At 31.9% G+C, this 144,179-nt stretch overlaps 1 protein-coding gene across 2 annotated transcripts; it reads right to left on the reverse strand.

Moving 5' to 3' along the window:
• Window positions 1–2,864: 2,864 nt before the first annotated feature.
• COL3A1 (collagen type III alpha 1 chain) lies at window positions 2,865–68,644 on the reverse strand. 2 transcript variants are annotated; one of them, XM_051986041.1, is made up of 51 exons: window positions 68,435–68,644; window positions 48,087–48,289; window positions 46,151–46,201; window positions 45,330–45,443; window positions 43,948–44,019; window positions 38,269–38,322; window positions 37,502–37,555; window positions 36,526–36,579; window positions 35,314–35,367; window positions 34,734–34,787; window positions 33,921–33,974; window positions 33,505–33,549; window positions 33,241–33,294; window positions 32,722–32,766; window positions 31,386–31,439; window positions 30,687–30,785; window positions 29,135–29,179; window positions 28,920–29,018; window positions 27,196–27,249; window positions 26,972–27,079; window positions 26,272–26,325; window positions 25,306–25,404; window positions 23,721–23,774; window positions 23,325–23,423; window positions 23,192–23,245; window positions 23,034–23,087; window positions 21,437–21,490; window positions 20,938–20,991; window positions 20,402–20,446; window positions 19,748–19,846; window positions 19,554–19,661; window positions 19,172–19,225; window positions 18,181–18,234; window positions 18,041–18,094; window positions 17,288–17,341; window positions 16,430–16,537; window positions 16,206–16,259; window positions 15,488–15,541; window positions 15,088–15,249; window positions 14,489–14,596; window positions 13,703–13,810; window positions 12,980–13,033; window positions 11,117–11,224; window positions 9,819–9,872; window positions 9,124–9,231; window positions 8,200–8,253; window positions 7,884–7,991; window positions 6,710–6,992; window positions 5,789–5,976; window positions 4,480–4,722; window positions 2,865–4,009 (listed from the first exon to the last, which is right to left on the reverse strand). In XM_051986041.1, exons 1-51 carry the CDS (start codon window positions 68,517–68,519, stop codon window positions 3,863–3,865), a joined length of 4,383 nt encoding a protein of 1,460 aa, XP_051842001.1. In that variant the 5' UTR covers window positions 68,520–68,644; the 3' UTR covers window positions 2,865–3,862. The 2 variants fall into 2 exon arrangements, with proteins under 2 accessions (XP_051842001.1, XP_051842000.1); XM_051986040.1 differs by lacking the exon at window positions 38,269–38,322 and adding an exon at window positions 39,790–39,843.
• Between the last annotated feature and the right edge of the window lie 75,535 nt (window positions 68,645–144,179).

A 144,179-nucleotide genomic window follows, 5' to 3' on the forward strand; every position in this document is an offset into this window, starting at 1 on the left:
AGCATAAACAGAAAAAAAACAGAAAGGTTAGGTGAAAATCTTTGAGAAAAATATGTTACAGAAATTAACATATGAAAGGGTATTAAGAAAGAGGAAGGAGTATTCCCGAATGAAAATGCCATAAAGAGGTCATTGGACATAGTCATCAAAAAATCATTGTACTGTACATATGTACTATACTCAGTATATAAAGCTATATAAGTAGAATGGTGGAAGAGAAATCTAAATTTCAAGAGGTTGAGGAGGAAGTAAAAATGAGAAAATGGAGTTCCTAAGGGAAAAGCACTCTCTTAGATGTCTTAAAGAAATAGCAATTTAGATTTTTGGCTTTTTTCTATATCAACTGTAGGGACTGAGTTCCATCACTGTCAATGTCAGAATGGCTAGTACATCACTGCTTCATTAATAGACCAATGATAATAAAATTCAAAACAAATGCTTCTATTCTGAGTGTCCTTTGAATGATATGAGTAATTATGGAAGCATACTGCCATTTTGCTTCACTGAGTAGAAGTTGTGAATTATTTTGATTCTGTGGGTGATGTTGATAAGAAAAGAATAGAATTCTAGTATTTTTGTTTGTTTGTTTTGTTTTGGACAAGGCAATTGGAGTTAAGTGACTTGCCCAGAGTCACATAGTTAGGAAGTACTAAATATCTGAGGTCACATTTGAACTCAAGTCTTCCTGACTCCAGGACTGATGCTCTATCATCCACTACACCATCTATCTGCCCTGGGAATAAATAAAATCTTGGGTAATAAATAAAATCTGCAAAGAATACTAAATTCAAAGAGTCACTATTATTTGAGTTTCATTATAAAAAAAATGAATTAATGCACTTTTATTTGGACAACATCATCAGAATCAAACAATGAAGAACCATACTTGATAATTTTTTCCTGGAGAGAATCTGTTTTCATATTATTGTATAGATGAGATGATTTTGTGGTAATAGTAGTGGATGTTGTAAGAAAATCTGGATTCAAAACCTGACTCTACCAATTATACTACTGATGAGGGAAGCCCCGAAACTCTAAAACTCCTTTAAGGACAGATTCTCCTTGAATCCTGGCCTTTGTAAAAGATCCTGAGAGACAGGCACCACTCCCATTGATAGCACTCACTACTGTTTAAGCTTCCCATTGAATTAAAGATCAAGCCTAGAAACACCCATTTAATTCTATTCTAATTCCAGCTCAAGCTGAAACCCAGCCCCTTTCAAGAGCAAAAACCCCACCGTGTAGCCATAAAAAGAACCAATTTTAAACTCAGTCTTTGCAGAGGACCTAACATGCCATGCCATGCTATGCCAAGGAAACTTCTGCCTGTTGAAATAATATTCTTTTTCAGCATCACCCTCTCTTTATTCTCACCTATTTCTCTAAGACTTTATACCTCACTTTTGGGATTTCTCTACTAGAAACTTTACTTCTCTGCTGGGATCTTGCTATTAAGGAATTGTCTATTCATGCATAGCAAAGGCTGACTTCCCAATGCCAATAATAAACTTCTTTATCAGTCTAGCTTTTTGGGCTTGTAAATTCCTTTACAAAGGACCTCTGCACCACCAAAAGGGGCTTCCCATAACTCCTTACTTTGCACTGATCCTAAGGGGAGTTAGGGGAGCCAAACCTCTTCATTTGGTTCCCTGAACTCCAAACCTGTCACTAACTTCATTATTTAACTCCCGACCAGGAATCCTAATCTCATCATTTTGGCTTCCTAAATCTAATCTCATCACTATTATTTATGTGACATTGGTTATGACATTTCACCTTATCTTTCCTTATTTGTAAAAGTAAAAGCTTGGAGTTAATAATCTCTAAAGTCCCTCTCATATCTACCTCTGTGTGTTTATGATACAATGGTTATGCTACATGGATACACTTGACATGGGCTGAATCACTGTTCCCAAAGATCCACCAGATGCTCCTAGGAAAGGAGTGGAAACAAATGTTGGAAAGCAAAATGATACCATATTGTTGTGGAGGTACTGCCTATTCTGGGAGTTCAGCTCCCAAAAGACTGGTAATGTTATTTTTATTTAATATTACTTCTAACAGAGAGACTTGGAAGTATGCCTAAATAGACACAGTAACCTTCAGTTATTCAAAAATGTTTTCTAATCCTATTATATCCCCCAATCTGATTAGTTTCCAGTATTCTTCTTCATCCCATTATTCCCCACCAGTGGGAAATCTCTGGAATCTGATACTATATATTTTTAAATATTCCAGATAAAAAAACAAACAAACTTAAAAAGACTTTACTTGCAAGAGAAATGCCTCTATGCCATCAAATAATTTATGTTAAGATTCATATATATCAGGGAAAGGTGAATGAGTAAAGGTGAATTCTTCTATATGGGAGCCTAGGTAAGTGGTTTTATTATTTTATTGTGCAGATCTTAGGAAGTATAGTAGAAAGAGTGTTGGATTTCGACAAGAATATCTGAGTTTGAAACTGTGGTCTGCCACTTTCTAGCTATATGACCCCAGACAAATCATTTTACCATTTTACCTCAAAAAACCTCAGTTGTCTTAGCTGTAAAACGACTAATTTAGATGAGGGATTCCTAAAGTTCCTTTGTCCTTTAAATCTTGAAACTTAAGATGGTATGTAGAGTATTATTACTCCTAAGATACAGGAAGTACATTATATTCTAAAATTCTGGAGGAGTCTCTTTTGGGCATTGTCTCTTCTCCAATTTTACTCCCATTCTCTTGTTAGAGTCCCTGCACCCAATTACTTTTCTAGCTTCATAATTCTAAAACTTTCCAAAAAATGGATTCTTATGAAGAATTCTGCTTATGTAGATTTATGTGAGTTAAAGATATGGAAAGGGACAAAAAAGAGGGAAAAATTTGACCATGAGAAATTTTATTAGATTTTATTATGTGTCTTTGTGAGGAAAAGACCAACAACCACATACAAGCTTACAAAGATGGTTATCCTTCAACATGCTTACTGTTTGAATGGGACCAAAGTAGCCTCATGTAGGCTATTTCTTGAAATATACACAGTGAAGGGAGAAAGTCCTCAAGAACAATCTTCAACAAGAAACATTGACAAATATTGAAAATCTAGGCTTTTTAGTGCAAGTCAACAATAATCCTGACCTGCAGTTTTAAAAATGAAAATAGATTAGCACCATCATATTTGCCTTCCCAAGTTTTAGTGGTCTTGACCAGCAATGACAAGAAAGTATAGAAGCACCTTTGAAAAAATGTATTTAAGTTCATTAATAAAATGAGTAGCTTTAAAAAGGGGGCTGCCACTCAGTCCTTGCACTAGCCTGTATTTTGTCCACTACCCATCGGCACAGAACTATACCAGTTTTATGAAATGAATGAATTGAATTTAGAAATCTCTCAAAATCTTATAAAGTTTTTACTTGTTTATTTGTTTTGGATGAGATAGCTAATTCATCCCAGTTTCTGTCCAAGATGAGGTAGTTGAAACAGGGAAGTCCTTTCTAGCTTTTTCTTTTTACCATCTCAGAAAGGAAATTAAATTATTCATGCTTGGGGTATTCAGTGCCTTGCAATTGGGGCAGCATTCAAAGACTGGAACACAGAATTGTTGTAAGACTGTTGAAGTTTATTATAGCACCACTGAGACATTTTGAAGATGGAATTGGTAAAAAAAATAAAGCCAAAAGCATTTGAATTGTATTTGGTGTACTAGCAAAACAAAAAGGATCCCTTTCTATCAAATCATCTTTTTTTTTCCAGAAATTTTGGAAATAAATAACTGGAATACAGTTGTTCACCTGTATTGGTTGACAAGATTAGAACAAGAGGAACACAGTTGGAGTGTGGATTTTTTTGCTGGGCTTTTAGAGAGAACAAATTCCTTATTTTACAAAAAGCAAACAGGGCCAATGTCCACACCAAATTCTTGATCAGGACCACCAATATCGAAGGGAGCAATATCAATGATGGGAAGTCTCATAGCCTTGCGTGTTCGGTATTCAAAGACTGTTTGACCCCATTCCCCAGTGTGTTTCTGTGGGAAAAAAAGGAGTAAAAGAGAAAAGAACTGTATTAATGACCTGAAAATCAACAGTGTTTCATAAGTTGTTTATATATGGAGAAAGAGACCCCAAGGTATTTCACCAGTTTACTTGGTACCTATCATATAAGAAGCCTTGGGTTGAGAAATTCAAATTTTCATATCAAATGGCATGCTGAAACCTACTTAAGGTCACCTAATTTTAGAGGGTATGCCTCTGATTTCTTCCAGAGATGCAGAATTTATTATCATTATGATGAAAGAATACCTTTGCTTACTGCATATTTAAATGGGATGTATTTTACATGTGGAGAACAGTTCTCTCTCCAATTACACATCAGGGATTCATGGATATCAAGAAAAGGGAGAGCTACTCTGTACACTTAAGGTGCCCTATAAATTAAGCCGTGTTCTAGGGAAGAATTTTGAAGACTAAAAAAAGAATTTTTAAATTATGTACTTACACTGCAACCGTCTTCCAGAACTGTGTATGTGAATTTACTATTTCCTTCAGCCTTGAATTCACCTTCATTTGAACCCATCAACCTCAAAGCTTTCTTTACATTCCCACTGGCCTGATCCATATAAGCAATGCTGTTCTTGCAATGATATGTGATGTTCTGTGAAGCACGGCTGGAAAGAAGTCTGAGGAATGCCAACTGAACCTCGAGAATATCTTCAGGAAGCTCCGGATTACCATAGCTAAACTTTTGTAGGAAAAAAAAGAAAGAAAATCAGACAAAAATTTCAAATTTTAATTCTAGTTTTTGAGATTGAATTGGAATATATATGTATATATGTGTGTATGTGTATTTGTATTTACTATATTTTATGATTTATTATATGAATATGTTGCATTTACTAGCAGATCATTCAGTGGAAGAAATGTTACTGATGAAGAACATTAGCATTCTCTGTGTCTGTCTTTCTCTCTCTTGATTTCATCTATTTATGGAGGCACAGTATAGGATTCATGGTATAGGATTGTTCCACATTAAAATAATGTCTATAAAAATAGTAATAAATTTGTTTTTTACTTTATTATAATGTATGTCTTCAAAGTAAATATATCTCTCAGAAAATCTTAATGTTTCTTCCTAAGAATGAATGATTCATTTAAACATAATTCTTAAGCTTTCTTTAAACATGTAGCTAAAGGAAAGCTCCTCAGTACTATTTACTCATTTCAAATACTCATTTCATTAACTTAAGAGGAAGCATGATGTGGAAAATAGAAGACTATCTCTCACACCCTACATTTAAGCCTGATCTTTGATACAGAGAACTAGAGCAGAATTGTGTAGGCTTGGGCAAGTATCACCCCAGATGTCACTATAAGTCATATACTTTATGGAATTGCACTGATAGAGGAAGTTTACTCACTAAGAACACTTTATGTTACAAAATCACTAGCTTCTTTCTTAAAAGCAGATAAGTGTTATAATGCCAGAAATGGAATTCAGAAGAGTTCAAATTCAGCTTCTGATTCTGACTAGCTGTGTGACCCTGAGCCAATCACTCAGCGTTAGTTTTTGCATCTGTAAAACCTCTTAAGGTTGCTGAATCAAATAAGAGAATAATCGCAAAGCACTTAGCATAGTATCTGGTACATAGCAAGTGCTATATACTTTTTAATTATTGCTATTATTAAAATTGTTAAATAAATTTGCACATAATAATTATTTGTCAAATTGAAGAGAAATGAAGAGGGAGAGTAAGAAATCAGATAAATTTATATAATTGGGAGGTTAATAAAAATATTTCTCTACTTACCTGGAAACCACCATTCATGGACTCTCCAAACCAAATGTGTTTCTTTTCAGCTTTGGACTCTGTCCACCAGTTCTTCCGTGGAATATTCATGGGGCTGGCATTTATACATGTTTCACCAGTTTCCATATTACAGTACACTTGGATAGCATCCATTTTGCAGCCTTGATTAGGATCAACCCAGTATTGTCCTGAACATACACAACATAGAAATTCATAGGATTATGAAGTTCATTTGGAAAATTCATTACTTCATCAAGGATGAAAAATTCTTTTCTTTTCAATCTAGCAATCTATTCTGAAGGTTGATTACATGAGAAAGGAAACCGAAATGCATGAGTATATTTGATTGTATATTCTATGTATTGATATTTTATACTAGAGGTTCTGGAGAAAAACTTTTGCTTTTCTATTAATCAAGTACAAAGTTAGAATAGTTTGTTTCTTCTCAAACAAATGGCTGAAAATTCACCCATCAAGGACAGTGTAGAGTGAATTCCTGCATTCTCTTTTGACACAAAAATTGGTATGAGTCTCTAAGGAAAGTGTGAGAGTCACAGAAAAATAATATCTTGATACCTTGACATGGTTTTAATACTTTCTATACTTTCTTTTGTCTAATTTTGGTGAGAAGACCAAGGTGATTAGAACATGTATTTTTCATGGCAATGTTAATTTTTGGGGAAATTACTAATAATCTAATAAGTTTTTCTTCCATAAAGTAGCTTGGAAGAGCATTATTTCAAGCTAGTTCAAATGCATTTCTGCTAAATTCCTTTAAATACTAGTATTATAATATTTTTGTTTCACTTCCTGATTTCTTAGGAAAAAATGAGCTGCATCATAAAGGGATGAAGTGTGCCATTTATTACATTTGCAAAAGTTACCCTCACAATGAAAGCAGTTTCATTACAATATACATACCACTCTTAAGTTCAGGATGGCAGAATTTCAGGTCACGGCAATTACGTGCAGGATTTTTTCGTGATCCATCAGGACTAATGATGTTTTCTATCTGTCCATTCATTGATTTGAGTGAGGACAAAATCTCTTCAGTATTGATTTTTAAATCTATGGGTTCATCTCCATAATATGGGGCAGCTTTTTCTTGTGAAGGTCCAATAATAGCACCACCACCACCACAGCAGGGACCAGGGGCACCAGGTGGGCCAGGAGGACCTGGGTTTCCAGGATGACCAGGAGAGCCCTAAGAAATGAAGAAAATAAGGACAATGATTATTTTTTTCTTGGAAAAGCTATATGGAAAAAAGTTTATAATATTCCCTAGAAAATATAGCTTAATTTGGAGAGACATGGTAGTAGAAAGTCAACTATTTTCTAATTTGAACTCATAGAACTGGGGTCAAATTGTGGATCAACTACTTAGATACATATGTTACTTTAGGCAAGTGATTTAACTATTCTAAGACTCTGTTTCCATATATATATGTGTATGTATGTATATATATATATATATATATATATATATATATAATATATATATATATATATATATACATACACATAAATATATAAGAATGAGACTAGATGCTTTCTGAAATGCCTCTCAATTCTAAATTAAATGACTCAGTGTCATTGACTTGATAACCTTTTAGCTTAATTGTTTTAAATACAATGCTCATCATTAAGAAGATAAATATTTCTGATAAATATACTTCAAATGAAAAAATATATTATGATAAAATGGAATGTTTTTGCTTCAATCTTTTATATTGTTTTTCCCAAATTAATAATAAAAATACATTGGTCAAAAAAAAGATTTAAAAACTACAAACTTAAATATCAAACGATTTACAAAGAATTTAAATGAAAGAAAAATTTAAAGCAAATTCCAGGTTTAGTAAACTTAATGCTACTCTCAGATTACTTGTTTATTATTTATTTAAAAAGTCAGGCCCAAAATTAAAAACCATATTTTGTAGAGAGACCTAAGGTGGGGAGAATTTTCAGAATAATTAATACATTCTTCTCTTTGCTTAGTGAAAACCAGAGAAACTGAATTCTAATGCAGATGTATTTTAAATAAAGAATAATGGACCAAGACATTTGGGATTTGATCCTAGTTCTGTCTCCTTACATCTGATCCTCTTTCTCCTCTATTCCCGCGGGGACCTGGAGGACCAATGGGACCTGCATGTCCACTTGCTCCATCTTTTCCAGGAGGTCCATGGGGTCCAACAGGGCCCTAAAAAAGATTCAAAGGAAACAATTAACAAAACCATAGAAACACATACAATAGGTAAGAAAATGGAAATAGACAAAATTAAGCATGTGAAACCTATTGTTAAATGTATTTGTGTCATAGAAATCTCACCAAGTGAAAATATATATATTTCATTTTCAAATAGAGTTATACAATTTGCAACATGTAGTCATCTTTTAGTATTACTTACTCGGGGGCCTGCAGGTCCTGGACTGCCAATGGCACCTTGGTGACCAGGTGCACCCTGAAAAGGTAGTATAGTTTTAACATTAGTTAAGAAATTTTTAAAAGTTCAAAAAGTCATCATTGATTATATGAGATTCAGTTTCATGGTCATGATAACTTAAGAGTAATCCATTATATTTTCTCTCTTATTTTATCTATTTCCTCAAGGTAACTCTAAGATAAAGCACTTCTAATATCTATCTGGAAAACCTGAGAATTTAGTCACTTCTTTATTGGAAAATGCATACTTTCTTTTTACTTATAATATTCTTTACTTTTTAAAAAAGAAAAATGAAAGTCCCCAAAGTTATTTGCTAGTCCAAAGTAATACTCCTATACTAGAACCTCATGTTCTAAAATAAACTAATAGTTATATTATTTAAAATAAGAGTGATTACATTTCATTGGACATGACACAACCAAAAAGCTGATTTAATTAGTAAGATATTTTTCCTTAGGGGTAGCTAGGTGGTGCAGTGGATAGAACACCAGCGCTGAAGTCAGGAGGACTTGCATTCAAATGTGACATCAGACACTTAACACGTCCTAGCTGTATGATCCTGGGTAAGCCACTTAATCGCAAGCAATTGCCTCAGCAAAATAAAATAAAATAATAATAATAATAATAAATATATTTTTTCCTTTTATTTGCAATGATAACTTGTTCATGTGGTGAACTGTGATGTTAAATGGAGAATAAATTACATGTTAGCTTTTAGAATAGCTGAATAAATACAGACATACAATTCCATTGGAATAAGGAATTAACACATTGTAAGATTATGAGATCAAGTTTTGAGCTTAATATGAAAATTTGTTGCAAAATTAGTACCCTATATGGCCTTGTTTTAACTAACAAAGAGGACTTTTAAAAAGTTTAAACACTTACGGAAGCACCTGGTGGACCAGGAGTCCCAGGGAAACCACGATGTCCTTTAATGCCATTATTACCTCGTTCACCAGGTTCACCTTTGTCACCACGGGGACCCTGAGCACCCTGTAGAAATACAGTGAAAAATAATAATATAAGTTTGCTTTTGCAATAATCAATATATTTCTTTATTAAAATATGTTCTGTTGTCTGATATTCTATTACCTAGAATTCTAGATCAAGTGACACTTCTGCACAGTAATAGAACAACAATAATTGATGCTTAAATGATAATTCTGAAGTGCTCTGACATCCTGGGCAACCTTCTGAATTATCAAAGAAAAATTCAATTATATTCTGCATCACATCCACTGTAGGTTCATTTTTCCCATTTGCCATATTTTCATTGAAATATTTTAGTGACCATTTGACAAAATGAACATCAACTCTTGCAAGGAACACTTTAGAAGGGAAACTTCTTGAAGGCAGGAAGTTTTCTTAACTTGGGGGTTTATATTCTCAATATCTAACATATATCACACCTTTCATAAATGCCTGTTTAACTGCAATCAGTTGAAAGTGCTGAACAAGTCATTGTTTGTATTGTTTTTCTAATTGATTTAACATTGGAAATCCTTTTGTGGATTGAACTGTAACTTTCTGCTAGCAATTTTCAGTTTTCTGTTGCTTCTAGATGTGAAGATATCACTTACTGGAGCACCTCGAGCACCAGCAGGACCAGGGGGACCCCCAGGACCAGCAGGACCCTAAAGTGAATAAAGAAAATGTTAATTCACGTAATTCTTAAAGTTCTGAGTTGGAAAACTCTTAATTTGATGCTTTCACATGTGTTTAAAAAACCATTAAGAATCTCTTAAACTATACCAGGTTTATATAAACTATATAAACTACCAGGTATATACCTGGTAAGAATAGTTGTAGTACCTTCTCTAATTCAAACTGTACTCAGCATTGGTAATAAAAGTTCCATTTTTGAATTGCTAAGTAATATCAATATATATTAATCAGTGAGTCAGGAAGACCCCCAGGTTAAATGCTCTTTGACATATACTAGCTGAAGGACCATCGGCCCTTTCAGTAAATATACAAACTTATAGTTCTGGACCAGAAAGAAAAAAATGCTAATGGTATGACTTTTAGCTTTGACATATTTCTTAAAATGTTTCAAACATCTATTTGAAATAACTGCTTATTAATTAGCTTACAGAGTTAGGAAGATCTGGATTCAAGTATTTACTCTGACACTGTTAAGGGACAGGTCAATTTTCCAAGAGCCTCCACAGCTGTGAATTATAACATTTGAAGGAGGTGCAAGGCAATTTTTGCTGACCTAAATGTTGCAGACTGGAAATGAGATAAATTGAAGGCAGAGGGAAGAGGAGAGAGGTCAGACAAAGCATGGCCTCTTAGAGAGGTCAGAGAACAGCAATTGCCTCTCAGTGTCCTTGAATCATCCTCTCACAAGAGGAAATCCATTCTGCAGGTCTGGGTTGGATCTCCAGCAGCCACTATCAGGTGGCTCCTGTGTATTCCAACAGTTCCCGTATATTCCAACATGACCCTAGTTGTGTGACCAAGAGAAAGTTGCTTAAACTGTTTGAATTTCAGTTTCTTTATAAAATTAGGATAATAATATCCATAGCATCGACTTTACTTTAGCATGTGCATTAAAATAGACTTGCAGGGAAAAAAAAGAACATCATTAATCCAGATTCCAATTTACTAGAAGCATAATTTTCTATTTCTCAGTATCATTAATAGGTGTTTTTTTATTTTGATAATTCCTCATGGGATTTTATCAGAAATTCTGATTTGAAGTAATCATTTCTCTGCTATGAAAGTGAAATTTTTGTTTTAAAAAGACTTATCCCTTCCTCTACTTGCTGGATAAGTGAAAAAATTCTAGAATGTGAGTTTCTTCCATCTACTGAAATATATCATGAGAGAAATTCACACATACAAAAATACAACTGATCCTGTTTGAACTTACAGATTCTCCTCTATCTCCATTTTTTCCAGATGGACCAGTGGGACCAGGAGGACCAGGATGTCCAGGAGAGCCAGGAGCTCCAGGAGGGCCACCTTCACCACGGTCACCCTATGAACAAATTCACAAAGTACAGAATAAAAAAAAAATTAATATATTCTGTATTGACTAAACCTCCTGGTCATCCATCTATCTCTTCAGTAGATGTGTGTTTGTTGATTATTTAATGTATGCCAGACATTTTACAAGCACTAGGAATGCAGAGAATGAAACAATTTCTACTCAGAATAAATGTTCCTTATAAGGAAGAATACCAAATACACATATGAATATGTATACAATAAATATAAAGTAAACAAATACAAAAATATAACAAGTACTTAAATACAAGATAGTTTGGGGGAGAGGGCTTTACAGATTGGGAAAATCAGGACAAGATTCCTTTAGATAGTACAGCTTGAGTTATGTCTTAAAGGATGGGAGGAGTTTTATGAGGCAAAAGTCAGGATAGACTATTTCAGCCACAGAAGACTGTGTTCCCTGTGTTCTGTTTGGTTTTAAAAGCTAATCAGAGACACTTATATTTCATTTTAAACATAATAGCAAGCCACTGGAATTGGTTGAATAGCAGAATGTCTTGGTCCAATTTATATTTAATGAGAATTACTTTGTTAAGACTATATAGGGTCGACTGGAGTAGTGAGAGACTTAGACGAAAGAGAACAGGTAGGAAACCATTGCAATAATCTAGGTAAGAGGTAATGACATCTTAAATTAAGGCGACAGATACAGGAACAGAGAAAAAAGATTGGATGCAAGAGATGTTATAAAGGTAGAAAGAGCCATTTGATAACTGGTTTGATAGTTGGGAGAGAAGATGAAGGATTTCATGATTATAGCAGAAATATGAACCTAAAAAAGTAGGAGAGTAGTACTCTTGACAGAAATGAAGAAGTTTGGTATTCAGGGAGGTTTGACAGGAAGATAATGAATTCAATTTTTGACTGTTTATAGTTGAATTTGAGAAATTCTCATGACATCCATTTTGAAATGTCAAATAGGATATTGGTGATGTGGTACTACAGTTCAAAAGAGAAACTGAAGTTAGGTATATAGATCTAGTGATTATTTGCAAGGAAATGATAAACCATGGAAGCTAGTGAGATTATCAAAAGAGTATAAAGTGGGAAGATAAGAAAGGCCAAGATACAACCTTGAGAACCATCTTCAGAAAGGAATCATGACATGGAGAGTAAGTCATTAAAGAGATCAATAAAATTAGATAGATAGATATAGATGAAGATATATTTTAGGCAAGATTCATATATTTGTTTTACTGTCTTTATTGACTTAAAGATGACAGAATTCCAAATGTTATTTATTCAAATACTAACAGTATAGCAAAGGATAACAATTGGAGGGCATGGTGATCCTAGTGAGGATTTTTTAAGAATAGAGAAATTTGGAGATGTTTGTAGTCAGTAGGGAAGGAATCAGGTTAACATGGAGAAGCTGATGATTAGAAAGAGAGAAGAGAACGATTAAGGATGAAAAGATGGGAAGAGACGGAATCAAGTGCAGTTATAGAAGCATTGGTTATGGCAAGAAAGGCCATTTCTTTCTCAGAGATTAGGGCAAAGGAAAAAAAGAGGAGGAAATGAGGTCAAAGGGTTTAAGATAAGAATGAGAGGAGAGTATGCTCATATCAAATTACCTCAGTTTATTTTTCAGTAATAGGCAAGGTGTTAACTAAAAATAATGGGAAACAGAGAGTTGTAGGAGGATTAAGGAAGGTAGAAGAAGGTTATGATAACTTCTGTGGGAAATCAGTCCTATTGAGGACACCAGAGGCTCCGTAGATTGTACCTTGCCACCAGGAGCACCATCACGACCAGGCTGCCCATCTGATCCTGGATTTCCCTAATGAGGAAAAGCCAAGAGAATTAGAATTACTTGAAACTATCAACATATTAATAAAGTTGACTCTACACACAATTTAAGACAAGGTTAGGGAACCATGCTTCTGCCAAGAGTCATTTGGATATTTATGACATCATTTATAACCCACACAAAATTATGAAGTTAAACAACTCAAGCAGTGGGAGATCACAGTATTATCTTTGAGCTCATCTTCACCTGTGGGTTGCCTTAGCAAATGATTTCATGGGCCTTATAGGCCCTTGAGCTGGATATTCCCCACCCATGGCTTAATCAGACATGCAAACATTTTCAGCCCCTTCAGCCTTCTCCCTCCTGAAAATTATCACATTCCTATGCCCTTCTAATATTAATCTTTTTAATTGAATAATTATCACAACTTCATATCATGAAGCCCAAATCTAATTTTACTATAGAAAGTATCTTTCAATGAAGAAAGAGAAAGAAAAAGAGAGAAAGAAGAAAGGAAGGAGGGAAAGTAGGAAGGAAGGAAGGAAGGAAAATGAGAATGTTGTCATTTGGCTTTATCTAGACTGTTGAAAATCTCAACTGATGTATATCCACAAAGGCTAAATTGGGTGCTGTTGAAAATTAGATTTATTGAGGTTAATTTGATTGTACCATGGAAACACTGCCAAAGGACTCACTTACATCTCTGCCAGGTTCCCCAGGCATTCCACTTAAACCAGGAAGACCTTGAGGACCCTGTGGACCACGTTCTCCATTTTGACCACTGGGCCCTGGTTTACCATCTTCACCCTATATGGAAAGAAATAACAAACTGATTTTTATTCCTTCGTTAACCTGGTCAAAATAAAGCACTAGAGAGTAACCTGATACCAGATATAAGTCCTATCATTTCTCTTTATACTTTTTCTTTTCCTCTCCTTTCAATTGAATGATGATTCTAGATGTGGACCAATTATTATACAGCTTATAATCCAGATGTGACATATGCAAACACAGGGTACATTCTGCCTAAGATATTTGGGCAGAAAGAAAAAGAAAATGTGTCCTAATTTCTGACACATATGAATTAGGAGACCAATAGGACCTATGTAATCTGGCTGCTCTTATATAACTGACAGCTAGCATTTGTTGCCATATAAACAGGTCTGTATCACTTGATTATTGGCATTTTAAAAAGATTCCTGAAACTTATGCGTGTATAGACTTTTAAAACTCCCCTCTACTAAACTTAGTTCTTTACTGGAAGAAAAGCTCTAGGAGCAAGTCGATTTTCCTTCACTCCCCACCCCCACAAGAAAAATTGAATTCAATTTGCCAAATTGTAAAAATAAAGTTACTTGTTGAAAATGAAGGGACATTCTGAAGCTAAATATTTTGCTTATTAAAAAGATCTACCTTTAAAAAGTGAACACCAAAAGATGCTCAAGATACAAAGAAACAATTAAGCAACCATGAATCTCCACTCACTTTGGGTCCTTGTGGGCCAGGTCCTCCCCGACCTCCTGCCATACCTGGTGGTCCTGCAAGACCTCGTGCTCCAGGAATACCTATAATACCTGATGGACCTGGGAATCCCTATTAAGAAAGAGAACAAAAACATGTTATCTAAATGTTACAATTACTTAATTCACATTTCCTTTATTTAGGCAGCCCTGGTTCATAGTTCCAAAAAAAAGACCAAGAATACTTAGTACCATATAAGTACCTGGGAAGAAAATGAAGTCTTTTAGAGTAGTAAAATTTTCAAAGTCAAAAAAATGTTGTGTTTTTGCAAATTGAGTTTTGATCATCTGAAAATTTGAAGAAACTTAACTTTTGATTAATTATGTAAAACTATAATCCTCTCCCTGAATATGGATAAAATAAAAATTTAATAGTAGAGGGATGAAATTTCAAAATATAATTGAGGGGTACATGTGAGTAGTTGAAATAATTATTAAAATGCAATGGAATTGAAAGAGCAGAACATCATGGAAAGATTTAATTGACTTAATGATTTTCAAAATTTTGGACATGTGGATCCAAGGTTTCATATAATAAGTGATTAATAAAATGTGGTTACTCACCGGTGGTCCTGGTGGGCCACTTGGTCCCTTTTCACCTGGTGGTCCAGCATCACCTTTTGGACCAGAACTTCCTGGATTACCAGGAGCTCCATTATTACCAGCTGGTCCAGGGGGTCCATCTTTGCCAGGTGCACCATTGTTGCCAGGAGGGCCTGGGTTACCCTTTGAAGAAAAGTTAAGAAAAGAGACTTATAATTGAGCAATACAAAACAAAGAAGCACAATCCTCCTTCCTTTTCCTCCTTGATAAAGCAAAAGTTAAGGAGATAAACTACGATAGTATTTTATGCTATTTTTTTGTGCTTCCTTGTTTGTAAAGAAGCTTTATTTAGATTACTAGATCAATATTGGTATTGCTCCTATTACAATAAGTGGCATGAAAACATCCAAATATAACTTACATTATTTCCAGGAGGACCAGGAAGACCACGAGCACCAGGAAAACCAGCAGTACCCTGTGAAATTATGATCATTTTAATCACTCTTGAAATAAGAGTACTAGAGTAAGCAAAAAAAAAAAAAAACTGTCTAGAGTCTATGATATAAATGACCTGTGTCTTGGTAATGGGATCTTAGTTCCTAGATAATGGAATCTTTCAGACTATCTTTGAGCCAGTCTTAATCACTTAAAATATAATTAATTCTTTGGAAACATTTTTTGGGGTCATTACACAATGCATATACTAACCATGAGTGGGGAGATAATTTTTAATTCTTCACCTGTATCTTTCAAGGATAAATAATTTCTGTATGGGAACAATCAAATGATTTTGCACAGGGACAGGATTAATAAAGTTGTACTTTATTACTTAAGTATAAGTACTTAAGTACTTATAATGCAGTCTATCATTTTCCTTCCCAAAAAATCTTGTGTAGTAGTAAATGGGACCAGTTTCTATCATTGCTATTTTAAAAACAGAAAAACTGAGAAATCAAGAACCCTGGTCTTCTAACTATTTGTTGACATTAGAAATGGCTATAAGACAACCATGGGTAAATAAAAATGCCATGAAGCCCTATTTTACCTTTACATTCCCTTTTGTGTTAATTAGCACTAATCAATGAATTGTAATGGAAGTTGCATAGAACAGAAATAGAGTGAAAGAGAAAAATACTCACAGGACCACCAGGATTACCACGATCACCTTTAACTCCTTGAGGACCTGGTGGACCCTACATAGAATGAAAGTCATCATTAAGCCTTAAGGCTTTTTCATTTCAAGTGAAAAAAAGAGATGCTTGAGCAACATTAAAAGATATGCTGACTATTCTCTAGTAAAATTTATGTGTCTATTGACATATATTCTTTGGTTTAAAAGAATCTGGAAAGATGGAATACTTACAGCTGGGCCCGGGCCTCCTTGGGGCCCTGCCAGACCTGGAGGACCTCCTTCACCTTTTTCTCCTGGAGCACCCCTCTCTCCTTTAGCACCAGGTTCACCATTTTGTCCCTACATCCCAAAATAGCAAGTCATAAATTCATATATCAAAATATACATATGGAATAAATTATCCTAATTCCCCAAAGTCCTTATCTCAATGTAAAAGAAAGGAAAATTATCTTTTTGGACTTTGTCCGGATAAAAAACTCTACCTTTCCATGATTAAGAAATAACAAAATAGAAACAAACTGGACTGCAGATTTTATTCTATGCTTTTTAAGCTAATTTTATTTTTTGCTAATTCATAGAATAGTAGGAATAAAAATAATAGTTGCATTTTTTTTGAAAATAAGCTGCATTGTCATATTCATTATAAAAAGGGATATATTGTTAAAACATAACTTTTTGTTTTATATTTTAAAATCTTTAAGCAGACCTATAATCATATTTTGGAGGATTTCACCCAAATTTCCCAAGGCTATTATCACAATTATTTTGCTTGATAGGTGGGGAAGTTATTTTTATTCCCATTTTACAAATGAAGTTATTGAACCACAGAAAAAATTAGTATGATGAAATAAACTACCTATTGGCAATCAATGTTAAAATCATTAAATGTTAGCATTCTAAGTACTTTAGAGATCACTCAGTATAACTCCTTCATTTTATAGATGAGGCAGCGCAAATAATTTTCAAGCTCTTGTAGCTATTTTCCCCTAACTACTAATTTAGGACCAATATTTCTCAAAAAAAGCTGTTATGTCTGTGGAAAAGTCTATCTATCTATCTATCTATCTAATCTATATAATTTGTACTTACAGGAGCACCAGGGAAACCAGCAGGCCCAGGAGGTCCATGTTCACCTCTTTCACCCTATAATATAAAACATATTTTTAACACAACAAAAATATTCCCTTCATAGAAGGTCAAAATGTATTCTTAAGATAAGAGCTTCTATTTCTTCAGACAGAAATTGTGGTGTAGAATATGCAATAATTTCCTTTCATAGGAAAAATTCTGTTTTTGACACTCACATATCTTTCCTCAACTTGACAAATATTTTGGGCAGAATTAGCTTTCTAATTTTTTCTCATTCATCATAACATTTCATGAATTAATTCTGATTTTTGGCATTTCAGGTTTTATGCCTTTTCATTCATATACTTTTCAATAACTTGTGATTTAAAATTTAATTGAATATTTTGTAGCTGCACTAATTGAGAATACTGTTTATAGAATGAAATAATTTAGAAATAGAGAAATCTTAGAGAGATCACCTAGTTTTTGTAAACAAAGGAAGAGACAATGTGAAATGAGTTTGAAGACTGTAGAATTGCTATTTGAACACTGTGGTATATAGAAAAAGATAATGTCTCTATCTATTGACATTTTGGGAAATGGCATATGTTGAGTTATTCTACTCTAAAAAGACAGAGAGTTGGAATTTCTCAGTCTATTTGCTTTATCGTTTAGCTGCTATTTTTCTTTTCTTTGATGATTTCTTAAGTTTCTGAATTGTAAACACAGGTGAAAACATAAAGACAATATCGAAAAATAATTAATATAACTTACAGGGCCACCGCGAGGACCAGCAAGACCTGGAGGCCCTGCTGGGCCACTTTCACCCTGAAAAACAAAGGGAATGATGGTTTTCAAGTGACTTCAATGTAAAGCATTAGAATTTGCTTTTTTATTTCTAAATTATTTGTTACCTTATCTCCAGGTTGTCCAGCTGGACCAGGTGGTCCAATGGGACCTGCTGGACCCTAAAGAAAACAGGAAAAATATTTCAATCTTGAATTTAGGAAGAGGCAAAAAGTTCCATAAGGGCAAGGACAATAACTGATATAAATTGTATGTTTATTTGGGCATGGTATAAAGCTTAATTTATGCCTGTCCAACTTAATTGAACAACTGAGGAGCATGGAGAAATATAATTATAAATACCAAAAATACTAAATGCTATCATTACTCAGTGATCATTGAGTGTTCTGTGTAGCTGGTCAAATTCCTTCCTCCTCCTCCCCTCCCCACCTCACCCCTGTCTTTTTTGGAAGAATTTTATTGTACCTAGTTTGTTATAAATTCCAGAGTATATTCATTATACATTTTTATAATTTGAAAAAAATTTATAATTTCATCCTTTACATTTGAAAGTCATTGTTTTAGTCTGTCAGAAACTTTCATAAGTCAGTGCTTAGCTTTTTGCATATTAAACAATTTTTATATTATAGTCTAATTCCCTGGGATTTTACCCAAAAATTTCCCAAATCTTAATAAACAATTGAAAAATAATTAAATCCCAAATTTTAAATGTGAAGTTTTTCTTGTAATCTCAGGGTTTTAGTTATAATTTTCTTTAAATAAGTAATATTTTATCCTAAATTTTAATATTCAATGAAAGAAATCATTATGTTAACATTTTAACTTTTTCATTGTTGGGCCATGTACTGTAAATGAGAGAGCACATGGTGGAATCCAGATTAGCTCATATATCAAGATAGCAATTAATTTGTTTTTTTCTAAGCATTATTTAGATTTACAAAAGTAGAGGGAGGGGCTGTTTTCTGATTAAATTGCTTAACATTTGAACATTATGATATTTGGAATAATGGATATTTGTCATGTGATTAATTTAATAGTCGATATTGATAAAAATCTATTTCAGTACCATTGTATCTGAATCAAGTGTTTAATACTCACTCTTGTGCCATCTTTCCCAGGGGGTCCATCACCACCTTTGCCGCCTGGTTCACCCTGTCAAATGTGAGCCCCAAAGAATTATTATGTATAATTCACAATTATAATAATCTAATTATAATTAGTAAGTTGATAATTTACATATTTCTTATTTGTTGCTACTCCATTTTTTTGTTCCCTTTTGTTCTCTGCTTATTTTCCAAGATAATTTCTGGTATTGTAATTAGTTAAGCTTGCAAGAACAATTCAAATTTAACAGGGCAATATATACGATATACTATATATATATGTATATATATATATTGCATATCTATGTGTGGTGTGTTGATGTTTTCCTTTTAACCAAGAAGGTGCTTCAATAAATAAAGAGAAAAGAAGTGGATACCTTTTCACCCTTTGGACCTGGAAGTCCAACACCTCCTCTTTCTCCAGGCATACCCTGCAGACCAGGTGGACCTGAGTTGCCAGCAGGACCAGGTGGACCAGCAGGACCCTAATGACAGAATCATAAATCAATTAAATGGTGTATAACACATTTATTGAAATTTTGTTAGGAGACTATAAAAATTTGATTCTTACTTTTCCACCATCAGGACCAGGGGGACCAGGTGCACCTCTTGCTCCAGGGTTTCCTGGGTTTCCTGCAGCACCACGTTCACCAGGTGGACCAGTATCACCCTATAATAAGAAAATTTGTGCCATTTTAAAGCTAAAACTCATTTAACAATAATAATAAAAAATACCCAAAGAAGTTGCAAAAGATGTAACTTAAGTTTTAATTTTTTAAAAGATGAACTTTGTGTTAAAACAGCATTATCTTCAATCTTTTATAATTTTAATGATCAAGACCAATTTTGTTCACTCTACTATTAATTTGGGGTAACTATACAGAAACAACATGGAGACATATTAGATAATCCCAAATTTAAAATAAGATATGGAACCCTAGCAGGTGATTACTTTATATAGGCCTAATATGTTTAATATTATTTTGGGATAAGGGAGCAGAAAACTTGGAAATTTATTTTCCTGCTAAATAAGTTTAACATAACAGGACTGTGTTTATGTTTCTGAAAATCATGAACACTAAGAAAATAATTTATCATATTACTACTATTGATTTCTAGATAATGAACAAATTTCTAGATAATGAAGAAATTATTTATATTTCTGAAAACAAATTTTCACTATCCAATTCAATTTAAGTTATGTTTGGTAAATTAAAATATTTACCTTGCCTCCTGGGGTTCCAGGTCCACCAGCTTCACCTTTTGGACCCTAGTTAAAAAGAAAATAATATTTCTCTCTTTCTTCAATAGCAAATTAATTCATATAGCCAATCAATAATGCAAGTAATGAATAATTTAATAAACATATGTATTATAGATTATGTGATATCAGATTTTAGATTTGTGTATGTATGATTTCTGTTTCATGGGATATCAGAATTCACATTTTAGTCATATGTCTTCTATTATATAAAGATATTAGATTAGGTACAAATTAGATAAGTAGAAATGAGACATTTTAATAAACTCTGACCACAGAATTTAGTTTTCCTTCATTTCCCTATATCCTCTTTTAAGTCCAATTCTTGATTACTACCATAAAGAAATGGTTTCTATTTGATTTAATCTATTGATTTTTCATCTTTTGTTGTAGCAAAAACATTCAAAATTTAACTTTAAATCTATAATTGCATATACAATTGAGGAACTAATTTTTACTGTTTTATGCTCATTACTTTTAGAAAAGGAAATACCACTTACAGGATCACCAGGCTTTCCATTTTCTCCAGGAGGGCCGTTAGTCCCAGGCAACCCCTAAAAAGATTGACAATTAAGATAATTTTTTATTCTTACATTTTTAAGCAATTGTCCTAGTTCTATAAACCCTTTTTCAGATATGAAAATTTACTGATTCCAACAACATAATTGTCTTTATTTTAGGAAAATAAATAACAAATTTAGTCAGTTATTTTGCCCTTTCAAAATTATTAAAACATTTAACAAATATATGATTACTATTGTTTATATAAAACTTATAGAAAATAGAATTACTCATATTTATTCATATTATATGTGTAAATGCAAATATTTTCTCTAATATTACTGCTCTTTATTCTTTCATCATATATAAATCATATATATTCTTTTCATCATATATAAAGAAAACTAATAGCATAGTCCATTTTTAATGCAATCAAGTCTGCATAGAAGAGATGGTTTCTAGAAATAAATATCCAGGGACTAAATAAAAAAGACATACTTGGAAACCTTGTGGCCCAGTTGCTCCAGGTTCTCCTTTTTCACCAGGTGGGCCCTGTGGGAAAAGATAGTTTCTCTATGATTAAAAATGAATTGCCTCATCTTTAATTTACTTTAGTGACATAACATCATCTACATATAGACTTTCCTTTAAAAAAAAAAAACTATATTCAAGTTGTAAAAATTATTCTCAGTTCAACTTTGATAATAAAAGAACAATGGATCAACTCAGTAATTTTCAACTTTTTGTATCTCAGAGATGTTAAAAATGATGCAAAAATGTAGCTAATAAATGGTAGAGTAGATATTAACTAAATAATTGTTACTATTTTCCTCCTTAATCTTACTCTTAAGACTTTCGGGATTATAAAGGATTTTACACTTGCTCAATGAGGCTAATGAGAACAAAATGGCTGTTCTCAATATTACAACCTAAATATTATCAGTATTCCCTTTTCTCAGTCACATGTAAAAATAACATGCAATCCATATAATGTCATAATGATAAGTGACATATCATGCTAACTTAATAAAGAGATAGTACATAATTTCATGATATTTTATCCACCTAGAATATGGATTCCAATCATAACAATCAGAATATAATCTCCTGGAATGCAAAGATGATATTTTGGCCTTCTTCACATCCCAAGTGTTTAGCCTGCTGCCTGGAATTTAATAAATGTTATTGATATTCGGTACTATGTTCGTTTAATTACATTAACTGGCTTATTTTACCAAAAAGAAAGAAAAAGTTTTAAAGTACAATATAAATATCAGCAATTGTGATTTTGTTAGAATTTAATTTGTCATTAAATATTTGAAGGCATATTATGCTACAGGCACTGGGCTAAGAACTGAGTTTTACAAAGGTGAATTATGAGATTTCGGTATTTCAAATTACTTAATCTTTTCTCTTTCTCCTCTTGCCTCCAAACAAAATTTGAACAGAGTTTTGGTTTTTAACAAAGGGATAGATTGGTATAGAGTCCTTTAATGTGACTTTTTCATATAACAACTTTTCTTTCTGGGTAGCCTGAGGTAATCTAATGTAAGGTGTGAAAAGCCTGAGGTACAGTTGTAAAGTCATTAAAAAAAACTAATGGAAATGATCTAATATTTTCTAATGCATCAGTGAAAGATTTTGGATAATGATTTTCTCCCCCTAATTAAACCTTAGCCCCCCCCCTCTCTATTTTTCTTTCCCTCTCTTCTTCTTTCCCTCCCTCACTCGCTCCCTCGCTCCCTTCCTCTCTCCCTATCTCCTCTCTCTCTCTGTGTCTCTCTCTCTCTCTCTGTCTTTTTCTTCATCCCACAGTGTGTGTGTGAGTGTGTGTGTGTGTGTGTGTGTATGTGTGTGTGTAACAGAACATTTTATGGAATGTAAGAACATATATCAATTATTTATTCAGTGTCCATTAATGAAACTGATATTCTATTGATGAAGTTTTTTTCAGTATATAAGTTCCACAAATGTTTTGTTTATCTATAATTGTAAAGTGTTAAAGTTTATATATGTAAGATAATAATGATGAAGACTATTGAGTTCCATCTAGCAGACTTTGCTCCCTGTTTTTTAGATATATAAATAAACTTACAGCAGATCCTGGAGGACCTGGAGGTCCAGTTTCACCATTCTTTCCAGCAATACCCTAGAAAATAAAAAAGATTATTAGAATTGCAAATCTAATGGTTAGAGGGCAAAAAAAAGTTCATGAGTACAAAAATATAATTAAATATGATAAATGCCACATACTTGGGGACCAGGACCTCCGGGAGTACCTCGTTCTCCATTCTTTCCAGGTGGACCCTAAAGAAGAAGAGGTTAGTTTTAATAATTAACTCTTTTCAATCCCATGAGAAAAGTACCAGTCATCTAATTGACTCACATCATTGCCTTTAGGACCAGGGAAACCCATAACTCCAGGTTGACCTCGGGGACCAGATGGGCCTGGGGGACCAGCTCGACCAGATTCTCCTTGATTGCCCTAATGAGTGAAATAAAAAGGTGAAAATCCACAGAACAAAGTTAAAATAGGGGTGTGATAATAGAGAAAATTGGTGCTTGATTGTAAAAATGATTAATCAACATTTCTAGGTTTCTATTTCTTTGGTCATGGTGATTATTTTCATATCAATGGTTACTCTTATAAACTAATTATGAATTAGTACAAATAAATAAATGCACACATTGGCAACTATTCAATTTATATATATTTACATATAGACATACCACAATTCAGTTATTATTGTATTGTAGGCTAATATTTATGAAATATACATACTGGTGGGCCTGGTTTGCCATCAGAGCCTGGGCCTCCTGGACTTCCTGGTAAACCCTGAATTTGATGAAATCAGTAAATTACATGATTGTGAATCATCAGTTTCCAAAATAAGTATTAACTATGACATATATTTACACTCAGAGCTCTTACAAATATTTTCATAAGTATTTACAATGTGTATTGATGACAATCAAAGCAGTACACATTATGTTTATCACAGATTCCCAGAAAGAATTAGAATAAAGCTTAGGTATCTTCTAACTTAACCCCAAAAAGAATTTCATGAAGTCTAAAAAAGATTTTATTTAAATTATCTTAGATAGTGATCCTGTTTTTAAAGTTCTCCAGGATTATTACTTAATCCTTTTTTCAAGTGTGAATTTAGAGATTAGACTAACTATATATATTCGGTATTTCTTTTTTCAATATTAGGAAATTAAGATTGCTACATGAACAAAAATGGAGATATAGGTAAGGAGCAATGTAACTCTTGCCTATCAGAATCAGAATAGGATATCAGCTATCAGAATAGAATAACTCATGGAGAAAGTAATACCATTTGTTGGTTATCAAATGTATCTAAGTTTCTAAAGAAAACATCTTGAAAATTCAGTATAATTTCCATAGAAAACCTGCTGAAAAACTTTTCAGTGATCTCAAAGAACATCTCAAAGAACTGGGGTAAGCATCACCATTACATTACAACAATTACAATTATTATGATGCTTTGAATTTTCTAAAATGCTTTATAAAAATTGATCATTTCCAAAAGAAAAACCTGGAAAAACCTTTATGAACTAATATTGAAGGAAGTGACAAACTAATAGAATAATTTATATAACAATAATAATACTGTAAAACTTGAATGACTTGATATTTCTGAGAAATACACTGAGCCACTGGGATGCAAGAAGACTATGCTACTCAACTTCTGAGAGAGAAATGATGGATTCAAGATGTAGAATAAGACTTTTTGGAGAAAGCAATGTGAGAATCTGTTTTTTTTTCACTAAATGTAGTTTTCACAAAGTCTTTTTCTTCCTTTTTTTTTTTAAATTGAGAGAGTATGAAAGAAGATAAATTCTTTTTATTTGAAAAAATAAAATACAATGAAAAATCCTATCTTATTCCATCATCCTTATAATAAATGGAATTAGTCTAATATAAGAAATATAATTCAGCATTTGAATGCACTTTCTAAAATCACATAGCTAGTTTTATGTTTGATTAATAAACAGAAATCATAAGACTCTTGTCTTACATCTTGTAACAAAGAAATGAATGATGAGTGCCCAATTATGCCTGAGTAGTTGAAATAAGCATGGAAACATACTTTAGTTAACTTTTAAGTGTATTGCAATTCCCATTGTAACTTACTGCATCTCCAGAATTCAGAGCTTTTATCAATCTGAAAGTAATAAGTTTGGCGAATTTTAATTTAGCTATAGCTATAGCTATAGCTATAGCAGAGCTTTAAAATTTCCAAGTGACTTGAATCTTAAGAAAGGCCTAGTTTGGTTGAATGCTTCAATTTTCTACAAATGCTTTCATTAAGCTCATATTCAAATACAACTTTTCACCTTACCCTTTGTCCTGGGCTTCCGGGATTCCCATCCCGTCCAGCTTCACCAACAGGTCCTCTGGGCCCTGGAGGACCTGGACCACCACGCTCACCAGCAGGACCCTTATTGATTAAAAAACAGAAGGTTAAGATGAATAAAAAATAACTAAAAAATCTTGACCCCCAAATATAATGGAGGTAAGCATCATTTTTTCCTATTAAGTCATAGGCAATTTCATGAAGTTGCTGCATAGAAATTTGTTGAAATATGTATTTATTAACTTACATTGCAAAAGTGGCAATACTATCCTACAAAAATGATACACATTTTCTAGAATAGTGAACATTTTTTTAAACAACATAAAGTTCTATTGTATTACCATAGACACCAAGGCAACTAAATTTCTTTTTAACAAGATTCTTAACTTTAGCCAATGACTCACTCATTAAAAGTGGCATTTAAAGCAGCAATCCAATTGAATTTGAATTAAATGGACCAGGATCTTCAATCAGAAAATGTGGTCTAGGCATAAATGTTATTGAAGAAAATTTAAGCTATCATTAGCAGCAGTCTTGTTTACGGCTTAACAGTCATTATTACTGTTAAATCAATGGAATAGAATTATGGAAGATCTGATAAAAATTATTTTTCTTTGCTTTTTTTTGGCTTTGCCTGTTTTGTCAATCTCACATTTTTTTTTACCTTGGCATGACTCCCTAGCAATGTGTTGATATATAAAGTCATTTTTCTGAAACTTGCTAGAGAGACTTTTCTGATTTTCTCAGGTTGGCTATAGGTCAGAGTTCCTTAAATGGGGTCTAAGAACTTTTTAAAAGAACATTTTGATAACTTTATTTCAATCTAATTGGTTTTCCTTTTAATACTGTATATTTATGCATGTAAAAACAGCATGCTGAGGAATTTTATAGACTGAAAAGGAGTCCCTAAAAGATACACCCACATACATCCACACACATCCACACCCTTACCTTTTCACCTGGAGTGCCAGGGCTTCCTGCACTACCCCGGAATCCAGGGGCTCCCTGAAAAGTAGGAGGTGAAATATTTCATATGAAAAGGAAAATTACCAAAATATTGGAAGGGGAAAATGAATGCATTATATAAATATTTGGCATTTGTTTTCTGTACATATATCTAAATCACAACACTAGAGAAAGAAGTAACCCTGAGAATTCTCTACTTGGATGATATCACAATTGCCATAGGTATTGAAGGCATATGCTTGATTGATTATTTTTACAGTACACTATAACGTGAAAAATCATGTCATTTATATTAAAGTTAAAAATATAAAAAATTTATATTAAAATTATATTATAAAAATTCTTATACTTTAATTTATGCCTAACTAGGGGTAGAGAATCATTTAGTCTAGCTAGACAGAAAGCATAGAATCTTGTCAATAGCTTTTGGAAACATTCCTCATTAATTGGAAAACATATATATATATATATATATAAATGATGGCATTTTTTTCTAAGGCCACACTATATGCTTACCAATCAACCCTGTTTATTATCCTATGTTTTCACATTTGTATTATACTTCAAAGCAGTGTTTAAGACTGGACATTAAGCAAAGGAAAATCAATGGCTCACTGATAAGCAAAAGATTAGAATGATAGTGAAAAGAAATAATTTTGTGAAATGATCATATGCTGGAATTTACCCTCTCTCCTGGAGCTCCTGGGATTCCATTTGCACCTGGTTCTCCTGGATTACCATTTTTGCCATCTTCACCTTTAGCCCCTGGTGCACCTGGAATACCAGCTTCACCCTAAAGAAATACCCAGAAACAAGATAAAATGACCAGACGTCATAGCACTAGTCAATTCTTTAAAAAATATGCCCTCTTTAAAAGAAACATCTATGTTTGTTGAGGAACATACTTACACGTTCACCTCTTGGACCTGGCTCTCCCTTGCCTCCATTTTTACCAGGTTCACCCTACAAGTAAAAACAAACAAAAAACCTAATTAAAGTCTATAGAATTAATAAAAGTAGTGGCTTCATGTGAAGATTTTTAAAAACAATTCTTCACTTCGTGATTTCTTCCTTCTACACTAGGAAATCTAGAGTAAGGTCAGAGCAACAAATTCATCTCTACTACTAGAGAAACAAGACAGCAGACACTTTCCTAATGTAGGATCACCTTTTTGACTATTTCTTATGTAAAAGACAATATCACCACCACTTGTATCATAATCACCATAACCTCATCACTAATAATAACACTCTGCCCTGGTACATGGGAATGAATGGATTGTACAAACTGATATATTCTTTCATAGGTCAACTTGAATTCTCCTTATTTATTAGAGAGACCACATGTATAATTAAATTCTGTTTATTGTAAAGTTTTCATTAGTATAATTAATTGCATATTATCTTTAGGCTAATTTGTAGGGTTCAGAAATTAATTAGGATCATTTTTTTTCTTTAGTGGAAGTGAAATAATAGTGATACTCATTAATGTCGATTTGGAAGGTATCTCAGAAGCCATAATGCCCAAACTCCTCATTTTATAGATTGAAAATCTGAGACTTTAAATATGGTAAGGGACTTGACTAAGTACATAGAGGTTAAAAGTATCAGAGCTGGGATCTGAACCAGTTCTTCTCACCACAAAGCCAGACATAATCTTGAATTTGACCACAGTGTTGTTATTTAGGAAGATATAACAATATATGAAGATTTTTAAAATATCATATGAAATACATAGTTTAGAAATTAGTATTTAAACATTTTAGGGAAAACTACACTAAATCTGTAATATTTTCTAAATAATAATTGATATTTTCTAGTAATTTGCATACATTATTTTAATCCTTATCACAACTCTGTGAGGTAGATATTACATGTGTTTTTAACTTCACTTTACATATGAGGAAACTAATACATGTGAACAATTTACCCTCAATTATCTAAATGATATTTAAGAAATGCTCCAGACCTGTTATCACATACTGTTTCTACAAAATCAAGATTCTTTGTGTCAAATTTGTTTTTACTTTTCTACCATATGTTTAGTTTTTCATGAGCAAAAGAATGCAATATAGTCTTTTTCCCCCCTCTTTGGGCTCTTTATGAAATTCTTAAAATTTTATTTTCCAAAAAGTATAAATGAAATGAAGGTAGTTCAGTATGGTGAAGAGAGAGCTAACCAGGAAGGAACCAGGAAGATGGGCATTCAGGTCCTACCTCTAATATAAACTCTGTGTGACCCTCAGCAAATCACTTCATGCTCTCACTACTTCAAACAACTCTTTTAACATCGAAATTGTAGGTCCCTATAAATGAATTCCTGGGCTTTTGTCACTTGTAACTAAGTCAGTTTTAGTCTTATAAAACAAAAAAAATGAGAGGCCAAAATGAATGTATTTGAAAATATAAGAATTTGAAAAAAAATTAAAGGATGAGAGCAAACCAGAATAATATATAATATATAATAAATAATTTAACCCTTATTTGCCTCAGTTCCTCTTCTGTAAAATGGGGACTACTCTAGTATCTTTGTCAAGAAAGCTTCATGGAAAAAGTAAGGGGGTTCACAAGAAGTTGGATGCAATGAAAATGATTTTCTAAGGATACCTAAGGAAAGACTTAGGCAAACTTACCGCAGGACCTCTCTGTCCAGGAGTGCCAGGTGTACCTGCAGTTCCTGGAGGACCACGGGCCCCACTTAATCCGGGAGGTCCAGGCATACCACCAGGACCCTGCATAAAAAAAACAACACTAGTCAATTAAGACTTTTTTTTTGTTTAATGTCTGATCAACCCAACCATTAACAGGTCTATGTGAATTAGTAGATGATATTTGGGAAAAGACTCACCATTTCGCCTTTACCACCAGGGCTGCCATTGTTTCCAGGAGGGCCCTGACCAAAAAGAAAGGAACAAAAGAAAGTGAAAGGAAGGAAGGAAGGAAAGAAGGAAGGAAGGAAGGAAGGAAAGAAGGAAGGAAGGAAGGAAGGAAGGAAGGAAGGAAGGGAGAAAAAAAGAAAGGACGGAAGGAGGGAAGGAAGGAAGGAAAGAAGGAAGAAAAGAAGGAAGGAAGGAAAGAAAGAAGAAGGAAGGAAGGAAAAAAAGAAATAAACAAAAAAGAAAAAAATTAATAAAAAAAAACAAATTTCTACATGAACTATTTAAAAATATTTGTTTATAAAATACTTTTTACTAAGATTCCACCCCTTTCCCTAAGCTAATTCCAAAACCCATAATTGTTTCAACTGTAGCAAATATTCACCAATATTAGACCTGCTATCTCATGAGTGTTGTTAGGGAAGTGATGGATATTCTGATGATAAAGTACTTTGAAATGCAGATATGTAACTTATTTTTTGTTTCAGAGAGTTGTCTGGAGTACTTAGATATTAAATAATTTTTTCATGGTGACCATTAAACTAATGTCTAATCATTGGCATATCTTCAACTCAAGTCTTTTTGACACCAAGGTTGTCCTCTATTCATTGTGATATATTGCCTTTCTATCTCTAATTTATTGGATTCTTAACATCATATAAGTATCACATAAAGATTTAATTTGAATCATCCTGGAGTATCTAGTTATCTTTTACAGATTTCAAATTTACCTAACAATTACTAACTTTCCATTTTACCATTAGCCATATAAATCAATGATAAGCTCAAGTTAAATGGGGGTCACTAAACCTTATACAAGAATCCCTACAGGCTATCTATTGATACAGAAAACTATGTTTTAACAATAACTATGTTCTATTATGTTCTTATTTATTTTATTTAATCTTTTTGAATGTTATTTAAGCCTGATTTGGAGCTTTGCTTGAATGTTGTAAGCGCTAGATACAGAAATGTTTGACACCAAATCAATTCAGGGGTCTTCAAACTTTTTAAATAGGGGGCCAGTTCACTGTACCTCAGACTGTTGGAGGACCGGACTATAGTAAAAACAAAATCTTTGTATTGTGGGCCTTTAAATAAAGAAACTTCATAGCTCTGGGTGAGGGGGATAAATGTCATCAGCTGCTGCATCTGGCTCACGGCCATAGTTTGAGGACCCCTGAATTATACTTCATGGCTTTCTCATAATTTAAAATAAAATACCATCTGTTTTGTCGTCATTCACATAATTTTCCATAATAGATATGATTGTCAGATATTATAGTGTGGACATACTTGAGCTAAATTCTTTACTGATTTAATCTTACAAAAAGGAGCCCAAGTTTGCTATTGTCTTATAGTAGCTTGCAATAATATGTTAATAAGGCTTCATATGCATAATATGTCTGTGTAGTTTTCTAATAACCATGAAAATGGCAATTTCAACATCTTAAAATTCTGCAACACATGCTTTCTTGTGAAAGTATAAAAATGCAAACATCAACCATACTATATGGTACTTACTGGAGGACCTTGAGCACCAGCATGGCCTTGAGGTCCAGGTTCTCCTCTTTGTCCAGGAGAGCCATTTGAACCAGGAGAACCTGCAGGCCCAACTTCTCCCTAAAAAAGAAAGGAATATCCCTGTCACTAATCAAGTGAAATAGTCATTTCTGAATAATTTACAAACTATTTATTGCTAAGTCAATGAGTATTTATTAAGTACACAAGTTTTTCTCCCTTTAAATGGCATAGCATCAGTTCATAGATTGATAGGATCATGCATTGTTAGAACAAACAATAATTGTCTAGGTAAGGTTAGAAAGCAGAAAGGAGTCACAGTATTAAAAAATAAGGACTAAGAAAGCGTGAAGAATTCTTTTTAGGATTATGATATTAACCAACAAATTTGTAGTAAAACTCTAATACAAAGACAAAAGTTCTATAATAGAAAAGAAAAATAAAATAATTTTTGAAATCAGTGAGTATCCCCAAAATAATTTTAAATATCTCAACAAATAACACCTTTATTATATAAAAGATTTATTCTGAAGCTCCACTGTTCATTAGTTACTTGTTAAATATGAAAGATATTGAATATGATAAATTCCCATGCAATTTAATATCTAACAATTAAAGAAAGCCATTAAAAAAGAACTATCTTGGCTCCCTTCAATCTTTAAGACTTATTATTTGCTTCCTTAGAAATGTATATTAAAGTACCTTAGCACCAGGGGAACCAGGAAATCCTGCAGTTCCAGGGGGACCAGGAGGACCCTGAAATGCAAAAATAAGATTTGATAGAAGGTAAAATACAAGCTAGAAATAACTTTTAAGCACTTCAAAAATATAGTTCTACATGCGTATAACTATAAAGAATATTCTAGGCAATGTATCTGGTAAACTGATAAATTAGGATCATGTGTTAGAAGCATTTACATGATATATCATAACACTTTCTTAGTTAAATATTAATTTAATTTGGAAGGAGAACATAAATAGTGGAGTATGGGAAATTGTTTCTTCAACATGATCTCTGTCCTAATAAGTTTGAAATCTGACAAGACCCAAATCTTTGAACAACTTTAGATATTCTTAGAAATGTGTACATATTAATTTCAAAGTATTCAAATATTACATTTAATTTACATTTACATTTACATTTACAATTTACACTTAATTCATTTAATTTAACTCACTCATATCAATTTTATTCTTTTAAAATTTGTGTTTAAAATTCTGCTTCAAGGAATAAAAATTTTGTGATATGTGGGGCAGAGAAAATCAAATTAACTTTGCCTTTCATTTTCCCCAAAATAAAAACATGCATCATGTCTAATAATGTGTAATTTATTGATAAATGTTGAATTTAACATAACTATAAGTGATATACAGAACTGTATTGTTTTTTCTAGAACTGTACTTTTAATTTTGATGACTAGAATAACTTTCTTAAGTAGGCAGTGTGGCTCTTATTCTCCCCATTTTCTAGATTACAGAATCACAAAAGAATCTGAGATAAAGAGAGAATAAGTCACATTAGTTATAAGAATAGGAAGTAAAAAACTCTGGATTTTGATGCTGATCTATTACTTCCAAACCTAATCTCCATTCTTATACTCTATATCAAAATGAAAGACTTCTTTCACTAAATAAAATAAAATTATAGTGACGTTGTTGAAAATAAAATGAGAGGCCAATGATGACTAGCTGGATTTGATGTAACTTCTTATTTGTTAGATCAATTGCTAATTCCCAGAATTTTTTTAAAACTACAAAATGTTTACTGTTAAATATTATTTATTTAAAAATCTGAATTCCTTTTTATTCCAATACAATACTCTGCTCATTGTGGGATCTTGTACTCTCCATTATACTTATCCTTGGCCTAAAACACTAGTAGCTAGTGAATCGAGGTTGAGAAAGATTTTCATTATAGAAAATTTAGGACCTTTACCAGTTTGTCCTTCTGTTTTGAGTTATGAAATATTTACTCATAATGTCTAATATTGAAAACAAAAGGAAAAAAATCAAAATATAACATAAAATAACTTCTTACTGGTTGGCCAGATGCTCCAGGAGCTCCATCATTACCACGAGACCCCTAAAAAAAAAGGATGACAACATATTTCAAAACAGGCTTTAAAATAAAAAAGGCCAAACATGGTCACAAGTAAAAAAAAAAGATACAAGTAAACTATAATTTGTATTTAATATAATCTCAACAATTTAAATGTATATGATAAAATTATTATCGTGATGTTTTTCAAAATTGGTTTTCAGTTTCTAAATATCACTGTACATTTTTACAAAACTATCAATTTTAAACTAGAATCATTTATAATATCAGTACATTAGATATCAGTACATTAGAGAAAATGTTGATTCTAAGCATAGATACTAATGATGAACTATTCTCTGGTGCATCATTCTAATCGAATTTTCGTTGAACATCTCTGCAAATTTGTTTCCATAGGATCAAATTTTCCCATTGATTTTTAAATGAAATATAGTCAGACTAAGACTGGGATAATTTCTGTGGGTTTGAATTTCAGACAACACATGTCTAAGTACTTACTGCACTTCCAGGAAGTCCAGGTCGTCCTCTTTCCCCAGGAAGACCTCTTGGACCCTAGGGAAAATATAACAATTGTTATTGTTGTTGTTATTGATTTTAGGAAAACAAAGCTTATAACATCAACTTTTTCATAAATATTAACCTGAACTTATTAATCTGAAATAAAACAAACTTGTAGATGAAAAAAAAATTGTTTTGTATACAATATAGCTAGGATCAGAGTAATTTAAGCACACAAATTAAATGATGCAGAAAAAAGTTTACCATTGGGCCAGGGGATCCATTTTCTCCAGGAATACCATTTTCACCCTATTTTTTAGAGAAAAAGGAAGATTGAATTTTCAGCTTTTTGTCAACTATTTTGGTATCTAACCAAAGGCAATTTCATCTCAGGGCAGACTTTCCATTTTAAAATTTCTATTGACACTTTGTTTCACTCAAAATAAACCTTCATTAAAAAGGAAAATTAAGGTGAACAGCATATATTTTTTTTAGCATTTCTATTTATTTAAAATCAAGGCATATATGAAAATCAGCTTTCTCAGAAACATTAATCTATTTCTTCATTCTGTCCACTACTTTTTGGAGCATAAAATTTGTTTAAATATTGACCACTAAAGACAAGTTTCCAAATTCAATTAAAAATTAAAATGCATTAATATTTATTGTGAATGACATACCTTCAATCCAGGTGCTCCTGGTTCACCTTTTTCTCCATTTCGGCCATCAAAACCCTAAAAAATGATATAAACATTACTAGATTGATTTATTCTTGGTTAAATCTATTAAATCCACACACATTTAAAGTGATATGCCACAGATTCTAAATTGTAATTAGTATTGATTTTCTTTTGAATCATACTTTTATGAATCAGTTTTTATCTTATTATTAGTATTTTAGTATAATAATATTAAATTATTTAATAGTTAGTGCTGGACCTGTAGTTTCATTGGCATAGGCATTTCTACAATGAGGGAATTCTATACTAATTCATATTAATACCCCATATACAATTAGTGTCCCAGATTTTCTTCAACCCCCCCAAAATAAAAAACTTATCTAGGATCACATAGTTAGTCTGTTTCAAAGGCAGGACTTGAAGCCAAGTCATATTGGCTTTGTGGCCAGCTCTCTATTCACTCAGCCATGAAGTTTCTAGTGTTATTAATATTGTTCAGTTATTTTTATTTTACTATTAATGATAGCATGAAAATAATCATTTTTTAAATTTAAATGTCTTTTCAAAAGAAATTTAAAAAAATTTGTATGGCTATAGGATCCTGTGCTATACTGTATTGTTGCAAGAATTTTGTTGTTAAAATGTTTCCACAAAGTATTACTTATTAATACATTTTATAGCACATTAGACCTGTTATAATGACTGCATCTAAGTAATGGAACTCATTTGCATACCATTTTCCTCATCTTACCATTTTAAAAGCATTCACACAGAAGCATATTTATGGATAACTTAGAACTAAACTCAACTTACTCGATGTCCTTTTAGACCAGGGAATCCAGGCATGCCAGGAGGACCTTTGACACCCTAAAACAAAAGAATAAAATCTAGAGTTTCCAGAGGAGAACAAGGAGAATAGTAAAGGATGTTGGGTCATGTAACAATTAGTTTAAGGCACTAGACATACCTAACCTAGAGAAAAGAAAAGCAGTCATACACATAAGAGATTAGACTTTTTGCCATTTGGCTCCATAGGATACATGAGAGTAAAGTCTAAAGGGTATATTTAGGCTAAATGTAAGGCAAAAAACTTCCAAACAATTTAAAATGGGTCTGCTTCAAAAGCTAGTAAGTTCTTATTTAGAAATTTTAAAGAAAAATCTAGATGACCACTTTTTGGGCATGTATAATTGGGATTTTTTTCTATATATGGGTTATTCTAGAGGTTTGCTGGGGTCCTTTGAAATTTTGTAATTTTAAGGATATGCATCCTTCAATCACACACACAATTTAATATTGAAAGTCCCTCCAAATAAAAAGATAGAGATGACAATGACCCATCCCTCCTCCATTATGGGCTATGAAATTTTGATTTCAAATGATTGGGATTTACCGGGGCTCCAGGCAATCCACGTTCTCCAGGTCGTCCAGGTCTTCCAGATTCACCCTAAGGAGGAAATGAAGAGTATGTGATTATATTTGTTCAGAACCTTCAAAAATGCCTACATTAGGGTAACTAGAACCTTATACTGTTTGTAATATCTTATATCATCTTATGAGAAATTCCACCCATCCAGAATTAGGGTTGGTAAAGTGCAAGTATGATCCAGGTGCAACACAATCAGGATCCAAATGTCAATTTGTAATAATAATAGCCAATACTTATATAGTACTTTTAGGGAGAGTCTTGTAAACTATTATATCATTTGATTCTCACAAATGCCTATGATAGTAGGGCAATTGAAAGGGGCAAATAGATTTTCGTTCATTTTTTCTCTCAGGGAATGGAATTTCTGAAAGTTTGAATATTTCTTATGGAGGATAAATATAAATTATTTCCATACCGATGATTTGAAGTTGAAATGCGCAGAAAATACTGAATAGGGTAAAGCCGGCTATGTAGAATCAAGTTGATATGTCAATAACTCTAGGATGGGGTGGGGATATTATTATTTCTTTTTTATATGGAATTTTCTCTTTATACTTTGTTTTCTTCACAGTAAGTTTCAAGAAGGTAAGGACAGTTTTCAATTTTGTTTTTGTACCTCCAGTACCTAGCAAAATGTGTGATACTTAATAGGTACTTGACAAATTTTTATTGAATTGAATTGATCTGTCCCACTGAATAAGCAAGTTTAAACAGTCTAAACATTGCAGACATTAGTTTCCTGCCTGTTTTGCTAAGGAAAGTTTAGTTTTATCCCAAATCAACAAGTACTTATTAAGCTCCTTAATAGGCATCATACAAGGTACTGGTTATACAACCTATATGGAGAAAATTTTTCTGCAAGGTGTTTACATCCCAAATATTTTGTTTACTGGCTTTATATAGTCAACAAGGAAGGGAGAAATCCCAGAAATGCTTTAGAGAAGGACTTTAATAAATGGATTAACATGGCTTTATTTTGCACATGCTGTTAAGACATAGATTTAAGTTTGATTTAACATTCAAACAGAATATAGTTAAGGTGTTAAATTTAATAATTTCAAAAGATAACTTAGAGTTTATCTGCCTTCTGTAGTGTTGAAATCATATACATGCAAAGTTACTTCATTAATGGAATTAATAATTTATTCTTCCCATATTCAACCTTTAATAACTTACATCTTTTCCTGCTGGTCCTGCTGGGCCCATAGCACCAGATGGCCCTGGGGGTCCCTGAAATTGGAAAAAAAAAGAATAAACATTATAGTAAGATAAAAGATGCTTGTAATTTTGGAGGAGGTTGGAAGGAGATGTAGCCAAGCAAAGATTGGTGTTGATAAATACAATATTGATTGCCCCAGAAAACATTTTCCCCCTAAATAATTTTAATATTTATTTTACTTCCAAAAATAAAGTTGTCATATTATATTATATTATACTATATCTAATGGTCCTGACAAAAAAGAAAATTGATATCTTGAATCTGAAAGTAATTTCCAGGGGCAAATTAAAGTTCTGTAAGCCACCAAAATACATCTCATATACATTCTCCATATATTATCTTCACTGGACTATTGAGAGTAAAAAAAGGAGTATTTTTGTTTTTAGAAAAATGAAGGTAACTATATTACTATATTATACTATATATGTACTATATATATACTATATGTACTATATTATATATGCTATATATTATATTATATATACTATATATATAATATAATATATATATATATATATATATATATACTATATATACATACTATGTAATACTATATTAAAATGAGGCAAAGACATAAAATACACTAGGTTAGGAAATTGGGACACTGTCACAAAAAAGTTTGACTTGCTAGGGAAAGAATCTCTATTTTCTATATGCCTTAGAGAATTAATTGGGCTAGGATGAGTTAACCCAAATCATTTGGATTACATGATCCTTTCAATTTAAAAATTATTCAAATAATCACAAAAAGTTACTGAGATAAGCCCAACAACCAGAAAAAATATAGAAGTATTTAATAAGTTTAAATAATATGGTGGTCTTGAGAAAATCTGAATATCATGATTAAAATAGAAGGGAATAAGGTTAATTTTTTAAATGAACTTTTCATTACCTGTCTTAGGTAAATTAGATAAACATACAAATAGTACTTACTGAGGGACCAGCTTGTCCAGGCTCACCAGGGGGACCTTGGTATCCAGCGGAACCCTAATGTATAACAGAAAATACAAATTATTTTAGAATTATTTTTTCCATTTGCTAAATTTACATTGAAGAGTTAATAATAATTCAGATTCCTTGATGTAGGTATCAAATCTTATTTCAAAGTATATAACATGATTTAAATGAAATTGCTTTTCCTTTTCCTCTTATGAAATAAGTGGAGATAGAGCTGTGGAGGAAATCAGATTAAGCCACTTCCTCTAAAGTGAAATTTAAAATATTTGCATGAGAAATTTTGTAATATAAAAACAGATTGTATATAATAACTTTTTTATTTCCCCCCCTTTCCCTTCATTTATTTATTAGTTATCAAAGCTTTTTATTTTTCAAAACATATGTATGGACAATCTTCAACATTAGCCCTTGCAACATCAGCCCTGTGTACAGGTCTGTCAGGATCTGTGTTCCAATTTCCCCCTTTTCCCTATACTCTACCCTAGATGGCAAGTACTCCAATATGTGTTAAACATGGTGGAAATATATATATACATATATATGTATATATGTATATATATATATATGATTCTTTTTTTCTATGCTACTAATCATCATTAGTGGAAAGGAATTAAATGTTATTTAATAATATCTATGTAGATTTATTATCTTACAAAAAGTAAAAGAAAAATAGGTGATTATAATTCTTAATAATGCAAAAACAATAACAGTAATAACAAGAAAACATCAATTGTATTACTTACAGGGGAACCAGGATGACCAATTGCGCCAGGAGGACCAGGAGGTCCTGGAGGGCCCTAGAATATTTGGTTGAACAATAATTATAATCAAGAATAAAGAATATATAAATAGCATTGGACTCATAGATTAGGGAAATACTTGGTGAGAAATTTACTAAGGTCCTAGACATACATCTGGAAAGGACCAAGAACTCATCTTGTCCATCTTACTGATTTTTCAGATAAGGGCCCAGAGTCGTTAAGTTGATTTGTTGATAGTCATAGAAAGAGGATACTCACAACAAAGAACAGAAATAAGGAAATTGGGTAAGGGTCAGATGCATCCTACAGGTTTACTGGGGTTAGAATTTACTATATTCACGAAGATAAGAATATCCATTTGTTGTGGGTCTTAGAGAACCATAGAAATTGAATCTTGGTTTTGACTATAGAACCAGTGCTTTTTCTACTCTAGTAACTTGACATCTTTAAAATTATTCAAATTTTTGGTTTTTTAATAATGAAATGAAAATATGAACAAGAATTTACTAAGCATTGTCTAAATACAAATCACTGTGACAAGTGCAAGAAATGGTAAAAGAACAACAGTTTTTACTGTCAAGGGACTCACTTTCTAATAAGGAAAGATAACACCCATAGGACTTCTAGCTGTAAGTCAGATGGAAAGACCCATATCATTAAGTTGCATCAGTAAGGAAAGTGTATGTGTCTCTTTAATTCATCAATGAAACTGCATACACTTAAGGTTGATTATTTATAAATTCAAGATTCTATTTTTGTAATTCCCAAAGCTTAGCAGAGTGCCAGGCACATACAAGGAACTTAAAAGTAGTTGACTGATTAATATGCATAAGATTTGATTTCTTATAAGGATTTGTAGCTTACTTTTGACAATTTTTTTTTTAACATTTTAGCTAACTTCAAAATGTCTTATTTTTCTTGGAATAATCAATATAGCATGTTGCTACCAATATACCATGTAATATTGACCTGACCATACACTGATTGAGGGAAAAGAGGTAGGGGGGCAAGGAGTCTAGAAACCAGAAACAAGAGCAGAAACAAGTGACCAGAAATTCACTATTTCCTTTGATACAGTATCCCCTGTTTGGGTTCCTGAATTTTGCTGGGCAACTCTTCTGGTCCATTTTAGAAGATCAACCACATATTCAGCTAAAAGTGGAGGTTCTTATGAATAAAAGGATGAATGAATACATAGATAAATGAAAAAAAAAGCATTTAGTAAGCATTCACTATGTGCAAAGCACTGTGCCTATATATATATATATATGTATATATATATATATATATATACATATATATATATATATATATATATATATATATGATTCTTTTTTTCTATGCTACTAATCATCATTAGTGGAAAGGAATTAAATGTTATTTAATAATATCTATGTAGATTTATTATCTTACAAAAAGTAAAAGAAAAATAGGTGATTATAATTCTTAATAATGCAAAAACAATAACAGTAATAACAAGAAAACATCAATTGTATTACTTACAGGGGAACCAGGATGACCAATTGCGCCAGGAGGACCAGGAGGTCCTGGAGGGCCCTAGAATATTTGGTTGAACAATAATTATAATCAAGAATAAAGAATATATAAATAGCATTGGACTCATAGATTAGGGAAATACTTGGTGAGAAATTTACTAAGGTCCTAGACATACATCTGGAAAGGACCAAGAACTCATCTTGTCCATCTTACTGATTTTTCAGATAAGGGCCCAGAGTCGTTAAGTTGATTTGTTGATAGTCATAGAAAGAGGATACTCACAACAAAGAACAGAAATAAGGAAATTGGGTAAGGGTCAGATGCATCCTACAGGTTTACTGGGGTTAGAATTTACTATATTCACGAAGATAAGAATATCCATTTGTTGTGGGTCTTAGAGAACCATAGAAATTGAATCTTGGTTTTGACTATAGAACCAGTGCTTTTTCTACTCTAGTAACTTGACATCTTTAAAATTATTTCAAATTTTTGGTTTTTTAATAATGAAATGAAAATATGAACAAGAATTTACTAAGCATTGTCTAAATACAAATCACTGTGACAAGTGCAAGAAATGGTAAAAGAACAACAGTTTTTACTGTCAAGGGACTCACTTTCTAATAAGGAAAGATAACACCCATAGGACTTCTAGCTGTAAGTCAGATGGAAAGACCCATATCATTAAGTTGCATCAGTAAGGAAAGTGTATGTGTCTCTTTAATTCATCAATGAAACTGCATACACTTAAGGTTGATTATTTATAAATTCAAGATTCTATTTTTGTAATTCCCAAAGCTTAGCAGAGTGCCAGGCACATACAAGGAACTTAAAAGTAGTTGACTGATTAATATGCATAAGATTTGATTTCTTATAAGGATTTGTAGCTTACTTTTGACAATTTTTTTTTTAACATTTTAGCTAACTTCAAAATGTCTTATTTTTCTTGGAATAATCAATATAGCATGTTGCTACCAATATACCATGTAATATTGACCTGACCATACACTGATTGAGGGAAAAGAGGTAGGGGGGCGAGGAGTCTAGAAACCAGAAACAAGAGCAGAAACAAGTGACCAGAAATTCACTATTTCCTTTGATACAGTATCCCCTGTTTGGGTTCCTGAATTTTGCTGGGCAACTCTTCTGGTCCATTTTAGAAGATCAACCACATATTCAGCTAAAAGTGGAGGTTCTTATGAATAAAAGAATGAATGAATACATAGATAAATGAAAAAAAAAGCATTTAGTAAGCATTCACTATGTGCAAAGCACTGTGCCTATATATATATATATATGTATATATATATATATATATATACATATATATATATATATATACACATATACTATAGCAATATAATAAGAAAAGTAAGAAAATTTCTGCTCTCAAGGAGCTCACATTCTAATGAAGGAGATGACATGTGAATGGTGAGATGAACTCAGAAATTGAACATATGAAAGACATGAATTCTAGTTAAGATTATCCTGTAGGATCATGTATGATTTTGAGTTTATCAGAGAAATAAGCTAGCTCTGGCTGCATCCATATAGTGCCTAAGAATTAAATAAAGCATATTATTTTCCAATGATGTTACTAAAAATTCAAAAAGATGTTAGAAATAATATTAATTTTTTTGGTTAGCATTTTCTCTGAACTGTCAACAAATGATATTTTTAGTAGTTTGAAAAGATAGAGAAATGAAACACAAAGATTGCATTTTAGGATATCAGTATCTGATCTGCAGAGAGTTAAGAAGGAGCAGTGTGGTGGATGGAGTTTGTACTACCTGGAGTTGAACTCATCCTGTGACAAAAGCATTTAATAGGTATTTAAAGGCTTAGAGGGAAAAAAAAAACCCTTTGAAGTACAGAAGCTATTAGAACATTACATTTACTTATAGGAATGTCACATCTTACTGACTTAGTAATAGAAGTTATATGATAAAATAAAATGACTTCCAATAATATTCAGTGTTGGAACAGAGCATTAGTAAGCCATGAATAGTGTAAATTTCTTGTTTCCAAGGATAACTTGTCCAAATCAAAGATATTCATGTGAGGAATGGTCTCTTCTTTGTTATCATCAAAGTATGCAAATGTTTCTCTTGAAATTTCTCTATATTACTATGAATATGTTTTATTTTGCTTTTGTTTGTCTAAAATTGAGATGTTATCCCATCTTCTTACTTTTTTTCTTCTTTTTAAAAAAATCCCCTTTCCTATAGGCAGTCTAGAAAATATGCTGATATGCTGATACATTAAGGGGCACATTTCTTCCTGGAGAACTAGAAAAGTCCCAGAGTTGTGATTTTATGGGAAGATTTGGACAAGGAGTTCAAAGATAAGAAAGCATGTATAGATTGCTATTTGACTGGGAAGAAGAAGTATTCATGTCTCCAGAAAAATATGTGTTAAGTCTCTGTATACATTTTCAAAGTATTAAATCTTTTTTTTGTCAGCTTGATATCTGAATGTGAATCATATATCCCCCTTTCATTTTATATTTAAAATAAATTTCTAACAGCTTTCACTGTTTTGGGATATAGATTTTCTCATTTAATTCAAGGAATTCAAGAATTGTAAAGACAAAAAGTTATTAAGAAAACAAAATTCTACTGTGTACAGGTCTGTCATGTTTTGGAAAATCAAGGCATTTTTGAGGCTGAGTTATACTCTTAATATCAACTCCAAGCTGAGTTTTGGTATGGGATGCACATTGGTTATGTTGCACTGAAACCCAATGGGGATAGATTTGTGTTGTTTCTGTTCCCTTTCTAGCTCAATAATCTATCTTTGACTTAATAACAATATAATCTGACTTAATAACACATATGGGCTTGTATTTGGGTGGATTATCATCTGATGTGGTGGACAGAAGTTGTCAGTGAGACACCTAATTGAACAGCATACTGATCCTGAAGTCAGAAGGAAAACTTGAGTTCAAATCTTACTTCAAAAATCTCATAACTGTGTGGCTCTGGACAAATTATTTAACCTTCCACAGCCTCAGTTTTCTTATCTGTAAAGTAGGTTTAATAATAACTAGTTTTGGGGATTGTTCTGAGAATAAAATTAGATAATATCATAAAACACTTTACAAACTTCAATTTATTGTTGTTGATGAGTCATTTCAATTATGTCTGATTTTTCAGGATATATATTTGGGATTTTCTTGGCAAAGATACTGGCATGATTTGTCATTTCCTCCTGTAGGTCATTTTGGAAACTGAGGCAAACAGGATTAAGTGATACTCTGGGTGACACAGCTAGTAATTGTCTGAGGCCATATTTGAACTCAGATTTTCCTGACTTCAAGTTTAATGTTCTATATAAATGTTAGATTTAAAAAATTTATAATTATAATATAAAATATTTATAGTTATATATTCACATAATTATGCATAATATAATCAATAATAGTGTTATTGCCACAACATAATTAAAATGAAGCATAAAAGCTAAAAGTAAAGAAACACGAGGCATAGAATCCCAATTTATAGAAATAATTGTATAGGCAGCTTACTTTAAAGGATTAATTGAAAATTAGAGTGAGTCCATAAGTATTCATAATTTTAATGTGGTAGAGCAATTACAAGAATAGAAAGAAGAAAACCTCACAAACTCATAGATCTAGAAGTAGAATGGACCTTAGAAGCCAGCTAGTCCAATTGCTATTTTACAGATAACAACATGGAAGTTCATGAAGATTAAATTATTTGTCTAAGGTCACATGGGATATAAGAGATAGAGCATGAACATGTCGTCATTCCTTTTGATTGTGCGATGAAAAGTCAAAGATCAAAGAGAATAATGAATTGTTAAGCAAGATAGAGAAGAAATAAAAAAGGATATATAAACATAAAAAGAGGTGGAAAAAATAAGAAATGGGTAGGAATAAATTAATGTGGAAAAATTGTGATGGGAGAAGGGAAGTGGAGTAGAGAAGGTAATTCTGAGGAAAATATGATAGAAGCTAGCACCATCACTTTCTTGCACATCCTCAGTGGGGAATAGCTCTTTTTGGACAGTTCCAAGATGATCATTCAACAAAACAAAACAAAAACATTTATTTCTTAGAAGAACAAACATCTAAAACATAGCAATCTAAAAGGGAAAAAACAAGTTAATGCTCTGGGAAATAAGCAGATAAAAAGTTGTACATACAGGTAACCCTGGCATGCCTGCCGGTCCACCACCAGACTTGACGTCATAGGATTCAAACTGAGGAGAGAAATTCTGGAACAGAAAAATTGAAGTAAATGTGACTGAATTAAATCAAAACTTCATTTTTATGGCACAGTCAGATTATTTAATGAATGGTTTGACAATTTTATATATCTTAGAAAAGGGCGTTTTTCTGATCTTTGAGGCTAGAGCTGTATAGTTTCTCTCAAGTTAAACAGGATTGTATCACATAATTGTCTATTTTGTTTTCCATTTGTTATAATCATAACCTGTCATAAGATCACATAGGTCTATATCTGGAAGACCAGTTAATTCTATCCCATAATTTTACATAAGATGAAAGTAAAGCCTAATAAACAAAGTAACAAAAAACTCAACTTGAAACTTCCTTAAGGTCATATATCTAGTTAGGGATAAAACCCAGCTCTCTTAAGTCATGATCCAAAATGTAAAATCAAGAAAATATACCTGAATGGTCATGTCTATACCTGCTTTTATCCTATACATATAAATTCCACTGAAAGTATTAACAGAAAATAGACAGAACTTTGGCTTCTTTTAGGCTTATTATATTTTAGCTCTGGATAAATGAATGATTATTAAGATGTCTTTAATTTTATAAACTAAAACAATGAGGAGTTACTGTTTTGAAAGAAATATGAACCACAAGAAAGAATCAAATGTTATATTCATGTCATTAATAGAAGAAAGACAGTGTGAGGACTGCTATCCACGTCACCATCACCAACATCTCTCAAACTGTAGTAAGAGCCATTGTTTTGAAAGAAATGGTCCTTTTAACTGAAATTCATAGGGAGCAGGGTTAGGCTCTTCAACAGGCCAAGGTTCTTCAATAATTCTTATAAAACCTGCATCCCTTCACTGGGTCCCCAAATCCTGGGGTTATATAATCAATGGGTACAATTATCCCCTTCTTATTTTCTTTTTTATTGTGGCTAAAAATCTGTTTAAAAAGGTCAGAGATGTATGGATATTATCAAAGTAAATTTGTTTGCAGCCGTATTCTAAGGAAAAGGTAAAGTAATTAGATAATGAAGGGGCACAATAATGCTATTTTTTCAGCATTTGCAAACTTATTACTAAAAGGACGGTGAGCAAGTGTTCTTCATCTCCACTGAGGATGGCACAAGAAGGATGAAACTGTAGTATGAGAGATTTATTTAGATCAGACATGGGGAATATAAGACAATTAGAGTGAGAAAAGAGATGTGGATATCTTCAAAAGACCTCATGGAATCTTTAAGTCTATTTTCAGCTCTTACAAATGGTTAGAATATGATTTTGGTTAAACAAAGGATTTACTAGATTAAAAGAATGCTCGTGTCATTCTAATACTTTACCTGGTTAATAGAAGGACATGATTCACAGATTCCAGGAGGGCCAGGAGAACCAGGAGTACCTGGTTGTCCAGGAATTCCAGGATCACCATTTCTCCCTGGAATACCAGGTGGGCCCTAAAAAAGAAAAAAAAAAGAAATAACTAAAATGGGGATACATTCAATAGCATGATAACAAAATCCTAATGATAAATAGCATTATGAAATTTAATTAATGGTCTTATATGAGAAAAACAACCTCTTGGGAACAAATGATATTTTAACTATTGGAGAAATTATCATTTGGTAGATAATGGCACTACTACATATGGAAACTTGTGCTTTGTTTAATATGGCTCCAGATTAGAGGTTCTTCTTTCTGGGTATGTCATAGATCTCCTTGGCAATCTGTTGAAATTTATGTTCCACTTAAAATGGAAAAAAACAAATACAAAGGCTAATACAATTATTTAAATGTAATTATCAAAATGATTAAAAATGTACAGCTCCACTAGAAACTATCCACAGGTCTCTAAGAAATCTACAGAACCTGGATTTCTAAATGCTAAAAGATAGTGATTAATTTGTGAGCTTTTAATTCTAATTTTCATAGTGATACATGGGATTCAGAAACTATATGAGTTTTTAGCAATATAAAAACTGAAATGTAAAATTAAAACCATTATTGCAGCAATTTTATCACAGTACCTAGCATCCAAACCAATGGCAATGAAAGCGTATATGAATGAGGGAATTATCACAACTAAAAAAGGCTATAGTAAACATAGACATATTATAAACCTCTCATTAGATTCATTTTCTTTTTCTGAAAATTTTTTACTTACAGGATCCCCCTTTGGGCCTGCAGGTCTGGGACCATCTGGAGGACGGGGAGTCTAGGGAGAAAGAGAAAAACAAGATAAGAAAACTGCACCAATTAAACAAATACTATTGAACTTTGAGTTTAATTCCTGTTGTTGGAAATGTTGCTCTATTCCACAGTTTCTTACAGATGAGATGTCAATGAGATTTGATAGATATATTTCATCTTATTTCAATCTCTCTAAAAGAAAAGATAAATGTATTCCCTTATAGTTTCTTGAAAATATGAAATTTCTTTCCTTTAAAAATATTATCGAAACTCTAAAAAACCCGAAAAGTAATTTTTTTTTAACCAATGGATTAAAATTATTAGTTAAAATATTTTATCTTTATTGGTGGCTATTTAAAAAAATTTCCTTCCTATCATTTTACTGGGGCTAATCTTTAAGCTATATAGAAATAGAGCTTAGATTATTCAGAGTTCTCAATGATTAAAAAAAAAAGTGTGTAATAGAATTGCTTTTGAAATGTATACTATATATATAATGAATAGACTGTTCCCTTTGAAATCATTTAGGGCATCAGAGGATACAGGTTCAAGTTCGACCACAGGAACAAACTAGCTGTATTATCATAGGCAAATAATTTAAACTTTGTCTTTGTGAAATTCTCTAAGAAAATTAGTTATATGACAAATGAATTGTCAATCTATATATGTGGAGAGAGTTTTCACTTGGGGAAAGACTTATATAGATGAAATCACAGACTTGGATTGTTGATGACAATAATGGTGATAATGATTATCAATATCAAAAAGTTCAAAGCATATGTGAAACGTCAAATTTAAAGAATGGTATTTTACTAAAGGCCATTTTGGATCAACTCAATAGTTTTAGCCCAGTTTGAGGTCAGGATAAAGAAAAGATTAGATCTATTTTCCATTTTTGATTTTTCATTTAAATGTACACTAAGTATAATTTCATTCATTTTTAATGTTGTTTTATTCTTTTTTCTCCAACTGTCCCTTTTTGTCAAATATTTAATAAATATCTGAAAATCTTCAGATCAAGAAGATTTTCACAGTATTCCTTTTATATTACCTGATAATTTGATGCCTATTTTTTTTTCATTTTACTGGGATTATAGGAAACTATTATCTCAATATTTTGTTAAGCACTCATGAATGTAGAATACTGTAGAAGATTCTGGAGCTGAATTCATTATAAATTATTGAGTAAAAAGAATGTTTATTGATAAATATAGCATAATTGTTTTTTAAACAGGTATCATAGAAAGTCAGGAAGATTTGAGTTTAAATCCAGCCTCAGAAACGTTCTAGCTGGGTGATCTTAGACAAGGCATCTAATCTTTGTTTATCACTGGAGAAGAAAATGGCAAACCACTCAAATATCTTTGTCAATAATACCCCAAGGACAGAAATCCAGGGAGTTATGAAGCATCAGATATGACTGACAAGACTAAACTGCAAACTTAGAGATAATGATTAAATACCAATTATACTGAATTTAACTTTTTTGAAATTTTGAAATTGTTTTTTGAAAATTATATTTTAAACATGCTGAAATTATACTTATTTTTAAAGTATATCTTTAGTGTTGTTCCTATCTGCTATCAATGAACAAGCTTTGAAGAATGATCCATTTTTTTTTTTTTTTTTTTTTTTTGGCCACAGCAACTCTTCAAGACCATGGACTAAGTTACAGGAAAGTTATAATCTTTATTATTGGAAAAAATACTTATAGTGATGAAATTATGTACTCTTGAAGTCTATTTTTATTTAGCTACTTATGAATAACATAATAAATAAAGGCACTTAGTAAAAATGACAATTCTTTGGCTAAGAAATATAAAAATATCTGTCATTGGCCCAGGAAAATATATCAAATTTATTCCTTTCAATTTGAATATTACACTACTTAAGGTTTTCTTTAAACTCACAGATGATGGAGGCTGTGGACAAACTGGACAGCATTCTCCAAATGGAATCTCTGGGCTTGGACAGTCCAACTCCTGTTCATCACATATTATGTCATCACAGAGTACAGATCCTGAGTCACACACACATATTTGACATGGTTCTGGCTTCCAAACATCTCTATCAGCATATGATTGGCCAAGATGAGTACATCCTGCGTCAATAGCTGGAAAAGAAATGAGATATGACCTTTATAGCTTTATGCTTCATTCAAATATGACATATTCTGGGCTCCTATGAATGTATTCGATAGCTTACTAAGATAAATTTATTATTAATTTTGCCAAATTTACCTAAAAGGTGTGTGTGAGTGTGTGTGTGTGTGTGTGAATGTTTATAAACTGATACTGAGATTAAAAAGTATCTAGAAATTTTATGCAAATAAATAATTTCAGGTGATCTTAATATATACATTTCACTGCATTACAGTTGAACTGATTTTTTTTTGAAGGAGGAAACTGATTCTTTTCATTCAGTCCAAGATCACTCAAATATATTTTCCTTATGTAGTGGTAGTTCTAACTGCCTCTAACTAATATAAGAAATATAATTTTTAAAGTAATTCTGTCTAAATGTAATTCCACTTCATGGGAAACATTACTATAGTAAGAAATAAGCAGTGCTTTTAATATAAAACCTTCCTTAGTCAAAAGATGTTTATATGATATCATTAGAGGTAGAAAAAACTAAATTAGTTAACTTATAATTCAAATTTTGAAAAAGATTGTCTTTTTCATACTTAATACTTATAATACAAATAGAGTTGTTAAGAAAATTATACCTGCACATCTAATGTTTATAAGAAATTAATAAACCAATGAAATCATTTAGTATAATGCTACACATTTTAAAGTTTTTATACATTTTAGTAACCATTTTTTGCCAACCTTTCTTGAAAATACCTTCATTTTACTTTTTTAACCTGAACACATACTAAAAATTCCTTAACTCCTTGTTCATCTTTAAAAATTTTTAGAAAAGCAGTGAAATTCAATTTCCATGATATGACATCTCTCATGCTCAAAGATAATGCAGTCTAAGAATTTTTTAAAATATTATCCCAGAAATGGTAAATAATTTGCACTGCTCCATCTATCTTCTCCTTTGTAGACTACTTGAATAGGTCAGGATTAAAAGTCCAGACCAAAGAAATCTTGAGTGAGATCACTTAAATTAATTGAACAGATTAGCTATAGTCTACTATGTTTTCTGAAAACAAAACAAAACAAAACAAAAAAACTCAAAATCCTAAATATTGGTGAACTCCTCTAAGTATTTTTTCTTATCAAATTATTTTTATATAATAGAGGGTTTTTTGTTTTTACATTATATTTATTTCCAAATGTATCCTTTCCCTCTCCAATAAGCAGAAAACATCCCTTATAATGATAAGAATACAGGGGAAAAATAAGTCAAGATAACTAAGAGATCAATTGAGTCTGATAACATATGCAATTATACATCTGTAATCTCTTAATTCTGCAAAGAAAAAGAGATGTTTTCTCATTCTCTGGGATGAAAAATGGATCATTAAAATTATATAATATCTGAGAACTTTTTGTAATTTTCAATTGCATTGAAGTAATCTTTAGTTACAGGGTTTTGCTGATTCTCTTCATTCTGTATCAAGTCATAGAAGTCTTCCTATTTTCTCAATTCTCCATACTCTAATTTATCACAGAGAAGTAATATTTTGTTACATTCATGTGCCATATTTTCTACAACTATTTCTCAATGGATAATCTTTCTCTATATAGTAGGTTTTAAAAACACTTAAAATACAATATAATCTTTTCCCAAAATTGAAAGAAAAACACACTTTGGACCAAGTTTAAAAAAAAAATCCTTATATGTCTACTTTGCACCAACCACTTATTGCTCAACTTTAATTTCAAATATTAAACATGTGCTCTATAATGTTTCAAAAGGTTTAAAAGTTCATTGTAAGGTCTTCAAGAAAAAAAAATATATATATATATTCACACATATGTGTACCTTTATAAGTTTATCTATTTTGTCCCATGCTTTGAAATTTGCATTGGAAACAATTGATGTGGTATTGTGAATTAATGCTGTAACTGCTCTTTGAAGAGTCAAATGCCATCACATCACAGAATATTAAAAATTTTTGACCTTGAACTAACTTATAAAAATCATCTCCATTGAACTTTATCATTGCCACAAGAGAAGGGACTAATTTTTTTGCCTTTCTCAGTATTCCCATTATTCAGCACAGTATCTATTAAGTACTTGATAAATGCTTGTTGACTGACTGATCATCCCCAAATCCAAAAATTCAATCCCCTAACCACTGTAGGCCAACTTCATTTGGAAATAATTGCAAACAATGGGATCATATCTTATTATAATTCCCAGAAGCTCTTAATGACTATCTGCATATAGCATTGTCACTCTAGAAATAGTAACTTCTATTATTTTTCTCATATAATGTTATATTTTAAAGTAATCAGTTAATTAAACTAAGTAAGCAGGAAAAACCTATTACTTTATCTGTAATCATGGTGTAGAAGAAAGAATATTGAATGTAAGTTCAGGTATTTATACTCCCACCTTATTTTAGTTGTTTGCTAATTATGGGACTTTGTTCAGTCATTCAATCTTCCTTAATTTCTTCTTGTAAAATGAGAACTAGTTTTTAACAATCTATGAACTTCCTTCTAATGATTGTTTTCCAATATTCTATTTTTACCTCTACAAAAAGAGAGAGAGAGAGAGAGAGAGAGAGAGAGAGAGAGAGAGAGAGAGAGAGAGAGAAATTCCATTCTTGGTACCTATAATTGTTCCATCAGAAAAATGCAAACATGAAGCCATCTCTTTTGAATTTCTGCTCCTCTTTCCCATTTGTCTTACATGTCTGAATTTAATTAACCATAACCAGCATGTTGTCTTTTACTGGCCTCATATTAAGCATTCAATAAGCTAAGTAAGGACCTTTCCTATCCTCAACAGGGGCACAGACAACATAAATTTCAGTATGTGGCATTCTTTAACAGAGAATTTTCAGAGTATCAGCAACCAGAGGCTTAGATGAAATGATGATGAGAAATTCATATTTCCTCTGACTCTCCTAGAGATATCTATGCTCATTCTGAAAACCACTTATAGGGAAATATTTTCAATGTAGAAATCCAATAGAAAATTCAGTATGTATCATGAATGTATTTCCTTTTCAAACCAAATATCAAGATTTCTAATGCTTCTAGAATTTCTGTGCTCAAAATTGGTATATGAATAAATAGCTAAAATTTGAAGAGGCCGAAAGAAAAAAACAAGACTTGTGAAATATTAACATGTAAATACACACAAATACCTTTATTGGGACCATTGTGTCTATTTGCAACAAAGCAAGCAAAGGAACCAATATATTTTTTCCTTCTTGTTGACAATTTTGAAGTTTTTTGTTTGTTTATTTGTTTTAGGTATTAAAATATAAAAGAAAATCAAAATGATAGAAGGTTACAGTTGGAAAGTGTCTTAGAAATTATGGAGTTTAAATACCTCATTTTACATATGAAGAAACTGGAGCAAACAAGTGACTTGCCTAAGACCATACAAGTAATAAATAACTAAGTTGGAATTTGAACCCAAAATCTTTAATTTCAGTCTCTTGTTCTTTTTATATCATGTAAATGAGAAATTATTTCTTGCCACTATATGCATTGTATATGTAGTATATAAATTTACGTTTATATTAGGTGAAAGTATAAATTGGAAGGAAGTTGTTATGTGGAAGAAAAAAGTCATTGTTTCCAAAATGAAATTCCCTCATTTTTCCACCCTCATGGTGTAGCCAAACTAGATTATCTCTAAGATAGTTTCTATCTTTACATAACATCATATTTCTACTTCTTGGTCTTCTAAGCCAACAATTATGTGACAGTGATTTCTTGGCCTCCAGCATTTTGTATTACACATATATGACATAAGCAGAGGGTAACTTGACTATTTATCTTGGCTTGAGATTTGCATAAATTTGTCTCCTTCTTTAGCCAGAAAAGTTGTGTTGGCCTTACAGTTGAATTTTCCTTTTTCCTTTCCCATCTCCTCATGTAACCACTTATTGCTGTCTAAACTGACCCATTCACTTTGCCCTCTTGCTTAGGTAATCTAAATCATCTATGTTTACTAGGACTGGATAGCACTGATTTTTTTCTCATTTTTTAATTATAATTTTTGAAGCATATATACGATCAATTCTGAACTGAATGTCAGTCATTCTAATGGTGAATAATGGTCCTTAACCTGATTTGTCAGTATCATTCTTAAGTTTTATTCTTAATTATTTATCATCACCTTATGTCTGAATTTTAAAATGCCTAATTATTTTTATCTAAAGAAACACTCATGTGCTTGGAATATAAATTTTCCCAGAGAATGAAATCAACCTAAACTATTTTTATTTGTCTGAACATGTGTATTAGCTACTTTGTAAAATGTATGTGTATATATATATATATATATGCTTTGCCCTAAGGATGTGTACAATTTAAGACAAAAACATTGATTATAATATAGAAAGAAAAGAGGTGCACATTTATAAGTATTGAAAAATCCATAAATTAATAACACATATCTTATCCTTTTATCTTCTATAGGCAATGAAATATACAGATTGGTGTTCAATGAAAAGAACTTTTTCATCCAGTTAGATTGAGGCAAGTTTCATGTGATAGGTGGGATTTCTGGTTCTGTTTGAATGAGGCAAGAGAAGTTTGGAAAATTGGAAGAAGAAAGAAATTGTAGATATAAATGCAGCCTCTAAAATTTGGGAATTCCTAAATTGACAGAGATTGAAACTCAAGCAGATTGTAGGATTCTGGAAGTTAAAAATCTTTATCTTGAATGAATGAGTGAATGAATGAATGAATGAATGAATGAATGAATCTGCCTAACTGATAAGAAGTAAAACAAACTTTTGGGAAAACAAATATTTGCCAACTAAATAAATAAATAAATATAACCTAGACAATGTATAAGTGCCTTGGTGAAACCACAAGTAAAGATAAACATTTGTTCCCTATCTATCCAATGATATTAAAGGTATTTTAATTTAAAGGAGAATGATTTGACTTAAACAATGGATGATAAGCCTGTTTTAGATAACAATGCTGACAGAGAGTTTTAATGAAAAGAAACAAATTAAGGAGAGAGTATTTCGATGTATTCTGGATTACAAACTCCTTGAGGGCAGGCATTATGTGATATTTGTTTTTGTACTTCTACCTCCTAGCACAGTATCTTGCATTGAGTGGACCCTCTTAAGAATATTAATTTGAGAATAAAGGCCCATAGAATTAGTGGAAAACAGATTTTTGATTCCATAATAATCAAAACAAGAATATTTTATGCATTGTTCTTGCTGTCACCTAAAAGTGTAGCATATCATTTCCCAACATTTATATGCAATTCCTCAATATCATAAGCAGACCAGTAATTTATCTGCTTCTCACCAAATATTATGTATTAAAGCGTTTCTTAACCATTATATAGTCATTAGCCATGTCTAAATATTTCTTCCCATATTCTAGAATTTGAATCTTTTGCAATTCCCCCCTTCTCATCTCTACTGCCATATGGGATGAATATCTTGGTTTATGAAACTTTTTTTTCCTTGGGCTTCTTGGTGGGGAGAAATGGTTTTCTACTATTTCTACTGTTTCCTATATCAAATAACTCAATATACTACTGGCATAGCATTTTCTCAATTCACTCGTTCAAATATTTTACTCTACCTCTCACAATCTTTTGGTCCTTTCCTGGTCATCTCTGGACTGAATACTATTTTGTGAGAATGAGTTCCTTTTCAATGTCATTAAATTTAATGAGATGGTGTTTATTGAAAATACAATAGTTGGTCTAGAAGGTTGAAGCATTTCTTTGTTGTATTATTTAAAATGTCCTTTATTTCTTAGCTTCTCAAAGAAGATTCCCTTAAAGTCTGTTCTAAGTCTAGATTATTTTTTCTATAATCAATATATTTTAAAAATACTTAAAGATGGTTTCATCCTCTTTTTTTTTTTTTCTTTTTTGGATTTAAGTGTTTTATGTTTCAAAAACAGTTCCTGAGAAGGACCTGGTATATAGGAAAGCTTTATTAAATGCTTAATGATTGATTAACCCTATTTAATTTTAGGACAAACTCAGGCCTTCTACACCATCTTCATTTTCAGTGAAAGCTTTTCTCCCTCAGACTCTACAGATCCCAACATAACTTTAACATCTTCTACTGAGGAAAAATAAAAGGATAGTTTTGGTGGGAATTTTCACTTCGTTTGCTCTAAGGATATCTATCAGTCAGCTAGCCAATTGGTATACATCAGTTCATTTACCAACGGAAATCCCAGGGTGACAGAATTTTATGCTGACAGCACAAGAAAAAACTTTTCCCACCAATCTAGTTTGCTATGCTCCATTTGAACAGTAGGTGGGGATATTAAATAAAAATATGAAAGTCCCCAGTTCTGTTCTGGGTTTTATTATGTTGGTTTGAGAAATGAAAGGGAAAATTGTAGAGTTCTTGGCAGCATGAATATGCTCACTAGGTTTTCTTGGGAAAACTTTGAGCTAATTTAGTTTTGTATACCTATCCCTGCTTTGTGTTCAGAAGTATGCCAGTAGTTCAACTTGCAATATAACCTACCATGTGTTACACATATGGCTTTAGAAAGAGTTCCACATTACTCTAGTAAATTGATCTCTTTTCAACCACTGGCAAATCATAGGTAAAAATAACAAGAAGAGGGAGAAAGCTGATTCGTTTTCATAACTTGTGGCTCAAAGTGATGGAATATTTTCTGCAATCAAGGTTTTTTTCTTGGTATCCTCATAATACATATTATTACTTCCAAGATATTCTTAAATATCAAGAACGAATAGTCTTAGTTTGCCAGAGCAAAAGCTGTACTTAATTCTTAAAGCACTAGTTGTAGACTGTGGTAATATACAATTTTAGTTCTTTCATGATTACTGAGATGGCTTGCCAGTAATTGTGAAAATACATAATAAATTTCTGAACATCTGCAAATGATTTTGTAAACTACAAGTGATGTTCTGTTCAGTAATTTTGTATATTTTTGTGAAACACTGAGATTTTTTCTATTTACTTAATGCTCAGAGCTTTGAGATATCTGCTGAAGAAAAATAATCTGGGAAGGGCACAGGACTTAACCACATAGCATGTTACCATATGACACATTTGAAATTGTCTTATGAACTAATCTTCTAAACTCTATCCCTATCAATGGAGCTTCAAGTATCTCTTCAGATACCTTTTCCTCTAATGGAGTGACATTGTAAGGTCTTGAAATAAACTTTGACCAAGTCTTCTGAGCATGCAATGTGAAAATTCTACAATTTTCCTTTGTGCTTAACAGTTCTGTAACCATATGAGATAATTTAGGAGGCATACTGAGGAAGGGGTCTAAAAACCATTTAAAAAGTTTCTTAGTCCAATCACTAATACACAAAATTATTTTCAATGGAAAATATTTCAACATAGACAACAGAATCATAGATGATTAAAAGTGAAAGGAAGGTTAAGAAGTAGAATCAGGACCTGAACAAATCTTTTTTGAAAAAAAAAAAAAAGATGAGTAGAAAAAGATGAGTAGAAAGATGAGTATGAAAGCTGAACTGAAATGAGGTTAATTTTTTAAATCGATGCTCTTCAAATGTCCTTCATTCATTTCTATACTCCCGTGCCTCATAGAAATATGAAATTATTCCTGGTTTTGAATAAGACAGTAGAATATAAATTCTGGTTAGGGTTACAAGGTTGAGAAGATTCAACATATGGTTTAAGTAACACTATGTTTATCATCCAAGATATGCACAAAATTTGTTGAAATTATTTGACCATGGTAATATGTGTCTATGTGTATATTCTGAAATGCATGTATGATGTATACATAGAGAAAAGAGTGATAGAACAGAAAGGAAATTTAAGTAGTTAATTCAAAAGTTCAATGTCTTTGTCATGAAAATTGAAAAAAACATTGGAATTTATTTCAAATATCACTATCATTTGCCCACCACCCATTGTGGTAATTATATTGATGTCATAGTAAGGAAATATAATCATCTGGGGCAAGACAGTGCACTAGATGCTAGGCCTGCAGAATAGACTGTCCCTAATAGCAGAATTCTTAACAATAAGGTTTTCAAGCTGGTCAATTAGAAAGAGGTCAGGTTTTTAAGAATACCAAGAAGGGAGGAAGTGCCTAATGTGAGAGGAAGGAAATGTGAATATATGTGTTTAGAAACATTTTATCTTGGGCAATACTATTCAAATCAAAGTACTTTGGGCTCTATTTAATAGGTCAGAGAGGAAAAATTGTTTTTTTTTTCCCCAAGTCCAAGAATGCTCTAGAAAACAGTCTCAGTTTTCTTCTTTATATATTGTGCAAAGATACAGTCTTAATTCACTCTCCATCAACTTAGGAATTAAAAAGTCCTTAACATTTCTTAGATGCATCTAGTGTTAGTAAAATAAAACAGGGTTGATTTGTTAGCATTTTAAATAGTCAAGAAAGAATTTGTTTATTTTGGAAGGAAACTATTCTAATTCTTTCTTTATATTTTGAAAGAGATATATGAGAATATTGGAAAGAAATAGTGTCTCAGCTTTTAAAAGAGCATTCCTTTGGACTTAGTGAACAAGAAAGCAGAGTGCCAAATGCCCCACCTCAAAAGGTGACTGGTATAATGATTACAATGAAAAAGAAAGACAGGAAGAAGGAAGAAAGGAAAAATAAGGAAGAAAGAAAATAAATCATTCTTCCCCTCTTGTTTAAAACAGTAATGGAAACAAATTGAACTTTGCAATGAGCTCATTGCTTCTCTAAGCCAGGATCTCAAATATTCTGAGTTTGGGATAATTAGATATTATCTGAAATCATGAACTATTAAAGTGTTATCCACTATATAACACAAGAAAGAAGAATGATGGCATTCAAAGTTATCTTTGAAAAGAGATTCACTAAGAAATATAGAGGCAAATCTTCAATGTGAACTTCTTATACATTATTTAAAAAATAAGCGCTAGGATCCCAATAAATAAATGTAATTCCCAAGAATCTTTAATATAATTCTCAAAATGTATCATAACATGGAACAGTAATCCATGGGGAATGTAGAATCCTAGGGCACACACACAAAAAAATTAAATGACTTATGACTTGTTCACGTGGTCACATAGCTAATATGTGTCAGAGGTGAGCTCTGATCTTTCTAACTCCAGGATCAAACCTTTATTTGCTACTCCAGTTCCTTCACAGTTTTACAATATAAGCAAAACACTCTTTAAACTATAAATTCTTAACTTGTTTGTATGTGTAATGGACCTTTTGGCAGAATATGAGCCCCTACTAAGAAAAACTATGTTAAATGCATGAAATAAAATACACGCTATTATCAAGAAAAATAATCATTTTTTAAAAATTTAAAATTTAAATAGTTATTTTAAATAAAAATCAGGAAGAAAGAAATATGAAGGAAGGAATGAAAGAAAAAAGAGAGATGAAAGATGGAAAGAAGGAAAGCAAGAAGAAAGTGAGGGAGAAGTGGGGAACAATGGATGAGATAGAAAAGGTGAGAGGGAGAGAAAGAAAATTAAGGCAAGAAAGAAAAAAGGAAAGAGAAATAAAAAGAATTGAATAGAGATAGGAAAAGATGAAAATCTGATTAAATATTTTTATATCATACATAGTTAAATGGGAATGAATTATAGTCATGGAATGAATCATGCACAGAGTATTGCATCATACTTATAAATATAGATTTTAAAACAATAAATTCCTTGAATCTTAAAAAAAAAACCTATTTGCTAGAGAAAATTTAGATTTGGCAACATTGTCTGTTTTAAATAGGGATCTCTTATCCTTTAAATAGGAAGAAAAAGAAAGAAAGATAGAAAGAAAGACAGATAGAAAGAAAGATTAGCCCAGGAAACTATACCAGGAGAACTTTTCTGCTTGGCCTTTCTTTGTTTTCTTCCCTAATAGAATAGCCAGGAAGAAGTTGGCTAACTAGGTCCTCTACTCTAGGGATCTCTGTTTTCCTTTGTCACATCCTGAGATCTAGCTCCCACCAACTTCCACCTTTGCGCCAATCCTACACCAAAAAGAACTTTATGTCTTGAGATTAATTAAGATCTTTCCTGGACTTCTCTTTCCCATCTCTACAATTAATCTTTGCCCTGAGAATTTTCTCCCACCAAGAATTTCTATGATGTGTCACATTTCCCAAAGGCTATTTAAAATAAAGTGTGGTAATGAGTTTAATCAGACAAACTAGTTCTTATTAGTATATTAATTGGATAAATGTTATTCTTTTTAGGTAATATATTTTTCTTAACCCATTTAAAATACAAAGGTCTGAAAAAAGTCTACAACAAAAGTTTTATAGTTCTTTAGAGTCTGACTCTTTAACCCCATTTGGGATTTTCTTGGCAAAGAAAGTAAAGTTGGTTTATTTCCTTTTCCAGCTCATTGTACATTTGAAGAAACTGAGGCAAACAGGGTTAAGTTACTTGCCCAGAGTCACACAGCTAGTAACTATCTGAAGTCAGTTTTGAACTCAGGAATATGAGTTTTTCTCACTAAAGGCCTGTAAATGTTCTACAATCTAGCTGTTCCACAACAAAAAGTAGTGTTTTAAATATGGTTTTAATCTGTGTAGCAGATCAATGGAAGAAACAGCTTTGGTCAAGTCAGATTAAAAATATTTCTCAATTCGCACAAAATAAGTAGTTGCCTGCTTCTTTTATTCACAGAACTAGTCCTATTCCAAGGATTTGAATAAGAAGTGTTTATGGTCAGAAGAGGAACAATTAAGAACTAGAGTATAGGAGTTATGAGGTCAACTGGCTTAGACTTAGAGGAGAGGCAATGGCAGGAACTAATGAGATGCAAGACAGCAAAGGTATTCTAATAGAATGTCGTCATGTAAAATTGAAATGAAGCATGCCATCCAGTCAACTATAGCAAATGTAGGGAAATTTCTTCAGGCATGGCAGATGGGAAGACAGAACAATGATATTATACCCATACTGAGTTGTTCATTTTGGATTCTGAGATACTTAGAATCACACAAGTTTGAAGATTGGGGCTAAAGTGGCATCTAACAGACCAGAAATTCATTAACAAAATAATGACCAAAACAAAAAAAAAATTCTGTCTGTACTAGTTTGAAAAAGTGGTGGTGACATTATTATTATTACTATCATTTAACTAAGACATTAAATATATTTGTACTTAAAATGATTTTGAAGTATCACTCTTTTGAGCCTTTTGGTATTCCTGTCTCTCAGTTCTGAAATCAATTTATTTGTGGTCAGGCAAATGAGAAATTGGAATAAATTCTCTTATTTCTAGGATCTGATTTTTTTTAATGAGTTCAGTTTGTTCCCTAATAGTCTGTTTTAGAACAATCTCAACATCATTCTTCTCCTCTTCCTTCTTTTTCCTTCTCTCCCTCCATTCTTCTTTTTGCCATGCAGTTTGTTTTACATATTTTCAAAATATTTTCTTAAAATAATTTATTCCTTTTTTAAAAAACCAACACCAATGTTCCAAATGCAACAATATTCGTAACACACTTTTTTTCTTGTTACTTTAAAAATAAAAGTACCAGTGTTTTCTTATTTTCAAAATTGGTTTAAGGATTAGTACACAATGATATTGGGTGGAAGGAAAACAATGCTAACTTATGTCCTTAGTTTCTCATGAACATAATCTTAAAATTTTATTCTTCTAAATTATTTTGTACTATAGGATAAATTAAATTGTAATTTTGTTTTCATCAGAGTCCCTCATCATGAATAAATTAATGAGTGATATGGAGGAAAACAAAGAAATACTAAGATACTCTAAACTAAATATAACCATTCAAAGGCACCAGATAATATGAGAAAGTTGTTAAACTTATTTTTTCACTTAGTAATTAGTTCACTGCTCATTTTACTAAATTCATGTTTAAGCAATTATTTTGACACTATTAAATAGAAAATGTATAACTTTTACTGCTACAGTATTACTTTGAAGCACTAAAAATTGTCAGAAGAAATCTTTTATGGCAGCAAAATTCAGCTTTCCTTTTTAAATTCAGTACAATTCAATTCAACAAACAATTATCAAGTGCTTACTACAGGCACTGTATTTGGAGCTGGGGATGAGGAACATATGTGCCATATGTTCTACTATACAGAGAATGTGTTGTATCACAATTCAACAAATGCTTTTTTTGAATGAATGAATGCTAAATCTTTCATTCAGATTTTTTTTAAGGAATCAATTTAATTTTAATATTTGTGATGCTCATGTGCATATAGTGCTTTGTACATAGGAGGCATTTAATAAATGATTGAATTGAATTTTCTGATGTATCTTTCAAAAAATGATATTGAACTACAACATAGTTGCTAAGGTGACTTCAAACAATTATCTGTAAAATTATATTAATTGAACATTTCAATTTAGAATGTAATTGGTATTTAGTGTGTCTTTTATTCCATCTCACAATTCTGATTGAAATCTCTGTAATTTTAGGGATTTCCTTGAAATTTACTAATTTTTTAACTAAGGAAAGTATCTAGAGGACTTTATGAATAGGTCTTTGCCACTATTAACATAGAAATGAAATCTATTTTTGTCATGTTATTATCAATTACAAAATGATAGAGTTGATAAAAAGTATTAGAAAAGTTTTACCACAGTTGTTTGGCAAACACATCCTTCAAATTTACCTACATCTGTTATTCCTTAATTCACATTTCTCTACTATGAAGTTTCTGAGAATTTCAATTCCCCTTTCAGTGATTGCTTCTTCTAATGTTGGTAAGTTTGCCATGAAGAGGGCTGGAGAGTCTTAATAAGATTTGACTCCAAAGCTCTGGACTCCCTCATTATGGCTGCTAAGCACAAAAGAATAGAAGCAGCAACATTCTGCAAAGGCAGATTGGGAAGAGATAATAGTGCAAAGCAACATATCTTCCCTTTTGACCCCCAACATGAAAACCCACAGCTGGAGTTGAATTCCACTGTTTATTTTCTTCTGACCTTATGAAAGAGAGTGATTTATCTAGATGGCCACCCTGATGACATCCAGACCACCAGCAGGATTATATTTGTGTTAGAGAGTTCCAGAATATACCATGTCATACTCTAAAATGAAGAATTCAAATTCAAACTGCAGTCTTTTGATTGTAGTTAAACATTGTCTCCAAAGAATTTTCTGTAGAATAATTGCTAAACAATATTAAATAGAATGTCTCTTTCTCAAACATACTTATTTCCCTTCAAATGTAATTACTGAATTATTGATGCAAAGACTAACATTTTCTACTAAGGTTTGATTTTTCTGCATGGATATTTAACCCCAAATGACTCCTTCTAATAGCTATGTCTGACTTAAGAAGTGTCCCTATTTCTTTCCAAAGCAAAACTACAGAAAATAAACAAAAGGGTTAAAAAGCTATGCATTATTTAGAGTGAAAATGACTAAGAATTGGGGCTCACGGTGAACATCTTTCAATAGTTTCCAAGTTAGTATGCCTAGCAGCAAATATGATCCCTGGCACATGATAGATGCTTAATAAATCTTTGTTGATTTATTAATTGATGTTGAATATTTTAGTGCCATCCCTTTTGACTTTTTGCACACTATCTCTCCCCTCCACAAAGCCAAATAAGTTTTTTTTTTTTTTTTTTTTAAATACGAGTTGAACTAAAAGAATACATATGTGGTTACAGATCTCTTCAGCAAGCCTGGAAAATGGAAGGGGCTTATTAGGTAATCTAAAAGGAATTCATTTCTGCAGTGTTTTCACTAAGTAGAGACAGAAATCCCAAAGGCTAATGGAACTCCTGAAACTGCAGTTAACAAATGACTTGTGCATTAATGGTTGTCTTGTGTTTTCCATTGTCATCTTGATGTGAAACATGCAAAGTTCCTGACATTGAAAACTCCACACTTTTTCCTCCTACAGCCAAATTTTTTAAACATGAAAAACAATAATTAAAAAAAAAAAAACGCAGGCTTTCCCTAAGGAACATTAACAAGAAACATTTCACTACAGAATATTCAAACAGTGATTTCATAAAAGGTAACTTCACAGTCCTTGGTTAAATCTAAAACATTCAAGGATATACATTTTCTTCCCCCTCTTAAATTTTAAGCAATGAATTTTATTCTTTAATTACTTCAGGAGTGTCATGTCATTGGGTAGTATCAACAGAAAAAGATGGACTAGCCAAAGCTTTCAACACAGGTTACTTGAATAGAATTATGGGTTCATTAGGTGGTTTTCTTCCCAATAGACTGAATTCCAGGGGACTTACTTTTTCCATAGGTTATCTAGCAAGAGTTATACTCAGATATTCTGAGGATAAGACCAATCTATAATAAATTATTCAGGTAACATTAATATTTTTTTAAAATAATAGCAACATAAAAATTTAACATATTTGTTCTCTAACTGTAGCCCAGATTGAGATTAGGAACCTGCTACAATTAAGGTTTAAATCACTATTGTCTTTTTTTCTTCCACTAATTCTAAAATTGTAATATACAATGTATGGACTGGGTAGAGGAAATTTGGGATAAGTACCATACATTATATTGTTTAAAAAAAGACATTGTATATCTCTTTAAATTAGAATTTTTTATCTGGTTATTTGGATAATGGTTATTGAAAAAGGGCTATAAAGGGAAAATCCTAGTGGTCTGAAGAAGATATTGCACTAATGTATGTTTCAATTTGCTATAATGAGTGACCTCAAGATTACAGGAATAAAATTTTTTTATGAAAACTAATAAATTTTTTTTATATTTAAACCTGTCACCCCAAGAAATGCTAAATAGCAAAAGCAGTTCTGGCAAAGTAACATTAAAAAAAATGATTTAAGTTTGATCCATGCAGGATTTTTGATGCTTCTTGATCAAAGAATAATCCACAATAAAGAAAAGATAGATAGCATGGGAAATATCACATGGCCTGATCAGGGAAAAGATTGATAGATTTGCCAACTCTCAATTCTGTGAGTTGTGGTATATGCCTCTTCTGATTTGGTGGAATGGTTTGATGATTAATCACAATAATGAATAAGACTCTGGGTTGTATTATAATTTCTGTCATATCTCTTTCCTAGACTATAAGCTTCAAAAGATTAGAAATACTATCCCTTATAAACTTTGAGTCTGGCCTAGAACCTAGAACAGTCTTACATTTTTAATATTTTTAGTTGGATAATACATTTAATATTTAATAAATAGGATTGAATTTAGTCAAAGATTACGGATTTTCCCATTGACAGAAATAAGCATTGGTCTCAATCTGTCTCACTCTAGCCAAATATAATATTGATGGCAGAGGTAACTCCAGCAAGTAGTAAACTAATCCTTTTGTTGACTCCAGGAAATAGTAATCTAATCTTTTATTATAATGATTAAAAAAGGTAGAGAAATAAAAATTCATTTAAACTTATTTTTTACATTAGTAAAATTAAAAAGTGAATAATAGTCAAGATTCTGATTTCCAACCTTGATAAATGTATTTGTGAAGGAAAAAAAAAAAAAAAACTAGACTTAGAACCTGTGCTATAGTCCTAATTCTAAAGAAATGGAGAAGTAGCCTTGGACAAGTCATTTAATCCCTTCAACTCCTATTTTCCTCATTTGTCAAATGAGTGTGTTTTAATAAACAGTTTCTAAGAGATCCTACCCCTCTCTAAAGGTCTAGCTTAATCTAATATAAATATGCATGTTACTAACATCACAGTCATAGAATTTAAGAGAATATCAACATATTAGATGTCATTTTGTGCATCATTATTCATTTACTGAAATTCTTTAAGATTATTTTCTTGAATAGTAATGCTGATCTAAATCTATATAATTCTCATTTTCTTCTATGCAGTCACTTCCAGATTTTCTTAAACACCAAAACAAGTTACTTCTACCTAATCAAAATTAAAGGAAAGGTTAAACAATTATCCAGCAAATCTGAAGCTCTTTAGAGAGATTTAGAGAGCTCTTTAAGAGAGACTCTTTAGAGTCAAAGTACTCAGGTAGCATGACCTGTTCTTTGCCTAAATCATCTGGATTGGCTATGTGGACTGTCATTTATGGGTGAGTCATTCAGACCTCTCCATTTTGTTCAAACTCTATACTGGCATACTTATTTTAAGGAATGACATATACAAAGAGTATATATAGGTCAGTAGTCCATTGGTATTTCTTTTTAAATCTTGAAGTATTTTCTATTCTACTGACTGAGTCAAGATATGATAAAATTATTATGAACAAGGCACTTAATATTGAATTGTGGTCATATATTTTTAATACCTACCTCAATTATTTTCATAAATATCTATAGGAAATGGATTATGGGTCAAATTCTAAAGCAATGAAGAATGTAATTTTCCCCTCTGAAAACAACTATTTTGGTATATGGCTTTAAAAAAGAATTTTCTAGCTGCTTGTACCTCATCAAACTCCAGGTTTATTACGTATTTATAGAATACTGTATGCCTGAATAATTTATATTTATATGTATTGCTTACATTGGTAAAATATAAATTACTTGGAGAAGGGGCTTTTTTCTTTTTCTCTATATGTTTCCATTGTTTGACAAATGACTGATATGAAACTTAAAAATGATTCTTTATGTATTGATTCTCAGGGAGACCAACAGCCTACTAGTCCACAACTAAATCGTAGACTAGAAATATGGTAATTACAGTTTTGCTCAATGGATTGCTGATGGCATAATGGGTAGAATAGGGAATTGGAACAAGAAGACCAGAATTTGAATCCTGTCTCAAGTACTTAATAACTGTGTGATAATGGGCACATAACTCTTTTCAGTCTCACTTTCCTCATCTGTAAAATAGGGATAAAGGTACTTACCTCAGAAGACTATAGGGAAGGGCAAATGAAATAATATATAAAAGAATGTTTTGAAAACTCTATTGCATTTGAAAAATGCTGACTTTTATTATTTTCATGGGCAAAAATTGAATATCTAGGCATTGATCAAGTAGCTATTGATAAATTATACCCACCATATTTATAGTCATATTTTTTTATTCTTACCAAGTTTAATCATTTTTAGTCAAGTAAGTTGATGCAAATCTCTTTCTGAATAGTGAAGTCAAATTTAAAAAGCTGTTAGGAGTGGAAGAGCCTTTATGTGTATGTATATGAGTTGAGGAAGGTAAAGATGAGTAGGCATGGGGAGATTTCCTCTGAAGACCTTTCTTTTACCAAAAAAACCAAAGAAAAGAATATATAAGATCAAGTATCATTCAATTAATTATCCTCAGCAAAATTTTATTAAGTACCTTTGATATATGAAGTACCATGTTAGCTATAAAGACAAAAAAATACCTGTCCTCAAGAAGCTTATATTTTACTGGAAAACACAAAAGTAATATGCTACCAAGGTTGTTTTGTGTACTATATACTTTATGTATTATGGAGATTATCAATCTCTCTCTCTCTTTTGGAGCTATATTTTCCTTATGGCTATAATTATTTAAAAAGTATTGGCATATGAAACAAATTTAAAGCTGATCCAAATTTGTTGATTCTGAAATAATTATTTATAATTACTATCCATGTTAGATTAGTTATTAATGAGAATAGCTAGAGAAATAGAATCTTGAACATTAGTTAAAACATTACACACATACACACACCTTTAAATGGTGGAATTAGACATAGTTTAATATGAACAGCAAGCAATAAATAATATTAATTTGGGGAGAAAATTAGTTATAATACCATATATAATTTTGAATCAGTACAATATCCAGGAACCATTTTAAATGACATGATAATGTCACTGAGAGGTGGCAAAACATTTTAAGGAATTTTCATTTGGAACATAATGCATAGTATTTCCTATTCAGACCCTTTATATTTTCCAACATCATTCTGAAATATTCACCATAGTCATGCCATTCAAATTAACAAAGCCTATGCTTGCTTATATTAATTTTGGATTTTGTCCTCTCTGAAGGAAATCCTTTGTCAACCACTAGATGGCACTTCATTCTATTAGAAAGGATGAGAGTTGAACTACAGCAAATTTAACAGACTTCATTCCTCCACTGGGGAGGTTGGGGGGAGAGGGGAGGGAAAGTTCATAAATTAAATGTTGCTTTTACCCCATTTAAAAAATAAGATATTTGTGGGATGACTTTCCAGAAAACTGTTCTGAATAGAGCAGAAAGTTTGAGCATTAGCCTGTACTTTGAGGAATGTGTCCTTACAACAATCAACCTAAGAAACACATAGCCCCAAGCTACATCTGCCTATTCTCAAAGGATTATATATTCGTTCTCCAGTTTCCTGTCAACCTTGCCAAAGTTTAACTACTGGCAAATTTTTTTGGGGGAAACCATGTGAAACTCTTCAGAAAGAAAGGTATACTCATATCACATTGTTAATTATTCTTTTGTGGAGGGGTGTGTGTGTGTGTGTGTGTGTGTGTGTGTACAGAAGACCAGAAGAATCTTCCCTCCTTCTCAAACTCCTCCACTGACACTTATTTGTATTAACAACACTAGCATTTGGGACTATTTGGAATCTTTTCCCCCCCCCCCCTATTGTATTGCCCCTTCTATGGAATATATAAACTAGATATTTTGAAGGAAAAAAGGTGGCTGGCTTCAATGAGAATGAAATTATCAGAAAAGGCTCATTTTTCTTCATTAAAGCTAATTGGTGAAAACAACATAAAGACAAGTTAACAGGACTTAAGTAACCATAACTTTTGCTACACATTTTTAAGTGTTACTATCTTTTTAGAGTATTATCTAACAGATGTGATGAAATTATGAGATGAAAGAGGCATAGTGATTTTTTTTTTTTTTTTGGTAATGCTTTCAATGAAAAAGAAGTTTTGTCATTGGGCTGTTAGAACTACTTAGTAGCTGAAAAGAGGAGTGAAGATAATTTATTCCAGAGATAATCTAGGAATTTTACAAGAATCTTACTAAAGGGTGCTGGGACTTTAGGGAATCAATTATTAGCATATGGAGTTGTGAGGGGGGAGGTAAATAGGAGGGAAGGTTTTTTTTTTTTTTTTTTTTTTGGTTTGTTTTTTGTTTTTCTTTTCTAGAAATGGCAAGGAATTAACTTCCATTTATTTTGTCTGTTGAGAGCAACATGGGTATTTGAAAGTTAACTAAAAAGTGATTCTCACTTTATCCTGGGTCAGCTACAATGCAAAACCAAAAAGCAAAATATTTTATCATCACAATTTTGGACAAATGCAATCATTTTACTATTTTCTTTTCATTAGTTTGATATGTTAAGAATCACTGTCTGTATTTATATCTGTTCCATTTCATATTTTCATCCAACACTCCCATGAATTAAAGAGAAGTGAAAGAAAAGTATCAATTTCATAAGCAAAAAATGGGAGACCTAAAAGTTATTGGGGGAAATTTATATAAGATGAAAATTAGGTTCATTCAACAACTCAGAAGTTCAACTAACTTGATGATATAAGTTAGGATATTACCTGGTTTGCAGACTAGTCAACCCATTCAAGATGAAACTGTAATCCTGAAAATAATCTATTTATTAATTCAGATAAAATTATAAGGCATACCATAACAGAAAAATGCAGGCATCTGACAAAACATAGTTTTAAAAGATCATTTCAAATACTTGAAATAAGACTTAAAGCAAGACAGATGAAAATATATTTAAAGACTGCTAAAATCATTTACCTTTCTGTTGTACATGAAAATAAGAAGCTGAGGGATGACAGATATTTCCTTATGATGTTTTGCAAAAAGTATATTCAACAATACTCATAAATTAAAGTAATTTTCTTAAAATGAAATTCTTTAAAACATATCACTTTAATGCCCAAACAATGCCCAATGTACAATTTCAAGAGGTAATCTAGAAAACAGCTGTAAACACAGAAGTATTACAAGAAACCAATAACTTCCAGATTGCCTAGGGAAGCATTCCAAGATGTTAACAATCCATGATTTTTTTTAAATAGCGATTTTAAAAGTTTCCAGTGTTTAATGTGAAAACCAGTTAGTATAGGAGCATTTTCTTCTTTAAAAAGAACCAAAATGCAGAGCATTTTAAGCACTGAAACAATATTGTAAAACAGAATATAGAAAACATAATTATGGGTGATAAGATATTTTAAAATCATCAGTTTACCAAGAAAATATACATTTTGGAAATTGTTTTCTTCCCTCTAGAACCCAGTTATGAAGGGAAAAAACTTATAAAATTATTTGAAATGGGAATTACTCACCTTCTGGTAGTTGTTGTGCCAAAATAACTGAGGGGTGAAATACAGCAAGAATTACCAAAGTCAGTATTTGCACAAAGCTCATCATGTCTAAATATTAGACATGAGACTCTTTGTGCAAAAAAGAAGGGGGGAAAGAAAAGTCAGTTCAAAGTAGCACCATCAATTGCTCCCTGCCCTTCAGCACCGGGCCCTTCATAAAACAGCCACTGAGATTCCTTTGCTTTGGCCTTAAATAGGAAAAACTTTGGCTTCCTTTACTTTCCAGCCCCTTTCTGAAATATGAGAGCAGCACCCATCCCCTTAACAGTAAAAGAAATGATTAATATTTCTCCTGCTCTTATAGACTAAAACAGCCTCCAAAACTAGATAAAAGGCACATCTGGAGCTGTTAATATATAATAGCTATTGGTATACAATGAGTTGTGCTATATGACATATGTATATATATATGTGTTTATATATATATATATTTGTCTATAACATATGAATATGGAAAAAAGCATAGTAGCTTGCTGAATTTTCTGTAGGGTAAACTTGGGATGTTAAGAGTCCCCTTTTTTGATGTTAAGAACTGATTTTCTCTGGAGAACATGCACAGCCCATATTTTAGTTCTAGGTAATTTTTACACCTGATCCTATTAAGAAATTATTTATATTGGAATTTTTCCAGGATACACCCAAGCTAAACTGAACAATCAAAGGGAGAGCTCAGTGAAACTAATGGAAAGAAAAGCCCCACTCCTTCTACCCCCCCACCCCTCCTGAATTCTGAGAGTTGAATTCCAATGAGACACCAAGTTAAATGCTCAGTATCTGGGCTCAACTTGAATAGTATTCAAAAAGTTAGATCTTTATCTAATTTTTTTATACCCTCCACAAACTTATCCAGTCAGCCAAATCATGCTGGAAACTTTGCAAAGGGTGATTTTCTTGTGAGATTTCCAACGTCTGCTGATTTCCCTAGCTAGAAATATCATTAAAACAGATTTTTCTAGAAGAAATTTAGCTCCTCCATTCCTTGTTTTAGGCAAAAGTTGGAAGGAAAATATAACTTATCATATGACATGGTAACAGAATGTCTCAACAAGTTCTCATTATCTGATCTGGTATGAGCATTCCTAATTCAAAAGTTCAAAAAGTATATAGACCCCAGATCTGTAGACCACAACTTTTCAATCCAATTCCAGAACTATAAGAGATAAAACTTGGAACCTATTTGGAACATATAAACTGATCCTATTTCTAAGACCACTGGGCTTCTCTTAAGAATTTGTAAAATGTTCTATCATTTTTGTAATTCTCAATTATATTTCTCCAGCTTCACCTCTCATCTACTCCAGTTTATATATCCTTCTACATCTACTCCAGTTTAGCTATATTAATGATCAATTCTTTGTTCAAAGAATAACTTTCTGATAAGTATTTACACATTTCCTTTATTCTAAAATTCCCACTCCTCCAAATTTGTTTCAATAATCCCCAAATTTTCATTCTTTGGGAAATCTTTTATATAAACATTCCAGTGATCTAATGGTATTCTTTCTTACTCTGTGTCTCTTTAGCACTTATGGATTGAATTTGTAGTACAGCACAAACACTCCTTTAATTAGGAAAGCAAGTATTCCACACAAATGAATCAAATATTCTACGCCTCCCCCATCTTCATCGCCCTCAGTTACTTTGGATAGCAGTCAACATGTTTTATGCTCATAGAATCATTTGGTAGCTGCCATGGGTATCTGCCTGATACAATCTTTTTTTTCCCTACCATCTCCTTTCTTCCCTCTGAAGATAACCATGTATATGTAATCCTTCCGACTTTCAATACTCCAAGTTCAGTTAATTCTCAGTTATCCCACCTCAGGAAATCTCTTGTCATACACATTTTGTTTATCTCTGTTCTTTTTCCTTCCAATTCTCATTCAGTTGCCTGAGGATTTTTTTTTTTTTCTTTTTTAATGTATCCTCTTTATTTCACTTCTGACTCATACTTGGAGGGGGGTTATTTCAATCATGCTTAGTAAGAAGAACAGATAGTAATATATCTGCATCTAGGAAATGAAAAGTTCTACATTTTTAAGGGAAAGTATTCATAAAAGACCAATACCATCAAATTCTACAGACCTTAAAAGTACTCAGCAATGTCCTTTAGGCTCTCTCCAAAATCTCCTTCTTCCTTCATATTTTTAAATTAAATTTGCCTTTCTCTAAATACCAGTAGTTGATGTAAATTAGAAAACTCTATCTAGTCAGTTACATTGTTTCTTTTTTCCTCTCTTGCTAGCACAAAAATATTGTTTCATTTTATTTTTGTTTGCCACATTCACAATATTCCAATTTCATCTACATTTTTGTTTAAATGGATTTTTGTAGATAAGCCTGGGAACTCGACCTCCATTATAACACTGTTTCTATGGGCAACTGTTTTGAGTTTTAAACAACCTATGTGCACATGAACTTTTGGATGACAGCCTACTTGTAAGTTTGGAATGAACTCCATAATATTTAGCAATCATGGAAATCTTGCTTTGAAATTGTTTCTCTGCTGTTGTCAAGTCTTTTCAAGAATCTATGTTTTGTTTTCTTCTCCAACTAGATTGTAAATTCTCATCTATATCTAAGACCTAAGAAATCTATAAAGTCTTGACTTCCCAACTCCTCAGATTCTTGAGCCAGAAAAGATAACCTTTTTTCCTGTGGCTGCCAACAAAAAATTGAAAAAAAGGGAACATTAGTTGGAAGCAAAACACTCAATATGGGACTTGGCAACCTAACTTTCATAATTGAAAAAAAAAAAGTTCTATTTAGTTTAAGAAAAAGTTATTTCAACTGATAGTAAACTATTCCTCTGGTAGAATATCTATTTCACAACATTTGGTTCTCTATAAAATCCCACCATTTCTGATATTATAGAATTTGAGACAGTAAAACAATGACTTCTATGTATGGCCATTCTTCACAAATGGATCAAATAAATTGTACTTCTTTGTTCCATAAATTATTTTAAATTTTCCTATGTGACTTATGAAATTTAATATCTCATAAGTAAGAAGGTTCAAACATGTATATTTCCACTAAGATAGCCAGAAGGATTTGTTTTTGCTCCACAATGCTAATTTGTCTTACATGCAATTTCCATTTTGGAACCAAGAATTAAAAAAAAATCAATGCAGAGATGTAGAAATAAAGGAAGTCATAATTCATCATCAGTGAAGAATAACTTGTACATGTGCAGGGCAGATTATTAAACCACAACCATTTGTTAGAAGGCATTTTTCTGAATGTTGGATCCTAATCTTTTGAAGGTTACCTCTATGCTTTAAAAGATAAAATTAGCTTAAAACTTACTTATATGATCCTATGAATTTTTCAGATATAAAGCATAATAATCATGATTCCCAACCTCCCAAACCCTACCCTATTAGATTTCATTATACAGTAAGTATTTTCACAGATTGGAAAATCCAGAGCTCATTGCTTCAAATGAAGTAGTGATAGTATTAAAACATATAGTTAAATAGAGAAGAAGGCATTCTGTTTCTTGTGTATGTAATCAAACAGATTGTGAACTTTGCTTCTTGATAAGCCACTTTCTTCCCAGTGCCCTTCTTGCTTAAGAGACAGAAAAAAAGGTTACAGTTATGGGTTCAATAATTGGAAGTGTTATTGATTTGTTACTAAAGTTGTCTTTGGAAAATATGATGTCTAGTGTCATGAGTAGAACAGAAACAAGATTACTGGAAGGGAGTTCTACTACATTTTCTGAAGGGTGGTGTGGGGAGGAGAGGATTCTTTAACTTGTTTAGGTTTAAATGTTATTCCTACAAATATGAAAGCTATACAGGAGTGTCTCAGAGGAAAATAAAGATAGCAATAGTTATTGTAGTCTCCTAACAGAGATTATATTAGTATGAGCTCCTATGAGAAATCTGGGTTAAACCAATATGGAACTGATGGTTGAACCAGCTCAAATAGCTCTGTAGCTTTTTGTAAAACTGGCATACCAAGGAAAAAGAAAACTGAAGAAAACTACATTTCCCCAATTCTGGTGTCAATAATATCTCTGGAAACTAACAGAATGAAAGTATTGACTTCATTGTAACTAGAACCACTGACTTAATCAGATATAAATTTTAAGTTCAGTGTGTGTTATTTCATTTCTAGCCATACATAAACTCCTAAAAAGCTCGTAATACTTTGGAATCTAGGTCTATCAATCTAAGTATTAGAGAGTCTGAATCCAGAAAGAACTGTGATAGTATCTTACATCAACTCAATTGGGGGACTCCTCTTATGTTCTAGGTATGAATATGCATGTTTTCCAAAAATATTGGTCTTGGAATTAGGAATTCACTGGTTAACGGAAGCCTAACAGACATAGAAAACAATTTTAATTTAATAACAATAATAGTAATCCTAAAAATAATAATAGTGGTGATGACGATGATGATGATAAATTTAATGAGGACAGCAAATCCTAAGAAATAGATAGGTACCTAAATAATAAATGAGACACATGGAATTTTGTTCTATCTTCACCAAAATGTCAAAGAGTATTAAGATTGTTCTCTTCAGCTGCATAATTATATAATTAGAAATAATGGTTAATAGGAATAAAGAAATCAGAACTTTCATTTCCAATCTTCAAGAAAGACATGTATAAAATCATCCAAGCAATCTGATTATCCATCTTTTCTCCTAATTCAATGTATTACAGACTCCTCCAGTATTTCACAATATGGATGCTCACATAAATTGAATTATATTCATTTCACATTTACAGAAGCTAACAAAAAATGAAAGTAAACTCATAATTAAAATGATTTCTAAAATGTTCAATAGGGAAATTACTGTATTTATGGAACCTTTCTTGGACAATAATATAAAGATATTTTGAACACATGCTTCTTGTTTTGTTTCATATATTACACATAAAAATAATTCTTTCATAATTTCATAGATATGCATGAACTTTGCATATATATACACACATATGCTAGATAAATACTTTTTGATCAAATCATCTTTTATTCTTTTTTGGTTAACACTCCTAGTAAATTTTTTATATTAATGTATAAAATCAGAAGCTGGCAAATAAGATGGGTTGATATAAAGTGGGTCTTTTCATTTTTTGGGGAGGAGAATACTCAAATGCATGAGATCAAAAATCCATTGGAATGTTGGAATAAATGCACACATATGTGTATATGTGTGTGTTGTATGTGATTTCATTGGTGGAAGAAACTCCCAAAGGGGGAAATTTCCTCTTCCAATGCCAGCTAATTTCTTCACTTCAATTTATAAGCTTGGAGTATTGCCTAGAAATAGGTTAAAGGTTAAATGACTTGTCCAGGGTTATTCAGAAAGAATTTGATAGAAGACTGACTTGACGCTTTCAGGCTTTAAGGTTGGCTTTCTATCCATTACAACATTCTGCTTCTCAAAAATCTCTCTTATAAACGTTTGTGTATATATATAAAATGCATGTATTCACACAAAGACACACACACACACAACAAACATGTGGGTGCACACAGTACACAACACATAATTTTTACAAATATAGAACATACATGAGTATATGAAACAATATGCATATCCACAGTTCACAATACAGTATATGTATACATGTATGTAGTATTTATATTCAATATGATTATGTGTGCTATATACAAATGTATGCACATCATATATGGAGAAATACATTTTATATAGAGAACCTGTCAACTTTGGTTTTTTGATTTTTAAAATTTTCATGGTACCACATGATGTCTTTTTAGTTATTTTCCAGATATTTCAGTTTGTCCTTCTTCATCCCTAAACGTTTTATTCAGCTTTATTCCAAGTCACTTGACATTTTAAAAAAATCTTGGCTCTTAGTTCATTCATTCTTGCCCCCACAATATATATTCTCACAATTCTTTTTTTTTTTTTTACTATCATCTAAAAACATTTTCTAGTATACTGACCAGATATATATTATTTTGTATTTTGGTCATGCCAAATGGCATCATATAGTTAATTGAGCACAATACAATATTCCCTGGTTGAATCACATTATTACCAAGGTCTTATTGACCTTTGCATTTAATTAACTCCTATGTTCTCTTATTTTGAGTCATGCCTGAAAATTATCCTGCTCATCTTGCTCCTCCTTTGGGTCCCATTTTGTATCTTAACTTGAGAATGGAGTGTGTGTGTCTATGATTGAAAATATGCTAGTTTCTTATACTTTCTATTATGCATTATATGATGTAATTACAAATCAATAACATAGCTTTCAGTAGAATTCCTGATATTTTGCAAGACAAGCAAAAATCTTTTTTCTCTTTCTTTTTTTAGAATGCCTATAGAGTTTTAGTGCAAATAAAACACCTGCACCTACCAAAGAAGTGATTATGCTGGTTTTCTTGCAACAAGGACAGTTGCTATAAAGATGAGCCAAGGCTTGGGAGGGGCAGATTATCAAGCAAAAATTCAAATTATTTCCCTTCTAGTGAGGGGAAAATGTCTTGGGATAAATACACAAATAACACAGCTGTGATTAACTTAGTAAGCCAGTGAATGTCAGCAGTGATCTCTACAGCAGCAGTGAAAAACTCTATAATCTAGGTCACTTAAGCCTCAGGAACTGGCAGTACTTCTTCCTTTCTTTTCTTATTGCACCTTATATATATTTTTTCAACTAAGGTGATGCTTAGTTCTTCATGGATACTCTATTTCCTTAATAACAAATGGCTTCAAAAAGTTTTTCTTAACTACTTAATTTTCTCACACATAATCATCACTTTATTATGTACACATTAAAATTATGATTTGTAATAGAGCAACTTATAATATAATTATAGCATAAATATTAAGATGGGGGAAATCACTTAGGAGTAAGCCCTGCAAAACTGAGAAGAAAAATTCCTTAGGTTTGTTATTCAAGTTTAAATCAAAGTTCATTCTAAATAACCTTTCTACTTTGTTGGGACATTTTCAATTTAAAATTCTTGGTAACTTCATGCTATGCTCATTATACCACAGCACTATCTTAGAGGTGATAGACTTTAAGATGGGGCTTCTTTTTGCTGAATTCTGCTGCAAAAAATGAGGCCCCAGGCTGTGTTCTTATATTTTTGTTTCTATAATTGGGTAGCAATTCCATAGAAACAAAGAACGCTCTTATAATACTTTGTATAAACCCTTCATTTTATGGAGAAGAAATCTGAGGCCCAGAATGTTGAGCTCACTTGCCCAAAGATTCTCTCCTCTTAAGAAAGAGTGAATCATATTTTCAAGTGGAAGACAAAGAGGGAGCATTTGCCAGAAAGTGATATTCTCATGTGCAAATAAAAGATTGGATATGCAAAGAAAAAAAAGATATTGACCTGTGTAGTATAATTTGAAAGGTTTCCCTCATCACATTAAAAATATTTCCATTAGAAATTCACAGACCTTGATTAATTCCTTTGGGTTAAGTTTCTATTTTAAAAATTCAAATAGCCCTGTAAAGATTGATGCTATTAATCATTTGTTTTAATTCTACAACTTTTTTTTCCCTGAGGCATTTGGGATTAAGTGACTTGCCCAGGGACACACAGCTAGGAAGTATTAAATGTCTGAGATCACATTTGAACTCAGGTCTTCCTCACTTCAGGGCTGGTGCTTTATTTACTGTGCTACTTAGCTGCCCCAATTCCACAATTTTTAATGAGTATCCACTTATATATTCTTCTATCACATATATATTCTTCTACACTCCACTTGGCTAGGATACAGAGAAAAATAATCCATAATCTCTACTGTCATATAGTTGATAGTCTAGGAGTGGACAAAGGCAAATGAAATGGTAAGAAAAGTAACTAAAGACAAATGTGGGATGTGATAAGTGCACATATTGATCAAGAAATCCAATAATTAACTCTAGTAGCTGACTTACTCCTTTACCGACCTATACAAAATGTCTTATAGTACTTCAAGAGTAATGTGAAAGGAAGTCTTCTTGCAAAGACAGAATTAGTGTAGGCAAATTAACCACAGTCAGCCAATGTGATCAGAGTTGAGCCAGAAATACATCATGTGCAGGACTCTATATTTAGTGGTAATAAGAGTTTAGAGTTATGCCACAAAGAGTTAACAAATAAAAATATATCAAACACACTAGGGAAACAAGTGAAGATAAGGAACAAGTTGGGTTAAAGAGATAATATTTTTTTTAAAAAATTAGAAGGGAAACAGATCACATACCTCTCATTGCCATGAGTCAGAGATATATTCCTAATCAAACAAGAGTTAGACACAATTGCAAAAGATAAGTCTCTGATTATCTGTAACTGAAAAGCTTCTGCACAGATAATATTAATGCATCTAGGATAAGAGATGGAAGTGGCCAAATGGGGAAAAATGTTTGTATCAAGATTCTCTAATAAGCATTTGGATCCAAGATAAAAACACTATCTATCCATGTTTATGTGTGTATATATTTATATTTATGTATAGATATGTGTATATACACACATTATTGTTAATGGACATTCCCCAAAAGAAAAATGGTCAAATGATATAAACAAACAATTCTCAAAAGAACTTCAAATTACACACACATAAAATACTCCCAATCATTAATAATAAGAGAAATGGAAATAAAAACAACATTTACAACAACAAATTGTGAGGTTTTGCCTTATATCTTACAAATTTGAAAAAAAAAGATAAAAAATGGCAACAGTCAATGTTGGAGAAGTTTTGGGAAGAAAAATTACATTAATACATTATTGGTAGTACTGTGGTATGTAAAACCATTTTGAAAGCAAATTGGAATTATGCAAATAAAGTGACTAAAATGTTAATATCCTTTGAACCAGAAACTCAATTATTGAATACACCTGAAGAAAGCCACAGATAATAAAATATTGCTGTGTTCTCCAAAATATTTATAGTGGCACTTTTTGTGATAGCTAAGAATTGGAAACAAACTAATTGGGGAACATCTAAACAAACTGTAATGCATTAATGCAATGGAATATTATTGTGCTATAAGAAATGATGTATGTGATCAATAAAAAGAACTATTGAAAGATTTTTATGAAATAAGCTAGTCTGAAGTAAGAAAAGTAATAAACACAGCAACTGCAATAATGTAGATGGAAAGAACACAATACACAAAAAAAAATCGCAAGTAAATATACTAAAACTGTAAAGATCAAGAGGAGCACAATTTAAAGATATGAGAAGATATGTTTAACTTAATCTTTTGGGGAGGTGAGAGGTCCAAAGATGTTACACATTGCACATTCTTTAGACTTTGTCAATGTATCAATCAGCTATGCTGGCTTTTCTCTGTCTCCTTAAAAAAAACCAACTAATTATTATTTATCATATGGAATGATTGTCAAGGAGAAGGGGGGATAGGTATATACAAGATCCTATGATGATGTAAGAAATAGAAAACATCAATTAAAATCACTTAAAAAAGAGATGATATTAGGGGAGGAAAAAAATGCAAACAAAACAAACTTCCTGATCCTAAAGATATTAAAAGGTATTAAATTATAATATTGGAAACTAAGAGGATGAATAGTAGATTGTGAATGGCTACATAAATTGTGATATGTAATTGAAATGGAAATTTATTGTATTGTTAGAAATTTTAAAAGACAGTTTCAAAATGAGTCTTGCTGATTCCAGGCCTCTATCCATTATATCATCTAGCTGCTTATGTGATGAGCAGAGGTGAAGCTGTTTTTTAAAAGACTGCTTTATTGAAACATCTTTAAAAATTGTTCAGAAAGAATATAAGGATCAGAAAGTAGCACAGTCAAGTAGGACAGTACTTTTTTAAGTGGTAAAAGTAGATATTTAGTTTCAGGTTTAATCTGCTTATTATATTTTGCTATATATATGGAATGCATGGAGTGTTTTGTTGCTTATGATCAGAATAATAACTTAATTATAAAAAAGCATAAAATGCTATGGAAAGATGTATGCGTGTGTGTGTGTGTGTGTGTGTGTGTGTGTGTGTGTGTGTGTGTGTATTATCATTCTTGGGATAATTCAGGAAAAAACTGAGGAGCTAGAAAAACATTCAAGTAATTTTGAAAGATAAAAAAGAGTTCTACAAATGGTCATAGATTGGGGAATGAAGTGGAGGTGGGGAAGAATAAATAAAAAAATTATTACAGCAAATGCCAGATTTCAAATGGGTAATAATTGGATTGGATCATGGGTTATTCACAAGTAGTGTGGATTATACTGAGCAAGTTTCACCTATTATCTAGGTGAGTATTCTTGTATGAGAGGAATCGTAATGGGTAATTTGGTGAGGAGGTATTGAAAATCAACTCTGGAACATTATCTAGTGAGGGTAGAGTTTAATAGAGTACCTTGACAGAGAAAAGGGTAAGGATGTGGTATAATTGGTGTCATAGAAAAATAAGATTCAAGGAAGGCTCAAATGAGATAATTTTTTTAAAATGCTTAGCACAGTGCTTGACACATAGTAGGTGATATATAAAGGCTTTTTTCCTTTTCCCTTTCCTTCTTCAAATAAATGAAAGCAAATGAATTTGGGCTCAGCTCCATTTTATAGTCTATGTTTTGCTTAGAGATTAGTCACTACTCTGATGTGATAGAAAACAGCCTTCTGAATATGAAAGGTTTTCCATTCTATTTGTCAGATCTGATAGAATTCTGGGTAATCTTAATCCAAAAACTTTTGGTTTGTAAGAGAATCAAATTTTCCTGTGCTTTAATAAGAGAAAGCATCCTAAATAGCACTCATTTTGGACAGAATAAAATTGCTGATAAACTTTCACACTCTTTTTAAAACCACAAATAAAAAGCCTTTGCCTCAGTTAATTATCCCCTGCATATTCATTTTATTTTCTCAGCTCTTAAAGATGAAATATTACTATCTTTATAGTCATGTTTAAAAATTCATATAACTTCAGGTGGCCTTTTGTTTCAAAGCTTTTCAAACAATCTGTAAAACATTCAGCTCTAGGGTCACCTTTTGTAATATTCTCTCTAAAATGTGATGTTCTCTGTTGAAGTTTTCTTGGGGTCTCTGGGAGTAGACTTCGTTTCAGTTCAGTAATCACCACAGGTACAGCCAGGAGTTAAAGTCCAAATCCTTTATTGTCTCCTTCAAAGTCTTGTCTCCTTTCCTGTGGCCCAGTTAGCTTTCTTATAGCTTTATCTCTCTCCTTCATTCCGTGGTCTTGAGCTCCTACCTCCTTCTTTGCCCTTTGAATCTCTCTGAATCCAAAGTGCTTCAGCCTCCAATCACCACAAAGCTAGAGGATGGAATGAATCTGTCTCAGCCTCCGAAGTTTCTAGTGTGCTTGTCCTTTTTGGCCCTGAGATCTTCTCCCTTATATGCTCTACACTGAGTATAAACCAATTATTATATCACTAGGAAACCATTATTTGTTGTAGCATTAAATCAATGCTAAACTAGATTTAACCATTGTCTCCTCAGTTCCACTTAATACCTTGTTTCAAGTTCTAGCTCATAACATCTCCTTGTAAGATTAAATATACTGAACCATGCTAAATTAGATAACTATTGTCTCTATCAATTCCACTGACTTAGTACCTTGTAAGAATCCTTTGTTTCAAGTTCAGAGTTCTGGCTCATAACAACCTTTTATGTGAAAGATGTCCTGATACCTCTCCTTTCCCTTCAATTATATCCCTTCCCTCAAAATTATCTCATATTGTTTTGGCAATCAATCTACTAGTATTATTAAACCCCTACTATGTTCTGGGCACTTTGCTAAGTACGGAATTCAAAGAAAAGCAAAAGGCAATTTCTGCTCTTAATGAGCCCACAGTCTAAGTATTTATTTTGAATATATTTGGGGCAATCCAGGGTTCAAGTTTGGGCATTTATATAAGTCTGTTTTCATTGTTGAATGGAGAATTAAAAACACACACAACTTTTGAATATATTTTTCCATCTTCATCTCTAATTGTCAACTCATCAGTCACTGCTTAATTTGGTCATACTTCTATTTGAATATTTGAGAAGAAATTTTTTCAATTCACTCTGAGGGGCAATTTATTAGTGGTTAGTGGTGCCAAATGGCTCCTTCTCTAAAGAAACTTCCTTTCTAGATAGTGCCTACCAGGTTTGAGACAACAATAGGACTGTCTGGGAAGCTGCTACAACTTTCAGGGTTCTTGTATGTATCTGCCCGGAAGTAGCAAGTAGTCAGCAGTTGTTGCTGGTGATAAGAAAGGTGGGCCCTTTCTTTACCTTCTCTTACATAAGTTTTTGTGTCTTTGTATGTATTTATGTGTGATATATACAAATATACATGTGCATATTACATATGTATACTGAAATATATATAATGTTCCAAAATGGTGGTTGGAGAAATAATAATCAAACTCATCCATTATGTTTGGACTCCACTGCATATTTAATTAAGGTCATGTTAATCTAAACTTTATATTGCCACTGGATCTTAGCATAGTGATCCACATTCAGGAAGTTTTAAATAAATGAATAGCTCTTTAAGCAAAAAATAGCTTTTATAACAAAAGTTTCAAGCATATTTATGACTGTCCTCAAGTGGTAGGAAGAAGAAGATAAAGTAGAAGGAAGAAAAGATTATGTAAAATAGTTCAAAGATAGTAATTATATTACATTAACCTTTTAAATTTAATTTCTAGTGTAAGGTTTAAATACCTTTACTCCTGAGGAAGAAAGACCTAGAAGTAGCTGTAGTATCAGCTTACATTGTGCTACAATTACTCAAAAGGTTGGAGATATGAAAATCAGAAGAATTAGAGAACACTAGTTAAGAATAGAAGAGTAAACCCTGACTAACCCCAGTGTTTTATATAGTGTAATCTAGTTGAATAATGGCCTTTCTTCATTTAAACATGTCCTTTGTAGGCTAATTAATCATGAGCTAATTATTTCTTGAGGCAACCTATTCTACTTTTGTGTATCTCTAATTTCTTGAATGTTTTCTTTTACACCAACTCTAAATATTCCTTTTGCAATTTCTTGTTACTTCTATCTAGCTAAGCAGTACTAATCTCAAGCATACCTCAAAAAATTGTTTTTTTCTGCCATCATCATCATCATTACTAGCATTTTTGTAGATCTTTAAGATTTGCAAAGTCATTTTATCCTCACTAAACCCTGGAAAGTAAGTTCCATTTGTTATCCTTATTTTGAAGATGAGGAAACTGAGGCAGAAAGATGTTAACTGATTTGCTCACAGTCACTTAGCTAGGAGGTAACAGATCATATTTGAACTCATTGCTCAATCTACTGCAACATCTATCTGTTTTATAAAAATAAATCTTATAGTATTTTATAAGAGGCAGCTAGGTGACCTGTGCATAGAGTCAGGACCTGGAGTCAGAAAGACCTAAATTCAAACCTAGTCTCTGACAGTTCCTCAACTGCACAATGAGTTGAAGAAGGAAATGGCAAACCATTCTTGGCCATGAAAACATCTCATAAATGGGTTCACAAAAGATCAGATTTAACTGGAAAACTGAAAAATGACAACATATTTTTGTGCCAAATTCAAATAAGTTTTGTTACTGTCTGTTACACATCATTAGAAGTTCGAATCACATTCATATGAAAATATTACAAACTATAATATCTTAATATATTCAAAAATCCATTTTACTAAAAATTATGGTGTTTTATCTCTTTCTACTCCACTATTACTTCCTTCTTTCCTTTTTTCCTTCCTTCTTTCTTTTGCTTCCTCCCTCCTTTCCTCCCATAGAATATCTCAGCTCATTATCTAGTAGTAGCCACTTAGCCACTTTGCATTGTCTTCACTTGTCCTTGTATTGTTTCCCACTACAAAATTTCTTAAGTGAAGTTTCCCTCATGACTGATGGTACTCAAGGTTTCTGAGGGAAAAGTCTAAATGTGTATGCAAGAAATGCAACTGGAATAAAATATCACCCATAACAATGACATGATTAGTGTTAATTCTGGACTATTTATTCCCTTAAAATTCCTAAATATTTTAAATCATTTAAACATATTTCCATTTATTTCATTATATTTTCCAAAATTCTAACATGGACATTTACATATATGTATGTATGTATCTTTCTCTTATTTGTAGGCACCTAAATAATCTTTCTTTGACTTTACTATCACTGTTTCTTGGATATTCATTGTGTTCTTTTGATTCTTGTCATTCAAAATAATTTTTAAGTATCTTAATAACTTACAGAACATGAATACTCTTTGGAGGTAGTTTTTCTTTTGATAAAAAGTACTTCAAGATATTATGATAGTTTAAAATGAAGTGAAACAAATAAAAGTTGGCATTTATTAATGTTAATAACAGTGAAGAAAGTAATCATTAGGTCTGGTTAGTTAAAAAGTTGAAATCAGCAAAATGTGATGTTTTAATATATCTGACACAATCAACTGAAGGACAAAAATAACACCACAATGATAATACTTCTTTCTGTTATGATACATTTTATAAAGTTGAATGAAACCTGTGTGCCTTACCAAATGAGCCCAACAAGAATTATTATATGAGTTAAATCCAATTAAGACTAAAGCTGCTGGCTTGGAAATTTTTAAAATCTATTTTATTTTATTAAGGGGATAGTAATCAAAAAGAAAAGAACTTAAGTGTGTATTTTGTGAGTGTGGTTTTAAGATGGCTTTATGTAGTGTTTTCTTTTGGGTTTTCCTGGGGTCTGTGGCAGCAGCCTTCATTTCAGTTCAGTAATCATCACATGAGTAGCCCGGGGTTAAAATACAAATCCTTTATTGTCTCTTCAAGTCTTGTTTCCTTTCTTGGGGCCCAGTTAGCTTGAGCTCTCGCCTGTCTTCTCTGCCCTCTAATTCTCTCTGAATCCAAAAGTTTGTGCTTCAGCCTCCAGCTCCCACAAAGGTGGATGATGGAATGAATCTGTCTCAGCGTCCAAGAGCTTCTAGTGCACTTGTCTTCTCTATCCCTGAGAGTTTCTCTTTTGTGGCTCTCAGTCCTTGCTTATATGCTCCACCCAATCATTATGTCACTAGGAAACCATTATTTGTTGTAGGATTAAATCAATCATACTGAACCATGCTAAACCAGATGACCATTGTTTCTATCAATTCCACTTAGTACCTTGTAAGCATTTTTTGTTTCAAGTTCAGAGTACTGGCCCATAATAGTTTTAATGGTTTTAATCTTTCTTTGATTCTTTAAATTCTCATATTATTCTATATCTTTCTAACTGAAAAACGAAAATAAAGTTAAAATATATGTGTACATATGTGTGTGAGGGAGAGAGAATATTGAAGATAAATTATTATATTTTTGATCAATGTAAAAAACAGCCACAATTTCAGAGAAGTGATTATGAAACACTTACTACCTTTATCTGGATAGAAAGGATGAACTCAAGGATCACGAGCAAGGTATTTTCAGACCAAGCCAGTGTGGGATTATTTTTGCTTAACTATGCATTTTTATTAAAAGGGCTGTTATTTTCTTTTCTATTTTTTGTTGGGGGTAGATGGGATATTGGAGACCGGTGATAGGGTTGCTTTCAAAAGAAAAGAAAAGCCTTTTAAAAATTTGCAGGAGAGAATGGAAGGAAAACCAAACAGAAGCAGAGGCAAATGAGACAACTTCTAAAATTATACACTGAATTTAATTTATACTTTAAAAGAAAAATAATATAGATTATTATTACATAATAGAATCAATTCACCATTTCATATACAGTCCTCTTTTTCTTTTCTACTTTGTATAAGAACAATTTTATTTTTTGTTTGTGTTTTTTTTAAGAAATTACATAATTTGTTATCATTTGTTTATTATTTATTACACTATGTATTTCCTCCTCTTCTTTGTCTATTGAAGGGACACATAATTTAAGATCTGTAATCTTTAAAAATATTTTGACAATTGTAGAGGAATATAAATGTTATGTTTTGTAGCTCTATATTTTATGCTTTAAAAATATTATTATGATAATGGATATATAGGCTTCACCAGACTGACAAAGGGATCCATGAGGAAAAAGAACCCTTGGTTTCTTGAATCCTAGTTATTCTTAATGTTCATTCATTCTTCATGAAGTTTTTCTTGACTTTCAGATGATTGGACCTCACAGAAACATTGTTTTACAACTTTCCGATATATATTTAATTTGTTATTGTGCAATGTTTGTGGCCTTCCTTTACTAAACTAAAGTTTCATGAGGGTATGCAAATTGTACATCACAAACACCCTCAATAGCTAGCATAACAATCTACAAAAACAAAAAATAGCTGCATAACAAATTATAAGTAAAAAACATTGGAAAGTTCATCCTTACCAAAAGATATGGTATGCTAAATCTTCTCTGAATTAAAAAAAAATAATATTTCATTTTACCCCAGTTACATGTAAAATTTTTTTTTAACATTTGTTTTTAAAACTTTTTATTTTAAATTCTATCCCTGCCAAACCCCGTCATCAAGAAGGCAAACAATTTGATACAGATTAGTGTAGTCATGAATAGTCATGTAAGACATTTCCACATTTGTCATGTAGTAAAAGAAAACACAGGGAAAAATCACTCTCAAAATATAGTAAAAAAAGTACGTGTCGATCTGTATTCAGACACAATCAACTCTTTCTCTGAGGATGGATACCATTCATTTTTCATCATAAATACTTTAGTGTTGTCTTGGATCATTGTATTGGTGAGAAGAGTAAGTCATTCACAGTTGATCATTTCATAATATTGCTTTTACTTTGTAATATTACTTTGTACTTTGTACTTTGTACTTTGTACATATTTCACTTTGTATCAGCTCATTTAAGTCCAAGTTTTTTGACAGCAATATGCTCATCATTTCTTATAGCACAATAGTATTCCATCACTTTCATATATCACAAATTTTATAACCATTTCCCAAGTGATGGCATCCTTTCAATTTCAGCTCTTTTCCATCAGCAAAGAATTGCTATGAATATTTTTGTGCATACAGGCTCTTTTCCTTGTTGCTTTTTAAAAATATCTTCTGGGACACAGATGTAGTAGTGGTATTGCTAAGTGAAAGGGTAGGCATGGATTTATAGCTTTTTGGGCATAATTCCAAAATTGCTCTACAGAATTGTTGAAACTGTTCACAACTCCACCAACAATGCATTAATGTCTCATTTTTTCCCATATCCTCTCCACCATTTGTCATTTTCCTTTTCTTCCCTATTAGCCAATTTAATAGCTATGAAGTAATAATTCATGCTCTAAATTATTCAAGTTTATTATATAGTCTCAAATTTACTGGGAATTTTGACACTATTTAAGTTGTTCAAGTTGCATGATTTAAATACCAGTATTAATATAAAACAACATTGTTCCATGATCAAGAATAATAATGTAATTCCTGGATACTTCACTCAATTATTCAACAAATTTCTATTTGTTAAAAAATATTTATAGCAACTCTTTGTGGTGGTTAAATTCTGGAAATTGAGGAGGATATCCATCAATTGGAGCATGATTGAGCAAATTGTAATATATGACCACAATGGGATTTTATTGTATTATAAGAAATGACAAGAAGAATGGTTTCAGAAATAAAATACTGGGAAGATTTATATGAACTGATACACAATAAAGTGAGCAGAATGAGGAAGACATTGTACATAGTAACTGTAATATTGTAGAATGAACAACAGTGGATGACTTAGCTATTCTTAGCAATAAAATGATCTAAGACAATCCCAAGGAATTCATAATGAAAAATGCTATCTGCCTGCAGAGAAAGAACTAATGGTGTCTGAATACAGACCAAAGCTTATTATTTTTCTTTTCTTTCTTTTTTGTTTTAGTTTTCTTCCACAAAATCACTAATAGGGAAATATTTTACATGGCTGCATAAACATAAATACAAATATATGTATTTATATATATATGTTTGTGTGTATGTATATTATATATTGTGTGTGTGTGTGTGTGTGTGTGTGTGTGTTGTGTATTCTATACCAGATGTATTACTGTCTTGTGAGGAGGTAAGGGAAAGATAGAATTTAGAACTCCCCCCCAAACTCCAATAATGTTAAAAATTGTTTTTCCATATAATTGGAGGAAAATAAAACAGTGTTAAAATATTACTAAAATCTAGTTCTGACATTACTCATTATTACATTAATTAAATAAGTCAAGGTTCTGAAAATAAAAGATTTATAACAAAATATGTGTTAGTCTTATGTTCTATACATTTAAGTTGTAAAGAAGTTATTCAGAGGCTGATTACTTAGTCATTAAGTTAATCCTTGATATTAGATTGGAAATCAGTGATTCTGAGGGGAATAAGCAATTGGTCAGTGACTTACTTAAACATTCATCTCTAGCAGTAAGGACTAAGATGAGGCAGATAGTCTGTGACTGGGTGAACTGGATAGTATGAAGTAAGGGCCAAAATTATGGGTGAAGAGGTTAGGCTTAGGCCTAACAACATCCCCCAAACATGAAGTGATGAACAAGGGGAGGAAGGAAGTTACCATGTGGAAAAAGAATTGCCTTAATTCTTTTCCTTTTTCCTTCAGGCCTTGAATTCACATTGGATGGTAGACAGAGGAAAGAAAAAAAAAAAAGAAAAAAATCGAAAGATGCATCTTATAGGCAGATCTTATAAGTAACTTCATTAGAATGGCAACTGAAAGTTAAACTTTAAATAAAATTAAGCTCTTGAAATCATTTTTAAAATTTTAGCTTACTCCCATTCTCAAAAATAACAGAAACATCTTGCTTTATTTTCTTGCAGACAAGCAAAAGGAGAGGGGCACCTGGGGGTACTAATTAACATTCACCCCAATTGGTATAGCATTTAATGGAAGTCCATCACAAACTGTGTGCTCAATAAACAACAGAGAAAACACATTATTGGAAAAATAGAATCTACATTAAACATATACAAGGACACCAAGATCATTTTTTTCTGAAAAAAAATGTTTGCATTCCATTCTCAAAATCACAAATGACTCTCAAGAGGCTTCTTTTTGATTCTTACCAAATCACACCAAAACATTTTCAACCCACTCATCAGCAAGTGACTTAACAGTGTTTCTTTTAGTAGGGATTCTAAAAAAGTTCCTATGAGTCATGTAGATGAAATTCTCCAAACAGCTGATTGCTGATTATAATTGTACTTGTTAGTCAAATTCCCCAAATCATTAATATGGAAGGGTTGCGAAGAGAAGCAAAAAAGAGTGGCAGAAACACCCTTTTCAGAGATACTCACTCCTGCATTACCTTGTCATCATAAGAATAACCTTTTTGAAATGGAAAGACAAATAGATTATTATGGCTTCCTTCTCAACAGCAGAGAAATTATATCATGAAATAGACAATGTACTTTCCAAAAGTACCTAGCTTACTCCTAGGGAGTAATTTAAATTTTGTAAAAATCTAGTTTTATATATTTCTGCATGTGAATATGAACATTTGGAAGTAACTCAACTGACTAAAGATAACAGCTCCTAACATTAATCTAATGGAAAATGGCTATATTCTATGATAGTTTTGTTAGAAAATAGTCACTTTGCAATAAAACATATGTGTAAAAGAATTTGGAGACTGCTTGTTTCTTTTTTTCCATTAGTCCAAACAACAAAAATCATGCCAAGGGAAAAAAGTTAAAGAAAATTCAAACAATTTGCCTGGGGCAAGTTTATGAATATTTTCCCAAAGAAAATTTTATTTGAACTATTTCTTCTGGCTCATCTTCCAAAAGATAAAAGCTAATGGGAAGAAAAAAAAAAAAACAAACTTGGCTTCTAATGACTAGTATTAGATTTTAGGAAGAAGAGATAACCAGGAAAACATTTCAGATTTATCACATGTAGTTCTAAAATTCTCTAAAGGGAGAGATTCCTTTGTTTAATTTCAAATTTGTTCCAGAATTTGACATAAATGACATCACATATGTTGATTTTATTAGCGATTTGGCAAATATGAATAAAAACTGATATTCCACATCCAGGTTCTGTACTCTCACTTAAATTTTCCTCCATCATTGGAAAAGTACTTCTTTCTTACCTCAGTTACTTAGAATCCCTTGCTTCCCCTAAAGCATGACTCAGGTCAACTTCTTTCTGGGGTATTCCTTTGTACCCCTATTATTAGCATTCTCACTCTTTTAAAGCTTAAAAAACCCAACAAACAATAAGTATAGGCAGTTCTTGTCTTGCCAGTATACTATATAACTCTAAAAATGGTGTTTGCAATTGAATATCATCTTTAACAAGCTGTTTGTCTCATCATATTTTTATCAGGGTTTTACTGAATAGCTGTACAGATTATTCTCATAGATAGCATTATTATATGACCGACTATTGATTAACACCAATTTACAGAGGTAACAAAATAAATATAAAATTTTAATCTAATTAATGTTCTTCAAGTTTTTTTATTTTTTGTAATAATACTATCTGAAATCCACCCCCTCAAAAGCATTCATTTCCCTTTTTTAGATATTTTGAGCATCAGTTCCTCAATGTTCTCAAAATTGTGTTGCCTCTGCTTCTATTTGATTTTAGTTTTCTCCGTTTATTCTTCCTGTCTTTTTCAATGGGTTTTGTATTTTTTTGTATAACACACAAAGGCTCTGATATCTGCTATCTCTGAAAGAAAAAAAAAGCTTCTTATGTAAATGACAGATATTTCCATTTTTTTCATCTGTTCATTGTGCTTTTTTGTATCCTTAAATTTTATCAGGTGATCTGTCTTAGTTAAAGCAAATGCCAATTTTTTTTTCCAGATCCATTTCTCCCTCCATTACTTCCCATTGTTTTATGGGACAATACAGCTCATAGTCTTGTCATCCTCATCCATAAAATTTTGCAGTTGATTTTGTTATCCAAAAGCTCTTTCTGAACTGTTGACTGCCATATATCTCTATTTGCCCCCCAACATGATCAATAGGTTTTGTCAAAGGCAGGACTTTTAGCCTCCTTATTGAAAAATTTTTTTCTGCTAGATTTCTGTAAGAAATAATGATAATCTATGTCAATATTTCTTCTTTTATCCATTTCCTAGTTGTCAGTATTAATAGCTCAATTAATAAGCTATGTTGGAGATGTTTTCATTGCAAATCAAATCACCTCTCTCTTCTCTAATTCTATTATTCAAATTATTTTAATTTAGTGTTTCAAAAAATCTTCTCTACTCTAATATACCTAGCAAGACTCTACATAGAATATTTAGAAAGCATCCTACATAAGAAACCTTTTCTACTACGGGATAGGCAAATTTCTCTTTGTAATGCTGTAATGCTCATGAATACTAACTCCTTCTTTTCTTTTTTCAAAGAAAGTATTTGTGTTACATATGGGTATAGAAATTCAGAGAGTTTATAAATATCTAATCTCTTTCTTTTCTTGGCCATTAATAATATTTTCTAATATATTTTTCTGCCTCCCCCCATGCCCATTTTTAAATTGTAGTGAGTGAATAATAAATTTATGTTGCTTTATTTGGGTCTTATGTAATTATTCCTAGAATTTTTCTACTTCTTCATCTTATGCAACAACTTATTAGCATATTAGTTACTATATTTATGGTAGTTTTTAAATGTATGTACATCATAAATATTGTAAAGTGAGATGATCGAGTATCCCACAAGATTTTACATTTTTGTGCCTTTAGACTTTCAAAAATGCACTCCCTTATTTGCTCCATCAAGAAGAAATATTAAAATGTCCTGCCTCTTAGTTGCAATTTACATTTGTCTCTGGTTTTATTTATAATATAGATGTCAAATATAAATATAATTCATTTCCATACAGAATATTATAGCCATTTGGTGATTGGATGAGAATTTCATAGGTAGAGCCCTAATAGTTAACTTAAGCCTTTCAGATAGTCTAAAAACTCACATTCCTAGTAATTTCTACTCTCCACTGTTAAAGTGGAAAGCTGCCACATTAGACTAAGAGTAACTTTGTGTTGTTCTCTCTTGTGTGATAGGCCATGACTACACAATCTATCATCTAGTGGTGGAGTGACTGGTGATAATCATTTCTGTGCTTAGCTACTCTCTTAGCTTGTTCTTAGAAAGCAGAAAGTCTGTCTCACTTAGGCCTGTGTGACTCTTGACAAGACATTTAATTTTTGTTTGCTCAGTTTCTTTTACTGTAAAATGAAAATAATAATATATACTTCATGACATTGTTATAGGATTCAAATGTGATAATAATTGTAATGCATTTGGCACATAATAAGTATTTGTCAAATATGTTGCCTTTATTTTCTCCCTTTAAAGTGACTACTTAGAAAACAGTATTCATGTGACTATTTCTATCCTGATATATTTATTTAAAAGGAAAAGTAGTCACACATTATTTTATAGGGATAGTTTATATATATAAAATCATCTTTTCTGAAATGCCTTATTTTTTATTTTTTTAAAATATATTTTATTTTATAATAACTTTATATTGACAGAATCCATGCCAGGGTAATTTTTTACAACATTATCCCTTGCACTCGCTTCTGTTCCTATTTTTCCCCTCCCTTCTTCCACCCCCTCCCCTAGATGGCAAGCAGTCCTATATATGTTGGATATGTTGCAGTATATCCTAGATACAATATATCTTTGCAGAACTGAACAGTTCTCTTATTGCACAGGGAGAATTGGATTCAGAAGGTATAAATAACCCAGGAAGAAAAACAAAAATGCAAATAGTTCACATTCATTTCCCAGTGTTCTTTCTTTGGATGTAGCTGCTTCTGTCCATCATTTATCAATTGAAACTGAGTTAGATCTCTTTGTCAAAGAAATCCACTTCCATCAGAATACATCCTCATACAATATCATTGTTGAAGTGTATAATGATATCCTGGTTCTGCTCATTTCACTTAGCATCAGTTCACATAAGTCTCTCCAAGCCTCTCTGTATTCATCCTGCTGGTCATTTCTTACCGAACAATAATATTCCATAACATTCATATACCACAATGTACCCAGCCATTCTCCAATTGATGGGCATCCATTCAATTTCCAGTTTCTAGCCACTACAAAAAGGGCCACCACAAACATTTTGGTACATACAGGTCCCTTTCCCTTCTTTAGTATTTCTTTGGGATATAAGCCCAGAAGTAACACTGCTGGATCAAAGGATATGCACAGTTTGATAACTTTTGGGGCATAATTCCAGATTGCTTTCAGAGTGGTTGGATTTGTTCACAACTCCACCAACAATGCATCAGTGTCCCAGTTTTCCCACATCCCCTCCAACATTCATCATTAGTTTTTCCTGTCATCTTAGCAAATCTGACAGGTGTGTAGTGGTATCTCAGAATTGTCTTAATTTACATTTCTCTGATCAATAGTGATTTGGAACACTCTTTCATATGAGTGGTAATAGTTTCAATTTCATCATCTGAAAATTGTTCATATCCTTTGACCATTTATCAATTGGAGAATGGCTTGGTTTCTTATAAATTTGAGTCAGTTCTCTATATATTTTGGAAATGAGGCCAATGCTTTATTTTTTTTTTTTCGGAAAATATGCCATGGATATAGACTCCATCATATTGTGGCCAAGGGACTCATGATGAGGCTTTATGTACTTAAGTGTCATAAGTAGTCCTTGTACGGGAGACACAATCTGACCTTGAGGCTGTTCAGGAAGCCTTTTCATCATAGTTGAAATTGCTAGACCTTATGCTCCTCTCAAATACCTTCTGGGAATCCAGGATTACCTTCTTATCATGATGAAACATTGGAGTAGAACTTGTATGGAGAAGTTTTGCATTATGAGCTATAAAATGACTAACCATTTCTATCTCCTCCTCCCTTAAACATGTACTATCTTCATTCACTTCTAGGATCGTTTTTATACTAAATAAAACAACATTTCAAACCTGGTTTTATTTCATAAATGTATTGGCAAACATTCTTTTAGAAAAAAAATTGTGATTGAGATGACTTCAGAAAAATGGGACTCATTTTCCCCCTTAATTTACATTAAATTAGTACTGCACACAAGTAATAATTGTGGAAAACAATAAATTTATTGTAGTGGTGCTTCCATTGCTCAAAAACTTGAAATCTTTTCTCTTTAGGACTTGTCTTCTGAGCCTTTAGAAATTTCTTTTTATTAATCTCAATATTGGAAAAAATTGCTGGTTTTCTTTTAAAGAGTGAAAGTGAAAAATCACAAATATAATGGAATTCCCAAGTTGGAAAAGATCTTAGTCAAACTCTTTAATTTTTTATCTTTTGGAAAGAGAATATTATTTTTCAAAACAACTTTCATTTGCAGCCAACTCTAATGAAAAAATGAGTAGCAGAACAGAATAATTCCATTTTGGGGTCACAAAGGAGATTAAGTAATATGACTGATGATAGTGGCAGAGAGAGTAGCATGTAAACTCAATTTCAAAGTAATACCAAAAGAGGAGCCATACAACTATTTTGAGTAACAGCCAGTATAAAATGTGGATAATTACAGAACTGTACCTAACAATATTTTGCAGATCAAATGGGATAATATTTATAAAGTGCTTGGCATATAGCAGATATTTAATTAATATTGTTCTCTTCCCTTCCTCCCTCCAAGGTGATCTTCTGATATGTCTTTAAAAAGAAGGATAGTCACACTATTTCATAGTGATAAATTTTATATATATATATATATATATATATATGTATGTATATGTATGTATATATATTTACATATATATTAAAATCTTCTCTGAGGTTCATTTTTTGCATAGGATCATAAACTTGTACTTCAAAGAAACCTTAGAGGACATCTGTCCCATGTCAAAATTTTATAGATGAGGAAACTTAGACCCAGAGTAAGTGAATGAATAGATTAAAGTCACACAGACAGTAAGTAGCACAGCCAGGACCCAAACCTTGTTACCTTAAACTAAAAGATGTCATTCTTTCTGCTACACCACACTACCTTTCATGTGAGTAATACTAAAAATTATAAAAAGAAAATGCAAAGGAAACAGATTGTCATACATTTATTTTTAATTTCAAGTATATATTAAGAGAATATATACTCATTCAGAAATATGTAGAGCCACAATATTCCAGAATTAAAACATTTTTTTCTAGTTTTCCTTCTTAAAGTCAATCCCAACTTCTGCTGAGGTCAGTACTAAATCATCCAAGCAGAAAATAGGGAAAATCAGCTCTTCCTTCCCTCAGGATTTGTCCATAATATAAATCTGGATAGCACATTCTGATTCCCTTCTGGAAGTACAGAAGTATCATCTCAAACAAGATTTAAATATGTGGCAATGGGCTGTCCTGAAATGACAGGCTGAAGTGGCTCATATCTCCAAATTCCTGATTTTAAAGTTGAAATTTTTTCTTTGGCTGCCTTGTATAAAGCCATGTGCTTTCTTCTCTGATTTTTTCTCTCTCTTAAAGGTGTTTTATTTAATCTTCAACTTCTTCAAAGTTAAATTTTATATTTCAAAAAATGGCATCTTATGTAATAATTTAGTGTTCAAGCAACAAAAAATCATCAGATAAGATCATCAGTAGAAATGATTGTCATATGAAAGATATATTTATAAAGTTGATCAACTGAACCGAGATTTCTTAAAAATAATTTTATAATTTTACATTTGCCATAATTTTAATATTTAAAAGCTTAGTAATCTTGAAGGTATTTATTTCATAGAACCAAAGAATCACAGACTTCTGAAATGGAGGGGACCTCATCTAGCCATCTAAACCGGATGCAGGTTGGCCTAGATGGTCTCTGAAGTCTTTTCCAGCTCAAATTTTTTGATTCAGGTCAGTCCAGCTAACTTCCTTTCCTTACTAAATAGGGTAAGTGGGATGATAAGATCAAAGACGTAGTGTACTTTGATTTCAGCAAAACACTTGACAGTTTTTCATTCTCCTCTTGGCTCTATTTCTGACTTTTTAATCTTTGCCACCCTACATCAGATCCTATCTCACTCTGCAACATCTCTTACCACCTTGGGCCTCATCACTTTGAAAAAAATCATCCTCTCTTACAGTTTCCTCAATCCAGATTCTCCCTTTTATTTATTGTTTTCCCCTCATTGTAATGTACTTTGAGCCAGGGACTACGTTTCTTTCTTTCTTTCTTTCTTTCTTTCTTTCTTTCTTTCTTTCTTTCTTTCTTTCTTTCTTTCTTTCTTTCTTTCTTTCTTTCTTTCTTTCTTTCTTTCTTTCTTTCTTTCTTTCTTTCTTTTTTATATTTGTATCTTCAGCACTGAGCCCATTTCCTGGCACACATAAGTACTTAGTAAATGTTTGTTGACTTTCTTTGTTTCCTCATGTTGTCATGGCTGTATCTGGACATACCTGGACATAGCTATACCCTCTACTTCCAGGATTTCTAATCTGTACCAGGCATAGATTCCAGATTGATCATCTTTATATTCATTTAACTGCCAATTTGCATTATTTCAAAATTTATATCATGAATAAGAATAAACCCCAGCTCATCAGCCCAGTATTTAAATCTTAGGCAGCTAGGTGGTACAATGGATAGACTATTCAGTGTGGAGTCTGCAAAACCTGAGTTCAAATCCAGCCTCTGACATTTACTGGCTTTGTGAGCCTTGGAAAGTCATCTAATCTCTGTTTGCTCACTGCTAGTCCTCTTGATGCTAACCACTCCCTCATATACTTAAGTAATCTGTAAGCAAATCATCATTGAAGGCATTTGCATTTTTAACTATAACCTCTTCTTGTGATAACTAATACCATAGATTTATATTCAAGATACAATGCAGCAGTTTCTTTGATTTGCCCTAAGTCTACCTCTTTAAATCTTCAAGGGATAAAATTCTGGAATTCTGAGGTATCTTAACAGCCTCTTTTACCATGTCATGAAATGGCCTTTGATGACACAAGAAGTTTCCAAAATCAGTCCAAAAGTTACCAGAAGGAGTGCTGAAGATAAGGTATGGTGGGAAGCAGACCTCATTTATCAAAAGGTTTTTATTTAGAATTCTACTCAGGACTTGGGCAAACATCCCTTTGGAAGGTGAAGAAAAAGGGTGGAAACTGCCTAAGCTTTGAGGCATCACAGGCAACACCCAAATATCCTGACTTATTTTCCCCCTTGCCAAAATATGGCCATTTCTTTGGGTTCTGTTAAAGATTCAAAGTCCAAATTTTCCCTAATTCTGCCACGTGCAACAAGTTTCCTCAGATGATGAGATAATGCAGCTGGCTAGCTTGACATCTGGTATCATTAATAAACTAAATATTATCTTCCAGCTCAAGTAGAGTATGCTGACGTGGAACCTTTTTTTTTCATATTTCTAAATGGGATTTGTCATCTTCAATTCTTTGTTTAAAAAAAATCCTCTACTACCTCAAAATATTAAAAATAATGTTAAAATAACTATGACAAAGAACTATTTTATTTTTATTGTTTTATTATAAATTTCAAAGTCTTCTGTCATAATGAATAGAGAAATTCTCATCCTTGCTTTCTGACACTCCATTTCCAAGCTTTTAGTCACATAAGTTCTCTATAATTAAACTAAGTATTTTAGTATTGTATTCCTTGTCCCAGTGAGAAATTAAGAATTTCAAATCATGAAGTATTAGCTTAAATAGATAAGGTTTAAGCTTGTCATATCATTTTTGTTCTATGATGAACATATGATCAGATTAAAGAACTTTATTTCTTACACTCCTAAGATACAAAAAAATTAGCTCTCTCAAGCTCTAGATACCAGACATTTTAAAGCATCAATTTTTTATCCCAGGTTTTTGTGAAAAAAATCATGTCATCAGTTCTTAAACATTATTTTATCATGAAATTAGTCAATTTTCTGTTGTCTGGTTTAAACTACTTATGTAATGGACATGGTGTGAAGGCACTGTATTATTGCCCCCTCCTCATACATCTTGTAGGAGGCATTAATCCTACATAGTATGTGACTCTTGGAAGCTTTCTTGTGAATCTTGTCTAATGTTCTGATGTCTCTAAAAAAGGGATCAAAGTGAAAATCAGTAGACAAGGGTGCAAAGCCTTCTCTTCATTCAGCCATTGTACCTGATGAAAAATAATTTCTCCTTCCTCTAGCAGAGATTCCAGAAAGTGTTGGTATTGAAGCAAGCAGCTTCCCGCCCAGCAGGTGATGAAGAGAAGTACAGATAGAGATGGATGTGAGCCTATTTTCTACTGATGTTAAATCAATAAATGAGAATTCTATCATTCAGATGAGAATTCCAGTACCCAGTCACACAGGAATTCTAATTCTCATTTCTGTACCTATCTGTGAGGTTTATTTCAGTGCCTAAACTTTGTTTATTATGATATAATGAAGTGAGATTTCATCAAAAAGGGAAGTGAAGAGAACTTTTACCATTTCTTACTTTTTAAAACTTCTCTTTTACCTAATCCAATTAATATCTTTTTGGAAAAGGCTTTTGATTGGCAACTTGAAGATTGGATTAATGGTGACAGGCCAATGTATTTAAAAAATTTTACCAGGCACTATACAAATAGTTCCAGATGTACATCAAACATAAGTTAACCCTACTGAAGAAAACAGAGCCAGTAAATGGAAGAAAACCAATTTTCATGAAGATTTTGACTGAGAAGCTTAAATAAAATGAATACCACCCACAGCACCACTTGTAGTAGTCACTGTCTTCAGGGACAGGTGATACAATATTTCCATGACTAATAAATTCCTTTCAAAATATACATTCATTTCAGTTAGGTTTGATTATGTTCTTATAGCATTTGTGCTTTTGGGCAAACTAACTAAGCTAAATTTAGTCAGTTACAGAGAGGCACAGACACATATTATTGTGTCTATAGGTTGATTTTTTTTTTCCCCTGAGGCAATTGGGGTTGAGTAACTTGCCCAGAGACACATAGCTAGGAAGTGTTAAGTGTCTGAGGCCAGATTTGAACTCAAGTCCTCTTGACTTCAGGGCTAGTTCTCTATCCTCTGTACCACCTAGCTGCCCCTATTTATTGATTGTTGATTATTGATTATTAAAGAAATTTAGTTCCTAGATTCAAGGGAGGGAAAAGTTACAATGAGCGAATAAATGATATCAACTGAGGGGTATAAAAGAAAAAGATCACTGAAGGAAAACATGAGTAAGCAACATAAGATAGAAAAGAAAAATTAGTTCATAAGCAAATATTCATATTAAATGCTTAGAAAGTTGCTAAAGAGCATAAGGAAATGCAGAAAGTCGATAATAGATTTTTTTTAAAATTATAACTTGTTATTGACAGAAGATATGCATGGGTAATTTTTTACAACATTGTCACTTGCAGTTCTGTTCCAACTTTTCCCTTCCCTCCCTCCACCCCCTCCCCTAGATGGCAGGCAGTCTTATACATGTTAATCATATAATATATTATATCCTAGATACAATATATGTGTGCAGTTCCATACAGTTCTCTTGTTACACAAGAATTGAATTCAGAAGGTAAAAATAATCTGGGAAGAAAAACAAAAATGCAAGCAGTCCACATTCATTTCCCAGTGTTCCTTCTCTGAGTGTAGCTGATTCTGTCCACCATTGATCAATTGGAACCCTGAATTAGATCTTCTCTTTGTTGAAGATATCCACTTCCATCAGAATATATCCTCATACAGTATTGTTGAAGAATATAATGATCTCCTGGTTCTGCTCATTTCACTCAGCATCAGTTAATGTAAATCTCTCCAAGTCTCTCTGTATTTATTCTGTTGGTCATTTCTTATAGAACAATAATATTCCATAACATTCATATACCACAATTTACCCAATCATTCTCCAATTGATGGGCATCTATTCATTTTCCAGTTTCTAGCCACTACAAAAAGGGCTGCTACAAAAATTTTGGCACATACATGTCCCTTTCCTTTCTTTAATATCTCTTTGGGATATAAGCCCAGTAGTAACACTGCTGGATCAAAGGGTATGCACAGTTTAATAACTTTTTGGGCATAATTCCTGATTGCTCTCCAGAATGGTTAGATCCATTCACAACTCCACCAACAATGCATTAGTGTCCCAGTTTTCCTGCATCCTCTTCAACATTTGGCACGCTCTTTTCCTGTCATCTTAGTTAATCTGAGAGGTGTATAGTGGTATCTCAGAGTTGTCTTAATTTGCATTTCTTTGATCAATAGTGATTTGGAACATCCTTTCATATGATTAGAAATAGTTTCAATTTCATCATCTGAAAATTGTCTGTTCGTATCTTTTGACCATTTATCAGTTGGAGAATGGCCTGATTTCTTATAAATTAGTTAATTCTCTATGTTTTTTGGAAATGAGGCTTTTATCAGAAAACCTTTAACTATAAAAATGTTTTCCCAGTTTTTTCCCTTCTATCTTGTTTGCATTAGTTTTGTTTGTACAAAATATTTTAATTTGATATAAACAAAATTTTCTATTTTGTGATTAATAATGATCTCTAGTTCTCCTTTGGTCACAAATTCCTTCCCCGTCCACAAGTCTGAGGGGTAAACTATCCTATGTTCCTCTAATTTATTTATAATCTTATTCATTATACCTAAATCTTCGCCCATTTTGATCTTATCTTAGTGCATGGTGTTAAGTGTGGGTCAATGTTGATTTCTGCAATACTAATTTCCAATTTTCCCAGCAATTTTTGTCAAATAATGAATTCTTATCTCAAAGGCTAGGGTTTTGGGGTTTGTCAAATTCTAGGTTACTATAGTTATTGACTATTTTGTCCTGTGAACCTAACTGATTCCACTGAATAGCATATTTCTTAGCCAATACCAAATGGTTTTGGTGACTGCTGCTTTATAGTATAGTATTAGATCAGGTACAGCTAGGCTAGGCCACCTTCATTTGATTTTTTTTTTTCATTAGTTCCTTTGAAAGTCTTGACCTTTTGTTCTTCCAAATGGATTTTGTTGTTATTTTTTGTAGGTCATTAAAATAGTTTCTTGGGAGTCTGATTGCTATAGCACTAAATGAATAGATTAGTTTAAGTAGTATTGTCATCTTTATTATATTTGCTTGGCCTATCCAAGAACACAATATTTTTCCAATTGTTTAAATCTGACTTTATTTGTGTGGAAACTGTTTTGTAATTTTGTTCATATAATTCCTGACGTTCCTTTGGTAGATAGATTCCCAAATATTTTATGCTATTGACTGTTATTTTGAATGGAATTTCTCTTTGTATCTCTTGCTGTTGGATTTTGTTGGTGATGTATGAAAATGCTAAGGGTTTATGTGGATTTATTTTGTATCCTGCAACTTTGCTAAAGTTGTGAATTATTTCTCATAGCTTTTAGTAGAATCTCTGGGGTTCTTTAAGTATACCATCATATCATCTGCAAAGAGTGATAATTTGGTTTCCTCATTACCTACTCTAATTTCTTTAATCACTTTCTCAACACTTATTGCCAAAGCTAATGTTTCTAATACAATATTGAATATTAATGGTGATAGTGGGCAACCTTGTTTCTCTCCTGTTCTTGCTGGGAATGGTTCCAGTTTATCCCCATTACATATGATGCTTATTGACAGTTTTAAATAGATGATCCTGATTATTTTAAAGAAAAGTCCATTTATTTCTATACTCTCAAGTGTTTTAATTAGGAATGGATGTTGGATTTTATCAAATGCTTTTTCTGCATCTATTGAGATGATCATATGGTTTTTGTTTGTTTGGTTATTGATATAGTCACTTATGCTAATAGTTTTCCTAATATTGAAACAGCCCTGCATTCCTGGTATAAACCCTACTTGGTCATGGTATATTATCCTGGGGATAATTTTCTATAATCTTTTTGCTAATATTTTATTTAAGATTTTTGCCTCAATATTCATTAGGGATATTGGTCTATAATTTTCTTTCTCTGTTTTCAACCTACCTGGTTTAGGCATCAGTACCATGTCTGTGTCATAAAAGGAATTTGATAGAACTCCTTCAATCCCTATTTTTTCAAATAGTTTATATTCAAATAGTAGTTAATTGTTCTTTAAATGTTTGGTAAAATTCACATGAAAATCCATCTGGTCCTGGGGATTTATTTTTAGGGAGTTGATTAATAGCTTGTTCTATTTCTTTTTCTAAAATGAGACTCTTTAACCAATTTACTTCTTCCTCTGTTAATCTGGACAAGCCATATTTTTGAAGGTATTCTTCCATTTCATTTAAGTTATCGAATTTATTGGTGTAAAGTTGGGCAAAGTGACTCCTAATTATTGCTCTAATTTCCTCTTCATTGGTGGAAAGTTCTCTCTTTTCATTTTTAAGACTAACAATTTGATTTTCCTCTTTCCTTTTTAAAATCAGATTTACAAAGGGTTTATCTATTTTGTTGTTTTTTTATAAAGCCAATTCTTAGTTTTATTAATTTAATAGTTTTTTTTTACTTTCAATTTTATTAATCTCTCCTTTTATTTTTAGAAATTCAAGTTTAGTGTTTGACTGGGGGTTTTTAATTTGTTCATTTTCTAATTTTTTTAGTTGCAAGCCCAATTTATTGACCTTCTCTTTCTCTATATTATGCAAGTAGACCTCTATAGACATAAAATTTCTCCTTATTACCACTTTGGCTGCATCCCACACATTTTGGTATGAAGTCTGATTATAGTCATTTTTTTGGGTGAAGTTATTAATTATGTCTATGATTTGATGTTTCACCCAATCATTCTTTAGTATGAGATTATTTAGTTTCCAATTTTTTTTTTGGTTTCTTTTCCCCTCGCTTTTTATTGAATGTAATTTTCATTGTGTCATGATCTAAAAAGGATGCATTTACTCTTTCTGCCTTTCTGCATTTGAATTTGAGGTTTTTATGCCCTAATATATGGTCAGTTTTTGTATAGGTTACATGAACTACCGAGAAGAAAGTGTTCCCCTTTCTGTCTCCATTTAGTTTTCGCCAAAGACCCATCATACCTAACTTTTCTAGTGTTCTATTTACCTTCTTAACTTTTTGACTCTTTGACTTCTTTTTTTGTGTGCGGTTTGATTTATTTAATTCTGAAAATGCAAGGTTGAGTTCTCCCACTATCATAGTTTTGCTGTCTATTTCTTCTTGCAGCTCTCTTAATTTCTCTTAAGAATTTAGATGCTACACCACTTGGTGCATGTATGTTTCATATTGATATTGCTTCATTTTTTATGCTACCCTTTAGCAAGATATAGTGTCCTTCCTTATCTCTTTTAATTAGATCAATTTTTGCTTTTGCTTGATCTGAGGATGACTATCCCTGCTTTTTTGACTTCCCCTGAAGCATAGTTAGAGTCTGATCTGCTTTTACCTTTACTCTGCATGTATCACCCTGCTTCATGTGTGTTTCCTGTAAACAACATATTGTAGGATTCTAGCTTTTAATCCATTCTGCTAACTGCTTCCTCTTTATGGGGGAGTTTACCCCAATCACATTTATAGTTAAAATTACTAATTCTGTATTACTTGTCATCTTGTTAACCCATTTATGCTTTTCGCCTTTCCTTCCCCCTTAACCCCCTCCTCAGTATTAAACTTGTGAGCACCACTTACCTCTTACAGTCCTCCTTTTTTTGGATCCCTCCCTTCACCTTAGAGTTCCTCCCCCTTTCTTACCCATTTTCCTCACAATTTCCATATTCCTTTAACTTAGCTTACTCCTTCCCTTTCACTTTTCCCCTCCCACTTTTCAATGAGGTGGGAGAAGTTTCTCCATAAATCGAATATGTTTAATATTTTTCTCTTTAAGCCAGTTTTGATGAGAGTATACACACTATTTCAGCCCCCTCCCTTCTTTCCCTTAGATATAATAGGTTTACATTGCCTCTTCGTGAGACGTAGTACCCCCACTTTACCCTTTTTCTGGTACAATTTCCTTTCCACTTCTAGTTTCTAGAACAAATTATGCCTGTGTTCTTTATATATATTTATAACAGAAATATAGTTCCTAAGATTTCTTTTTACCTTTGGTTTCTCTTGAGTCCTATATTTGGAGATCAAAATTTTTGTTTAGTTCCATTTTTTTTTTTCATCAGAAATAGATGAAATTCACCTATTTCATTGAATGTCCATCTTCTTTCCTGAAAAAAAAAATGCTCATTTTGGCTGGATAAGTTATTTTGGGCTGCATATACCAAGTTCCTTAACCTTTAGGAATATCAGATTCCAGGCCCTATGATCCTTTAATGTGCATGCTGCTAGATCCTGAATAATCCTTATTGTGGTTCCTCTATATTTGAATTGGTTTTTCTTCTAGGTGCTTGTAGCATTTTTTTCTTGGTCTGATAGTTTTGGAATTTAGCCACAATATTTCTTGGAGTTTTGATTTTAGGGTCCCGTTAAGTAGGTGATCGATGAATTCTTTCAATGTCTATTTTACCCTCTGTTTCTATAACACCTGGGCAGTTCTCTTTGGTAATTTCCTGGAAAATAGTGTCTAGGTTCTTTTTTTTCATCATAATTTTTAGGAAGTCCAATAATTTTCAGATTATCTCTCCTAGATCTATTTTCTAGGTCTGTTGTTTTCCAAAGAAAATATTTGACATTTTTTCCCATTGTTTCATCTTTTTGGTTCTGCTTGACTGATTCTTGGTGTCTCCTCGAGTCATTCATTTCCATTTGTTCAAGTTTGATTTTTAATAAATTATTTTCTTCATTTTTTTATTTCTTTTGGGGATTGTCCAATTGAGTTTTTAAATGAGTTGTTTTGTTCTATAGCATTTTTTTTCCATTTTGCCAATTTTATTTTTTAGAAAGCTATTTTCCTTTTCCAATTCACAAATTCTGTTTTTTAGGGATTTGATTTCTTTATTCACTTTATCTTTAAATGAGTGAGATGACTTATCCAGATCTTCCTGCCAAGCCTCCCTTTCCTTTCCCGATCTTTTTTCTAGCTCTCTTGTAAGAGCCTTTTAAATTTCTTCTATGAGTCTTGTGTGTTGGGGACCAGATCATATCCCCTTTTGGGGATTCATCTGGAGACAAATTGTTTTTAGTCTCTTCAAGGTCTGAAGTCTGCTCTCTATCCATATAGAAGCTATCTATTGTTAGAGCCTGCTTTAATTTTTTTGCTCATTTTGTCAAAGAAGAATCAAAGAAAACAAACTAATAAAAAAAAGCAAATGCAGCCTGCTAGATGGTTTTACCAAGCTTCCTCTACAGACTGCAGTAGATAGTAGTGAGGCACTAGAAGGACAGCAATGGCTGCTGAAAGCATGCTGAGTCACTCCTGGTGTTGGGTGGGTGTGGCCAGATCCTGAGATACTTTTCGGGTTATTGTCTTTACCACCTGTGTTTATAGTTTCTCTGCTGATCTACTGGCTTGCTGCCAGGGCAAAGTAGCCACATTGCGGTAAAGTTCTCCCCACAGAAACAGCTGAGGTCACACCTCTCCCCTTCTCCCCCTCCAGTCTGCTCAGTGTGAACTTCCTTCCATGCACTCACTGCCTGCTTTGCTCTCCCTGCCATGCTCTCCTTGTCTGCCTGCAGTCTGTACCTGATCTGTCTCCGCCCATAAGCAAAAATAGATCTTTTCTGGTAAATTTCGAGGATATCTTCTGTTGGTAATGTATTCGTGAGTTTTTTCAGTCAAGCACTAATTCCAAGACCTTGTCATAAAAAAAAAAAAAAAAAGTATTCTGAGGGCAAGAAATCTAGATAGTTGTGTGTGTCTGTTTGGCCATCATGGCCAGAAGTCTTATAATAGATTTTAAAGAAGAAGTTTAGATGACCAAAAGATGTTATAAGATATTTTAAAATGAAAATGAAAGCAGAAGTAGAGATAATTAGAGAATCTGAAAATTCAGGGATATATGAAAAAAGAAATTGACTAAAAGAATATTATGGAGGGAAACCAGAAATAATTCTTAAATGAGTCCAATATATGCTCATCAGTATTGTTGGCAAGAAAAATTTCTAAGGAACATAAAGGCTGAAATCCAAACTGGAGCATGGCATAGGGCAAAGACCAAAGAATAGGAAAAAATTTGAAGGCAAAGGAATGCTGGGGATACTACAGCAAAAAGAACACAGTCATGTCATTATGGACTTTTTAGATTATCATCAAATTCTTGTTTTATTTTTTAAAAGCAGGGAAATAGAAACTATGTGAAACAAGAGTAGAAAATATAAGTAATGATACATGGAAAAGCATAATTTTTTTTTTAAAAAGGCATAGCATTGTCTAAAGATAAGTAAAAAAAAATCAGAATTGGAATTAGATGTACAAACAAAAGTTTTTTTTTTTTTAACTTAAAAATGTTTCAGAGGGGAATGATTCAATTAAAATAAATGGTATCATGTCCAATCAATCAATTCTGTGAGAACTTAAGATTAATTATGAATAACTGTGATGCACAGGAATAATGTTTGGAAAAGCCAAAGAAATTTGGTCATGGCCACACTTCATTTATAAATGACCAAGTCAGTTGACAGAAGCTTCTTTCTAGAAACTTTCTAGAAACATGGCTTTCTTGTACACGCCTAAGGAAGATAAACATCAGATAGGAAGAGGAAAAAGAGGTCTGTTTTGGTCTTTAAAGGAATATCTGCATCAATAAGATCACTAATTCATGTGAATATTTATGCACTCTGCTGTGTTCTCAACATGTTGAATTTTTGCTAATATACATACATACAACAAATTGGTAGCTGAAGTATTTGTTCTGGGCCTCCTTGGAAAATTATAAGAAAAGGTTCCTTTATCCTTTGTTAATTACATAATTAATGTTATTGTTTAGTCACATCTAACTCTTTATTACTCCATTTGGGATTTTCTTGGTAAAGATACTAGAGGGATGTCACATTTCCTTCTCCAGTTCACTTTACAGATAAGGAATCTGAGACAAACACAGTAAATGTTTCCTGCCCAGCATCACACAGCTAATAAATGTCTCAGTTCACATTTGAACTGAGGTCCTGTTGACTCTAGATTTAGTGCTCTCAATAGTACTCACTGTACTTCCAAATTCTTGGCCTCCTACAATAATGAGTTATGGTATCTTTACTCAAGTGTACCTTGACTTCATTTTAGTTTATCTTTAGTCAAGCGTGTTTGTGTTACAGTTCTTTGCTAGATTACAAGCTTCAAAGCACTCCAATTTAACTTCCTTTGTATTTCTTCGAACAGGAAGCATAGTGATCACTACATAGTAGCTTTATAATTCAATCAATATTTGTGCCAATGGGTTCAACAAAACAAAAACAAAGAAAATAATGACATAAATTTCTCATTTTTCTTTCTCTCAATGGTAGTTTTTTCTCCCTGCCACCTTTACCTTAATCACCACCATCCCTGTCAGCCAATATAGATATCTTATTTAAACACACACATCATTGTTTATTATTGATGTTAAAATTTGATTAATAAAATCGTGGTATTTTTCAAAGTTATTCAAATATTTTTTATAAAACTATGCATACATAATGTGTACAAAGAATGGTATTTTTATACATACCCCTGAAAACTTCTGGATTATAAGTAAAATGCCTAGAAAAAAAAGCTAATTCATACAGTTAAGAGAGTTTATTTTAAAAAATACATGAAATATTCCCCTAAGTCTAGCCCTTGATGATGAAAAATATAACTTAGAAATTCCAAAAAAAAAAAAAAAAAGAATTTCTTTCAAATATCCCACAAGTATTGGGGTATGATGGAAAGAGCACTGGATTTGAAGTCAAAGACCTAAATTTAGATTCTGATTCTGGAATATTATACACTGTCTAAGAGAAGTTATTAAAATATTATGTTCTTCAGTATCTTCATCTGTAAAATGAAGGAAGAGGTAGTTAATCTCTGAGGTATCTTCTTGCTCTGGTTTTATGATTATCTATTTATTTAATTATGCAGAATTTTTAACATAAAATTTCTTTTCTGAAATATTAGAAAAGCTGGATATTTTTGACCACTATCTTTGGCAATAAATAATTAATTGAATTCATTATTCATTAAAATAAATTTCTATTATTTATTTCATAGCTTAATAAGGGTTTTAAAAATATATATTCTGATTTCATAGCATTTTCCTGGAGTAAATTACTCAAATTTTAAACTTATTTTAGCAGCTTTTTTGTGATGGCAAAGAATTGGAAAAGGAGTAGATGACCATCAATTAGAGAATGGCTGAATAAGTTATGGTATATGAAAGTAATGTAACATTATTGGTCTATTAAAAATGATGAACAGGCTGATTTTAGAACTTAAAAAGATTTACATGAACTGATGCTGAGCTATATAAGCAGAATCAGAAAAAACATTTTACATAGAGACAGCAAGATTGTGCGATGATCAGTCAAGACATACTTAGTTCTCAGTGCCTCAATGATCCAAGACAAATCCAAGAATCTTTGAATGAAAAATGCCATTAGCATCCAGAAAGAGAGAGCTATGGAAACTGAATGTAAATCAATTCATACTATGTTCATTTTTTTCTTTCTTTTTTTTTCTTGTTTTTTTCCCTTTTGTTCTGATTTTTCTCTTCCAATATGATTAATAAGTAAAAATGTAAAAAAAAAATGAATGTACATATATATCCAAAAAAGATCTTATTTTTACATGTAACTGGGAAAAATAAAAGCTAAAAATTTTAACTTAATTTTGGATGTCAGATATTGATACATTGAAACAATTAGAAATGAAAAAATACATCCTGGAAAAATACAAAAAAAGTATAATGAGCAGTAAAAATTTTTACTTTTGGGGAATTCATACATTTACATTTACACACACATACACACATATCTATCTATCTATCTATCTATCTATATATATACATCTACACATCTACATACATATTTTATACACACACACACACACCCATATATAAATAAATTGCCTAAGAATTAAAACCGTTACTGCTCATTATACCTCTTTTGGATTGAAATATGATTTTTTCAATATAAATTTTTTCTAATTATTTCAATGTATCAATATCTGACACCCAAAATTAAATTTTAAAACTTTAATAACTTACTTTAGTAAAATGCTATCAAATCAGAATATACATTTTTCAAAATTGTATGTATGTATATATATGTATTGATGTATATGTATATGTGTATATATATATATGTATATGTATATATATGTGTATATATATATACATACATATATATATATATATATATATATATATATATATATATATATATATATATGTATGTGTTTGTTTTCACCTATCTTTATCTCACCTTTCATATATTATGTGTTTGACATCATAATAATCTCTGGGAAGATATAGATAAATATGAAAAACTACCAAAGGTATATCTGAAATATCTAAAGATCTAAAATAGAACTAATTATCTATCTCCCAAAGTCATTTTCCTAACTTTCCTATTATTTTTTTTTTCAGGATCCCACCATTATCCCAGTCACAACTTAAATGTCAACCTCAACTCACTTTTACCCAACTTCCACATCCAATTTGGTGCCGAGATCTATGGATTCTACCTTGATTACATCACCTACAGTTACCCCTTCTCTAATTTGAATCTACCACCACCATGAAGCAGACTATCATACCCAAACACCAGTAGCCTATTGGTGGATCTTTCTGTCTCAGGTATTTCCTCATTAAAATCCATCTTTACTCATTTGTTAAAATGTTCTTCCTAATGCTCAGGTTTAGCCAGGTCATCCTGCTATTCAGTCTACTCTAGTGGCTTCTTATCTACCTTGCTATTCAAGCTGTTTTAGGAGACTATTTTCTCTAAATTAAAATATAAAATCCTGTCTTTTAAAGCCTTTTATAACCTTGACCTTTCTGAACTTTCCTTACTTCCTTCTAAGTACTCTTTAATCAAGTGGCTTTGGGTTCCTTGCTGTTCCTCACACTAATATTTTATCTTCTAATTCTGGACATTTTTGTTGGCTATTCTGCATGCTTGGATTTTCTTCAAGTCCTAACTGAAATTTTACCTTTTGTGAGAAGCTTACCCGATCCCACTGAATATTAATGCCTTATCTATAAGATCACGCACACATGCATATGTGTGTGTGTGTGTGTGTGTGTGTATATATATATATATATATACACACACACACACACACACACACATATATATATATACACACATATATATACATGATTATAGATACATGTATCTTTATATATGTATAACGTAAATGAACATATTTTTGTGGAGAGGAGACATAGGGGTGTGCTTAATGTGTGTGTATACACACACACACACACACACACACACATACTAATTACTTGTTTAGTATTCTCCTTTAAGGAAGGATTGTTTTTGCTTTTCTTGATATCCCCAGAGATTAGTATAATATTTAACACATAACTAGTATCTAAAGGGTTCTTAATAAACATTGACTTGACTTGAAACATGTTACATTATCTCAATTTGTCTAAAGACCCAGATGTGTCAATGTCACCCTAATGACAGTGAGCTTCACAAAGTGTCAAGTTTTACTTTGTCACTTTATCTAATTCCCAGAAAATATACTAAGCAAGAAAAAGAAAACTGAAGGAAAAAATGGATGCTATTTAAAACAAAAATAGCAAAATAAACACATTTTCTAATTAGACATTGCTAGAGATTGATGAATAGTTGATGTTCACTCAAGTCTGATGGTGACTCATTTGGATACTTATAAAAATAATACATTTATTAGTTTACTAATCACAGAATTATTATTATATTGCTTAACTTTTCTGAACCTTAGTTTTTCAACTATAAAATAGGGATGACAAAATCACTAGATTGTTATAAGCAAAGGATTAGATAGTTTAAGATGGCACTGATTAGTAAGGATGCAGTAATAGTAATAATGATGATGGTTATGGAGGTAGTAGTAGTAGTAATGTTAGTGGTAGCAGAAGAAGTGGTGGTAGCAGTAGTGATAATAGTAAAAATAGTAGTAATGATAGTAGCAGTGGTGGTAGTAGTAGAATTAGTAGTAATAGTGGTAGTAGTGATAGGTGGTAGTGATAGCAGTAGTAGTGCTGGTAATGGTGGCAGTAGTAATAATAGTGGTAGTAGTGGTAGTGGTAGTAGCTATAGTAGTAAAAGTAATAACAAAAGTAGTCATAGTAGTAATAATAGAAATACCAGTACTGGTAATAGTGGGAGTTATAGTAATAGTAACAATAGTGGTAGTGATATAATGGTGATAGTAGAAGTAGTGGTAGTAGTGGTTATAGGAAAAGTGGTAGTAGTGATAGAAGTAGTGGTAGTTATAGTAAAAAGAGTAATAATAATAATAGTGGTGGTAGTAGTGGTAGTAGTAGTAATAGTGTTAGTGATACTAGTGGTAATAGTAATAGTGGTAGTAGTAGAAGTAGTAGTAATGGTGGTAGTAGTGGTAGTAGTAAAAAGAGTAATAGTAAATAGTGTTAGTGGTAATAGTAGTAGTTTTAGTTGAAGAAGTAGTAGTAGTGGTGGTAGAAGGAGTAGTATCATATTTTATTAAACTGAAAGCACTCTTTCGATGTGATATGTAATAATCTGTGCCCTAGCAACAACTCCATTAATGGTATGATGCAGAAAGAGATGGTAGTAGCAGACAAAACTGAGAACATCTAGTTGCTGTACCCTACATATTGTTAACTAGTACATTGAATCATACACTTAGAGCTGAAAGGGACCTTGGCTACTATTGTTTTCAATCTTCTCACTTACAGATGAGAGAATTAAGATTTAGAGAAATTAAGTCATATTTGTGACTTAAAGACTAGGGTCATACTGGTATTATGCATCAGAAGTTAGATTCGAACCCATATCTTCTTGACTCTTAAGTGTAGCATTCTCAACAATTATTCTATAGGTTATCATACTGCTTTTCAGCATATTGATGGTGGAGGTGTTGTCTGTGACCAAAGAGAAAAGGCACTGGTTGTGGAATTGTATGATGATAAATTTCATTAAAAAGATATTCAAGAACTTTGCTCATTAAGAAGTATTGGTATTGCCAACCCCAAACAGCATTTAAAACATTATTGTTGAGCTACATGACTCAATGGATAAAGAACTGGGCCTGGTATCCGTAAGATCTGAATTCAAATCTAGTCTCAGATACTGACTAGCTATGTGACAAGCAACTTATCTTCTGAAGAAGGAAATGGCTAACCACTTCAGCATCTCTGTAAAGAAAAATCTATGAAGAATATTAGCATGCAATGGTCCACGAGGTCATGAACAGTCAGATGGAACTGAATTAATGAACAAAATGTTCTAGTATTATGGACTTTTTCAGAATGTCCCAAAGACTACTGTTTCTATCTTGCTGTGATGGACTATGCACTAAAAATGAACACTAATTTAAATCTATAGAAGTATTACATGTAATGTAAAAAAGATTATCAGAGAAATCCCTGAAAGGAAAAAGTAAACTACACAACAAAATTAGGGGACAAACAACTAGAGGACAGTTGATGTGCTCCATTGAAAGCTGTGCAATGTAATGCAAAAGAAAAAAAAAATGAAGGTTTTCTTGTATGTAATTCATGAGAAGATATGAACCAGGTTTGCACTCTACTGGCAAACATGAAGAGGCTAAAACTTCATTGTAGGAAGGAATGCCCACATAGATTAGATTAGAGTTTTTGGAGTACTGGAGAAAAGGAGTAACTAAATGAAAGTCATAACTTGGTTAGCACATACTTTTTGTAGGAAAGGAAATGTACTATTTGTATCTGTTAAAAATTTCCATGTAGTAAAAAACCCTCTAAATTTATTTTGGACATATATGATATGTCCAAAATATGTTTTTGACATGTTATGTGAACCTAGGTCATAGAAAATAGATATTATGCACATGCATGTATATTATATGTGCATGTATGTTACATATATGTGTGAATACACACACATATATTTTACCCCCAAATTTTTTTTTGTTCAAATCTTCACACCTTTGGTCACTCTAGCTCTAGGATCCCAGAGTCAAATTTTTACTGTGGTAAAGTATGATAGGCTCTGACTGAGCCTATATGGCACCCATGCTTCAGTAAGCTAAAATAATTTATCCAAGAACTAGAAAAATTATACGCCATTAGGAATCAATATAACAAGGTGGTGAATTAACAGTCCTATGAAGAAAAACAATTAATTTTAATATAATTATCTTTTGCCACATGGGGCATACTTAAAATTCTAGCTTCCAAGTTAGAAAATATCTCTAATCTGGTGAACTGGTTTTATAATAGGAGACACAGATTAAGCAATCAATGATTATCTATGCATCAAAAACAGAAGATAATATGTATACACCCCAAGTATTTAGAGTGCAAATAACTATTTTCCTATTATAGTTGGGTTTCAAAACTTAGAATTTCCTCCTTATGGAAAAAAATCTATTACTGCATGTAGTAAAACAAGTTATGCTTATTTTATAATACACTTTTCTATGGAGATTTAAAAAAAACTGCATCTGTTTTCACTTAAATTGATGATTTTTCCTAACTTCTAAAGTCCCTCATGACTATCCTAATATTCCTCATTAGACATTTGCTTCCTTGGACAGTCTTCTTGAGCAACTAGGTTTAACAACTATGAATAACTTTTTTTTTTCATCCATTCTGTCTGAAAGGGTACATATTAGAAAAATGGTTCCTTCTATCCAAGCACTATTTAAGATGAAAATCATTGTGAAAAGAGCACCCTAATATATGAATATTATAGAATATTATTGTTCGGTAAGAAATGACCAACAGGAGGATTTCAGAAAGGTCTGGTGAGACTTACACGAACTGATGCTGAGTGAAATGAGCAGGGCTAGGAGATCATTATATACTTCAACAACAATACTATATGATGACCAATTCTGATAGACCTGGCCATCCTTAGCAATGAGATGAACCAAATCAGTTCCAATGGAGCAGTAATGAACTGAACCAACTATGCCCAGCAAAAGAACTCTGGGAGATGACTAAGAACCATTACATTGAACCCAATCCCTATATTTTTGCACACTTGCATTTTTGATTTTCTTCACAGTCCGATTCTTTTTGTACAGCAAAATAACAGCTTGGTTATGTATACTTATTGTATATCTAATTTATATTTTAATATATTTAACATCTACTGGTCATCCTGCCATCTGGGAGAGAGGGTGAGGGGAAGGAGGGGAAAAATTGGAACAAGAGGTCTGGCATTTGTAATGCTGTAAAGTTACCCATATGTATAACCTGTAAATAAAAGGCTATTAAAATTAAAAAAAAAAAAATGAAGGTTTTCTTGTATGTAATTCATGAGAAGATATGAACCAGGTTTGCACTCTACTGGCAAACATGAAGAGGCTAAAACTTCATTGTAGGAAGGAATGCCCACATAGATTAGATTAGAGTTTTTGGAGTACTGGAGAAAAGGAGTAACTAAATGAAAGTCATAACTTGGTTAGCACATACTTTTTGTAGGAAAGGAAATGTACTATTTGTATCTGTTAAAAATTTCCATGTAGTAAAAAACCCTCTAAATTTATTTTGGACATATATAATATGTCCAAAATATGTTTTTGACATGTTATGTGAACCTAGGTCATAGAAAATAGATATTATGCACATGCATGTATATTATATGTGCATGTATGTTACATATATGTGTGAATACACACACATATATTTTACCCAAAAAATTTTTTTTGTTCAAATCTTCACATCTTTGGTCACTCTAGCTCTAGGATCCCAGAGTCAAATTTTTACTGTGGTAAAGTATGATAGGCTCTGACTGAGCCTATATGGCACCCATGCTTCAGTAAGCGAAAATAATTTATCCAAGAACTAGAAAAATTATACGCCATTAGGAATCAATATAACAAGGTGGTGAATTAACAGTCCTATGAAGAAAAACAATTAATTTTAATATAATTATCTTTTGCCACATGGGGCATACTTAAAATTCTAGCTTCCAAGTTAGAAAATATCTCTAATCTGGTGAACTGGTTTTATAATAGGAGACACAGACTAAGCAATCAATGATTATCTATGCATCAAAAACAGAAGATAATATGTATACACCCCAAGTATTTAGAGTGCAAATAACTATTTTCCTATTATAGTTGGGTTTCAAAACTTAGAATTTCCTCCTTATGGAAAAAAATCTATTAGTGCATGTAGTAAAACAAGTTATGCTTATTTTATAATACACTTTTCTATGGAGATTTAAAAAAAACTGCATCTGTTTTCACTTAAATTGATGATTTTTCCTAACTTCTAAAGTCCCTCATGACTATCCTAATATTCCTCATTAGACATTTGCTTCCTTGGACAGTCTTCTTGAGCAACTAGGTTTAACAACTATGAATAACTTTTTTTTTTTTTTATGGTTCATTAAAACCTCAAACACAAAACACAAAACAGAGAAAGCTTGAGAATATATATATATATATATATATATATATATATATATATATATATATATATATATATATATATATATATATATATATATATATATATATATATATATATATATATATATATATATATATATATATATATATATATATATATATATATATATATATATATATATATATATATATATATATATATATATATATATATATATATATATATATATATATATATATATATATATATATATATATATATATATATATATATATATATATATATATATATATATATATATATATATATATATATATATATATATATATATATATATATATATATATATATATATATATATATATATATATATATATATATATATATATATATATATATATATATATATATATATATATATATATATATATATATATATATATATATATATATATATATATATATATATATATATATATATATATATATATATATATATATATATATATATATATATATATATATATATATATATATATATATATATATATATATATATATATATATATATATATATATATATATATATATATATATATATATATATATATATATATATATATATATATATATATATATATATATATATATATATATATATATATATATATATATATATATATATATATATATATATATATATATATATATATATATATATATATATATATATATATATATATATATATATATATATATATATATATATATATATATATATATATATATATATATATATATATATATATATATATATATATATATATATATATATATATATATATATATATATATATATATATATATATATATATATATATATATATATATATATATATATATATATATATATATATATATATATATATATATATATATATATATATATATATATATATATATATATATATATATATATATATATATATATATATATATATATATATATATATATATATATATATATATATATATATATATATATATATATATATATATATATATATATATATATATATATATATATATATATATATATATATATATATATATATATATATATATATATATATATATATATATATATATATATATATATATATATATATGTGTGTGTGTGAATCTGAAGCCTACAGAGTTTAAGTGAGTTTCTAAGGTCTCACTGGTAGTTCTGTTTTATACTTAAAATCAATTTCATTTTTGATGGTAGTGTTATTTTATGTAACTTTAAAAAAAGCTTTCATTTCTCTCTGCAACACAAATTAGGTGGCCATTGATATTTCTATCTTAAAGATGAAAAAAGACACCGGTCTTTTAAAAAATACCTTACCTAAAGTTATAAAACAAATTGGTGATAAAAAATAAGTACTGTTGACTTGTTTCTATAAAACCATTTTCCTTCCTGGCCCCCAAAGAAGTCTATTTGTAATCAACTAATGCATTTTAATTTCTGAACCAAAATAATAGAAACCAAGTTAAGATGATGCTTAAGAGAATACAACTGTGAAGATACAGATGGGCTTAAAGAAATTTTCTTCACATGAGGACATGAACAATGTTCCTAGACATAGAACATGTTTCTAGTCAAGGAACAAAGGCTAATTTCAATGAAGTATTTGTTGTTGAGCAAAAATTCAGAAAACAAAATTGAAGTTCCTTCCCCCTATCATGTGTACTGCAAGTTTAATAAGGAGAGCAATATATATTCAAGAATCAAAGTCAAACATCACTGTAAAATTGCTAGTCCTTTTTTTGCAACAATCAGCTCTTTTGGTTAGAATTGTCAAATTGTTGGTTTGGAAAGGAATAAATTAACATGGAACTACCATAATACATCAAACAGCAATGCCAGAAGGAAAAAGCCCTGACAACTACAGTATCCAGTTAATTTTAACTGATGGTGAGTTCTGAGTGATAAACTGTGGAAAGTAGGGGAAAGGGACAACTGAAAGTTATAAACGATATTCTTTGAAATAAATCTCATATCAAATGTCACTTTGGATATCCAAAACTTGGCAGGATTGAAAACAGTTCGCAAAGCAAATTTGTTTTTCAAAAGTATATGTATCACTCTTGCAAATGGTTTCCACCAAATCATTAGTATTTCAAAAATTCTATTTAACTCACAAAACTCTTATTAGGCCCACCCATTGCAATGTCTCCTCTACAAATTGTCTTTTAAAGTAAGAGAGCGTGAACATCTGTTTTCAGCAAAGTCACTCAGAGTTCCCTCACAGATGTAGTATTCCCCTGAAAAGAAATATCAAACTATAATCTTCCCAAGTAAGAGGAAATAGAAGGAATATAAATAATTTATTTTAGGCTTATTTCCTGATTTTTATAAGGACTTGCAACTGGTATCTTAAACTTAACATTAGTTTTTCTTAACACGATGTGGCTCCAACCTTCTCTTACAAATTTATCTTTTACTGTTCCTCAGTAGATGCAGAAAAAGCATTTGATAAAATCCAACATCCATTCCTAATAAAAACACTTGAGAGCATAGGAATAAATGGACTTTTCCTTAAAATAGTCAGGAGCATATATTTAAAACCATCAGTAAGCATCATATGCAATGGGGAAAAACTGGAACCTTTCCCAGTAAGATCTGGAGTGAAGCAAGGTTGCCCACTATCACCATTATTATTTAATATCGTATTAGAAACACTAGCCTCGGCAATAAGAGTCGAGAAAGAAATTAAAGGAATTAGAGTAGGCAATGAGGAAACCAAACTATCACTCTTTGCAGATGATATGATGGTATACCTAGAGAACCCCAGAGATTCTACTAAAAAGCTATTGGAAATAATTCATAATTTTAGCAAAGTAGCTGGCTACAAAATAAATCCCCATAAATCCTCAGCATTTTTATACATCACCAACAAAACCCAACAGCAAGAGATACAAAGAGAAATTCCATTCAGAATAACTGTTGATAGCATAAAATATTTGGGAATCTATCTACCAAAGGAAAGTCAGGAATTATATGAGCAAAATTATAAAAAAGCTTCCACACAAATAAAGTCAGACTTAAATAATTGGAAAAATATTAAGTGCTCTTGGATCGGCCGAGCGAACATAATAAAGATGACAATACTCCCTAAACTAATCTATTTATTTAGTGCTATACCAATCAGACTTCCAAGAAAATATTTTATTGATCTAGAAAAAATAACAACAAAATTCATATGGAACAATAAAAAGTCGAGAATCTCAAGGGAATTAATGAAAAAAAAATCAAATGAAGGTGGCCTAGCTGTACCTGATCTAAAATTATATTATAAAGCAGCAGTCACCAAAACCATTTGGTATTGGCTAAGAAATAGATTAGTGGATCAGTGGAAAAGGCTAGGTTCACAAGACAGAATAGTCAATTATAGCAATCTAGTGTTTGACAAACCCAAAGCCCCTAACTTCTGGCAAAAGAATTCATTATTTGATAAAAACTGCTGGGATAATTGGAAATTAGTATGGCAGAAATTAGGCATGGACCCACACTTAACACCATATACCAAGATAAGATCAAAATGGGTCTATGACCTAGGCATAAAGAACGAGATTATAAATAAATTAGAGGAACATAGAATAGTTTATCTCTCAGACTTGTGGAGGAAAAAGAAATTTGTGACCAAAGATGAAGTAGAGACCATTACTGATCACAAAATAGAAAATTTCGATTACATCAAATTAAAAAGCCTTTGTACAAATAAAACTAATGCAAACAAGATTAGAAGGGAAGCAACAAACTGGGAAAACATTTTCACAGTTAAAGGTTCTGATAAAGGCCTCATTTCTAAAATATATAGAGAACTGACTCAAATTTATAAGAAATCAAGCCATTCTCCAATTGATAAATGGTCAAAGGATATGAACAGACAATTTTCAGAGGATGAAATTGAAACTATTACCACTCATATGAAAGAGTGTTCCAAATCATTATTGATCAGAGAAATGCAAATTAAGACAACTCTGAGATACCACTACACACCTGTCAGATTGGCTAAGATGACAGGAAAAAATGATGATGAATGTTGGAGGGGATGCAGGAAAACTGGGACACTATTGCATTGTTGGTGGAGTTGTGAACGAATCCAACCATTCTGGCGAGCAATCTGGAATTATGCCAAAAAAATTATCAAATTGTGCATACCCTTTGATCCAGCAGTGTTTCTATTGGGCTTATATCCCAAAGAAATACTAAAGAAGGGAAAGGGACCTGTATGTGCCAAAATGTTTGTAGCAGCCCTGTTTGTAGTGGCCAGAAACTGGAAAATGAATGGATGCCCATCAATTGGAGAATGGCTGGGTAAATTGTGGTATATGAATGTTATGGAATATTATTGTTCTGTAAGAAATGACCAGCAGGATGAATACAGAGAGGACTGGCGAGACTTACATGAACTGATGCTAAGTGAAATGAGCAGAACCAGGAGATCATTATACACTTCGACAACGATATTGTATGAGGACATATTTTGATGGAAGTGGATTTCTTTGACAAAGAGACCTAACTGAGTTTCAATTGATAAATGACGGACAAAAGCAGCTACACCCAAAGAAAGAACACTGGGAAACGAATGTGAACTATCTGCATTTTTGTTTTTCTTCCCGGGTTATTTATACCTTCTGAATCCAATTCTCCCTATGCAACAAGAGAACTGTTCGGTTCTGCAAACATATATTGTATCTAGGATATACTGCAACATATCCAACATATAAAGGACTGCTTGCAATCTAGGGGAGGGGGTGGAGGGAGGGAGGGAAAAAAAAAATCGGAACGGAAACGAGTGTCAATATAAAGTAATTAATTACTTTATATTGACACTCGTTTCCGTTCCGATTTTTTTTTCTTTTTTTTCCCCTCCCTCCCTCTACCCCCTCCCCTAGATGGCAAGCAGTCCTTTATATGTTGGATATGTTGCAGTATATCCTAGATACAATATATGTTTGCAGAACCGAACAGTTCTCTTGTTGCATAGGGAGAATTGGATTCAGAAGGTATAAATAACCCGGGAAGAAAAACAAAAATGCAGATAGTTCACATTCGTTTCCCAGTGTTCTTTCTTTGGGTGTAGCTGCTTTTGTCCGTCATTTATCAATTGAAACTCAGTTAGGTCTCTTTGTCAAAGAAATCCACTTCCATCAAAATATGTCCTCATACAATATCGTTGTCGAAGTGTATAATGATCTCCTGGTTCTGCTCATTTCACTTAGCATCAGTTCATGTAAGTCTCGCCAGTCCTCTCTGGATTCATCCTGCTGGTCATTTCTTACAGAACAATAATATTCCATAACATTCATATACCACAATTTACCCAGCCATTCTCCAATTGATGGGCATCCATTCAATTTCCAGTTTCTGGCCACTACAAACAGGGCTGCTACAAACATTTTGGCACATACAGGTCCCTTTCCCTTCTTTAGTATTTCTTTGGGATATAAGCCCAATAGAAACACTGCTGGATCAAAGGGTATGCACAATTTGATAATTTTTTGGGCATAATTCCAGATTGCTCTCCAGAATGGTTGGATTCGTTCACAACTCCACCAACAATGCATTAGTGTCCCAGTTTTCCCGCATCCCCTCCAACATTCATCATTATTTTATAAATGTATTTCTTAAATAGTTTTACAAATAGATGGGGTTGTATGCCATTCAGAGATCATTCCTACACTACAGAGATTTTTTTTTTAGGACTCAGCAATTCTCGGGAAATTTTGATTTCAATATTCACATCTATCTATATCTATTTATCTGTCTCTAGCTACTTCTGCATTTATATCTGTATCTATTGGGAATAGTGAATCTATAGCAACATTTTTATGGTGCCCCAAATATGCAGACATTGTTGTTTACTTGTGTCTAACTCTGGGACTTCTTTGTTGATTTTCTTGGCAAAAATACTACAATGATTTGCCATTTCCTGCTCCAATTCATTTTTCATATGATAAAACTGAGGAAAGCATGGTTAAGTAATTTGAAGTTGGATTTAAACTCAGGTCTTCTTGATTCTAGACTCTGCCCTTCATTCACTGTGCTATCTAAATGCCCATGAAAAAAAAAAGTTGAAGAATGATTTAACAAATAATAATACTGAACCATACAAACTATGAATAAGAGAAATTAAAAAAAAACACATATGACTAACTGGGGTGGTGGACCCCTCTATATTTGGTACAGAAAACCTGATTTCAAATCCTAGTACTTCCATTCACAACTTGTGTGAATTTGGGCAAATCATTCAATCTCTCTAGTAATCTCTAGATTTAATTTTCTCACTTGTGAAATAATGTTGGGATGTTCCCACAAACATTACTAAATTGAGTTCCTGGAGGGCAGCTGATTTGAAATCTGGTCCTTTGGTACAAAATCCTAAGGAATAACCCCAGGGAATTATAGACTTTTCTGGTATTATATGTTCATATATCCCAATTGTAAGCTAGGACATCTAAGCTAGGAAGGTATGAATTAACCCCTTATATTCACATAATACCATCAGAAATACTAAATGAAAATAGAAAATTGTATATATCTAGAGCAGTTGGAATTAACTTTCTCCTCAATGGACTGATCTATGACCTATCTATAGAACCCTTAGATAAGAAGACTGTAAAAGTAGTTTTTGATCTTTTGATGAGATCCCAACAACATATTGCTAAGTACTTCTTACTAGCACTTGTTACTTGGTTTTAATCCCTGGGCTATTTTCAAATTTCCTTGAAGAACTGCTTCTACCTAAGAATATTGGGGTATGATTTTAGCAAAATAATTATTTGTTTAAATCCTTTAACTAAGAATGATCTATTATTCCTGATGCAATGTGGTTACCCTGACTGATTTTGCCACAAGGATATGGTACAATCGAGTCAGAAGTTCCAAGGCAAGTCATTTAATCTTTCTGGTTCTTACTTTATACATCTATACTACATAAAAGTAAATGATCTCAAAGATGCATTTCAAATCTACCATTCTATAGAACTGTTCCTTTCTGAGATTATGTGACTATCTTCCATAGTACTTGCTTATCATAAAATCATGGAATGTTGGACCTAAAAGGGCTCATTCAAATTATTTACCTCACTCTATTAATTTGATAAATAAAGAAACAAAGTCTCAGTCCTACCTATTGTGAATTTTATCTCTATGTAATTGAATTTTCTTTCCATTTATTTATGATTATTTTAATATCAAAGTATGTCTTCATTTCCCTCAAAAAGCAATGGAAAAAAGAGAAGCTTATAAATCTTTTTTTTTTTGTATCCTGTATTATTGTTTTTTTTTAAAGCATAAATCACATTGCCATCTATTCTTTCTAACCACAGCATAAACTAATTGTTAGAAGTAGGTTCCATTAAAACTTCCCTTCCAGAAATATTAAGCAATTATACTAAATGTTTCCACTAAAAAAGCTATATGTAAAGAATTCCAACAGTACAAATAAATACAGGAAAACACCCAGGCCCTTCGAAATGCAGTCATATATAAAAGGTAAATATACCAAAAGAGAACTAATTTTAAAAAGGCAACATGAGGAAAGTGAGCTGGATATACTTACCACAGTTCTCAGAGGCTGCCAATTTTTTCTCTGGAGAAGAGCCAAGAGGTTTCCACTATAGTTAGGAAATGAAAAAATGCTCAGTGTATTCTAGTACTCTCCAAAGTACTTTTTCACCTTTTCCACATATTTAGTAGAATGAAAAACTGAAAGAATTGACATTATGAAGGTTCTGGGGTTGAAAACCTCAATGTATCAATAAAAACAAAGTATAGTACAAAATAGGAATTTATGAATAGGTTGTATTTATATTTGAGTGTTTGTAACTTGGAGTGCATTTTGCATGACAATAAGTCTGTACATTATTAGGTTTTCATGCCAATCCCCAATTAATCACAATGGATTAGAGCTACAGTATTAATAGGTCTCACCCAAGTCTAAGTTTGAGGAGAACAGAATCTAATGGTGTAATAAAAGGAGAGAGAAGTGGAAGTAGACCAAAAGGACAAGTTTTCTTACTTCTTTTCTGAGTCTAGGCCTGATTCTATGTCAAATTGTAAGACAGCAATTTGCCTTTGGTACTTTTGTCCCATTTCAATTTCTTTAAGAATAATTTAAGAATAATACCATTTATATGGTGCTTTAAATGTTCATAAAACATATCAATCCTCACACTAACAATGCAAAATGGGCTTTCTTATTTTTTTTTGTTTTATAAATGAAGAAACTGAGGCACAGAGACATTTAATAACTTTCCCAGGATTTACACAACAAATAAGTATTTGAGTCAGAATTTGATATTCTCTTCCTGAACTAAATCTTAGCTCTATCCATATCACTCCCCATATCACTACCTACCCGCCATCCTCTTTTGTTGCTAAATGCCATCATAGTTCCATTCACATTCATCAACTTTCAAAAAAATGTATTAACATATAACTTATGACCAATCCTTTCTTTAAGAATATTCTATGACCAAAAATCAATTCCCTATCTGATTCATTCAAGATTATTTCCTTTGTGTAAGCTATCTCAAATCTTTACATTTGAAGTATTTGCATTTTTAAAAGAAAATTCTTGTTAATCCAAAATAATTTCGAATTAATGAAATTTCAGGTATTGTTGCAAAATAAAGTGGAAAAAATAAGGCTACATAACAAGAAATATTTTGGGTCTAGTAGTCCCATCACACTAACAGGTCAACTCAGCCCAGGATTTTCAGGTTAGCTCTCCTGAACTGTTCATACCTAAGATCATTATCTTTTTCTACTTCTCTAATAAAAGTATTTTCATGGCAACAGCAAGGAGAAATTTGATATTGAGGAGGGTAATATGAATAGGTCAGAGTAAATGTCAGTTTGTTTATGTCCTTAGATCATTTATCAACTACAAAATAAATGACTTGTATTCTTAAATTTTGATTCAGTTTTCTTCATATTTGAGAATGAGGGATGACTTTATCAGAAATACTGACTATAAAAATTGTTTACCACCTTTCTACTTTTTTTCTACTCTTGATTGTATTGATTTTATTTGTACAAAACCTTATTAATTAAAAGGAATCAAAATTAACCATTTTGCATTTAATAATGTTCTCTTTCTCTTGTTTACTCATAAATTCTTTACTTCTTCAAAGATCTGGCAGGTAAATTATTCCTTGCTCTCTTAAGTTGGTTATGGTGTCACCCTTTATGTTTAAATCATATACCTATTTTGACCTTATCTTGTTATATGGTGTGAGTTGTTTGTCTATGTCTAGTTTCTGTCAGACAATTCCACTGGTTTTTTTTTTTTTAATTTTCAGCTGTCAAGTAATCAGTTATCTCAAAAACGGGAGTTTTAGGGTTTATCAAACAGCAGAGTACTATAGTCATTTACAATTGAGTCTTGCATATCTAATGTATTCCACAGATCTACCACTCTATTTCTTAAACAGTACCAAATAGCTTTGATATTTTTTTGTTGAATTAAAGTTTTTAGTGTAGTAAGTTTATTTTATTTTATTTAAAAAATTTTAATAGCTTTTTATTTACAAGTTATATGCATGGGCAATTTTACAGCACTGACAATTGCCAAACCTTTTGTTCCAATTCCCCCCTACTTCCCCTAGATGGCAGGATGATCAATACATGTTAAATATGTTAAAGTACAAATTAAATAAAAATTAATTATACATGTTCAAACCGTTATTTTGCTGTACAAAAAGAATTGGACTCTGAAATATTGTACAATTAGCCTGTGAAGGAAATCAAAAATGCAGGTGGGCAAAAATATAGGGATTGGGAATTCAATGTAATGGTTCTTAGTCTTCTCCCAGAGGTCTTTCACTGTGTGTAGCTGGTTCGGTTCATTACTGCTCCATTGGAACTAATTTGGTTCATCTCATTGTTGAAGATGGCCAGGTCCATCAGAATTGATCGTCATGTAGTATTGTTGTTGAAGTATATAATGATCTCCTGGTCCTGCTCATTTCACTCAGCATCAGTTCATGTAAGTATCTCCAGGCCTTTCTGAAATCATCCTGCTGGTCATTTCTTACTGACAATAATATTCCATAACATTCATATACCACAATTTATTCAGCCATTCTCCAATTGATGGGCATCTATTCAATTTCCAGTTTCTATCCACTACAAAGAGGGCTGCCACAAACCTTCTTGCACATACAGGTCCCATTCCCTTCTTTATGATCTCTTTGGGATATAAGCCCAGTAGAAACACTGCTGGATCAAAGGGGATGCACAGTTTGATAACTTTTTGAGCATAGTTCCAAATTGCTCTCCAGAATGGTTGGATGTAATTCACAATTCCACCAACAATGTATTAATGTCCCTGTTTTCCCACATCCCCTCCAACAGTCCGCATTATCTTTACCTGTCATTCTAGCCAGTCTGACAGGTGTGTTGTGGTATCTCAGAGTTGTCTTAGTTTGCATTTCTCTGATTAATAATGACTTGGAGCATCTTTTCATGTGGCTAGAAATACTTTCAATTTCTTCATCTGAGAATTGTCTGTTCATATCCTTTGACCATTTATCAATTGGAGAATGGCTTGATTTCTTATAAATTAGAGTCAATTCTCTATATATTTTGGAAATGAGGCTTTTATCAGAACCTTTGAGGGTAAAAATGTTTTCCCAGTTTATTGCTTCCCTTCTAATCTTGTCTGCATTAGTTTTGTTTGTACAAAAACTTTTCAATTTGATATAATCAAAATTTTCTATTTTGTGATCAGTAATGATCTCTAGTTCTTCTTTGGTCATAAATTCCTTCCTCTTCCACAGATCTGAGAAGTAAACTATCCTGTGTTCCTCTTATTTATAATCTCATTCTTTATACCTAGGCCATGAATCCATTTTGACCTTATCTTGGTGTACGATGTGAAGTATGGGTCAATGCCTAGTTTCTGCCATACTAATTTCCATTTTTCCCAGCAATTTTTGTCAAACAGTGAGTTCTTATCCCAAAAGCTGGGGTCTTTGGGTTTGTCAAACACTAGATTGCTATAGTTATTGACTGTTTTGTCCTTTGAACCTAACCTATTCCACTGATCAACTAATCTATTTCTTAGCCAATACCGAATGATTTTGGTAACTGCTGCTTTATAATATAATTTTAGATCTGGTACAGCTAGGCCACCTTCATTTGATTTTCTTTTTCATTAATTCCCTTGAAATTCTTGACCTTTTGTTTTTCCATATGAACTTTGTTGCTATTTTTTCTAGGTCATTAAAATAGTTTTTTGGGGATCTGATTTATATAGCACTAAATAAATGGATTAGTTTAGGTAGTATTGTCATCTTTATTATATTTGCTTGCCCTATCCAAGAGCATTTAACATTTTTCCAATTGGTTAGATCAGAGTTATTAGTTTGTGTGGAAAGTGTTTTGTAGTTTTGCTCATAAAGTTTCTGATTTTCCCTTGGCAGATAGATTCCTAAGTAGTAAGTTTATTTTTAATACTCATTGTTTTATAAATCATGTTGGGAAAGAAAAACCAGAGCAAAGGGGAAAAAACATAGGAGAGTTAAACAAACAAACAAAAAAAAAAACTAGTGAACAGAACATGTATTGATTTACATTCAGTCTCCTTAGATTTTTTTCTGGATGCAGATGGCATTTTCTGTCCAAAGTTTATTGGGGTTGCTTTGGATCACTGTTGTGATACAGGAGCCACCTCAGACCAGCAGAATAGATTTCTTCATGTGAGAAGATAATGAACACAGATGGTCATTTCCTCCCTGACTTCTCAGGAAAGGGGAGAACACTAAAGGGAGGTAGTCTTCCCCTCTCTGACTCTCAGAAAGACCGAGAACACTTAGGAGAGATGGGGAGCCATACCAGACATTGTCAGCAGGTTCTCTTTGGGATGAAGGGCCTTATATCTTACCCAGAGCTCCCCCACTATCTGCGACCCTCTACAGATAACTGAACCACTGAGAAAAATCAAGCCTTTCATAGTTGATCATTGCACATTCTTGTTTGTACTATGTATTCCTGATTCTGCTTATTTCACTCAGTATCAGTTCATGTAAATCTTTCTAGGTCTTTCTAAAAATCAGCTTGTTCTTCATTTTTATAGAACAATAATATTCCATTACCTTTATATGCCACAGTTTGTTCAGCCATTCCCCAAATGATGGACTTCTATTCCTTTTATAATTCTTTGCTATCACAAAAACAACTTCTACAAATATTTTTGCACATGTGAGTCCTTTTCCGTCCTTTATGATTTCTTTGGTATACAGATCCAGTAATGGCTCTGCTGGGTCAAAGAGAATGAACAGTTTTATAGCCCTTCGGGCAGAGTAACAGATTGCTCTCCAGAATGATTGGATCATTTTAGAGCTCCACCAACAATGCATTAGTATCCCCGTTTTCTTACATCCTCTCCAACATTTATCATTATCTTTTCTTGTCATTTTAGCCGATCTGAGAGGTATGAGATGGTACCTCAGAGTTTTTAATTTGCATTTTAATCAATAGTGATTTAGAGCATTTTTTCATATAATTATGAATGTCTTTAATTTTATCACCTGAAAATTATCTATTTATATCCTTTGATCATTTATCAATTGGGGAATAACCTGTATTCTCATAGATTTGACACATTTTAGAAATGAAACCTTTATCAGAAATAATAGCTATAAAGATTGTTTTCCAAGCGTTGTACTTCCCATTTAATCTTGTTTCTGTGGTTTTGTTTGTGCAAAACCTTTTTAAATTAATGCAATCAAAATTGTCCGTTTTGCCTTTCATAATCTTCATAAACTTCTCTAGTTCTTTGCTCATAAATTTCTCCCTTCTCCAAAGATCTGAGAGGTAAATTATCCTCTGTTTTCCTAATTTGTTTATGGTTTCATCTTTTATGCCCAAATCATGAATCTATTTTGACCTTATTTTGGTATGGAGTGAGAGATGTAGGTCTATACTGATTTTCTGACATATTATTTTCCAGTTTTTCCCAGCCAGTTTTGATAATTACTGCCTTAAAATACAGTTTTAGACCTGGTATAGCGTGGCAACCTTCTTTTGCAGTTTTTTCCCCTCCTTTAACTTCCTTGTTATCTTTGGCCTTTTGTTCTTCCAGATGAATTTGTCGTTTTTTTAGTCCTACAAAATATTTTGGTAGTTTGATCAGCATGGCCCTGAATAAGCAAATTAATTTAAGTAGAATCATCGTCTTTGTTACATTAGCTCAGTCTACTCATGAGCATCAAGAATTATTTCACAAAAAAGCTGAAAAACAATTGTACATAGACTTAAAAATAAAAGTGGAACATGGTATTAACCTCAAACATTGTAGTCAAAAGACTAACAAAGGTCAAATTTCACTGGCATTCAAATGTCAACTTGACTAAATACATCCTATGTGATCTTAAATAAATGTTTTAATTTCTCTAGGTTTCAATCTATAAAATATATGGGGTAGTCTTGTGCCAATTTAAAATTCCATGACTGACCTACTTAAGTAATTTAAGAATGATTGGGACTATTAACACTTAAAATGATTTTCAGAATAATTATAAATCAAATTTTAAAATTCTTTCTTTTTCTACCCATTTTCTCTGAATAACTCCCCGAGGTAGTCCAATTCTGTATTAGTAATCTCATTTTACTGATGCAGAAACTTAGACCCAGAGAAATTAGGTAAATTGTTGAAGGTTTCACTGTTATTAAGTATCTTCTAATATATAATTCCAATGATTCGAAGATTTGTGGCATTCTCTAAGTTTTCAGGGCACCACTTTCTTCTGTTTTCCTCCTTACTGGCTGCCCCTCCTCTGTCTCATTTGCTGGAACCGCTTCCAGATCACACCTTCTAACCATGGGTGTTCCCCTGGTTCTCTTCTCCTTTTGTACTACTTCACTTGCTGTATGACAATATATATTTCATGGATTTAATTACCATCTTTATGCTGAAGATTCTCAAGTTTACCATTCCTGGTCCAACCTCTATTGACTTCCAATCTCACATTTCTATTTGGTCAAATACCCTAATTTTAACGATGGGAAAACCAAGGTCTAGCCAGGTTAAGCAATTTGTTCAAAGTCATACAAATAACAGAGGTAGGGTGTGAACCTAGATCCTTTAACTTAAAATTCAGCATAATTTCTATTGCATGGAGAGTAATGATATTTGAACTATTTCCTCACTTTATTTTAGTGACAGGGTTCAAAATATGGGAAAGGAGGAAAGAAATCTCATAAGATTAAATATAAGAATTAGATTTTCAATAGACAATTTTATGCAATATACCAATTTTGAGTCAAAAATAAGAATCAAATGTCTTTAAGAATATATGTGTTTACCTCCTCTATGGGAGTGGCAGTTGTGAGAATCCTTCCTGCTGACTACAATCTGTAAAGTCATTTTTCTGTGAGTGTCAGCCCTGTTTCATGGATTCTGACTCTACATAGTAAGATTGCCAACACTGTTGGAGATGTTTATGTGGGCGATGGCCAGGAGCTTTGGTATCTGGGATCTACTTTAGAAGATTTCAGCCAGGGAAAACCCTTCAGGAAAGCCAAAAACTCTGCATTTATTTTCCTTATTTAATAGGGCCCTTAAGTCTATGACAAAGAAACTTGATGGCCATCATGATTTTCTAATTCAACAGCATCTGTAATGAAGATATGTGAATGTCTAAATTGTAAGAAGCTATGGGGACATTATTGGCCTCCCAAATCAAAAACTATTAAACATGGGAAAGATCTTAGAAGTGATTTTATCTAATTCCTTCACTTTACAGTTGGGAAAACTGAGGCATAAACAATTGATATCTAATTAATTCAGGGTCACATGGCTGGAAACTTGGTCTCTTTCTCAGGCAGAAGTAAAATGTAGTATCTATGTATGTCTCACAAAATTTGAAATTAACTTCCTTTTAAAGTTGAATATTGTATGAACACTGGAGGTCTTGGACTTTTCCTACCACATATCCATTTTGACTTATCAGAAAATAAATACCTATATGCCACAGAGAAAATAATTTTCTGGCTTTAAGAATATTTGTACATATGTCCCTCTTGTACCTTGTAATAAGTGACAGATTATTTTCAACTCTATTTCCATTTCAATTCTTTTCTCATTATACAAATCTGCCTCTCATAGTCCAAAAGGTCCCATTTTTTCATAATGCACTAAGGAAACAGAAATATATTCAAAATTCATGAATGAGGATCTTCAGATAGAGAGATTGAGTTAGTAATTGTCTTCCTTTAAGAAAATTCACACTGGCTTATTTGAAATCAGTATATTTTCTACAAATGGTCTTTTGAAAATGGAGTCATTATTCAATAAATTATTAGTGTGTAGTTTGGCCAAGGACAAATGGGCACAATGGTCAAATTAATGCTAAATTAGAAAGATAAAGATGATAATATATGGTGTGCAAATATAATAGCTTTACTTTTGCATTAAAAAAGTATTTTTGCTGAAATGTGAAATGAGTAAAAGTAAAGATAATGCCTCTGAATGTTATGATTTATTAGAAAAGTTTTGTATATTTATATATTTATTATACAAAAATAGATCTAATATTTTTCTTTATATATATGTATATACACATAACATACATGGGTATATCTATTTCCTAATAATAAACAAAAGTAAATTAAAAAACTCAAAGAGTCTGTTCTTGCTATGCTGAGAGAGAAATGATTATAAAACTTTAGGGAGGAAGATTGTAGAAAAATGCCAGCAATATTACTTTACAAAACAGTAAAAATCATTGTAAGACAAAATGGATCTGCTAAAAATATTCTAAGTGACTAAATTAAACCAAATTATCCCAAGAGCATTTAGAGATAAAACTGGATAAAGCAAAAAACAAAGCCAAAGTGCAACAGTAGTATTTGGTCACCTATTCTTAACATTAATGAAAATCAAGCCATTATATTTTGGAGTCTAACTGTAGTATTAAGTTATCTGTTGTCTTGTGGGAGAAGTTGAATAATCCCTAAGAATATGAAATCAAGAAAAGGAATGGAATATGACTAAGTGAACACAAAAATATCCATATTGGTATAAAATAGAATTTTGAAGTCATTTGAAGGATGGATATGGAAGAGGATAACAGAAGAATGGATATGTTATAATATCCAACTGGGAATCAAAGAACTACAGATCCATATACGTATTTTCTCATTGCTATAGACTTTTTGTTTGTGAGCATGAGCTATAGAAGTATAGAAAGTATCCTTAATGGATATTTAAAAGATGTCTGGTAGGTTTTTGCAGATAAAATTCAATCGCAGACCATATATTTACAGTCAACCTACTGTTTCAGTGGCATTGATCATACATTTAATACTGCAAATGATATTCGATGACATACAGTCCCATCCCCTTGCTTTATGAGTAAAGAAACTGAGGTCTTAGAAAGCTTTAATAAGATATTCATGGTTATACAAGTTATAAGAGATCATTCTGAGATATGAACTCAAATCTTCTGTCTTCAAATTCACTTTTTGGTCCCATTCTACATCTACAGCTAGGTCCTTATTAGAGCAAATAATGACTCCTTGGAAGTTCCCACATATATTTCCCTATATGTCAAATTATCAATATTCATTTCTATTTGGCTGCAACCAATGACTATGTCTTATGTAATTATAACTTCAAATAGTTAGAATTCAATAATATTCAACAATATAATTCACTTTTATTCTCACAAATCAGCACCTAGATGACTAAATATAGAGAACACAAGATCTCAATGCTTATTGCTTGAGTATTAATACAGATATGTGTATTGTTTTATACACATATAAATATATTATATATACATATAACATTTATGAATATATGTTATTTGATTTCATAGTGCCAAATGCAGCCTTAGTCTTTTTTCTCTATCTATGCACATGTTAAAATGATACATTTCTTGATAGATACTGACTCATAGATAATTATTCATTGTTTCTAACATTTTCAATATAAACTTAGGTATAAAATAATCAAAGATCTCCATAAAGTTGCTTTCACCTGAAATGGAAGGTGTCCTTCACAACTGAGATTTCAAAAAACAAAACCATGTCAAATGACATCAATGTGTATTTGATATTCTTCTCCAAAATCATTAACAGAGTGGGAAATTATAGTGATCTTGCCTATCAGGAGCTCAACTTGAGATTGTTCTCTAGTGTCAATGGCTTCTTTCATTGATTTACTAGACTAAGAAATGTTCAGATAAATTCAATTATATGTATGTATCTGCACAAGTGACATCCATGTGATAGCTGTGTGTGCAATATTTTTGATACCATGGCACAGTTAACATGAGCTTACATGCAAGAAACTTTTTGGTGAGTCAAATATAAGCTGGAACAATGTTAGTGAATGATTATCTTTTTTATCCAGTCATAAATGTTAATGAAAGGGACAATCTGTAAAAGAGCTAAAGAGCTCTTCTCTTTATGTCCATAACATATGTATGATCTTATAGGAAGATATTCATGTCCATTGACTTTAAGGTTATTGGTATCTTTTAGATAGAGCTTTAATATTTACAAAATGTTTCATAATATTATCTCATTTATTCTTCACTGTAGTATATAAGGGAAATGTTATTATCCTCACTTTGAAGATAAAGAAACAGATTAAGGGAGAAAATAACTAATCTAGGTCAATTTAGCTAACACATGTCTGAGATAGGATTTGAACTCAAATGTCCCTGACTTCAAATCCGGTGTTTATCCTCTGTACCACCTAACTGCCAATAATTCTTATCCCTGAACGTGCTTTAGCTCCTGATTACTCAACAGCTATAGCTATTAAAGATGTAGAAAAGAAAGTTCTCACCAATAATTTGTGGCACTGTTAAATGTTTCAGAGTCTGAAATCAGTGGGTTTTTTTTTTTTAATTAAGAACTGTGACTAAAGAAGATGCATTTCGTTTTCCTTTTCCTATGAGTCCTGAGACAATCTGCCCTTTCCATATGCCCTGTAACTGAAACCTCCTTTGTATGTTATTTCTCCCATTAAATGCAAGTTCTCTAAAAATGGAATTTCTTTCTTCTATAGCGTATGTCTATCACAAAAAGTTCAACTCTAGTGTTTTGTCATGGTACAGAGATGACCTTGCCTTCTGGAAACCATCAAGGTGAAACAAAAGTTCTGTTATATCTTATTAAGTTGGAAAGGCTTTGAGATTTTCTCTTTGTGCCTGGTAAATGGATTTTCTTTCTGATATATGAGAACAAGATTCACTAAAGTGAAAAATTCTCTTTACCCAAAGATTGAAAATATTTCTTGGGGACCATGAAGGAGCACAATCTATGCCACTGGAGGGAAGAATTATACTAAACAAATCACATATCTTTTAAACAAAAAAATAAGGCAAAGTTCAAGAAAAGCAGTGATCTATTGAGCAAGTCTTCTAACACACATCCTTATATTTAGGATTTATTTTAGCAATAGGATAACCATTCATATTTCTGCCAAAATATGTGTTAAATTTTGGAATGTCTATAAATAAGGATGAGGAAGGGATGAGAAAATTTGTTTTCATAAATGACCAACAGTAATTTGGTTGATGAGTTCAGGTCTATGCCAGTGAAAGTAATGGAACCACCCAGTATTTTCTTGAACACAATGACTTTTTGTACTTCTGTGAACATGAGAACTATTTTTAAAGTAAAAATCAAGTAGCTATACAAAGAACTACTAAAAATGAAAAACTATTTAAGTAGTGAGATTTATGATGTTTTATATACATACATATATATTTATACATATACATATATATATATATATATATATAAAACATGATATTATATATTGCCAATTTGCCTTAGTATGTTGTACTAATGGTTCAGTGATTAGAAGAGGCTAAAAATACTCATGTATCTAGTAGTATTCATTAAAATTTATATTAAAATGATACATGAGTAAAGCAGAGATATATAGACTAAATGGGAATTCATCATAGTTTTTCATCCTTATAGAATGTGGTCCTATTCTTGTACTTCCTCCACAAAGGTCCTATTTCAGCACTGAATCCTGATAAGTTGAATCTGAATTCTCATATTCTATGTCAAAGGAGTAAAATCAAAATACCATGCAGATATGAGTACGATAATATAAGATCAGGCAACAGATGGACTGCTATCCAAGGATAAACATATAATTAGGAAGAGCTTCATCACAAATAAATTGATTATGAGATGACAAATTCATTGCTGATAAATAAAAAAATGAGTAATAATAAATGAATGAATGAATAAAAAGATAAATATTCTTCTGTCCAATGTGAATGCCCACGTTTGCAATGATAATGACAATTTGAGTAAAAGGCAAAAATATTACTGAATTGCACAGTTTTTAGACTTTATAAACGTAAACTATCTTTTGGTACTCTATGAGATTCTATTTCAATGATGAGCAAAGCAATTATTTTCGATTGGGTCAGAGCCTTTCCTGGACATAGGTCCTTCTACAATTAATAAATAATAAATAAGAAGAATATTCAGCAAAAAGAGACAACTTGAATAGCCAGAGTGGATTTAACTGAGCAAAGCTCCCTGGCCTGAGTTAGTTGTCATGATCCAACAGCTAAACATCAGATTATTCTTCAACTCTTCCTCATTATTTTAGATTCAGATATCTAGGAAATGATGTCAATAGCATGAGTCATTAATCCCCCAAAGCAATTAGGTCTTAAGAATGTTTTAAATACCTTTTATGGAAAAATTAGCCTAACTTTCATGGGGTTAATGGTTAGAAAAATTTTTCCTACCAAAATATGACATTGGATTAGATGAAGATTAAATATCAATTTTCTTATTTTCACTATAAATGAATCCTAAAGACAAAGGTAGTTGATAAATAGAAGGAAGGATGTCTCTTAGATTCTTCTTGAAGTGGTAAATAGGAATTTGAGTTAATCTATACTAATATTGTTCCAAGGAAAACTTGGTCACTTTCTGTTAATTTTTTTGAATAATAGCTTTTTATTTTCAAAATACATGCAAAGATAATTTTCACCATCCACCCTTGCAAAACTTTGTGTTTCAACTTTTTCCTGCTCCCTTGCCCTACCTTCTCCCCTAGACAGGAAGCAATCTAATATATGTTAAATATGTACAATTTTTAATACATATTTCAACATTTGTCATGCTGTACAAGAAAAATCATATCAAAAAGAAAAAAATGAGAAAGAAAATAAAAAAGATGAAAAAACCATATTGTAATCCACATTCAGTTCCCACAATCCTTTTTCTGGATGCAGATGGTTCTCTCTATCACCAGTCTGCTGGAATTGGCCTAAATCACCAGATTTTTGAAAAGATCCATGTCCATTAGAATTGATCATCACATAATCTTGTTATTGCTGTGTACAATGTTCCCTTGGTTCTACTAACTTCTCTTGACGTCAGTTTATGTTACTCTCTCCAGGCCTTTCTGAAATCATTCTGATGATAGTCTCTTATAGAACAATAATATTCCATAACATTCATATACCATAACTTATTCAGCCACTCTCCAATTGATGGGCATCCATTAAGTTTTCAGTTCCTTGTCACTACAAAAAGGGTTGTTATAAACATTTTTGCACATGTGGGTCCTTTTTATTTTTTAATGATCACTTTGGGATATAGGCCTAGTAGACACATTGCTGGATCAGAGTATTCATAATTTGATACCCTTTGGACATAGTTTCAAATTGCTCTCCAGAATGGTTGGATCACTTCACAAACCCACCAATAAATGTGTTAGTACCCCAGTTTTCCCACATTCCTTCCAAAACTTATCATTATCTTCTCTTGTCATCTTAGCTAATTTGAGAGGTGTGTAATGGTTCATCAGAGTTGGCCTAATCTGCATTTCTCCAATCCATAGTAGTTTAGAACACTTTTTTTCATATGACTAGAAATGATTTTAATTTCATCATCTGAAAATTACCTATTTATATCCTTTGACCATTTATTAATTGGAGAGTGACTTGCATTCTTATATAAATTTTAAATTAATTCTCCATATATTTTAGAAATTAGGCCTTTATCAGAACCCTTGAATATAAAAAATCTCCCTGGTTTTCTGTTTGCCTTCTAATCTTGTCTGGACGGGTTTTGTTTGTACAAAACCTTTTGAATTTAATATACTGGAAATTATGCATTTTGCTTTTGTATTGTATTCTACTTTTTCTTTGTGATAAATTACTTCCTTCTCCATAAATCTAAGAGATTGATTATCCTTTGTTCTCCTAATTTGCATTTTACTTATAATATCAACCTTTATGACTAAATCATGAACCTATTTCAAATTTTTCTCTATTTTCCATTTTTTTCAGCAATTTTTGTCAAGTAGTGACTTATCATCTCAGAAACTAATCAAACTTCCAAGAAACTATCTTTGGGTTTATCAAGCACTAGATGACTATGATTCACATCTCTATTTTTTAGCCAGTATCAAATGATTTTGATAATTACTGATTTATAATATGCTTTTAGAACTGGCACAGTTAAAAGTTTCATTTTCATTTTTTCTTAATTCCATTGAAATTGTCGACCTGAATTTTTGTTCTTCCAGATGAACTTTGTTATTATTTTTCTAGCTCTATAAAGTAGTTTCTTGGAAGTTTGATTAGTATGGCACTTAATAAGTAGATAAATTTAGGTAGAATTGTCATTTTTATTGTATTAGCTTGTTCTATCCATTAGCATTTAATATTCTTCCAATAGTTTAGATCTGACCTTATTTGTATGGAAAGTGTTTTGTAATTGTGTTCATATAGTTCCTGACTTTGTCTTAGCGGGTAAACTCTCAAATATTTCATATTATCAATAATTATTTTAAATGAAATTTCTCATTGTATCTCTTGCTGCTGAACTTTGTTGATAAAGAAACATAATAGAAATGCTGATGATTTAAGTAGATTTATTTTGTATCCTGCAACTTTGTTAAAGTTGTTGTTTCTAATAATAATAATAATAGAAAAATAATTTCTTATCTTTTTAGTTGATTCTCTAATTATGCTATCATATCATCTGTAAAGAGTGAAAATTTGGTTTCCTCATTACTTACTAATGAGGTACTAATACCATATTGAATAATAATTGTGATAGTGGACAAACTTCTTTTACCGCTGATCTTATTGGTAATGCTTCTAGTTTATACTGAATAGATATATGATGCTTTCTCATGGTTTGGGGTAGATGATACTGATTATTTTAAGGAAAACTCCATTTATTCTTATGCTCTCTAGTATTTTCAATAGTAAATAGGTGTTGGATTTTGTCAGTCAAATGCTTTTTCTACATTTATTGAGATAATCATATGATTTCTGTTAGTTTCTCTGTTGATTTAATCAGTTATGCTCATAATTTCCTAATATTGAACCAGCCCTGCTTTCCTAGTGTAAATCTACTTGGTCATGGTGTATTATTCTAGTGATGGCTTGCTATAATTTCTTTGCTAATATTTTATTTAAGATTTTTACATCAATGTTCATTAGGGAAACAGGTCTATAATTTTCTTTCTCTGTTTTGACCCTACCTAGTTTAAGTATCAGTGCCATATTTGTGTCATAAAATGACGCACCTCCCCCCATTTTTCCAAGTAGTTTGAATAGTATTGAAATTAATTGTTCTTTAAATATTTGGTAGAATTCACCTGTAAATCCATCTTGCCCTGGAGATTTTTTCTGAGGGAATTGAGATTATTTTCTATTAATAATGAATATTTGCCAAGAGACAAATGTGAAAATAATTCCAGTTTATTTGTTAAGATATGTTCCAGAGAATGGAAATATACAGAAGTTCTATTTACAAAAGTTACTAACCATTAAATTAAATCAAAATATACTTCAGTAATTGGAGTAGCTGACTTGAATGTATGATTTTGGGGCATTTGGAAAATATGGTTCTGGATTAATAAAAGAAGACAGTCACTTATAAACTATATAGAAACTTTTCTTTTGTATATCATAAGTGCCTTTTCCAAAAGAAGAGAATTAAGAAGTATTTAATTTGATTAGTATCAAATTACAACATAAAATTTGAAATTTACTCTATGTTAAAGAAAAGGGAATATTGATTACTGGTGTGAGATAACGTTTTCAAATTTGTTGTCTAAGTCAGTCAACTTTGTTAGAAGAAAAATAAAAATCAGTACAGAAGTAGAAGAAAGAATAAAAATGAAAAATATTGCATTGTAAATGTAAATCTAAAAGGTGCCTGAGGATCAAGAAGATCAAATGATTCACTCAGGCTCATACAGGTTGTATCAGAGGCTGAATTTGAATTTAGGTTTTCTAGATAGAGAAAATTCTTTCCCCATCATGCCACAATACCTTTCTAAAACATGACCTCAAATTAAAAAACAAAAACTCCAATATAAACTATTTTTTAAAAAATGATTCTGAAAAATAGGAACTAACAAAACAGACATTAACACAGACCATCACTAATTCCTCAGGAAATTTAGTAAATATAAACAATTTGGCACATAATTTTCTCTTTGAGGAATTAATTTACATTCTTGTCAGGCGTAGAGACTAAATATAGAACAGAAAGGCAGAATATTATAAGCAGTGACATATCATAAAGTAGAAAAATATTGCAGAAGAAACATGAATTTGAAGAAAATTTAGAGTAAGTTACTATTAAACCATATCATTTTGATAGCATTTAATGATAAAACTATAAGGACAAATAATGAAAAGATTTCTCACAAATTTTATAATAAATTATTTTCTCTATCAATGAAATACCAACTACCATTTTTGAAGACAAATATTCTAGCTCCTGATTAGCTTTATGACTAAGCATAACTGTCACTAAAGAAATAAAGATGAGAAGAATAGCTGAACAAAACCAAGAATAGCTAAATGATTTTTTATAAGAGGCACTAAAATTTTGAAGTAAATTATTTCCAAGATATCTGAAAGAAGGAAAGATAAAAAATCCTTAGGAAAAAATTATCAACGTTTTGTTTTCCATAATAAACAACACAAATAACTTCTAAGTCATACAACTCATTTCTCATCTCTAAAAATTTTATGAAAATAATCTACCCACCAAGAGCTTCCTTGATTCTGACATAAAAAGATAGATTTATAAAATAAGTTATATTAAAAAACACATTTCCCCTTACAGTTATATAAATAACTGAAAAGTTAAATAAATAGAACATCCCACTGGAATTGCTGTTTGACTATTTAAAAAAAAACATACTTCCAAAAATTTATTCCCTATATGTATGCTGAAGTCATATACATTTGTTTGGGAAATATCATATATTACTTGTTTTGACAGTTAACATCAAATGAAACATGAAATAGAGTCACATGTTTATCAAAGGTATTTGTCACTAGCATTGAGGATAAAGCTGGCATTGTGTAAATGGAAGAAGTATTTAATACAGATGTTGAAATGCTGATTTCCTTCTTGTTGATGATGTGTTAATTATATCAAGTTTTGACAATTTGTAGTCTCTTAAATCAGATCCACAATTATTCAAAAGAGGTTAGCTTTTACTATACAAAATAAAAAGTAGATGAAAAATTCCTTTTGTTTAGAATCTGATATGAAATTGGATATACATTCCATAGGTCTGATATCTTTCTGTCTAGTTAGCTGGTTATCCATCTGCCTGTCTATTTATCTATCTGTATATATACAAGAGAATTGACATACAAATATATATATATATATACACACATACATATATATGTACATATATACATGTAGATAAAGATACATGTGTACGTACATATTTAGAGAGAGATAATAGATAGATAGATACTTAGATAGATAGATGGGATAAGCACTTAGAAGAACACTGAACTGGAGCCATAATTGAATAATAATAAGAGAGTGAGTAGGATCATGTTTGGAAAATTATTAAATATTATTAATTACTCCCAAATGTCTCTCTAAAAGAAATAATTATTCAAAGAAGCAAAAGTGAGGATCAACCAAGCATTGATGAATAATAGCATGATAAGCATAAACATGCTCTGGCAGATTTTACTAATGAAGAATTACAGAAAAATGGGGTATGAGAAGATATTATGAAAGAGATTTATAATTTAATAAGGTAGACTTGTTATGCAATTGAGAATAAGAGATAACAAATGGACAAGTATAGAAGGTGGAACTCTGGAGAAGTATACTCGAAACAGTGTTAACTCAGTAGAACTGATGAGATAATGGTTCTCTAATTCACATATACACTTAGTACTTAGTATAGTGGTGGAATGGTTCTCTAAGTTCATACATAATCAGTATTCTGTAATGATATGATTACAATAAGGTATATAAGGACTAAGAAGGACTGGAAGATAGACATTCTATCTTTGACCAGCCTCATGGTCAAAGGCATGATTGCTCTCATGCCTCCTGCACTAAGATCAAGTCTGGGCCAGGATAAAGAAAATAGACTCTATTCTTGACTATTCTTGTGGTGTCTGTCCTGCTGAGACCAAGGCCTATCCAAAGGACCTCCAGAAAGTGAGCCTGAACATTACAGACAAGCCATTAGTGCTTTCATTGTATATGAAGGTCAAGAGGAAGCCTTTCAGCAAGTTGAAGAGAGTCTCTCCACAAGATTTATGGGAAGACACAGACATAATTCACAGAAGAGTATTAATAGCTCATATTTATGTAGCATTGTAAGGTTTGCAAAGCACTTTACATGTCACAATCATTTTCATTTCACAGAAGGGAGATTGAGAGAATGCATGATTTACCCAGGATCATAAAAATAGTATCTCATGCCCTATTGATATCCTAAAGACAATGTCAGTAATATCACAGATCTATTAAGACATATCTGAGTACCATTTCTTCTAATAAAATTGGTGCTATTATACTATATTATACTATACTATATATAATACTATATATACATATACATGTAAACATACACACACATATATATACACACATATGGAAAATTGGAAACTTTTTAAAGCAGATTTTGATTTGATTGTGTTAGCAGAAAATTGGCTCCACAATTCTTTCAGGACATGTTCAGCTAAGCATTTTATGAATTGGAGACATTTAATGGGCATCTAATAAAGGTTTAATAGAACAATGAAAAGCAGTGATTTTAATGATAAAGTTCAAAAAAAGTACTTGTTAATCAGTAGCATCTATTTAAAACCAGCAGTAAGCATCATATGTAATGGGGACAAACTGCAACCATTCCCAATAAGATCAGGAGTGAAACAAGGTTGCCCACTATCACCGTTACTATTTAATATTGTATTAGAAATACTAGCTTTGGCAATAAGAGTTGAGAAAGAGATTAAAGGAATAAGAATAGGCAATGAGGAAACCAAATTATCACTCTTTGCTGATGATATGATGGTATACTTAGAGAACCCCAGAGACTCTACTAAAAAGTTATTAGAAACAATCCACACTTTCAGCAAAGTTCTCAAAATAAACCCACATAAGTCACCAGCATTCTTATATATCACTAACAAAATCCAACAGTTAGAGTTACAAAAAGAAATTCCATTTAAAGTAACTACTGATTGTATAAAATATTTAGGAATCTATCTGCCAAGGGAAAATCAGAAACTATATGAGCAAAACTACAAAACACTTTCCACACAAATTAAGTCTGATCTAACCAACTGGAAAAATATTAAATGCTCTTGGATTGGGTGAGCAAATATAATAAAGATGACAATACTATCTAAACTAATCTATTTATTTAGTGCTATATCAATCAGACTCCCAAAAAACTACTTTGATGACCTAGAAAAAATAACAACAAAGTTCATATGGAAAAACACAAGGTCAAGAATTTCAAGGGAATTAATGAAACAAATCAAATGAAGGTGGTCTAGCTGTACCAGATCTAAAATTATATTATAAAGCAGCAGTTACTAAAACCATCTGGTATTGGCTAAGAAATAGACTAGTTGATCAATGGAATAGGTTAGGTTCAAAGGACAAAACAGCCAACAACTTTAATAATACAGTGTTTGACAAACCCAAAGACCCCAGTTTCTGGGATAAGCACACATTATTTGACAAAAATTGCTGGGAAAATTGGAAATTAGTATGGCAGAAGCTAGGCATTGACCCATACTTAACACCGTTCACCAAGATGAGGTCAAAATGGATTCATGACCTAGGCATAAAGAATGAGATTATAAATAAATTGGAAGAGCATAGGATAGTTTACCTCTCAAACCTGTGGAAGAGGGAGGAATTTATGACCAAAGAAGAACTAGAGATCACTATTGACCACAAAATAGAAAGTTTTGATTATATCAAATTGAAAAGTTTTTGTACAAACAAAACTAATGCAGACAAGATTAGAAGGGAAACAATAAACTGGGAAAACATTTTTACCCTCAAAGGTTCTGATAAAAGCCTCATTTCCAAAATATATAGAGAATTGACTCTAATTTATAAGAAATCAAACCATTCTCCAATTGATAAAGGATCAAAGGATATGAACAGACAATTCTCAGATGAAGAAATTGAAACTATTTATAGACATATGAAAATATGCTCCAAATCATTATTAATCAGAGATATGCAAAATTAAGACAACTCCGAGATACCACTACACACCTGTCAGATTGGCTAGAGTGACAGGGAAAGATAATGTGGAATGTTGGAGAGGATGTGGGAAAACAGGGACACTGATACATTGTGGGTGGAATTGTGAACACATCCAGCCATTCTGGAGAGCAATTTGGAACTATGCTCAAAAAGTTATCAAACTGTGCATCCCCTTTGATCCAATGTGTTTCTACTGGACTTATACCCCAAAGAGATACTAAAGAAGGGAAAGGGACCTGTATGTGCCAAAATGTTTGTGGCAGCCCTGTTTGTAGTGGCTAGAAGCTGGAGAATCAATTGGAGAATGGTTGAGTAAATTGTGGTATATGAACGTTATGGAATATTATTGTTCTGTAAGGAATGACCAGCAGGATGCATACAGAGAGGGCTGGCGAGACTTACATGAACTGATGCTAAGTGAAATGAGCAGAACCAGGAGATCATTATATGTTATGAGTTCAAATGTTGGAGTTCTTGTTCTTCTCAAAACACTGCCGGTTTAGCTTAGAGCCCTCTGGATGTCTCCAAATCCAAAGGTTCTGTCCTTCAGCCTCTGCCTCTGCTTTCTTCAGCCTCCGACCAACACAGAGATGGAATGAATCTCTTGTCTCCTTCACTTGGGGCTCGGCTAGCTTAGTGAGTCTTTCAGACCAGCTTGGTCTCAGTGGGGGGCGTGCGGGAGCCTAGCCACCAGCTACAGTGGTGTGAGATGAAGATGAATCTGGTTGTCCACTGAACTCTCCACTCATAGCTTTATCCTCTGAAAACTCTTTGTCTGCCACCAGCCAGCCAAGTGGAATATATTCTGCCTTGCCTCGGAAAGAGGGCTTCTGGCGTAATTCCGCTGAAATCCGTCAAAGTGCTTTCTGCACCAGAGTCGCTCCTCTCGAGTCCAGCTGAACTCTCCTCTGCGACCAGCCAGCCAAGAGGAAAATGTATTCTGGAATAGATCTCTCATCACTGGCCTTATATCTGACTCTTCTGAGAGAATGGGATTATGGGTTTTCTCCCATAGTGCTCTCTGGCCCAAAGAGCTTTAAGGGAGTTGTGAACTCCCTTGAAGTTAGAAAGTTTACTTTGTGAAGCTGGCATACTTGTGAACTCCAATGAGTAAAGGTGTGAACACAAGCCTTGTATTAATTAGTTCTACTTAGTACCTTGTTTCAGGTTCTGGCCAAAATCTTCTTGTAAGATTAGATCAACTCTAATTAGTTAGCAGTTAGTAAGGATTCCAACAATTATATACCTCAACAATGATACTATTTAAGGATGTATTCTGATGGAAGTGGATCTCTTCGATAAAGAGAGCTAATTCAGTTTCAATTGATCAAAGATGGACAGAAGTAGTACACCCAAAGAAAGAACACTGGGAAATGAATATAAACTGCTTGCATTTTTGTTTTTCTTCCCGGGTTATTTATACCTTCTGAATCCAATTCTTCCTGTGCAACAAGAGAACTATTCGGTTCTGCACACATATATATTGTAGTTAGGATATACTGTAACCTATTCAACATGTAAAGGACTGCTTGCCATCTGGGGGAGGGGGTGGAGGAAGGGAGGAGAAAAATCGGAACATTAGTGAATGCAAGGGATAATGCTGTAAAAATTACCCTGGCATGGGTTCTATCAATAAAAAGTTATTTTAAAAAAAGTATTTGTAAAAGCCACATCTTCCAATAGCTAGTATAAACAACACTTTAATTATCAGTGTAACAGCTTGTCCTTCATGTAAAATCTTTCTTAATATTTTATATAACTTTTCTCTTGTTTTACAGTTGTGTCTGATTCTTTATGACACGATTTGGAATTTTCTTGGCAAAGATACTGAGGTAATTTGCCATTTCCTCCTCTAGGTGTTTTGATATGTCAGGAAACTGAGACACACAGGGTTAAATGACTTGTCCAGGGTCTCACAGCTTGTAAGTATCTGAGGTTAGATTTAAACTCAGGAAGATGAATCTTCCTGACTCCCAGCATGTTGCTCTATCCATTGAGCCACTTAGTTGCCTGTTAGGGTCCTTTAATAGTTATTAGATTCTTTAAGCATGGTTTTTAGATTATTTAAGAATATCATATTTAGAGTCGGGAAGACTTTTCTTTTTGAGTTCAAATCTGGCCTCAGATATTTACTAACTACATGACCCCAAACAAGTCTCTTAACTCTGTTTGCTACAGTTTCTTCAACTGTAAATTAATTAAGCTGGAGAAGGAAATGGCAGACCACTGTAGTATCTTTGTCAAAAAAACTTGAAATTGGGTCATGAAGGGTTGGACACAAATAAAGAAGATTATTTACATTTTTAGGTTTGGAAGAAACATTATAGATCATTTATTCCTTTACAACACTGGTTCTCAGGGAGAGATCCATAGACCCCTGGTATACTAAGGATTGTTTAGGAGGTCATCAAGGTCAAAAGTCTAATACTAAGTTTATAATATTATGAAGTCATAACAAGACTAAAATGCGATTTGCCTAGTAAAATACTGTTTTCCAACTACACATCTCTATGAGGCTAGATTCCTTCATATACTTCAACCAAATACATGGCAATAAATTGAATGCAGAAGCAGATATGAGAATCCAACTATTTTCAATTAAGTGAGATATTTGGGCAATTTTCATAAATGTGTAAAACTCTTTTCATTAATGTTTTTTGTTTTGGAAAATGGAGTTATTTTTCATTGAAAATTATTTATTTTAACACATAATGGGTTTGTTATTATTTAAAATTAATTAATAAATAGGCTAAATTTTTATTAGCTTTTATTTCTGATGATATAAATATTAATAGATAACAGTCTAGATAAGGAAAAGATCTCTGGGATGCTCAATAATTTTTAAGACTGTAAAGGGGTGCTGAGATTTGAAAGTCTGAGAATTGTTGTACTAAGGATCTCTTCTACAGGGAAGATAATGATGGAGCTGATTGGATTCTGAGCCCAGTCTTTA

The sequence above is a fragment of the Antechinus flavipes genome, chromosome 3 (genome assembly GCF_016432865.1).
Source record: "Antechinus flavipes isolate AdamAnt ecotype Samford, QLD, Australia chromosome 3, AdamAnt_v2, whole genome shotgun sequence".
Classification (NCBI taxonomy): Eukaryota; Metazoa; Chordata; class Mammalia; order Dasyuromorphia; family Dasyuridae; genus Antechinus; species Antechinus flavipes.

What these genes read in the sequence shown, in the direction of transcription:
- COL3A1 (XM_051986041.1), bottom strand. Translation starts at nt 68,519, where the DNA reads ATGATGAGCTTTGTGCAAATACTGACTTTGGTAATTCTTGCTGTATTT. An exon ending in CTGGTCCTCCTGGAAATAAT is followed by an intron (nt 15,250 to 15,487) that starts GTAAGTTATATT and finishes TTTTCTTCAAAG; the next exon opens with GGTAACCCAGGCCCTCCTGG. An exon ending in ATGGTGCTCCTGGTGGCAAG is followed by an intron (nt 11,225 to 12,979) that starts GTACAATCTACG and finishes ATTTGTTCATAG; the next exon opens with GGTGACCGTGGTGAAGGTGG.